This window comes from Lepidochelys kempii, chromosome 13 (genome assembly GCF_965140265.1).
Source record: "Lepidochelys kempii isolate rLepKem1 chromosome 13, rLepKem1.hap2, whole genome shotgun sequence".
Taxonomy (NCBI): Eukaryota; Metazoa; Chordata; order Testudines; family Cheloniidae; genus Lepidochelys; species Lepidochelys kempii.
In genome coordinates this window covers 27,776,664-27,918,871 of record NC_133268.1, presented here as the reverse complement: position 1 = coordinate 27,918,871, position 142,208 = coordinate 27,776,664, and the positions used below count along the sequence as shown (strand labels likewise).

Below are 142,208 nucleotides of genomic sequence, written 5' to 3'. Positions count from 1 at the left end.
GAAACTCCTTTCCCAAGGATTAAGTGGTAAGAAAATCAGAGATATGTTTACTATTCTGTGCTTGTGCCTCTATGAAATATGTATTATACAGCAGGTGACGTGTGCCAGAGTTGAAAAGGCAGAGTAGGAGAAAGATAACAGCAGACTCCTTTAATATCTGTAAATATGCACTGGGCTCTGGTAATACACCCACAAAACATGGCATAGATAGTAACTTTCCCTCCATGTGCATCCCAATGTGTAGGAAGCTGATAAGCTGTTTAGCGAGAAGGCTAAATTAGAAAAGAAATTAACTGGAAAGCATATTTATGAATTGTGGCTTCCCTGGAATTGTAATAACTTACAGAGATGTAAAGGCTTATACATGAAAGAATCCCAAAGTGTTTTATAAAATCCAGGCCAGACTCACTTTAACCACTACTGGAACACAGTTGCCTCTGGTATGGAACGTGGCAGCTGTTTGATAGTGCACTACATGAGAATTTAGGAGGAAAAGTGAAAAAATATTGTCTCTAACAGACTGCAAATGTGATTTTTAAGGAGACAAAACGTAATAATCAGGATTGGAGTATGACTAAGATAGGAGGGTTCACCCCCACGCCTGAAAAAAGTGCCATGGGATCTTTACTAACCATCAGTGGTCAAAATCCCCATCTTCTCTCTCATCTGAAAGAGGGACCCACCCACCACCAGCGTAATGAGCCTCTATCATCAGCTATCACTGGTTCAGGAGGAGGAGGACAAAGGAAGCCATAAAACTAGCTTGCCTAGTAGACAGGGATCTTAACTACAGGCTGAGCAAGATTGTACTGGAAACCTTAGGAGTGCACTGAAGTGGGCTCTTGGCAGAGAGGCCTGTCCATTGCTGGAGGTCCGAGTGCATTACAGAGCCCTGACAGCACTTTGGGAGGGCAGTGCCCTAGTTAATACAGGTTTCAGAGTAGCAGCCGTGTTAGTCTGTATTCACAAAAAGAAAAGGAGGACTTGTGGCACCTTAGAGACTAAGTGACACCTGCACTAAAGACCACTCAGGACCAAGAACATGGGGTTGAAAAATGCAGAGGTAAGCAGGTTTCTAAACTGCAGAACTCACAGGCTTGTAAGGGCTGTGCTGTCACACACAGCAAACAGTCAAGAGCACCTGCTGCCTGATTGCAAACAAGGAAGGGTTTTGATGCAAACACAGGAAAAGCCAGTTGGGTTAAAACAAAACCAGCCTTACTGCTGTGTGCTGGAACCGTGCCCCATCTGCACAGAGAAGGGAGCTGTGTTTGAAATCTGACTCCTAACAAATCAGCTGGCCAGGGTGGAGTCCAATCTAGGCTCAGACAGGCATGACAGCACATAAGCCATGTCACAATGTGCTTCAGGACTAGGAGCTGTATTTTAACGCTGCAGGCAGAGCGGCTTGCCACTTGCCCACTCACTGACTACCAAGAAGGGCTTTGGTCTTGGCCCTTCGCTCCTGCCTGAGCTCTTAGGCTGGAGCCCTGCCTCTTTAACTCCAACCTTTTCCATGGCTGGGATGTGGGAGGCAGGAGACTTCACCGGGAGATGAGTTAATTCCTGGACTGCTGGGTCTAGAATAGAGTCTGGTATGCAGTTTCACTGTACTTGCGTAACAGGCTTCATGCTTTAGGACTCTGTGTTCAGCACTTCTGTGGTGGGAATAATGCAACAGAAGGAGAGCTGGTGTGGTCTAGTGGACTGAGCACAGAGCTGGGTACTAGAGGGATTCTTAACTTCTTAATCCAAGCCATATCAGTGACTTACTCTGTGGCCTTTGACAAGTCGCTTAACCTCCCTTTGTCTCAATTTCCTCAGCAATAAAGGGGGCATAGCAACCCTTCCCTACCTCAAGGGGTGTGAGGGTTGAATTACAGTTTGCAATGAGCTATGTAAATGCTACAGGACAAATTCTCTGCAGATCTCAGCACAGGATTTGGCTACGGCAAAGAACAAGCAACGGTTAGACCAGATGTATGCACGTTAATTAATGTTTTTTTTCATATGGGAAAAACTAGGGCAAAGTGGAATGGCAAGAGTGCATCTCTTTTCCTGCAGGAGGCTCTGTAACTTTCTTACAGTGATCTGAACATGCAGTTTTGGGGAACAGCTGGTGCACCAGCTGTTCCTGCTAGTGCCCCAAAAGATGTCATTTTCCCAGCCAGGCAGATCCAGCAGCAGGAAGCTCAGAAACGCCAAGTGGAATTAAAAAGTTTATTTTCAAATCCATGTGGCAGTTTATTCAGGGTGAGCAGAGCCTCTTAACCTCTGAGACAGACAGAATGGCAGACCCAGGAAAATGGGGGCAGTGTCTTTTTAACTACGCACTGCCTTGTCGTTTCACAAGGAGACTATAATTGTACATGAGAGGCGGCTGGGCAAGTTATCTGGGATTTTTATGAATTATAACATTGCAAAGAAAATCCACACTAACGAGTGAATAGAAAAGGAGTATTGGTTAGTCTCTAAGGTGCCACAAGTATTCCTTTTCTTTTTGCGAATACAGACTAACCCAGCTGTTACTCTGTAACAAGTGAATGAATCCCAAACTGCAACTGCAGAAAACTCAGGCATGAAAACAGGGAGGGAGGAAGGAATAATTGTATATTCCTGTCCTCAGTCTTTAAGATCACAGAGGGAAGATGAACCTGCCCCTTTCCTGTCTTCCTTGCACCATTTTGATGGATGGAAATTAATCCCATCTCTGCACCTCCTTTGTGTCTGTATCAAGGCAAAATGAACCTCCCTTTCCACACCATGGGGAGAAGATGAACTTGCCCCTTGATTCTGCAACATTCATAACATTTGTTGCTTTGCAGTGTAAAATAAAATGATTAAATCTCAGCAGATCAGGGCCAGGGCCAAGAAGGAATGTTCCCACCCCCTTTTGCACCACAATTAGCTTTATGCACTATCAGTTGTTGAGCTTTGTTTTGTTTGTCTGTGGGTTTTTTGTTTGCCTTTCCTTTGACGCATCTGGCATTGGCCACTACTGGAAGCAGACACTGGGCTAGATGCATGATCTGAAATGATACAGCTACTCTTGTGTTCCTAGATACTTAGCTGGAGGGATGCAAACCTACACACTCCAAATAGCTCTGCTCACCGAAGCAATCCATGGTACTAACCTGGCCCCGTTACCCAGTACTGGAGCGTCTCTCAATCTTTAATGCATTCATTTCCCCAGCACCCCTGCAAGATAGGGCGCAGCTATTATGCCCATTTTATACGTGTGCAATTTGAGGCCCAGATCCACAAAGGGACTTCGGTGTCATTGGGGCAGAGAGGGAGAATGACTCTGTAGCCTGGGGATTAGGGTGCCCCCAGGAGGAAGGTGGGAGACCCAGGGCCCAGTCACTCTGCTCCTACCATTAGTTAATTCTTTTTTCGAAGTGGGATAGCTTCAACAGGAGAGACTGAGGAAGCCCGAGCCCAGAGTCTCCCACAGCCCACTTGTCCAAGCACTCTCCTGAGAGGTGGGAAACCCCTGTTCAAATCCTTTCTCCCCATCAGACAGAGGGGGGATCGGACCAGCCTCCCCGTCCCAGCTCAGCACTCTAACCACTAGACTGAAAGCTATAAGGGAAACCCCATGACCACCTCCTCCTCTATCCACATTTTGAGCTGGGCTTGATTCAGTTGGTGGGTATGGATCAGGCCCTGCAGACAAGATAGGCAGGGGAATGCCTGTCTTCCTCTGGCTTGTGGATCACACTGGGGCTTAGATGGGAGATGGACCTCTGGTTTCCTACAGTAAGGCAATGCGCATGCTCAGAGGCCAGAACATAAGCGCCAAGGGCTCTTATAGACCACAAATGTAGGCACCGGGTGAGTTTAGCTGCCTGCAGGGTTAGACGGCAGCCGAGTGGGGATTTTGTGGATTGTTGTGGCACATCAATCTGGGGTTTAGGTGCCTCAGGACCTTTGCTGATATTGACCAGAGACACTAAGTGACTTGATTTGCCAAAGGTCCTAGAGTCTAAGTGGGATGGGAAAATGCCCAGTACTGTTACCAACATTTCAGACATCTCCAATAAGAGCAGATTTCTAAACTACGCTGCCCTGGCTACCTGCCAGGAAATGCATCATCTTACAGGACCTCCCGTTAACACTCAAAACTCCTAATGGGCTGGGTCCCACAGCTGTTTCCAGGAGCTTTGAACCTTGCATATCATCAGCCAGCCCAGGGCTGTTAGGTTTGTAGATTTTAAGGCCAGAAGGGACCATTATGATCATCTCTGTGACTTCCTGGATAACACAGGCCAGAGGAGTTCACCCAGTTATGCCTGCATCAAGTTCAGTTACTAGGCATCAAAATGGAGCATAACTATTTTTTTAAGACATTCAAACTTGAATTAACTATTTCAAGAACTGGAGAATCCATCATATTCCTAGGTAAGTTGTTCCAATGGTTAATTATCCTCATTGTTCAAATGTGCACTTTGAAGAAAGACAGAATCCTGGTTTAGCAGGCTATTCTCAATGCTCCCAGCTGAGCCCCCTTTAAACTGGGCTTTATAATGCTATTTACCAAAGCTCTTGCCACAACATCACTAATACAGGAAAAAAAAACAAACAAAAAAACCCAAGCAGGTTCACTTATGTTCCAGGCTGGGGTTTCTTTGTGCGGAGTGTCTTAAAGGCATTGGAGTACAAAAGTCCTACAAACACAATTATTATTTAGGTTGCTGCTCTGCGTTCTGGTTTCAGTGGCTTGTTAACATGATCTCTGGCTAACTGGATTATCATATGGATTGTGCGGAGCTGTCACAGTCCTAGTTTGCTGGAACTACTACATCAGTTTGGGAGGTTGCTTTCCCAGCTGCTTCCCCTGGCAGAACTTGTATTTACCACCTTTTATAGGAGATTGTCAGAGGCTGACCAATATTACACTCTGGGTCATTTAGGGCACATCTACACTGCAAAGACCCCAGTGAGTCTCAGTGCCTAGGTCAACTGACTCGGGCATGTGCTACAGGGTTAAAAATAGCAGTGGAGATGTTCCAGCTCAGGCTGGAGCCCCGTCTCTGAGAGCCACCCCATCACCAGTTTTCAGAGCTCAGGCTCCAGCCCGCTATGTGGCTAGTTTTAGCCTTGTGAGCCAGAATCAGTTGACCCAGGCTCTGAGACTCACGGCCACAGGGTTTTTTGTAGTGTACATGTATTCTTGGACAACTTGCTGAGCTCTAAGAGAATGAGCCCGGAGCTATGAGGCAGGCAGGCCCCTGCTCTAACCATACAACTGCCACCAACTCCCTGATTATGTTGGATCATATTAAAGAAGTTCTGTATTAAAATCACAAATGAGTTTGATTCCCCATAGTTTAAATTCCAGGGTATTACTAATTAAGAGGTCTCTTGGTTTTTGGTACTGTTTCTCTCCCTCTCTGTGTGAAACTTGCAAGCTGCTAATTGGGTTAGTACATTCTAAGACAGAGTCTGTTCTCAAAACAATTCTTTGTAACAACAACTACTCACACAGAGAGAGACTCAAAGCAATACTCTGTAACAAGAGAAACAGCACCCAGAGACTCCCCGCCCTTTTGTTGTATTCATCTCGCTTTGTTAACAATTGTGATTAAAATAGAGATAGAAGATGTATGTGGATGGACGCTTGGTGTGGATAATAACTGAATGATCAGGGAGGTGCCAGCCTAAGAATCCACTGTCCATCAGCTGAAGAAGGCGTCAAGTGGAAATAACCAGAGGACCCCCGGAGGGCAGACTGGAATCCACCCAACAGCCTCAAGGATGGGAGAACCAAAGAACAAGATAACATCTGGCAGCACAGAGCCGTCAGGACTGTGCCATCTGCTGATTGATTCAGCAACAGCATGATGAAGCAATTCTCATAGACTGGCATAGGAAAAAAATCCTATACAAATGGACTCTAGAAAGTGAGAACTTTGGGGTCTGATTCTGCAAACCAACTTCCAGGAGCATCAGATGAGCATCTGACAAGGCCCCGCTCCCTCCTCATGTCCAGGCCACCTGGCCAGTGGCTTGGCATGAGCAACTCTAAGGCTGGTAACTATGATAACAACCTTGCAGAACCTCTGTGTGTGTGTATGAATGAATGTGTGAATAAATATGAAATTGAATGGAATGTTATAGCTATAACTAACTGCTTACTAGGATTCTTTCTGTATTCACAATAAATGTGGCATTTTGCCTTTTCCCCTTTAATAAGATCCTGCTGGTTTTTATTTTATTGGTATAACAGGTAGTCTTTGACTAGCTGTGTCTCTTCTTTGCCCCAACTGCAGCCCTTGTTTTAGGGAAGCAGATGAGATTTTTCTGGAGGCTAGAGTGGTTATGAGGATCAATTCAGGTTTGTATGGTACTTTGTCCAAAGAAAGCACTAGGCCAGGGGGTGGGCAAATTCCAGCCTGTCTAACATTTCTGTCTGGCCTCCTCTGCCCCCTTGCGATCTCCGAGTCCAGGCTGCTAAAAGTCCCATGGTGCAGTGGGTCGCTCAGGCAGGCTGCCTGCCTGCCATGGCCTCATGCTGCTCCCAGAAGTGGCCAGCTACTGCTGGCACCTCTCTGCGTGCCCCTGGCATGGGGGGGGGAAGCGGCTCCACGTGCTGCCCCCACCCCCAGGACCATCCTCACAGAAACCTGCCAATGGGTGCTGCGGGGAGAGTGCATGCGTGCATGCATGGGCAGCGCACGGAGACCCGCTGCCCCCTTTTCCCCAAGGGGCGCACAGAGATGTGCCAGCAGCAGCTGTCCGCAGGCGTTTCTGGGGGCAGCGTGGGGCCACAGCATGCAGGCAGCCTGCCTGAGCCCTGCTGCGCCGCCGTCTGGGAGCTGCCTGTGGTAAGTGCCTTCTGGTCAGAACCTGCACCTCGCATCCCCTCCCACACCCCAACCCCCTGCCCCAGGTCAGGACCACCTCCCGGACCCTCACCCCCATCCCCTGCCCCAGCCCGGAGCCACCTCCTACACCAAACTCCCTTCCAGACCCCACACCCCTTCCATTAATGTAGTAGAAATGTGCAGCCCATGACAATTTACCAAAATTCGTGGAGTGGCCCCCCTGCAAAAATTATTGCCGAACCTCGCACTAGCCCCATGCTAGCTCTCATCACTTCTAGATCCTGTTTTCCAGTGGGACTTTTACAGAGTCCCACTCCCTGCACTTCTTTGTGGATCAGCATAGAAAGGCCTATTTTTCTACAGACAAATGAGGGCCAGACCCTCACTCAAGTTCTCTAGGTGGTAAAACTGATGGCTGTACTGTGCCCTGTCCCACTGTATATTGCAGCATCTTTCATCTCTAGTGCTGGTGGATTCTGCCCAGCCCAGCCTCACTTTCAGAATATGGTCTTCCCTACATTTCTATTCATTACGGGCTCATCTACACAAACCCCTCCAGAGGCCCAGGAGGGGGGGGTCTCCTGTTGGCACAGGTAATCCACCTCCCCAAGAGGCCGTAGCTAGAAATCTCCTGGCGACTGAGTGCTGTCTACATCGGGGATTAGGGCGGTTTAACTGTGTTGCTCAGGGGGGTGTATTTTTCACCCCCCCCGGGCAACGTAGTTATACTGACCTAATTTCCTAGTATAGACCAGGCCTAAGGGCTGGCCTACATTGGGAACTTACATCAGCATAGCTCAAGGATGGATGAAAAATCCATAGCCGAGAGATGTAGCTATGCCATCCTAACTCTCCCTACAGACAGTGCTAGGCTGATGAAAGAATTCTTCTGTCAATCTAGCTACTGCCTCTTGGGGAGGTGGATTACCTGTGCGAAAGGGAGAACCCCTCCCATTGGCGTGGGTTGTGTCTACACTGAAGTGCAGCAGCTGTGCCACTGTAGCGTTTCAAATGTAGACAAGCCCTAAAACAATATCCACTATCTCTATCCTATCAGCTGGACAGCCTGCCATAGCAAAACAGAATATCACCTAATCAAAGCTTCAGGATCAGGTTGGTAACAGCCTTTGGTGTTTTAACCTGAGAAGGGAAAGAAGGCCCCGGAATGCTATGTGCAATTTCACAGGGAGATCACATTGAAATAGGACTGGAAACAACCCAAAATGTAAAAATCCTTTATCTTGAACCCACTTTATGAAGTGGCACTGTTACAGTAGCAAACAAGTCTGGGTCTTATCCTTAGAGGTGCTATGCACCCACACCTCTTTGCCTTCCTTCCTTCTGAGATCAGGGCTTTAGTTTACTAGTAAGCATCACTTTTTTAAGTCAATTAGCGTCCTGCTAACAGCTGCAGTTGCTGAGATAGTTGGCATCTAAACAGCACTTCTCCACTGTAGATCTCAAGTTGAAATAGACACCAAGATCGCTCTCTTACTTCTGGAGAAAATGAGTCACATGCTCAAGATCACACCGCAGGTCAGTGGCAGGAACAGAATCCAAGTCTCCTGTCTGGTGCCTTACCTACTGGACCATGCTACCTCCATACGTCTGCCGTTGCCAAGGGGAAATATTTGTGCGGGGACCGGGTTTTGCACTCCAGGAAGGGACCAAGACTGAGAGACCCACTCCTCCCTCTATGTGCTTCTGTGGCAATTTTAGGTGAATGGATCACTCCACGGGCAGGGCTGACTTAGGCCACAGCTGATCTCTGGCAATTGCTCCTGGCTGCAGCCTACTGAAGACCAGGCCTGGCCATCTTCAAGATGCAGTACAAGACTGATTGAAAGCAGGTCTTTCAGAGCTCCTCTTTGTTACTATTTCCAAAGCTAAGATCTACTGGACAGTTACACTTCCAAGTCTGTACTGATCATATGTAGCCCAGGAGAGCTCACCTCCTTCCCTAATATTAGGCAGAGATGAATCACAGCAGCAGTTGGGCATGTTGCTGCCAGCATTCACAGCTGCTAAAACGTGAGAAGGTTCATGCTACCAAAGATACAGGTAAATTTTAACCCCAGCTCATCTCTGCAGCCAATGTCCTCCCCCACCCAGCCAACAATACCATTGTTATGAGTCAGGGAGGCTAACCTCTCTGACCATGTTGTCTAACTGGCACTGACTACAGGACTGGGTAATGTGCAACACAAATGGCTCCAGGATTACACTTTTTTCGCACAGTATCTCTTTACATGGCATTAAGGATACTCAGTAATTAAACTTCAATCACTGAACACAAGAATTTAAAACAGATGGACAATCATTTATTTATTAAAGAGTGCAAAACATTATACTATCCAAAGATGCATTATACAGAAACCATGCTCAAAAGAGGCAAACGGGATATCTGCATAGGACTGACACATTGTCCATAGGATGGAAAAGATGTTTTATGGCTGTTGAGGCAGATACGTCCACTAGCTGCCATCTCTTTCTTTACCGCAATGTTGTTGTTTTACAAGCAAGCAAGACTTCCCCCTTACCACTCTAACCAGTATAATTACAATAAATCGCCTGAGATGATGTGTTTAATGCATTCTATATTACCAAAAAATTAGCTAGGGTTTCAATATGAGACAGTTTCCCATGCAGTAATTGTAAATAAAAATACACACAGCTAGACTGAAAAGCATAGAAACAATTCTCTAGTTATAGCATCTGTTGCACTTAGAGACCCCCCTTTGCCCATGTTACAAGTCAGCCATACAAATGTAGAAAATTGACAGCAAAAGGCCCTCAAGCTACAGAACACTCATTTTAATTATAAAACCCACATAACTATGCGTACTGAAAATTCACAGCAAGTTCTGCTTTCTCCTGCTGGCTGTATTTCAAAGTCAATATTAGAAATAGCACAGACTCCACTGACATCAAGGTCAGCTTGACCCCGGAAAAGAGTTTTTCAGATGGCAAATAATATCAATCAGTAAACTGTTTCCTAAGAGACCACATTTGTATTGAGTCAGTACAAATGGGTTTGAAGAACAGACATTTCTTCTAATAGGCGGGAATTTCCACTAAGGGAGCTGACAGTATGTGGGCTTAAGTTCACAAACAATGGGCCAAATCCTCAGGACTGAGGGGGCTTCTTTGCCTGCACTGCCAGCATAAGCCTCCCATGAGGGTGGCTTACTTGGCCCAGAAGGATCACTTGAGCGTAGGGATGATTCTGAGGTAGTGTAGTGTTGATGGAGGGCTGTGGCTGGAGAAAAGGGAATATGGCTGATGATTCTGGGCTTGGTTTTTGGTCTCTTGTGGACACTGCAACAAGGCTCAAGTTTGTTAGAGCAGTTTGAGGTCTGCTCTAACACAGAGGGCTAGGGGATAGAAAGTCATACAGTACTACGATCAGGCCTCCTTTCCACACCAACCTCTGACCTGTGCGCTTTGGCCATTTCAGTAGATCCGGCCCCCATGTATATATTTAGTATTTGGATAGATATGCTGGTTAGTAGATCAACATGCTATGCACAGAGCATGTTATAACAATTGCAATGTTTGTAAGCACTTCTCAGAATTCTCTCCTGCCTCTAAAGTGGCAAGCTCTAAAGTGACAACTGACAAGCATAGATCTTCCCCTTCAGAAAGGCCCTTCTGCCCTAGGCACTGTACTATCCAAGGACCAGATAAGTTGTCAGGGTATCAATATATCCTGAATCCATTTAGATTGCTCCCCTACTTGCATATACAACCCCTGAAGACATTCCTCTGCAATATTAAGGCCATGCCTACACTATGGGGCTATATTGGTACAACCCCAGGACTGTAATTATTCCGGTATAACCTCGTAGTGTAGACACAGCCTAAACTAATGTGGAAGGGTTTTTTCCCCCATCGGTGTAGGAACACTACCTCCCTCCGCAACAGTAACTAGGTCGATGGAAGCATTCTTCACAGAAAGCTTGGTCTGTGAAAACATTGTTAAATCATGTAATGTTAGGATATTTGGCTTTCCTGAGCATTTAAATGGTTCAGATGTTTAGTTTCCTTCACGGTTTGAATCAAGTTGGGGAAGAAGATTTGAGCCAACTTTGAAAAGTGGGCAAGTATCATATTTAAAGTGTTCTCTAGCTTCTGTCTCTTTGTTCTGCCCACTGATATCCCAGAGGTACACCGACCTGCTACTGCACAGCTTTGTTTACAAGGGAGTCCTGGCAAGCCAAGGTCTCATCCCACACAGTGCTGAACCTTCCCTGACATCGGGGCGAGTGAAGCGGTGTTAAGTTCCTCTCAGAATTTTTCCCCCTGGTTAGAAGCAACAATCCAACTTTGGGTTGTGATAAACGTGAATTGTGTTCATGTCTGTTTTGATTTACAGAGATCAGGACTGGAAAAACAGTGTCTCCCTTTCTCATTCTTGGGGGCTGGCTGTTTTGCAGATGGTTTCACAACTATCTCCTTATTTCTGTTTGGTTTTAACGCTAATAAAAGAAACAGAAGACTGAATTCCCCAGACAATACAGTGGGGGGTGGGGAGAGATGAATGTAACGTATGTATTCAGAAGTCTGCAACAGACAGAAATTACTTCTAGTTCACTTCCCTATTACACACTGGTATTGTTCTGTCACTTCAGGGGCATAAGGGCTTCATCGCCATCTATCTGGCTTTAGTAAGAGTGATGTGTGCTGGTACCAATGAAGAATTGTTCCATTTACTTCCCTGGAAAAGGGAGTAACTTGCAGCCTAACGTCCTACCCACACAGAGCAGGAAAACAACCATCTTTAAAAAGCACAGCTAATGGCCCCTGATATGTAGAACTTGCTACTGTGGTGAAATTCCAGTTTGGCTTCTGATGGCAGCAGCTGGCTCTGTGAATCAGAGCTGCAGATGGTTTGAGACTCATATTGATTTACCATGAAAGTGAAGGTAGCAATTGATTCCTAGAGAGAAGGGATTTTTGCAGGTACTGCTGAGATGTTGCTAGAACTCTAGCTGACAGAAGTTTGGTTATACAGTCATGAAAGAGATGGAGATGATAATGCCAGAGCATAAAAATCACCAGGTGAACAGCAATAAGCAGTTCTCTGAACAGCCGAACACGCAATTACAAGTGTTTGGCAGGTAACTATAGAGCTTCAGATCTGATATAATTATCACCAACAGAAATTTTAGTTCACATTTTTTAGGGGAAATAAGCATGGCTTTTACACTGAGAAGTTAGTGTCTTACACAATCAAGAAGTTATCGACTTCTAATGACACAGCTCACAGAGGTGGCGGTCTTTGTGTCTTGTTCTACAAGTGTATGTAATTAATGAGGCAACCCAATGGTAATTTATAAACCTGAGAATTTTTTTCTGAAGATTTTGGTCAATTATACCATAGCTGTCAGGTCATAGATTTGGAAGAGATTTTCTGAAATCTTGTCAAAAATATCATCACACAATGAGTCAGCAAAAGATGCAATCTTTTTTTCTACACTGAGAACTTTGAACATTATCAAAGACACTTTAATTCCAATTAAAGTGCAGCATTCAAAACATAAGCAATGCAAAGATATCAGCCAACTATGTAGATGAAGACAGTGATTTTAAAGAAGCAAGAATTTGCCTGTAATTTGAGAAATTAAAAAAAAAAAAACATGAAACTTTGTGATTTTTAATTGAGTGATAGATTTTATATAGAAAAATAACAGAACTAGTTACTAATTCTTGCAAACCAAGAATCATATGAAATACTGATCACTGGTCCAACTCAAGTATTCAGTATATGATCTAGTAGTTTGAACAATTAAAGGAGTGGTCTTAATTAGGTCCAGTGTAAAATATTAACCTTTTGGCTAAGATCCAAAGATAGCTTCAATTTACACAGATATATCCTCCTTCCAGGGGACAGAAGGGAAAAGTAACACCAGGGGCTCAACCTCTTTTTAATCCCTCGCTTGTAAAATCTTACAATGGATTTGGTTAGTTCTCTCTACTGTATGGAATTCATAGTCCAGGCACAGAAATAAAAAGGGGCTGTAATTAAATAGGGGGAATAATTAGTGAAACATCCTGCACTAGATAATCCAAAGGAATGACAAAGACTGAGCATAAATGGTGATTCAAAGCACGAGGTACCATGTCTGTCCCAAAGAAGCCAAATGCTTTTAAATGCAAATATCCTATGATCTACATGGGGGCAAAATGCACAGAAAACTCACTGAAGAAACACAGCTTGTTTAGTCTGGATTTCCAATGCTTCACAGAAATCAGGACCTTCTGACATGACACAGCAAATGACAGATAAATATATCAGCTCAGAAAAGACCCAGCATATACAGAGGTATGGCTGGAAATCACTGCATTCCTTCCACTGCTAACACAGTGGTTGTGAGAGGCATTTCTAGCACATGAGCATTCCATTAGTCCCCTACTGCATATTTTGTTTCAGTATCATATAAACTATAGTCACAGTTTACTTTCGAGCCGTCAAGGTTTAAAATCAGTGCATTCTTTAAAAGAATTAACTATTACAATGTGGGGAACATAATGTCTCTTGTAGAAAAGAATTTTTGAAATCAAATTAATCCAGGAACATTTTGCTCTTGTTGTGGCACTGGGACAGGTTTCTGTGGAGTCCCGGTGTGGCCAATAGAGAGCCAAGAAAAGATCATTAGGTTATTCACAACATTTTGGCCAAGACACAAGAGGGAAATTTGTTGGACAGATCCTAATAATAAAAAGTGCGTTAATCAAGGGCAGCAGAAAATCCTTTCCCCATTGTTGCTGGAATGTGCCATTATTCAAAGATCGCTGGGGATTAGCAAATTACTTTTGAGCGTTGCTTTTGTTATAAATAAGGAAGTCAGAAATGTCGTGCCATACGTTACTGTCGTCATACAGGTAAGTCATGGAAGATTGCAGGGAGGGTTGGAGAGTGTGCCGATGATATTCAAAGAGCCACAGAACAATCCCCCAAGTCACAGCAGCAAAGATCGGGAAAGGGTCTTGCTTGGGTTCTGGGATATAACCCTTCTCCACTGCCAGTCGGGACAAGCCAAACAGAATACGAGACAGCAGGTACATGTTTATCTACATAAAGAGAAAACCCAAGGAATATTAGCCTTGTAACATGGCTAGCAAATCCGACCAAATCAAGCAACTTGGAAATTAAAGACATAGAAAAAGTTAATATCTGACCATAGTTTACTATATAATTGCCTTCAACATTGCAGTGTGTGTTTGTATCCTCCTAACATGATTACTGTCCTGCTTTGTTCATTGGCACTCTAGTTCTGCTGAGCAATAGGTTTCATCTGGTACCACATGCTATCACTTGGAAGATCAGTTGTATTAGCAGTAGATGCTGCGTTGCCAATACACTTCACAAGGTGGAGTGAAATCAACTTTCCAAGAGCTCAGTCAATTGGCTCTGCATCTTCATTTTAAAATCCAATTTAGATAAACTGCATGGGCACACTTATATCAGTTTCATATCATTTATATTGGTATAACCTGAAACTGTACATTTTACTACGTCAGTTAAACAAATATAAGCCAGGTTTAAATCAAATTAAGTGTGTCCAAAGAGAGTTCTGTGGCAGTTCAACTATATCAGTTTCAAATCACAACTTCAGTTAAACCAGTGCAAGTCTATGCGTGGAACAGGCCGGCGTGGCTTTCCCAAGGCTATCCCGCGAGTCAGTGGCAGAACTAGAAATACAAGGCAGGTCACAAGGCTCCCAATGCTGTGTGCACTACCCACTGATGCAAACTATTTTCCTCTAGGCTTTGACAGTAAACAAGCTAAATATGAAAGGTGGCCATATCACATTAGAGCATCACTTACAGCATCAGTCCTTTTTTGTTTTTTAAATCCTAGTCAAACCAGCTGGTACACAACATGTTTTTTGGGCAAGGTCAGAAAGATAAAACTCCACAAATACATTTGTTTACCTGGCTGTTGATATGATTGTTTTCACCAAACACTAACCAGCCTCCAACACAGGCTGCTACGAAGGAGTGCAACTGAAAGTTCTTTCCCTGTAGTCGGGATTGCAGCGCAATCAGCCCCTTGTAAGTGAACACAAAATACGCCAGGTTTCGGGAATGAGTATAAGTGGCCTGAGCAATCGCTTTCAGTTTCTCTCTTAAACTGAGCAAAGGAACAAACAAACGTTAGTAAAGCAATAACGTGGCCATCACACTGTTCACTCTGCTGGTACCTTGTCTACTTAGACTAAGGTTTTTGGGTCAAGAACATTCTACCTCTGTGCGTACAGCACCTGGCACAATGGGGCCTATTCTTGGTTAGGCCATAGACACTATTGCAATACTTTTCTTTTCTGAATAGGCTCAACAAAAACAAAGCTGTGAGGATGGCTCATTTCACTGCTAGGTCACTGATCAGAATCCAGTCGAGGTCTGTGTGTACACTGATGATTTATCATCGTTCCAGAAATTGACAGCCAGCCACTGGAGCAGCTGCATCAGCAAAAGCATCATTTGCGGATGATACTAAACTGGGAGGAGTGGTAGATACGCTGGAGGGGAGGGATAGGATACAGAAGGACCTAGACAAATTGGAGGATTGGGCCAAAAGGAATCTGATGAGGTTCAATAAGGATAAGTGCAGGGTCCTGCACTTAGGACGGAAGAACCCAATGCACAGCTACAGACTAGGGACTGAATGGCTAGGCAGCAGTTCTGCGGAAAAGGACCTAGGGGTGACAGTGGATGAGAAGCTGGATATGAGTAAGCAGTGTGCCCTTGTTGCCAAGAAGGCCAATGGCATTTTGGGATGTATAAGTAGGGGCATAGCCAGCAGATCGAGGGACGTGATCGTTCCCCTCTATTCGACATTGGTGAGGCCTCATCTGGAGTACTGTGTCCAGTTTTGGGCCCCGCACTTCAAGAAGGATGTGGATAAATTGGAGAGAGTCCAGCGAAGGGCAACAAAAATGATTAGGGGACTGGAACACATGAGTTATGAGGAGAGGCTGAGGGAGCTGGGATTGTTTAGCCTGCAGAAGAGAAGAATGAGGGGGGATTTGATAGCTGCTTTCAACTACCTGAAAGGGGGTTCCAAAGAGGATGGCTCTAGACTGTTCTCAATGGTAGCAGATGACAGAACGAGGAGTAATGGTCTCAAGTTGCAGTGGGGGAGGTTTAGATTGGATATTAGGAAAAACTTTTTCACTAAGAGGGTGGTGAAACACTGGAATGCGTTACCTAGGGAGGTGGTAGAATCTCCTTCCTTAGAGGTTTTTAAGGTCAGGCTTGACAAAGCCCTGGCTGGGATGATTTAACTGGGAATTGGTCCTGCTTTGAGCAGGGGGTTGGACTAGATGACCTTCTGGGGTCCCTTCCAACCTTGATATTCTATGATTCTAAAACCACCCGGGGGCTTTCCTTGTCTACACAATTTGCACTGGTGCAGTTTAACCCTGCTTGAAACAAGGTAAGTCCCACTGGGACTAACGGCAGTTCTCCTTGTCTGCCCTAGTTGTACTGGTGGCTGGCCCTCTGGGAAAAATCCCCAATACTGTATAACCAAGGCCTAGCTCAGAGGTGAGATATCAGCTTCCTGAATCTCTGAAACAACAGGCTGCATTCTGCTTGTCATCTGCATTTTTAAAAAGTCACATTGTGAGATTTTCCCATTTAGTTAGGAAAACAAGCATTTGATCTGAACAGGTCTGGTGTTTTCAAAGAGTTCACTTTTAAAAAATGGATGACTGTAGCATGGTCTCATCCTTACAGAGAATGCCAGAAAGGAAGAGCTAATGTCTGTACCTTCCACTCTTGAAGAGAAAGGTCATCACCAGAGCATGGGGGGCACGGATCTTTGCTCCATAGCTGCAAGAGAAAAATTATTATATGCATACACACAATGTTTTCAGAGGGCTTTTTATTACTGTAAGCCAACTATTGATCTTTTAATCCTTATATTATAGTGGAAATAAACCACAAGTTATTGGTTGATCAGCTTAAGTCAATTTCAATACATGGCCTGATAATTCAATCAATGGGTTGGTAGCTTTATTTTTTATTTATATGGTATTTACAGCCAAATAGCCACAGACTAATAGACTGTAACTTAAAAATAATGAAGGCAATTAAACCTAACACATTCCAAATGAGAATAAAACCAAACAACCTCAGCTGAAGTAAATAAAGAAATGCTAGCTCTGAGCACTTGAAAGGGCATTAGCACCTTTACAAAAAAAATAGGCCATGAATGCATCAATAGAGCCCTGCACAGATACAAAATTTGTATCTGATCTGCAAAAATGATCCACGGATATCTGCAGGGCTTGAGATGTAAACTCTGGATCCAAATCCATCAGCGATCCGCAAAAATGGTCCACGAATATCTGCAGATATAAAGCGGATATCCGTGGATTTTCAGGGCTCTGTTCATCATTCATAGTGCTAGTTATCTTTATTAAGTGCTCAGAGCTATACAGCTAAGTATTCAGTTTATCCTATTCCAAATGATGCAATTCAAAAGTGGATCAATGGGCCTTCTACACATCCATGTTTTAACCAAAATGTAACTTCATTTCACAATCCTACACAGCTCTCTGCTTGTTGATTTTGGAATACTAAACCTCAAACCTGCAGAGAGAAAACATTCATCAGGCCACAGAATTCATCTCATATTTTTCTTCTCCTCCTATTATTCTCGAGCTCCAAGTTTAAATCTTGGCAGATGATGGAGTTGGGCTTCATGGTCTAAGATTTGAACAATTTTAAATTATTGCAGCAAAAACATGAGTCACGAAATAAACTTCTTTCAGTCCTCTCTGCAGTTTCTTACAGCTTCTAGGATTGCACTATTTTCCCCCTTAATTTGAATTTATTTCCCCCAGATTAAAAAAATCCTCCAAAGTGTCTGCGTATGGGGTGTGGACAAAGATTTTAAACTCTGCAGCCTAAAATTAACTACCTGAACATGTAGCCTGATTTTCAGAAACGATGATCACCCAGAGCGCCTTCTGAAACCAATGGGAGCTATGAGTGCTCAACACCTCAGAAACTCAGGTGCTTTAATATGGTTTTAATTGCCTAACTTTAGGCATTCATATTTGAAAACATTGTTTTTTATTTAGATAGACTTAAAACAGGGAAAGTATCAGTAACTTAAAGGGAGAAAATTAAAAACAGTATGTTAGTATACGTTTAAATCTCCCCCACACCCACCTCCTCTTCACTGCTTTAATAACTAGCTTGCCATACTCTGACAAGTTTGGATTGAATCTCTGGCTACCTGACCATGACTCCCCCACCCACTCAGTTACTACAGACAAGTGGGAGCTGGCAACTAGGGCTTGCCTACATGGCCCGGCAAAACACACCAGGGTGGTGTGATTTGTAAAGTGCACCAACAGGTCATTAAAGCAACCAAAGTACTTTTTAGAGTGCACCGGCAGGTTCACACAGGGCCCTTAGAGCACAACACATTAGTGCACTTCACAAATCACAGCCTTTGGGTGCATTTTGCCAGCACCATGCCAACAAGACCAAAGTATATGTTTTCTTCCCTAAATATAGATAAAAGGCCTAATTCTGCTTCCACTGAAGTCAACAGAAGCAGGTACGACCCTGCTTTTAGAAATTAAGCCCTTCTTTGGAGTATTTTTTAAACATCTGTACAATGTATGGTCTTTATTCACAGCTCAAGTGAATGCAACTAGAACGCCTCTGAAAGGTATCAGCTAAGAAACAAACAGATTATAAATGCTTTTCCAAGGGGCAAAAAGAATTGCCCTACTGTTAGTCTGTATTCGCAAAAAGAAAAAGGAGTACTTGTGGCACCTTAGAGAGCTTATGCTCAAATAAATGTGTTGTGGCACCTTAGAGACTAACACATTTATTTAAGCATAAGCTCTTTAAGGTGCCACAAGTACTCCTTTTCTTTTAACATATCAGAATACAGTTCTTAAAATTATCCAAAAACTGTGTGAGTGGGTCTGTCATAACCTGGGAGCAGCAATTTTGATAGGACTGTGCTTAAAGTGCACCCCACAAGGACAGCTTGACTTTATTTTATTTTTGCTAGGTCTGTGACCCTTTGTAATCCACCTTTCTTGAAGCACTGCTGGAATAAGCTGTAAAGAGCTCCTCAAATTAAGTTACAGAAGCTGCTCCCTGAAATGCATGCTTCCTCCGAGGGAGGTCGCCTGTACCGCAGCAGACTCTGGTGGGGCAAGGGACAATCCTAGGGAACCCTGGGTATGGGCCTGGGGAGAAAACCCCCTCCCACCTCACAAGTACAGCGTGTGTGTGTGTGCGCGGCCTGAGAAGACAGTCGAGGAGAGCCTGGAGGAGAGCCTCCTCCCCACCAGGCACAGCTGGGCAGGGGTTAGCAAAGCCTGGAGAGGAGAGCCCCCCACAGGCACAGCCCAGGGGGGAGAGCCTGGAGAAAAGAAGGACCCCCCACAGCACGGGGGGGATGGGAAGAGACTGGAGGAGAGAGCCCCCCCACCCCACAGGCACAGCCCAGGGGAGGGGAGCAGGGCCTGGAGGGGAGAGTCCCCCCCACACACAGGCACAGCCCGGGGGAGGGGAGCAGGGCCTGGAGGGGAGAGTCTCCCCCCCCCACACACACACAGGCACAGCCCGGGGGAGGGGTGCAGGGCCTGGAGGGGAGAGTCTCCCCCCCGCCACACACACACACAGGCACAGCCCGGGGGAGGGGAGCAGGGCCTGGAGGGGAGAGTCTCCCCCCCCCACACACACACAGGCACAGCCCGGGGGAGGGGTGCAGGGCCTGGAGGGGAGAGTCTCCCCCCCCCACACACACACACAGGCACAGCCCGGGGGAGGGGTGCAGGGCCTGGAGGGGAGAGTCTCCCCCCCACACACACACACACAGGCACAGCCCGGGGGAGGGGAGCAGGGCCTGGAGGGGAGAGTCTCCCCCCCACACACACAGGCACAGCCCGGGGGAGGGGAGCAGGGCCTGGAGGGGAGAGTCTCCCCCCACACACACACAGGCACAGCCCGGGGGAGGGGTGCAGGGCCTGGAGGGGAGAGTCTCCCCCCCCCACACACACACAGGCGCAGCCGGGGGAGGGGAGCTGGGCCTGGAGGGGAGAGTCTCCCCCCCCACACACACACACAGGCACAGCCCGGGGGAGGGGAGCAGGGCCTGGAGGGGAGAGTCCCCCCCACACACACAGGCACAGCCCGGGGGAGGGGAGCAGGGCCTGGAGGGGAGAGTCTCCCCCCCCACACACACACACAGGCACAGCCCGGGGGAGGGGAGCTGGGCCTGGAGGGGAGAGTCTCCCCCCCCACACACACACACAGGCACAGCCCGGGGGAGGGGAGCTGGGCCTGGAGGGGAGAGTCTCCCCCCCCCCACACACACACAGGCACAGCCCGGGGGAGGGGTGCAGGGCCTGGAGGGGAGAGTCTCCCCCCCCCCACACACACACAGGCACAGCCCGGGGGAGGGGAGCAGGGCCTGGAGGGGAGAGTCTCCCCCCCCACACACACACACAGGCACAGCCCGGGGGAGGGGAGCTGGGCCTGGAGGGGAGAGTCTCCCCCCCACACACACACACACAGGCACAGCCCGGGGGAGGGGAGCTGGGCCTGGAGGGGAGAGTCTCCCCCCCCACACACACACACAGGCACAGCCCGGGGGAGGGGAGCAGGGCCTGGAGGGGAGAGTCTCCCCCCCCCACACACACACACAGGCACAGCCCGGGGGAGGGGAGCTGGGCCTGGAGGGGAGAGTCTCCCCCCCCACACACACACACAGGCACAGCCCGGGGGAGGGGTGCAGGGCCTGGAGGGGAGAGTCCCCCCCCCACACACACAGGCACAGCCCGGGGGAGGGGTGCAGGGCCTGGAGGGGAGAGTCCCCCCCCCCCACACACACACACAGCCCGGGGGAGGGGAGCAGGTCCTGGAGGGGAGAGTCTCCCCCCCCCACACACACACACAGGCACAGCCCGGGGGAGGGGTGCAGGGCCTGGAGGGGAGAGTCTCCCCCCCACACACACACACACAGGCACAGCCCGGGGGAGGGGAGCAGGGCCTGGAGGGGAGAGTCCCCCCCACACACAGGCACAGCCCGGGGGAGGGGAGCAGGGCCTGGAGGGGAGAGTCTCCCCCACACACACAGGCGCAGCCGGGGGAGGGGAGCAGGGCCTGGAGGGGAGAGTCTCCCCCCACACACACACAGGCACAGCCCGGGGGAGGGGTGCAGGGCCTGGAGGGGAGAGTCTCCCCCCCCCCCACACACACACAGGCACAGCCCGGGGGAGGGGTGCAGGGCCTGGAGGGGAGAGTCTCCCCCCCACACACACACACAGGCGCAGCCGGGGGAGGGGAGCAGGGCCTGGAGGGGAGAGTCCCCCCCACACACACAGGCACAGCCCGGGGGAGGGGAGCAGGGCCTGGAGGGGAGAGTCTCCCCCACACACACAGGCGCAGCCCGGGGGAGGGGAGCAGGGCCTGGAGGGGAGAGTCTCCCCCCCCACACACAGGCACAGCCCGGGGGAGGGGAGCAGGGCCTGGAGGGGAGAGTCTCCCCCACACACACAGGCGCAGCCCGGGGGAGGGGAGCAGGGCCTGGAGGGGAGAGTCTCCCCCCCCACACACAGGCACAGCCCGGGGGAGGGGAGCAGGGCCTGGAGGGGAGAGTCCCCCCCCCACACACACACACACAGCCCGGGGGAGGGGAGCAGGGCCTGGAGGGGAGAGTCCCCCCCCCACACACACAGGCGCAGCCGGGGGAGGGGAGCTGGGCCCCGCACCATGGGACGGCACTAGGTACAAGGGTGACCCCGCTTACACCGCTCCGTTCCGGAAGCCCTTGAGCACGGCCAGCGCCGCGCGGTATCTGCGCCGCTGCAGCAGGGAGTTGACGGTGTAAAGCAGGGTCTTGAGCATCGCCTGGGCCCCCATGGCCGCGACGCTCCGACCGGGGGAGGGGAGGGGGCCCGCTTCGGCAGCGCACAGAGCCAATGGGAACGCTGCTAAACAGGTCCGGGCGGGCAGCGGGCACCACGAAGATGAGGTTCCGCATCTGCGCGGAGCGAGCTCAGCCCATCACGCTCCGATGAGCTCCCTCAACCACCCATCAAACCTCCGACAAAGGGAAGACGCTGCCCTGCCCCTTTAAGGAGGGGATATCGAAAGTGATCTTGCTATTGGGGAAAGGGCCCAATACTGCAGCCAATCACAAACTTTCCCCTCCTCCAGGTCTGTTGCAATTGGCCAGAACAGAAGCGACTCTCTTCCAATGAGGGTTGGCCCTCTGGCGGGCCGGTTGTGGGGTGGCTCTTTCGCTGCCTTGTGGGGCTGGAGGTGGGGGCTGGGAGCGCCATGCCTGGCCCCTGAGGCGTGTTACAGCCACTGCGGGTCCCCGGGCGGGGCCACAGGCATGGCTGGGGAGGTTCGGGCTGCGGCGCCCGGGCTCGTGCCCTGCGTCTGACGGGCCACGTACCGGTCGCCCAGGGGAGGGCACAGAAACCCTGTGCTGGGCACGAGGGGAAGTCTCTTCCTAACCTCTGCCACTTAGTGATGGGTTTAGTTTAGCAGCCTTCTAAAAGAAAAGTATTCTCTCCGCTATCACCACTGAGGGTCTCATTACCTCTGGTCTTTTTTTGAATTCTGTGAAACACGTTAGCTCAGTGTTGCCCAGTGGCAGTGAGTTCCACAGGTTAATTGTGCATTGTGTGACACTCCCCTGGCCGACACCCTGAGAGCGAAGGGCTAGGAGGTGCAGATGGATGCCCTGATTGTCAGAGCCCTTGGCGCCTGGGACCCCTGCAACGAGCATGTGCTGCAGACCTGCAGGATTGGTCGCCGCTATGCCCTGCTCATGTGGCGCCTCATGGTCTCTGACACCATATGATGGCCCAGGGACATCTACACCGCACACATCACCAGCCACCGACAGTACCAGGAGATGTGAGCCAGAGCGACGTCATGCATCGACTATGAGAAAGGGACTGAGAGACTTTGTTGGACCATATGAACTAGAACCGTAAACTCACTAAACATTAAATCTCACCAAATGAGGGTCAATCCAGTCTCATCATCGTATCCCCTTATTATACTCCACACCTGAACATAGCCATTATATGAACAACATACCCTCATATCTCAATGTCTGTACTTTGACCCTTTAAGCTTTTACCCCCAATCAGGGATATTGCAGATTATGTATTCCTTATGCCATCCAATCTTAAACTGAATTTCGCACCCCTTCATAATCTGTACTTTATTCCCTGATAACCAGACACTCCTACACTTAAACTCTGCACTGTTTACTTTTTTTTTTAAAACATCATCTTAATACAAATTTTTAAACCTGAAAAGGTCATCTTTTTGCCAGGTTTAAATGTATTCTTTCTCTCTAGGCTTGGCAGAATCTGATTTTTATTTTAATTTTGACAGATAATATCAATGTTTATTTTTAAGCATATTTAAAGCATATTTTTAGATTAATTTTTTGTGTTGTGTAGAATTATTGGTTTTAAGCTTTTTTATTTTTATCTATTTACATTTTCACAGTTGTAGGAAATCATGGAAGGGGCAGACAATAATTAATGACGGTAAATGCTGAGATTCAAAAAGTTAAAAGTTTTATAAACTCTTAAAACAAATTGTCAATATCATATGGCAAAATGTAGAAAGTAAATATCTTTAAATGAGCTCTGATAACGTTGACATTAAAACATGTTTTATACACATGAAGGTCTGACTCTACTAAATTCTCAAGCAGGATTTTTCTTATTTTGCCTAACTGTAAATTTCTATCATCGATAAGAATATTTTTTCATAAATTTATGTGTGTACAGTGAAATCAGTGTTTACCAACATTTACCAATAAAACTCTAATCCTAAAAGCGTAGTTTTATTGAATAACCCCTTATTCTTGTTTAGAGAAAAGTTTAATAGAAGCACTTCATTTACCTTCTTTATGCCCTTCGTTAGTGTGTATACTTTTTGTCATATTCCCTCTTATTCATCTCTTCTCTAAACAGTTCAGTCTTTTCAGTCTCTCTTCATATGGAAGTCTTTCCGTACATCTAACAATTTTTGTTGCTCATCTCTTTACCCCTTCAGGTAAATCTACTGACAAAGCCCTGTTTAGAATTAGCCAATTTCCTCATTACGACCCTTACCAGCTCTACCAATTTTAATGGCATAAGTCTGGGATCCGTCTATTCTACCAAGAAGCCCCTACGATTGATCAGTTACTATGTTGTTGTTATGTGTATTACCATAGCACACACTCATGGATCAGGACCATATTGTGCCAGGTGCTGTACAAACACAGAAGAAGAATAAAACAATAATACCTAACTAAGTATATGGTGATAGTCAATTTCATCACTCTGGCTGTCTAGGTTTGGCTCGATTCTACCTCTAGCCAATTTCATGGTGGGATCAACTAATTTCATTATCATCCTGAACTGTGGAATCAGCCAGTTTCACTGTTGCAGCACTCAACAGGCTTAGTGGATTTCACCAGTGTGTTCCCTCTATTGTATGAGAAATTTTACATCATCATCTCATTGATTTATGTTGTGCTGTTACAACGTAATCAGTGGTGAGCTGGAGCCGGTTCGCACCGGTTCACTAGAACCGGTTGTTAAATTTAGAAGCCCTTTTAGAACCAGTTGTTCTGCAAGGGAGAACCAAATCTTAAAGGGCTTCTAAATTTAACCAGCCAAAAATGGTGCCTTAGGCGCCAACTCCATGGGTGCTCTATGGTGTGGCAGCTCCCCGCCCCATCCCCATCCCCAGCTCACCTCCGCTCCGCCTCCTCCCCTTCTCTGCTTCTCTGCCCCACCCCCGGCATCCTGCAAATCAGCTGTTTGCGCGGGAAGATGGGGCAGACTGAGAACCAGGCTGCAGCTTCGCACTCAGGCCCAGGGAGGTGGAGGTGAACTGGGACACGGAGGGTGGCGCGAGGAGGGCCACCCGTGCCGCAGCCGGTAACCCAGGGGGCGCAAAGGGGAACCGCTCCCTGCCCCAGCTCACCTCCGCCACCCTCAGCCTGAGCGGGAAACCGCCACCTGCTTCTCAGCCCTCCCAGGCTTCCCACTGAACAGCTGATTCGTGGGAAGCCGGGTGGGGGGGAGGACGTGGAGAAGCAGAGCGGGGCAGTGCATTCAGGGGCAGAGGCGGAGTGGAGGTGAGGTGAGCTGGGGCCAGGCGCAGGGCAGGGAGCTGGCGGTGGGTGCTCTGCACCCACCAAATTTTCCCCATGGGTGCTCCAGCCCCAGAGCACCCATGGAATCGGCGCCTAAGGCGCCACTTTTGATGTGATCAGTGGGGGGAGCAGCTGATCCCCCTGCTCCCCCCCAGTTATGCTCCCCTACCCCATGAGCCAGATGGACCTGCCGGATGCTTCCTGGGAGCTGCCGCAGGTGAGCACCACCAGGACTCCCCACCTTGTCCCCCGGCAGGTGCCTCTGGCTCTTAGGGGTAGGTCGGGCACCCATTACGATGGCCCACGAGACCCTCCTGCCCGGTTCTGGGGGCAGTCAGGGGACAGGGGAGAGGGGTGGATGGGGCAGGGGTCCTGGGGGGGGCATCAAGAAATGTGTGGGGGGGGATTGGATGGGGCAGGAGTCCTGGGGTGTCGGGGTGGGCAACGACCCCCTCATGGGGTGAGGAGGGAACCCGTTGTTAAGATTTTGGCAGCTCATCACTGGACATAATGATCCCAGAACAACTATGTTTGGGAATGCAAACCCCCAAAAGGTGGCAAACCCAACCGCACAGGTCATGACAGCACAAGCTTCCCTTCTCATTACAATGTGTCTCCCCTGGGTTAAGGAAAATAATCCAGCATCTCTCCCCGCATCAGGTACAGTAATGCTGCCAGCATTCCCCCACTGGTTTCAAGTTCCTTTTTTCTGAGAGAACTCAAAAGGTGATACTGGCCAACTGCTGTTCTGCCCTGAGGGCTCTCTCATGCAAGGCTCTGAAGCTTTCTGTCCTCTTATTACATGTGTGTATGAGGCAGTTAGGAGGGTTGGGAAAGAGTTATGGCCTGCAGTGTCTTTAGAAGGACTTTTCTGATGCTGCTGAGGGATGGAGATAAAGTTGATTGCAGCAGTTCACAGAGGAATACCAGCACCTGTCACAATGGGAGATCAGACAAAGGGCAGGGTTATAACTAATTATAACTTGTTTTGGTCTTATCAACACAGGCAAGATCAAAATGTGTTATAACATGGTCAGGGCAATACCACGTGTTTAGCAGTGATTAAAAGTGGTAATATCTACCATGTAAATGGGCCCTAAACCAGGAACACCCAAAGTGCAGCCAGAGGGCCAAATATAATCATTTCAAGATTCTTAAAGGGATCATATTTAGCTCTCAGTTTGAACATTTGTCATCCTCTCTCTGTAACTGCCGGTTTTTACTGCTTGAATTGAACCAACAAGAAATTTCTGTTCAACATGGAAAATGCATGCATCAGCAAGTATTCTAGTCCTGGGTATCTATTTTTACTAACAGTAAATGTAGCTGATACTGTTCTTGAGTTCCTTAGAAGCCGTCACTACATCACTTTTTGGTGCTTTGTTGGACATCCCTCCACTAAGGGCCAAATGCTGGTCCTATTGAGGCTGCTGGGACTTTTACCAGTGACTTCAACAGGACCAGCACTTGACTCTAAATGGTCAAGCTGTAGCCTGAAGGGTCCTTCCTGGTGGCCAGCACACTGAAATATTTTGAGAAAGAAACAGTGGGGGACAGGTGGTGGGAGGGAAGCTGGGTTTTTCACAAAGTGGTCTGCAAAATGAAGCAGTTTGAGATCTCCTATATCATTCACAGACAAAAAACTATGTTAAAATAGAATCAAGGTTGAGAATGTATCTATTAGGGTATGTCTACACTACGAAATTAGGTCGAATTTATAGAAGTCGGTTTTTTTGAAATTGGTTTTATATATTCGAGTGTGTGTGTCCCCACAGAAAATGCTCTAAGTGCATTAAGTGCATTAACTCGGCGGAGCGCTTCCACAGTACCGAGGCAAGCGTCGACTTCCGGAGCGTTGCACTGTGGGTAGCTATCCCACAGTTCCCGCAGTCTCCGCTGCCCATTGGAATTCTGGGTTGATATCCCAATGCCTGATGGGGCTAAAACATTGTCGCGGGTGGTTCTGGGTACATATCGTCAGGACCCCGTTCCCACCCTCCCTCCCCCCGTGAAAGCAAGGGCAGACAATCATTTCGCGCCTTTTTTCCTGAGTTACCTGTGCAGACGCCATACCACGGCAAGCATGGAGCCCGCTCAGGTAACCGTCACCCTATGTCTCCTGGGTGCTGGCAGACGCGGTACGGCTTTGCTGCACAGTAGCAGCAACCCATTGCCTTCTGGCAGCAGACGGTGCAATACGACTGGTAGTCGTCCTCGTCGTGTCCGAGGTGCTCCTGGCCACGTCGGCTGGGAGCGCCTGGGCAGACATGGGCGCAGGGACTAAATTTGGAGTGACTTGACCAGGTCATTCTCTTTAGTCCTGCAGTCCTATTGAACCGTCTTATGGTGAGCGGGCAGGCGATATGGACTGCTAGCAGTCGTACTGTACCATCTTCTGCCAGGCAGGCAAGAGATGAGGATTGCTAGCAGTCGTATTGTACCATCTTATGCCAGGCAGGCAAGAGATGAAGATGGCTAGCAGTCGTACTGTACCATCTTCTGCCAAGCAGCCATGAGATGTGGATGGCATGCAGTCCTTCTGCACCGTCTGCTGCCAGCCAAAGATGTAAAGGATAGATGGAGTGGGTCAGAACAAGAAATAGACCAGATTTGTTTTGGACTCATTTTCCTCCTCCCCTGTCTAGATCACACTGCAGTCAGTCACAGAGAAGGCGCAGCGAGGTTAATCTAGCCATGTATCAATCAGAGGCCAGGCTAACCTCCTTGTTCCAATAACAACGATAACTTTGGTGCACCATTTCTTATTGGAACCCTCCGTGCAGTCCTGCCTGAAATACTCCTTGATGTACAGGCACACCCTTTGTTGATTTTAGCTCCCTGAAGCCAACCCTGTAAGCCGTGTCGTCAGTCGCCCCTCCCTCCGTCAGAGCAACGGCAGACAATCGTTCCGCGCCTTCTTTCTGTGCGGACGCCATACCAAGGCAAGCATGGAGGCCGCTGAGCTCATTTTGGCAATTAGGAGCACATCAACCACCACACGCATTATCCAGCAGTATATGCAGCACCAGAACATGGCAACGCGATACCGGGCGAGGAGGCGACGTCAGCGCGGTCCCGTGAGTGATCAGGACATGGACACAGATTTCTCTGAAAGCATGGGCCCTGCCAATGCATGCATCATGGTGCTAATGGGGCAGGTTCATGCTGTGGAACGCCGATTCTGGGCTCGGGAAACAAGCACAGACTGGTGGGACCGCATAGTGTTACAGGTCTGGGACGATTCCCAGTGGCTGCGAAACTTTCGCATGCGTAAGGGCACTTTCATGGAACTTTGTGACTTGCTTTCCCCTGCCCTGAAGCGCATGAATACCAGGATGAGAGCAGCCCTCACAGTTGAGAAGCGAGTGGCAATAGCCCTGTGGAAGCTTGCAACGCCAGACAGCTACCGGTCAGTTGGGAATCAATTTGGAGTGGGCAAATCTACTGTGGGGGCTGCTGTGATGCAAGTAGCTCACGCAATCAAAGATCTGCTGATATCAAGGGTAGTGACCCTGGGAAATGTGCAGGTCATAGTGGATGGCTTTGCTGCAATGGGATTCCCTAACTGTGGTGGGGCTATAGACGGAACCCATATCCCTATCTTGGCACCAGAGCACCAAGCCGGCGAGTACATAAACCGCAAGGGGTACTTTTCGATAGTGCTGCAAGCTCTGGTGGATCACAAGGGACGTTTCACCAACATCAACGTGGGATGGCCGGGAAAGGTGCATGATGCTCGCATCTTCAGGAACTCTGGTCTGTTTCAAAAGCTGCAGGAAGGGACTTTCTTCCCAGACCAGAAAATAACTGTTGGGGATGTTGAAATGCCTATATGTATCCTTGGGGACCCAGCCTACCCCTTAATGCCATGGCTCATGAAGCCGTACACAGGCAGCCTGGACAGTGGTCAGGAGCTGTTCAACTACAGGCTGAGCAAGTGCAGAATGGTGGTAGAATGTGCATTTGGACGTTTAAAGGCGCGCTGGCGCAGTTTACTGACTCGCTTAGACCTCAGCGAAACCAATATTCCCACTGTTATTACTGCTTGCTGTGTGCTCCACAATATCTGTGAGAGTAAGGGGGAGACGTTTATGGCGGGGTGGGAGGCTGAGGCAAATCGCCTAGCTGCTGGTTACGCGCAGCCAGACACCAGGGCGGTTAGAAGAGCATAGGAGGGCGCGGTACGCATCAGAGAAGCTTTGAAAAGCAGTTTCATGACTGGCCAGGCTACAGTGTGAAAGTTCTGTTTGTTTCTCCTTGATGAAACCCCCTGCCCCTTGGTTCACTCTACTTCCCTGTAAGCTAACCACCCTCCCCTCCTCCCTTTAATCACCGCTTGCAGAGGCAATAAAGTCATTGCTGCTTCACAGTCATGCATTCGTTATTCATTCATCACACAAATAGGGAGATGACTACCAAGGTATCCCAGGAGGGGTGGTGGAGGAGGGAAGGAAAATGCCACACAGCACTTTAAGCACAGCACTTTAAAAGTTTACAACTTTAAAATTTATTGAATGACAGCCTTCTTTTTTTTGGGCAATCCTCTGTGGTGGAGTGGCTGGTTGGCCGGAGGCCCCCCCACCGCGTTCTTGGGCGTCTGGGTGTGGAGGCTATGGAACTTGGGGAGGAGGGCGGTTGGTTACAGAGGGGCAGCAGTGGCAGTCTGTGCTCCAGCTGCCTTTGCTGCAGCTCAACCATACACTGGAGCATTCTGGTTTGGTCCTGCAGCAGCCTCAGCATTGAATCCTGCCTCCTCTCATCACGCTGCCGCCACATTTGAGCTTCAGCCCTGTCTTCAGCCCGCCACTTACTCTCTTCAGCCCGCCACTTACTCTCTTCAGCCCGCCACCTCTCCTCCCGGTCATTTTGTGCTTTCATGCACTCTGACATTATTTGCCTCCACGCATTCGTCTGTGCTCTGTCAGTGTGGGAGGACAGCATGAGCTCGGAGAACATTTCATCGCGAGTGCGTTTTTTTTTCTTTCTAAGCTTCACTAGCCTCTGGGAAGGAGAAGATCCTGTGATCATTGAAACACATGCAGCTGGTGGAGAAAAAAAAAGGGACAGCGGTATTTAAAAAGACACATTTTATAAAACAGTCGCTACACTCTTTCAGGGTAAACCTTGCTGTTAACATTACATACATAGCACATGTGCTTTCGTTACAAGGTCGCATTTTGCCTCCTCCCACCGCGTGACTACCCCCTCAACCTTCCCCCCTCCCTGTGGCTAACAGCGGCGAACATTTCTGTTCAGCCACAGGCAAACAGCCCAGCAGGAATGGGCTATACTGAGTGTCCCTGAAGAAAAGCACTCTATTTCAACCAGGTGACCATGAATTATATCTCACTCTCCTGAGGATAACACAGAGAGATAAAGAACGGATTTTGGTTGAATGCCAGCAAACATACACTGCAATGCTTTGTTCTACAGTGATTCCTGAGTATGTGTTACTGGCCTGGAGTGATAAAGTGTCCTACCATGAAGGACGAAATAAGGCTGCCCTCCCCAGAAACCTTTTGCAAAGGCTTTAGGACTACATCTAGGAGAACCGCAAATGCCAGGGCAAAGTAATCCTTTCACATGCTTGCTTTTAAACCATGTATAGCATCTTAAAAGGTACACTCACCAGAGGTCCCTTCTCCGCCTGCTGGGTCCAGGAGGCAGCCTTGGGTGGGTTCGGGGGGTACTGGCTCCAGGTCTAGGGTGAGAAACAGTTCCTGGCTGTCGGGAAAACCGGTTTCTCCGCTTGCTTGCTGTGAGCTATCTACAACCTCCTCCTCATCATCATCTTCTTCGTCCCCAAAACCTGCTTCCGTATTGCCTCCATCTCCATTGAAGGAGTCAAACAACACGGCTGGGGTAGTGGTGGCTGAACCCTCTAAAATGGCATGCAGCTCATCATAGAAGCGGCATGTTTGGGGCTCTGACCCAGAGCGGCTGTTCGCCTCTCTGGTTTTCTGGTAGGCTTGCCTCAGCTCCTTCAGTTTCACGCGGCACTGCTTCGGGTCCCTGTTATGGCCTCTGTCCTTCATGCCCTGGGAGATTTTCACAAAGGTTTTGGCATTTCGAAAACTGGAACGGAGTTCTGATAGCACGGATTCCTCTCCCCAAACAGCGATCAGATCCCGTACCTCCTGTTCGGTCCATGCTGGAGCTCTTTTGCGATTCTGGGACTCCATCATGGTCACCTGTGCTGATGAGCTCTGCATGGTCACCTGCAGCTTGCCACGCTGGCCAAACAGGAAATGAGATTCAAAAGTTTGCGGTTCTTTTCCTGTCTACCTGGCCAGTGCATCTGAGTTGAGAGTGCCGTCCAGAGCGGTCAGAATGGAGCACTCTGGGATAGCTCCCGGAGGCCAATACCATCGAATTGTGTCCACAGTACCCCAAATTCGAGCTGGGAACGTCGATTTAAGTGCTAATCCACTTGTCAGGGGTGGAGTAAGGAAATCAATTTTAAGAGCCCTTTAAGTCGAAATAAAGGGCTTCACTGTGTGGACGGGTGCAGGTTTAAATCGATTTAACGTTGCTAAATTCGACCTAAAGTCCTAGTGTAGACCAGGGCTTAGTTAAGGGTAAATAACATTGCAGAGATGCGGTAATTATCCCAAAACCAAGCATTATAAATCTTAGCATTATTCACAATTAAGGTTAGACTTAAAAGAAACCCAAACGTACTAAGATAAGAAATGCACAGTTAAGACACCCAAACAACCTTAGCTCTGCCCTGTAGTGATATGACGCAGTAACCACAATTATGATTAATGCTCTTTGGTGGTTGTAGTTCCCTTTGCGCTATCACTAGAGGGCACAGTAGTTATTATTTCAAGCACTGACACCCAAGCTAGTTTGCAGCCATAGAAACTGAGCCTTAATCTACCAATGAGAACTTTTGATAGACATGTCCAGTCTAACTCGACTGAGTCATTACAACCAATAGACTTGTTGAATGTCAACTGCCTGTAGAGGAGGGGAGGTTGAACTATATAGGCTATCACAGTGACTTCAATTAAAAATTACCCGAGTTATTGTCTCCAGCTTGTCTGTAGCCAATACAATTATAGTAATTAGATACAATTGCTAATCCCTTAGGATGGGATCTCTAGAATGGGGCTGCAGTGGGCAGGCTCAGAGGCTGAAACATCTGTATCTAGGGATTTTTACTGCAAAAACAGAGGCGCTGAGCAAATTTAAGTACCTACAGGGTTAGAGAGTAATGAATGGGAGTTCTGTGGATTGTAGTGGTGCCTAAAAGCAGGACTTGGGCATTTAAATACATTTGTGGATCCCACCCTTAGCCTATTTATATCCTAATTTCCTCAAATATAGCCCATGCACAAGATCTGTTACGTTTAACCATATGCAACCTTTGAAGTCTGTTATTCCATTTTTAAGATCGTTCAAGACAAAGGGCCTTTTTTAAAAGGTATTTAGGTGCCTAAAGATGCAGATAGGCACCTAGTGGGATTTTCAAAGGTACCTAGGTGTCTAACACCCATTGATTTTTGGGAGTTCGATCTCTGGGTGCTTTTGAAAAAATCCCACTAAATGCCTATCTGCATTTTTAGGCACCTAAATACCTTTAAAATTCTGACCCAAAGAAAATACTGATGAGATGTTAGATTTCTTAAAGGACCAAGTTTCTAATGAATTATAACTCAAACGAGTTCACAGACTCATATGTACATTCTCAGCAAATTCATTCTTAAAGAGTGCCGTGAGCCTGGGGAGGAGAGGCTCTTTGTTTTTACACACACAACAAAGAATGTGAATCCCTTACTTTACTCAGCTTTAACTATGGAGTTGTAACCCGGGCCTCCTTAGTTAGAACGGGACACCAGCTATTGGCAAGATGAATAAACCAATTTCGACGCGTCAGGTTAGGATTCAGGCCTGCGTTGCTGGCATCGTATACTTTGTCAAGAAATCTTAAACCAACTTTGGGGGATGAGGAAATGGCCACGAGGTTATTTGCACCCCCGCGGGTGTATCTGGCTCCAATTCCTACCAAGGTACCATTCTCAGCATGAACCACTGGGTTTTCATTCTGCCAAGCAACTGTCTTTTACAGGGCTACGATTCTGGAGCCTTTCAGCGCTCTGCTGGGGATGTTCCCTCTTGGAACCACCCGCTGCCAAGCGGCCCCCGCTGCGTGCTCGGCGCTCTGACTCAATGGTGCTGCAGGGTCCAGGCCGGTCACGCCTCGGGCAGTTCGGTGGCCGTCCTCAGGTGAAATGCCAACGCCTCGCCCTGGCACCTGGCCGGCTCAGCGGCCCTGGCGGCAGTGACTTCCCTCCACGGGGTGTTTACTCGCATACGGATACTCTAGGACCCCCACAAGGGCTTTATTCCCGACAGGCACCCCCCTCCCCGTAAGGCCTTTGCTCCACATCTAGGCACCCCCATTCCCATAGGCGCTTCACCCCCCGCCCCCCCACAGGGGCACCCCTGTTCCCCCGCAGGGGTTTTACCCCCCATTTCATGCTCCACCGCCCACCCCCAGCAGACCCCGGCGCGAGGCTCCCCCTGGCGGCCGGCCCGGCGCCTCCAATCCCTTCCCACAATGCCCGTTCAGGCGGCTCGGGCCCGGCCGCCGCGGCTCCAAGATGGCGCAGGCGATATTCGAGGCGCTGGAAGGTAGCGGGCTGCAAGGCCGGGTCGGGCGGGGCGCGGGGCCCATACGGCACCTCCCGGGGGCGCCGCAGCGTCAGGCAGGGCCGCGGCTCTTCCGCGCCGGGCGCCTCCCCTCCCTCCGCTGCACAGGGGCTCGGCGGCCGCGGGGCCGCCCCAGGCAGCCCGGCCGCCCGGGGGAGGGTTCCTGGAACAGCCGCGCACAGAGGCAGGAGGCTGCGCCACCCCCCCGCTGCAGCCGCCCGGAGCAGTGTCACCCTCATCCCCGGGGGAGCCGCCCGGAGCAGTGCCCCCCCCCCCGTGGGGACCCCCTCGCCATAGACCCGGCCAGCCGGGAGCAGTGCCCCCCCATCTCCCCCGGGGGAGCCTCCCGGAGCAGTGCCCCCCCACCTCTGTGGGGACCCCCTTGCCATAGATCCGGCCAGCCGGGAGCAGTGCCCCCACCCATCTCCCCCGGGGGAGCCTCCCGGAGCAGTGCTCCCCCCACCTCTGTGGGGACCCCCTTGCCATAGATCCGGCCAGCCGGGAGCAGTGCCCCCCCCCATCTCCCCCGGGGGAGCCTCCCGGAGCAGTGCCCCCCCCCATCTCCCCCGGGGGAGCCTCCCGGAGCAGTGCCCCTCCCCATCTCCCCCGGGGGAGCCTCCCGGAGCAGTGCCCCTCCCCATCTCCCCCGGGGGAGCCTCCCGGAGCAGTGCCCCTCCCCATCTCCCCCGGGGGAGCCTCCCGGAGCAGTGCCCCTCCCCATCTCCCCCGGGGGAGCCTCCCGGAGCAGTGCCCCTCCCCATCTCCCCCGGGGGAGCCTCCCGGAGCAGTGCCCCTCCCCATCTCCCCCGGGGGAGCCTCCCGGAGCAGTGCCCCTCCCCATCTCCCCCGGGGGAGCCTCCCGGAGCAGTGCCCCTCCCCATCTCCCCCGGGGGAGCCTCCCGGAGCAGTGCCCCTCCCCATCTCCCCCGGGGGAGCCTCCCGGAGCAGTGCCCCCCCCCATCTCCCCCGGGGGAGCCTCCCGGAGCAGTGCCCCCCCCCATCTCCCCCGGGGGAGCCTCCCGGAGCAGTGCCCCCCCCCCATCTCCCCCGGGGGAGCCTCCCGGAGCAGTGCCCCCCCCCATCTCCCCCGGGGGAGCCTCCCGGAGCAGTGCCCCCCCCCATCTCCCTGGGGGAGCCGTCCAGAGCAGTGTCCCTGCCTCACTCCTGTGGAACTCCTCCATAGATCTGGCCTGCCTGGAGCAGTGCCCCCACATCCTAGGGGAACCCCCCCAAGACCTGGGCCACCTGGGAGAACACCCCCCATCTCCTGCAAACCCCCCTAGAGATCTGGCTTTGTACAGTGCCCACACTCTGTGGAACCCCCTCCAGAGACCCAGACTGTGTGGTGCAATGCCCCCAGACCCTCTCAGGAGACCCAGCCTGCCTGGAGCAGTGCTCCCCAGGGAGCCCCCCACCCTGGGAAACCCCCCAAAGAGACCTGGCCCACCTGGGGCAATGCCCCTCTGGGTACCCGCACAGAGACCCGGCCCACCAAGAGCAGTGCCTCCCTGGGAACTCCCGCCCCCCATGTCCCTTCCTGGGAGACTCCAGGGCTAGGAATACCCTTTCCTCTCCTGGGATAGCCCAGCCCCAAGGGCCAGGGAGACCCTTTTCCCTTCTGGGAGACCCAGCCCCCAGGGAGATCCTGCTCCTGTATGTCCTAAGGAGATCCCCCCCCACACCCTGAAGTCCCCCTTCCTGAGCCTGCAGGACCCAGGAGACTCCTCCTGCCCCTCTTACTGATTGACCCAGCCCCTTCCTCTGGGGAGTTGCTGTCTCCAATGAGACCTCACCCCACCCTCTCTTCCTAAGAGAACCCCCAGGGCTCAGAGAGCAGGCCTTACCCCCTGGAGATGCACTTCCCCTTTCCCTGTAGGGCTGGTAGCCAATTCCTTTTCAGCGCCTCAGTAATAAATGTGGATCTTTCAATAAGCACTCTGTGACATTGGTTCATTATGTGCTGTAAGTGGCAGTGTGGATCAGGTTGGTAACGGATGGATGCGGTAGTTAATAGATTCAAGGCCAGAAGGACCATTCTGATAATCTAGTCCAGTAGTTCTCAGCCAAGGGTACACGTAGCCCTGGGGGTACACAGCGGTCTTCCGGGGGTACATCAGCTTGTTTAGATATTTGCCTAGTTTTACAACAGGCTACATAAAAAGCACAAGAGCAGTGAGTACAAACTAAAATTTCATACGACTTGTTTTTACTGTTCCATGACCTATACACTGAAATGTAAGTACAGCCCAATATTTGTATTCCAATTGATTTATTTTTTAATTATCTGGTAAACATGAGAAAGTAAGCATTTTTTCTGTAATAGCGTGCTGTGACACTTCTGCATGATGTCTGATTTTGTAAGCAAGTAGTTTTTAAAGTGAGGTAAAACTTGGGGTATGCAAGACAAATCAGACTCCTAAAAGGGGTACAGTAGTCTAGAACAGTGGCTTTCAACCTTGGGGCAAAGATGTACCTTCACAGCTGTTAGGAAAGCACTTAGCTCAGTGCTGGCATTACACACAAAATGAATAGTCCATGAGACTCAGAACGTGAAACTGGCAAGTCAAAAGAGAAATAGACCAGTCCTGTTTCAATGTCCAAGCCAAGAGAAATCCAAGAGGTAAACAAAAATCATAAATCAGTGGTCTCCCACTGGGCTCAGGATCCAATTCAGTTACTGCATTTATCTGGCCCTAATGACAGATTCAGATTCTGCAGAAAGCAAATTTTCATTAAAGAAAAAATGGGGCTTTTAGTGCTTATGATTGTGAAGAAAATCTTCCATATCTGACTATCATTTATGCAAAATGGATGCAATGTTGTCTTCCTCAGTCAGCAGATAGCCTGAAACAACTCTGATATGTGAACTGCCCCAACCATCTCAAATGGGTATTAATTCTTAAGATTATTGATTAAATTTTCAGATAATTTAGGCAATTGTGTACCTAATTTGTGAAATTACAGCAATTATATTTGCGTAACTAGTAACTCCATGGGCAAAATATCAGATTAATGAGGAGCAAAATGGTAGGGGTCCTAAAATTGTCTTGCATCACTTTTCCCACTGAATGATGCTAATTGCAACTTTAACATTATTGTAGTCAATATTCTACTCTTGATCTCTGCTCAAGCCTCCTTCTGTTTTCTCTGGGATCAAGGGTACTATGTGGCTGTAACCCAGAAGATCCGGCCACAGACTATCATTAAAAATTAGGTCTGTCAAGCAATTAAAAAAATTAATCACGCACACTGTTAAACAATAATAGAATACCATTTATTTAAATATATTTAAATATATTTTCAAATACGTTAATTTCAATTACAACACAATACAAAGTGATCAGTTTATATTTTTGTTACAAATATTTGCACTGTAAAAAACAAAAGAAATAATATTTTTCAATTCGCCTAGTACAAGTACGGTAGTGCAATCTCTTGATCATGAAAGTTGAACTTACAAATGTAGAATTATGTACAAAAAAACCTGCACTCAAAAATAAAACAGTGTAAAACTTTAGAATCTACAGGTCCACTCAGTCCTACTTCTTGTTCAGCCAATCGCTCAGACAAACAAATTTGTTCACATTTGCAGGAGAATAATGTTGCTCTCTTCTGATTGACGTCACCTGAAAGTGAGAACAGGTATTCGCATGGCACTGTTTTAGCCAGTGTTGCAAGATATTTACGTGCCAGATGCGCTAAAGATTCATCTGTCCCTTCATGCTTCAATGCGTCCGTGCTGATGACAGGTTCTGGTTGATAACGATCCAAAGCAGTGCAGACTGATGCATGTTCATTTTCATCATCTGAGTCAGACACCACCAGCAGAAGGTTGATTCTCTTTTTGGTGGTTCGGGTTCTATAGTTTCCACATCAGAGTGTTGCTCTTTTAAGCTTTCTGAAAGCACGCTCCACACCTCATCCCTCTCAGATTTTGGAAGGCACTTCATATTCTTAAACCTTGGGTCGAGTGCTGTAGCTATCTTCAGAAATCTCACATTGGTACCTTTTTTGCATTTTGTCAAATCTGCAATGAAAATGTTCTTAAAATGAACAACATGTGCTGGGTCATCTCCGAGACTGCTATAACATGAAATATATCGCAGAATGCCAGTAAAACACAGAGCAGGAGACATACAATTCTCCCCCAAAGAATTGTCACACATTTAATTAAAGCATTATTTATTTAATAAGCGTCATCAGCATGGAAGCATGTCCTCTGGAACGGTGGCTGGAGCATGAAGGGGCATACAAATGTTTAGTATATCTGGCATGTGAATAACTAGCAATGCTGGCTACAGAACTGCCATGCGAACACCTGTTCTTGCTTTCAGGTGACGTAAATCAGGAGCGGGCAGCATTATCTCCCGTAAATGTAAACAAACTTGTTTGTCTTAGCGATTGGCTGAACAAGAAGTAGGACTGAGTGGACTTGTAGGCTCTAAAGTTTTACACTGTTTTGTTTTTGAGTGCAGTTATGTAACAAAAAAAATCTACATTTGTAAGTTGCACTTTCACAATAAAGAGATCGCACTACTGTACTTGCATGAGGTGAATTGAAAAATATTTTTATAATTTTTACAGTGCAAATAGTTGTAATAAAATAATATAAAGTGTGCAGTGTACACTTTTATTCTGCCTTGTAATTGAAATTAATATAATTGAAAATGTAGAAAAATATCCACAAATATTTAATAAATGTCAATTGGTATTCTATTGTTTGACAGTGCGATTAAAACTGTGATTTATTTTTTAAATCACTATTAATTTTTTTGAGTTAATCGTGTGAGTTAACTGCGATTAATCGACAACCCTATTAAAAATGTAATCTGGCCCCCCTCACAGCCTGATCTTGGCATTTCTGGCATGAATATTAAGACAGGAATTAGGTTTTTAAAATTTTTGAGCTTCAGTAATTTAAGGTGTTTTAATTATCAACATAAACTATTAAAATAGAATTCTAGGTGTCCAATTCTCTTCTCACTATTCCTGCTGCTTGCTTATTTCCACTTGGACATTGCAATAGACTTGTAAGTTTCACACTCTGGTTCTGATGCACTAGCAGGAGTTTGCAGTGTTGCCCTTGCAAATGCTGCAGGGGAATAATTGTAAATGTATGCGTGTATTTTAAAATATTGGTTTCTCGTGAAATAAAACAAAACAAAACTTGCATTCTCCTGCAATATTCAGTTCCCTACAGTATGGAAAAGAACGCATGGTGGGTTTGTAAAGGAGCATGAATTGCATAACAGCTGCTCTCCCCTCCCTTCCCTGGAGTTGCAGAGCCATGCTGTTCTCATAGTCTTCTCTCCTATGTGAATCTGATAAGAGGAGGAGAGTATGCAGCATCTGCCACTGATGAGAAGAGGTGCAGCTGACAGATGACTTATAGATAAGGCTAAAATTTTGTCACAGATATTTTTAGTAAAAGTCACGGCCAGGTCACGGGCAAAAAAAGTCTGTGACTTTTACTAAAAATGTCTGGGACAATATTGGGATCTGCGGAGTTCCACGCTGCCTGAAGCAGGGCAGCTGCAGGGAGGCTAGGAGCCGCCTGCAGCAGCTGCGGGCTGCGGGGTACCCCCACCACCTGCAGCTTGCAGCTCCAAGGGCCCATGGCGCCCATGCACCTCTTGGCCCCCTGGGTGGCGGGGAACCCTGCAGCTTCCCACTGCTGATGTCATGGATTCCGTGACTTCCGCTACCTCTGTGACTAAATCATAGGCTTACTTACAGATATGCTCCTCAATTGAGGAGTGAGGGAGGGGAAGGCGCTGCACCCACCCTTCTCACCTTTATTCATAGGGGTACTTCTGAAGCAAATTGCCCGGCCTCCAGCTGTGCTGTCTGCCCAGCGGGTGTAGGAGATTCTTCACCCTACATTCTGCCTACCCACATACAGCAACAGTACTGGGATTCTGGGGTTGCCATGCTGCTCCCTACAAGCTGGCTTTTTAGAAGGGGAAATGAGGAAGAGAGACCGTATCTCATTACACATACAGAATGGTGGCAGAACTTCTGGGACTCCTATCTGCTTCCTGATGGGAATGTGATGAATAAAACAGACCATGCCTCAAAATCAGTTTCTGGGACAAGGGCTACAAAATGGATGATCTCATCTCCTATTTAACAGTTAAAATAATTGTTTAGAAAAAACACCCCCAAGCTTCCATTAGGGGTTGTTATTAGATATATTGTTATTTGTTGCAGAGCTATGAAGTGTGATGGGTACTTTACAGACACAAGTAAAGAAACAGCCCCTCCTCTGCAGAGCTTATGATATAAGGTCCCAGTCCTGCACGTGTCACTGAATTTAGTGCTTGGGACTGTGAGTGATCCCATTGATGTCAATGGAGCTACACCCAAGAGTGAGTCCTATGCTTGGCAGTAAATGTGTGTAAGATGGAGCCATAGGTTCAAATGAGACACAACAAGGAAGGTTAATAAAAGGAAAGGAAGGGGAGAAATCTAATGGGTCACAGGCAGACTGATCAGGTTACTCAGTTAAGGCATCTTGAGGGTTCTGTTACTTGAGTATATTAACTAGCTCCAATGGGTGCTACAGGAGTAGTGAGTTCTTAGCTAATCTTTAAAGTGCTGTGTATGTGTGCAGTTGGTGAGAGTCCCTCTCTCTCCCTTGTGGAGGCCCCTGGGCACCTGGGATGTCACCGCGGCAGTCCTGGAGAAGTTATATCGTGCAGATCTAAATACTCCCCTTGCAGCTTCTGTTGCACATGATATTCTTCGCTTCCTGCCCTAAACCCTGGCGTGGAGAAGATCTGTAGGAGGAAAGCAGCGCAGCTTCTCTGTGATGATTCCTTATGTCTTTGCAATCAGTTGCAGGATTTTCAAGCCTCTCCTCATTCTATTTACTAATTGGCTTCTCATCAGGATCTGCCCGTTAGCTGTACTGCTTGAAAATGATTTTACCTTGTAAGATTATTTGCTCTTTTTTATTGTGGTGCAGCAGTAGCATCACCGTGGTTAAGACTGCATTAGGGTTCAGTATTAACAGGAGCTTTAAACCTTTAGTTTGTAAAAATCTCATGGAAATGGCAAAAAGCCAAAACACAGAATATAAACTGAGTACTGTCTGAATTTTTCATGGTTTGATGAAAAATGAATTGAATCACACCCTTTTGGGCAGTGACTTCACCCCTTTTACAAGAAATCTAAACTGCTCTGGGAGCTGTCCTTTGGCTGCTTTTTGTTCCTAGAGTATCAGTTATACATCATTAGTGGTTGTCTACAGAGTTTTTAGATAACATTGTAGCTGCAATGAAAAAAAATATTTGTGCTAAGGTGAACCTGCCAATTTTTAATTGAATGGCAAATCTGCCTCAGTGTGAATGCCGTCACTGGCTTGTGGGGAATGCTAAAATGAGAAAGACCCTAACTGAGGGAATCTTTATAAATGTTGCTGTAGCTTAAGGGAAAGTTCCTTGAGCTGGCAAAGCAGAGACCACAAGTTCAAATCTTACCTCTTCTAAGTGCTGTTTCAATTCCCTACCCTTATTATTGACTCGAGCCATGAACCTTGACCCAGAAGACAGGGAAGAACTGCTGCACATTCCTTCCCTTTTTAAAAATTTGTTAGCAGAGAGTTTATTCAAGCTCACTGCAGGGCCAGAGCTCAGGTCTCTTAACAAAACAAACCCCAAGTCGCAGCCACTGCACCACATGGCTTGTGAGTAACTGTACCAGCCTGAGTTACCCTCTGTGTGACATAGTGACCTTAAACTAGTCTGAGCTTAAAATCTATGAAATTCCAAATGTTCCTGCACCTCCAAGTGGCACGTGCCACTGATCAGACCCCCTTCTGCAGCTAAAACTCTTTGCCCTCCCTGGGCATAGCTTCCCCAAAAACCAGCTCTCTCCTTCAGCTGTCAGATCTTCTTTTGCCTCTTCTTACCCACTCCTCCCATGACCATATAAAGAAAGATGAACTGGCTTTCTGCTCTTAGGATCTGGTTTCTCTCTTAGGATAACTAGCACATAGAATAGGTGGCGGGGTAGGGGGGAGCGGGAGCTCACTGAAGGAAGAAGAGCTAAGCGGGAGACATGGGGCCCCTGGGAGGGAGCCACTTTTCAGTGTTACTCGTTTAAGTTGTGTTTACAGTAGGATATGTTCAGATGGTGCAGAGTGAGATTTCAGACTCAGTGAACCAGTTCTTGTCCCAGAGGGCCTGCTTGGATGTCCCAAGGTAGGGCTGTGCTTTCCTTCTAACGCTTGCTTCTGTTTCTCTTTTAGGAATGGATAATCAGACAGTGCTGGCTGTTCAGTCCCTGCTAGATGGTCAAGGAGCAGTGACAGATCCATCTGGTCAAAATGTCAACACCTCCACCACCATCCAGTCCATGGGTGAGCCCCTCTCTTCCTTGCATGTGCAAGCAGAAAGAGACTCTTGTGGGCTGCCTTTCCTGCTGTGCCCTCTCTCCCAGTGGCCATTTGATCTCAGCAGCACGTCCAGGCCATGCACCTCAGTAAAGGCATGAAGGGAGGGGCACTTTCTGTATGTCACAAACCCCTTGCTGCAATGAACACTCAGGTTGCTCAATTATTTGGGGACAAATCATTGTGTAGCTAATTTAGGTGAGCAAGCAGGGTAGTTGCTGGCTTAAATGCCTATGAAAGTCTGGCTTTTCACTTCAGCCCTTTATCAGCAACACCGGGATCCAGAGCTGCTTTCCCCAAAACCGGAAGGCGTAGGCCAGACAGCATTTTATCAGGGCTCACTTGGAAGATGCAGAATTATTCTGTGACCTTTCCCCAAACACACACAAGTGAACGCTGTGTAATCAGTCTCTCCCGCCTCCATGCACTGCGGCTGATTGTTCTGTCTAAAGACAGCCCAGGCTGATCCATGTGAGCCTTTTTGACGTACTTGGAAGGAGCTAGAGGAATGCAAAGTTCAGTTACTTGTTTCTCATCCTCAGTAGGACATTCTGCAGCAAGAGCTCAGCTGACAAAATAGCTGAAGCTGCATAAGGCAAAACAGAATTCAGCTCACCCCTCCCCTAGCTGTGACAGCAGGAAGGCACCAAATTGTATCATCCCATTTCCGACCCTAACCGTAGTTGAAGGTAGCTCCATAGTCTGAGGAGGAGAAGGATCCTGAAGCCAGATCAATGATCCGTTCCCTTCTGATTGCAGATGACGAGGACGTGTTCCTGTGTGGGAAGTGTAAGAAGCAATTCAACTCACTGCCAGCGTTCATGACCCACAAGAGGGAGCAATGCCAAGGAAACACCCCTTCACTGGCCACTGTCTCGTTGGCTACCAACAGCGTGTACACTCCGTCCGTCACATCCGTGCAGCAGGCTCAGAGTGCCAATCGGCAGGTAGCTACACGGCATGCTGGGGGGTCTCTGCGCCACTGACTTTGGAGGGCAAGAGAACCCAGGGGTGAACGTTTACTGAATCCAGTTACACCTGGCTAGTGATCTCACCCTAGGGAGGCCGGGTTCGACCCACCTTGTTCTTATCTCTTGGAATCTATTCGAAAAGTCCATATAATCCCTTTACTATGGGCTTTCCTTCAGAACAGATGTGTCACTGCTCTTGAACAGCGGGTCAATAAAGAGTTTAATCTTTTATTATAGAATCACAGAAAGGTACGGCTGGAAGGGTCCTTGAGAGGTCACCAAGTGCAGCCCGCTGCACTAAGGCTGGACCAAGGAAACCTAGAACATCCCTGACAGGTGTTTGTCCCACCTGTTCTTAAAAACCTCCAACAATGGGGATTTCACAACCTCCCTCAGAAGCCTATTCCAGAGCTTAACTGCCCTTCTAGTTAGACCGTTGTTTCTATTATCTAGCTTAAAGCTCCCTTGCTGCAGATTAAGCCTATTACTTCTTGTCCTACCTTCAGTGCACATGGAGAACAATTGAGCACAGTCCTATTTATATCTTCCCTTAACATATTTGAGGACTGTTATCAAGTCATAGAATATCAGGGTTGGAAGGGACCTCAGGAGGTCATCTAGTCCAACCCCTCCAAGTCCCCCCCCCCCCCCCCCCGGTCTTCTTTTCTCAAGACTAAAAATGCCCAATTTTTTTAACCTTTCCTCATAGGTCAGGTTTTCTAAACCTTTTATGGGTCTCGTTGCTCTCCTCTGGACTCTCTCCAATTTGTCCACATCTTCCTAAAGTGTGGCACCCAGAATTTGACACAGTACTCCAGATGAGGTCTCACCAGAGCCAAATAGAGCCAGACAGTTACCTCCCGAGCCTTACATACCCCAGAATATTAGCCTTTTTAGCAACTTTATCACATTGTTGACTCATATTGAATGTGTGATCCACCATAACCTCCAGACCCTTTTCAGCATTATGACCACCAAGTCAGTTACTCCCCATTTTGTAACTGTGTATTTGATTTTTCCTTCCTAAGTATAGTACTTTGCATGTGTCTTTATTTAATTTCATCTTTCTGATTTTCAGACCAATTCTCTGATTTATCCAACTCCTTTTGAATTCTCATCCTGTTCTCCAAAGTACTTGCAGCCCCTCCCAGCTGGGTGTCATCCACAAATTTTATAAGCAGACTCTCCACTCCAATGTCCAAGTCATTAATGAAAATATTGAATAGTACTGGACCTAAGACTGATCCCAGTGGGGACCCCACCAGATATGCCCTCCCAGTTTGACAGCAAACCATTGATAACTGCTCTTTCAGCCAGTTTTGCACCTACCTTATAGTAAATTCATCTAGATCACATTTCCCTAGTTTGCTTATGCGAATGTCACATGGAGCTTGTCAAAAGCCTTACTAAAATTAAGATATATCACGTCTACTGCTTCCCTCCTATCCACTAGGCCAGTAACCCTGTCAAAGAAGGGAATTACATTGGTTGGTATGATTTGTTCTTGATGACTCCATGCTGGCTATTTCTTATAACGCTGTTATCCTCTAGGTGCCTACAAACTGATTGTTTAATCATTTGTTCCAGTATCTTTCCTGGTATTGAAGTTAGGTTGACTGGTCTATAACTTCCAGGGTCCTCTTTGTTCCCCTTTTTAAAGATAGCTACTATGCTTGTCCTTTTCCAGACCTTTGAGACCTCACCCATCCTCCCAGAGTTCTCAAAGAATATTGTTAATGGTTCTGAGATTGCTTCAGCGAGTTTCTTAAGTACCCTATAATGAATTTAATCAGGCCTTGCTGACTTGAATAAATCTAACTTATCTAAATATTCTTTAAACTGTTCTTTCCCTATTTTGGCTTGTATTCCTTCTCCCTTGTTTTTATTATTAATTGTGTATCTGGTCACCATTAACCTTTTTAATGAAGACTGAAGCAAAATGACATTAAAAACCTCAGCCTTCTTGACCTCATTAGTTTTAGCTCTCCTTCCTCATAAGTAAAGGACTTACACTTTCCTTCATCTTTCTCTTGCTCCTAATATATTTAAAGAACCTCTTTTTATTCCTTTCATGTCCCTTGTGCCTTAGTCTTTCTGATTTTTTCCCCTGCCATTCCTTTGTTCTCCTCATTAGCCATTCATCCATGTTTCCACTTTTTCTAGGATTCCTTTTTCTAGAATTCCTTTTGCTGTAGGACTGTAGTTCTAACTCGGGGTCCTAGTATTGTGGGTCTGTCTGGCCTGCTGCTTCCTACATGACTGGCTGCCGCTTTCCATATCTGGGGGTGGGCCTCACTCCCACCCTTTAGCTGCATCTAGCTCCCATACATAGAGAGAGGGTGCTGGATGTGGCATCCTCATCCCTGGATCTGCCTCCTAGTTCCTTCAGCGCCCAGTCTCCACGCACGACTCCGTATATCCCAGTGTGCCATGTGTGGGGAGAATTAAAAAAAAAAAAATTGCTGGAATTAAAAAAACCAAACATCTTCCCCCTACCCCAAACCTACCTTTCGCCGGAATTGAATCCATGCAGCTCTTCTTCTGCCACAGTGCTCCTGTATCCCCTCATACACACGGCATACTTTCTGCTCCTCAAATCAACCAAAAAGATGGAATTCTCCAGTAGTAAAAAAAAATGTGTTTTTTCCACCCTTAAAGTGAATCTAGCCCTGGGGAAAGGTGCTGTCGACTCTGGAGGCATCAGTTCTCACCGTAACCACAGAACAGGGACAGTGTGAGCAAAATCTTCCCCCATGCTGTCGCCCACAATGTACCTCAATTGTGACCTGGTGGGACCACCTCTAGGGGTGAGAAGGAAGTACAGTCTTCCTGGCCATCTAGTCCCTGGCCTTTCTGATTTCACCACGTCACCTGGTTAGTCAGAGCATTCCACTGAAGGTCTTAATGCAATTTGTTCTTCAGGTCACCTTTAATAACCATCATGGTTTGAACTGTAAACCCATAGCCAGCTCCCTATCCCATCTCCAATCCCCTGAGCCATTAGGTCTCCCAGGATTGATTCGTTCGTAGATTCTGAGGCCTGAAGGTACCACTGTGATCATCTAGTCTGATCTCCTGTATAGCACAGGCCAGAGAACTGCCCCAAAATAGTTCCTTTTGAACTAGAGTATTGGAAGGTCTAGCTCTCGTTTTTCTGAACAGTGCCAGTGTGGTTCCCGATGGCAGGATAGACCCATAGGTGAAGAGACAAACAGTAGCAACCAGTAGATCTCTAGTGTGGCCAGTCGACTGAGGAGAGCTGGAGGTAGCAGAGACTCATCGGTTTAGTAAAGAGCACATCCTCGTTCCTTTCCTGGGCATTTCAGAGATTATTTCTCTTGTTCTAATGTTGAGCCCCACCACTTTTTTTTCCCCATTCTTTCAGCAAATTTCCACATACATCACGGTTCCTCCATCTCCGCTGATCCAGACACTCGTGCAGGGGAATATCTTAGTCAGTGACGAGGTACTGATGTCAGCCATGTCCGCTTTTACATCCCTGGACCAACCAATGCCCACGGTGCAGCCCTCCGTGCAGGTAAGGGGAGTGCGTTTTCCAAACAGACTGAGTCCCTGGCTGAATAGCAGATGGAGTTCTGGCTAGCAGCGTCACTTGCACGGTTCAAAGAGCTGCTTTGATGTTGGTGCCTGGGCACCTTCTCAAAAACAACAGCAGAGGTCAGGTTGGAAAGCAACAAGTGATGGGCCTATTTCAAGATCTGCTCACTCACACTGCCTCTCGCAGCAGATTGTGCTGCTCTTCATAATACAGTCATCCCTGCTTCTTTCTTGTGTGCTATGATCCCCCATGAAATAATGTGCATGTTACCGTGTAATCATCAGGGACCATCCTGACCAACGACCAGGGAGATCAATGGGACGCCTCCCTCGGAGCTGTTGTTTAATGCTGTCTGCCGACTTGGGCAGGTGTCCCTGCACTGGTTACCCTCTTCGCATTCTGAGGGGTTTCCTTGTACCCAGAAGGACTACAAAGAAAATGAAGCCAATGCTTGGATTCTAGAGCACAAGATGACCATCAACAGGGAAAAGTGGCAGAACACTGAGCTGCTGCATACCCTCTCAGTCTGACCCCTGCACGGTATATAGGTGGTTGTTGGATTGCTCATTCCTTCCTTAGAAACTAGATACTGTATTCAGTAAGGTGCCCACATCTGTGTCAAAAAGGGCATTTTGCCCAGAGTTCGCTTTGTCTGCTGATCTGACAGTGAATTATGAATGATGTCATGAGTGAGGCTTCTGCAACTCCGGACCTGTGCTGCATTTTCAGTGTCTTCTCTGTCTGTCTCTTGTTCCGGTTTTCAGAGCAGCTTGAGTATGCACACTGGAGCTGGGTACCTTTCCCAGCCCCCTCCTCCACCGCCACCCCCACCTCCTCCTCCACCTCAGCCCCCACCTCCTCCCGCTCAGACCCTGGGAGCACCGGGACAGCCCAGCACTGGCGGCAGCCGGGTGGTGGAAGTGTACAGCGCACCTGCTCCTCTGGCAGGAAACAGCACAGTGGAGATACAGACGCTGGGGATGCAGCCCTATCCGCCCATAGAGGTAAAGCCATGTCCCTGGCCTCATATTGAGAGCATAGCCATGGGTCATCCCTCAGATGCCGCTCTACCTTCTGACCAATACACGACACTTAAGGCTCCTGCAAGCTCATTTCACAAGCTGGGGAGAAGATGCTGCTCATGAGTCAGCTGGATTAGAAAGGCAATTTGTCATAAAATTAGTCAGGGAAAGATGTGTTAGGTTGTCTGGTAATCAATGAGTATTTCCTCTGCGGGAAAGTCATGATCAGAAAGATGTCAACAAGCTGAAGGGAATGGGGAGAACACGAGAATGATTAAGGGACCGGAGGGATTGACTTATGAGGAGAGATTAAAAGAGCTGAACACATGTAGACGTGTTTAAGGGGAGGATTTCCTGTAACTGCCTGTGAGTATTGGAAAGGGTATCTGCTGGGAAGACAGAGACTTTGCAAAGGGATTGAACTAGGAGTAGTGGGCCGAAACTCAGCACAGGAAAGATTAGTCTGAATATCAGAAAAAATACCCTGATAGTGAGATTCCTCAGGCAGTTAAATAGTCTCCCAGGGGAAGTGGTGGCAGCCATGTTACTTGAGACCTTGAAACGGGACTGGGGAGTATGCGGTAGGAGACGACATGCCAAACTTCTCCAGATGCCTTTTCAGAAAGGCCCTCAAACTGTGTTACTCCAGATTGATGACTCGGTCTGCTTTGCTAACTAAACCCTTCGCCTTCCCAATAATATTGTCAGTTTGTTTAACTGGAATCTGCACAGCAGAACTTCCTTCAGCAATCTTCATGGGGTTGATAACAGGAGCTTGAGCTTTCCACCTTCAGGGTCACAGGTTTGAGTCCAGATCCAGGTGATCAGCTCTGGAGAGCAGAGAGACAGTTCCAAGGGCTAATCAGGAATAGCTAGCTCTTTGTTTTGAGAGATTATACTTTGGTGTCCAAGTCTTGCTAATAACTCCTGAATACTTGGCAAGGTTCAGTCTGAGAGCTGCCCTTTGTGCATTGGTTTAGCCTCCCTTTGGTTAGAGAAACAGATTACCGGTTTGATCCAGTTAGGCAGGACCCTGGACTAGACAGACTAATGATCTAGTATGGCAACTTCTCCACAGATTTAGCAAATGTATTTTCACTCGTGATTGCATTATTCCAGGTGCCAAGCCAGTGTGTGGAAAGTCCTGTGTATCCCTCCCCTCCTGTGTACAGCCCAGGGAAGCAGGGCTTCAAATCCAAAAGCACTAATATTCCTGCTCCTTTGACCAATGCATCCGGAGGAAACGTGGCCGGTTTTGATTCCACCTCAACCGCCAAAAATAGGCGTTCCAAAAATGACAGTGGGCTGCAAGAAGGTATGTCTCCTTATGGCCAGCTCCTGCTATAACCCGTAGACCATCATGTCTCCATTGCATTTCGCTTTTAGACTGGAAGCTCTTGAGACTCTGTTAGCAAATGTACAACACAGTGTACTCTTGCTATGCTATACAAAAAATCCTATACAAAAAGTAGAATTGGCACCTATTATTGCCCCATGGGACGAACTCTTGTGTTGTGGCCAGTCATATCCAATCAAATGTTCTTTGGTCCTGAATGCAATTGAATTGGGGTAGCGAATTCCCATTATGCACTCTTTCTGTTTCAGGGAAACCTAAGTCCCCCAAACTGAAGTGCACTTATTGTGACAAGGCCTTCACCAAGAACTTTGACTTGCAGCAGCACATCAGAAGGTAACAGTGAGATGCTAACCCAGATGCGGCAGGGATGGCCGAGTGGGGCGGGCTGTTGATTGCACAGGAGGCGTGAGCTGTAATTGCATCTTTTACTTTTTGAGTATGAGCTGGTTTTGGAGTCCTCTTTGCTCACTAGCTGATGAGAACGTCCACGGTTCCTGTTCCCTGGATATCCAACCACCTTCACCTCCAGAGCTGCCCCTTGGGAGTGAAAATTCAGAGTGATGCCTGAAGAGGAAGGATAAAAGCTCTAGTCTCAGCCCCGAGCAAAGATTTAAAAGCTTGATGGGCAGCTAGCAAGAGTCATTTAAACTCCAAGCCCATCCTGGGGCCCCTCACATGTTGAACACCAAGCATCAGAAGTGGCTTCTGGGCTGGAACAGGAAGAGAGAGCAGAAAGATCTCCCTCCCTGTAATTTGGGGTGGGGGGAAGAGAGAGAGAAGAGGACAGGGTTCCCCTCTTCCTAGTCTGGAAGCAGAGTGGGAGGAAAAGAAGGGATCCCCTGATGCTGGAGCAGAAGAAAGGGGTTTTATTCTAAGCCAAGCAATGATGGTCAAGTGCCTTATTGGGGCAGTGCAGAAAAACGTGATGATAAGTGTTCCGACTTCATTGCAGAGGTCCTCCCCACCCCCAAACTACTCCTGGGCTGTAACTCTGTGTTCTGTATATAAGGCCTGTTTTTCCCACTCCACCCACAAAATCCATTGATGCCAGTTGATCAGGTTCCCAGCCCTTTGCTGGGGATGCCCAGGGGCTAATCTGCCAAGCAGCGAGGTTCTCAGTTCACTCCTGGGACAGCTGCTCCCTGTGATCCATGCTTACAGGCCACCACCTCCTGTCATGCATCTTCACTGATGTGCTGCGGTCTGCCCTGCAGCCACACAGGTGAGAAGCCGTTCCAGTGCATCGTGTGCGGCCGAGCCTTTGCGCAGAAGTCCAACGTGAAGAAGCACATGCAGACCCATAAGGTGTGGCCGCCGGGGCTCGGGTGCACCATCTCCCGCAACTCCATCACGGTGCAGGTCATGGCACTGAACCCCAACCAGCAGGAGGACGAGGAGAACCCAGGTGTGCTACTCTTGGAAATTGCCTACTAGGAAGCAGAGCGACACTCCCAGGATCTCTGAACACTCCTCATTCCCAAAGCTCCTCCAACCCGTGTATCCCTCATGTTAGCTTCCTCTGGAGTTAATGCCAGTGCTGCCGCTATCTGGAGACCGAGCATTTAGCAGCATCTATTAGACTATTGCACAGATCAGACATGTGGGCTAATGCAACCCTGTGTGCTCTGGCTTGCCGTTCTGCACTGCTCAGGGTGGTGAAGTCTCGTCTAACTGGCCAGTCCAGAATTCTCTTGGTGTGGAGGAGTTCCCAGCTGGCATCCAGTGGTGTAACCAATGTTTACACCAACCTCCCCCGAACACTGGCATGGAGGGTGGGGCAGAGCATGACTCAGCTCTGCTAGTTCTCAACGGGTATGTGGTCCTATAGGGCCATAACCAGCTGGCATAAGTTACAGAAGTGTAGGGGCTGCTCTAATGTACACTGAAGCTAGGCAGCTAGTGAATCAGGGATGCGTAACTGGCTAGCTGATGCCTCTCGTCTCCTGCACTGAGCAAATCTTGATGGAGGAATGAATATGGCCTTAGATCGTCAGGGACCCGTTGAGTTCTCTTTTCAATGAGACAGCTGGAACACAGCTGGGAGCATGACAGGTAAGAATAGTGAGTCACAGAAGGGTAGCCAGAATAATCAGGGCCCTTGATAATCTGTTGTAAAGGGAAGGCTAGGGGAATTGAATTGTCTAGCTAGAAGAATTGGCACTTAAGAAGGGAGCTGGAGGCTGGCCCAGAGACCAAAAGTAAGTGTCACATGGCAATGGAGGGCTGGGGCCTTAGTCAGTTTTCAAAGCTGTTCAAAAACTGACCTCAGGAATGCTTCAATTTGTCTTTCTCTCTGTGCCTCTGCCCGTTTCTCCAGGCTTAAGCCAGGCCTCCAGGAACTCTCCCCAGCAGCCTCAGGCCATGGCCCCCGCAGAAGAGAGTGAGGTTGGCAAACTGGAAGCCAAGCAGGTTGTCCTGATTGATAGCTCTTACCAGTGCCAGTTCTGCCCCAGCAAGTTTAACACCTATTTCCAGCTCAAATCGCACATGACGCAGCACAAGAACGAGCAGGTGGGTGACACAGTGTGGACACTCGTGTTTGTGGGGCCCGCATCGGTAATCAGACTGAGACGTTAGTTTGGCTCCAAGTGGCCTTGGTCTAATTATCGGTGAGGATCAGGTAGAAGTGGAATGAACATGGCAGGTTCTCCCCAGCACAAGGAGAGGCTTGTCTTTGTAGAGTGCTTGTGGCTCTGTTATAATCAAGTGCATTCACATCATAAAACCGGCTGCTGCAGTGCTGCATTGTGCTTCTTGGCTCTTCTTGTGTGGGTCTGGATTGGAAAAGAGCAGCTTCAAGCAGAGCCCCAGCCCTGCTGTGTTGCTTGGAAGAAATCAGCCAAGGAGTGGGCTAGTTGGCAGCTGTGGAGAGCTGGAAAAACCAAATCCAGAACGCTTTAAAATGGTCAGCAACCATCGAGTTGTGGAGTAGTTGCCTATGGAATCATGTGATCTCATTTCTGTTACTCTTATCCTCCATCTTCTGGCCTGTTCCACTCATTTGCTGTGTGTCTTTGGCAAAGACTGCAGCTTTTGGTGTTTACAATGCCCAGCATGCAGGGTCCCCGATCCTGACGGGGGCCTCTGAATGCCACAACAATAGAACTGATCATAAAAAGAGGTGGACTTAGCCCAGCTCAATGGGAGGGAGGGCATTTGGATTTACCTGCTGGGGCTGCTGCCTTGCTCGTGGGTCCCCGTTAGCCTCAGCGGTTGTAATGTTGAGGCTGCATGTTCCCAGAGTCTTGGCTGCCCGTTGGGAGAAGATGCTATCAGGGAAGAGCTCCCCAGCATTTGGCTACCAGCTGGCTTTCAGTGTTACTGAGCAGCTCTAGTGTGTTTGGGCTAACTGGCCTTGGAGATGGCTGAGTTTCCTGCTGCGTGGGCACAGTGAGGCTGGAGCACCAACACCATGAGTTACCTCTGGGGAAGAGTGAAATTAACTTTCACTCTTGTACTCCTTGCTGGTAGGTGCTGTCCATTTCTTTAAATCTCAGATTTGACCCATAGTAACACTGGTACAGTGTGACTGTGACCGTTGTGTTGCAGAGCTGTTTTATTTAAAATCTTCCGCCACCATCTCCAAGAACTTCTGACCAGAAGGCAGTTAACACATTTAACAATGGCGTGTGCTCCTGCTGCTGGCACCGGGTGGGGGTTAGTGAATGGGTGCTGCTTTTGGAGTGCTGCTCCCATAACTGATAGTGCATAAATGGCAGCTGTGGCACGATGAGACACTCTGGGGACTGAAATTGCTGCTTTTGTTCATAAACACAGCCAGGCTAATTTAGCGCTATCCAAACTAGGGGAAAGTCCATGGGTCCAGCAAGAGAGGAGAAAATTAGTAGCAATAATAATTTGACAGTGTATAGTGTGGAGCAGATTTTCAAGGGCACAGAGGGAGGTAGGGCACCTAACGGCCAATGAAAGTCAGTGAGAATTAGGCACCTGACTGCTGTTTGAGGCTTTGGAATCTCCCCCTGTATCTTTAATTCATGGATCTCACAGTGATTTAATTAAACTCCCAATGAGTAGCTAAATATCACCATCCCCCTGTTACACATGGAGAAAGTTAAGGTTAAAGCTGGGATTTTCAAAAGAACCTTGGTGGTTTAGGAGCATGGTTCCTAGTGGCTTTCAGTGAAACTCGGGCTCCTAAATCACTTAGATGCTTTGGAAAATTGCCCACTCAATGACTTGCTGAAGGAGGCAGTATCAGAGCCTGCAAGAGCATACAGGAGTCTTGAGTCCGAGTCTTACGCCCTCACGCTTGAGTACACCACATCTGTTGGCAGGGGAATCGCACTGTTTTTATCGCCAATGTGCGCCACTCTCGTAGCTCTCCCTTCCTCCCATAAACTCCTGCCTCTTCCTCCAGGTGTACAAGTGCGTGGTGAAGAGCTGCGCTCAGACGTTCCAGAAGCTGGAGTCCTTTCTGGAGCACATCAAGAACCACCAGGAGGAGCTGAGCTATCGCTGCCATCTGTGCAGCAAGGACTTCCCCTCCCTGTATGAACTGAGCGTCCACCAATACTCCCACAGCCTGCTGCCCCAGCACAGCCCCAAGAAGGACGTGGCCGTGTACAAGTACGGTAGCAATCCGAACGGTGGTTACCAGGCGCAGCAGGAGAGAGTGACAGCCTCGCGCTTCAGGCGGAGTGCATGTGCTCTCAGACCCAAGCGCTGAAGGGACACGAGGGGAAGCATGTGGGATCTTGTTTTCAGCTGCTGGGATTATATTGGGTTCACGTGGTGCATAGCTGAGTGCCCTGCTGCCTGGCGACTGTGGCCAAACGCTTTGTGCACAGAATGCGAGTCTGAGGGCTTAGGTGCCACGGGTGCTGTTGGCGTTCACTGCATTTACATATGGAGAGTGAGCGGGCTACCCGGGTGAATTAATCACAACCAATATCTACAGTAAAAGGTGTCACTTATGTACCAGTGCGGTGGGCGTGGGAGCTGTGTCCAGGCAAACGTAGCCGTTCCACAACAGTCTCATTCTCTTTTTAAAGCATAGCGAGCTTTGTTGACCTGGAAAGCTGATAGATGGTTGATGGAGGGAGCAAGTGAGACTCTGGTGCCTTGCTCTGTGTTCTGTGGACAGCACTTACAGTGCTATGGAAACGCTGAGGGGAAGATTGCAAGTAGATCGAGGAGCACAGTGACTTCTTGGAATGCATCTGGGAGCCTTGTCTGGATTATATACCATTATATTATGTGACTGCTGCTCCTTAGAAAGGCTTGTAATTTCTAGTTGTCCTTGCACCTGTAGAGAGGCCGGGGTTCATCTTGCAATGAGTTAAGAGATGAGTGATTTTCTCTGAGGGCTTGGCTCTGTTTAGGTTTGATATTTCCCCTTGCCCCTCCATTCTGTATTTCTTGTAATGGGGTAGAGGAAGGATTCTTAAATTAGCAGAAGCCTTGAAGTGGAAATCTGGGTTTGCAAACTCATGGGGTTAGGATGGGGGAGGGGGTTATTGCTGCTCTCCAAACACTTTGTGTTCTGTTACTGTTTTTAACCAAACATTGGGAAAACTGAATAGAGAATGTACAGGGTGGATAACTGTCTGCAGAGATAGCGTATGGTATGGCTGCTGTGGCTGGTCCTTGCTCACATGCTCTCTTCTGTCTCTCCTCATTCAGGTGTGTCAAGTGTGTCAATAAATACTCCACCCCAGAAGCGCTGGAGCACCATCTGCAGACGGCAACGCACAACTTCCCCTGCCCTCATTGCCAGAAGGTAGGTGGGGCTTTTTGCACGAGATGACCCTGGAGAGATGTTTGGGTTTCTGAGGGGGATGGGGAATTCGTCTCCCTTTCCTCTCCCTTTCTACCTCAGTACAGACTGGCAGGTCCTCTAGGACTTCTCAAGAGAGGGAGGAGTGTTCTGGCCCCCTTGTCTCTCTAGAGCAGAGTCCATTCCTCCCCACAGTGCCAGCTCTTCTGCTGCACCCCATTCACTGATCAATACACTTTTCTCCAATTTCCTGCCATCCCTCAACCCTGCATCATATTGAGCCCCAATCCTGCAAAGGGTTGAGTGCCCTGAGCCCCAAATACTCTATTGACAGCGAAGGACACTCAGCACCTGACAGGATCTGTCCCTTTTACAGTACAGGAATGCTGGATGTTATGCTGGCCTGCCTCACCTCCCAGAGTCAGGGATGGCTACAGGAGCGAGGCTGGCTTTAGTGTGGTTTCTGTGGTTTCTTGGCTTCTCCTTCAGCCCCCACTGTGACCATTAGCCTGTTCCCTCCTTGAACCACTAGGCACATCCTGCCTACAGGAAGAAGAATGTAGAGCCCCAGCCTTGCTAACCCATCGCTTGTCTCCCATCCAAATAAACCTCTATGTGCCCCTCCCACTGTTGTCCTCTCCTCTTTTGGATGAATGCTGTGTGTACTTGGAAAGGACAAGCTTGTCCTGATAGCGTGTCTAGAGCTGGACGCCCAGGCAGCCTTTGGCTGTGGACGTTCTGATCACGTCACCCCCGGGGGTTGAGGGGCAGAATTGCGGGCGCTGAATTCTAATACACTTTGTTTGAAAATCTAGACTAAAATGTGGACCCTTGCTCCTCTGTTTATAGCTAAGGAGGTGAAAATCCTGCAGTGGGGGCAGGAACAATCTCAGAGGAAAGACCACTTTGTACTGAGGTAGCTCGGGAAGGGGAAACGCACACCCGCCATGGTTAGTAACCCATCTTTTTTTATGTGTCGTCCTTTGTCCCCGAAAGAGACAGGTGCTCTCTGTGCAAGGCTGTGGCCATGTTAGGGTTAGCTTGCTGCTTTTCACATCTGCATGTAGGGCAGTCCATTCCCCCTCTCCCATTGATCCTTGGGGGACTTCCCAACACACAGGGGCAGCAGCCTGTGACTCCTGCTGTTGGAAAGCCCTTTCGGTAGGCAGCTTTTTTTTGCTTCTGAGTTTGTGAGTTACTAAGATTGCTTCTGTGCGGAGGGAGTGTAGCGTAGTGGTGAGCATGCAGCACTGGGAGCTAGGTTCTCTGCCTAGCCCTCGTGCGGACTGGTGGCATTATCGTCAGCAAATCATTGGACTGGTGTGTTTAGTTTTCCCGTGTGTGAAATGAACTGTTAATAATGTCGGCATGGCAAATGTCACCCATTAATGGATAAACGCTTTGGAACCCTGTGATGGAAGATGATTGGGGGATGCACAATACTGTTAGTACGAAGTGCAACGGGTCCCTGCCACAGTTGATCTCAGTACTACCCGCAGGAAGTGGGCAGAGTGGGTGCTTCTCAAATATTCCCTTCTTGTTATAAAAGCTATTTCCAGGGGTTGCAGCCTGCACAGCTTTAGCATCTGACGCTGTTTTAAAGCTGTATTTGTGTTTTCCTCATGGGGTTCTGCAGGCCTCCCCTTGGGTTTTGTTTAGGTAAAAATCCCTCACCCCTTGCACGTACTCCCTCAGAGAGTGCTCCAGCCCCGTATGGGGAGCAGGCTTTGAGTCTGTGGGAGCTGCTGGGCCGGCCCCGCAGCCCAGGAGGGATTAATGCTATGCCCAGTCTGGTCAGGCCTTTTCTTCAGGGCACCACTGATTGGTTGCACTGACAATCTTCAGCAAACCCCAATATCTGACCCCTGACAAACTACCAGCCCCAACGCATTCTTAATGGGGCTCTGCTGAAGAACAGGGCTGTCTGGGTCCCTGGGTCTGACAGGGGCAGACCATCCTGTTACAGTCCCCTCCTTTTCTGTGCTCACAGGTGTTCCCCTGTGAGAGGTACCTGCGACGGCACCTCCCCACGCATGGAGGAGGGGGCAAATTCAAGTGCCAGATCTGTAAGAAGTTCTTCCGCCGGGAGCACTACCTCAAGCTGCACGCCCACATCCATTCAGGTAGGTGCTTCCTCGTGTATCCTTTCCGCTGCGTCGGGCTTCCTTTCTCTGGGGAACCCCCAAGGGGCAGAGCTGTCTGGATGGTATTTAGTGAGGATCAGTATTCAGTGCTCTTTTGATTCTGTTCCAGGCTAGCCAGAGTAAGTAGTGTATTACACAACCTTTGGTGCCGACTGCTTTTCAGAGTAATACCGTGCTGCTGAGACAGGGTTAGCTGTTGAACCAGCTTGGCGATCTCACATCAGCACCAGCTGGGTGATGGGAGTGCAGCACACAGCCAGCCTCCTCCCTTCTCAGGCTTGGTGGGGCTAGCAGCGCTGTCCTGGAGGAGGAGCACTCAATGGGAGGTGTAGCCATCCACCCATTGGCCAGAGGGAGCATTGCTGACAGGGCCCTTTCAGGGAGGAACTACAGCAGGGGTTCTCAAACTGGGGGTTGTGACCCCTCAGAGGTTATTACGTGGGGGGTCGTGAGCTGTCAGCCTCCACCCCAAACTCCACTTCACTGCCATCATTTATAATAATGTTAAATATAAAAAAGTGTTTTTAATTTACAAGGGGTGGGGGTGGAGGGGTCACAATCAGAGGCTTGCTGTGTGATGGGGTCCCGAGTACAAAAGTTTGAGAACCACTGAACTACAGAGATAGGTGTTGGAGTGGGAAGGAGTCACTTCTTTCTGTACTCATGATTCGGGCCTTCCTGTCCTGCTTTGGAATCCGAGCACACCCAAAGGCGCTCGGGCCTGATGGCGTGTGGGGGGTTCTCTCTCTGAGGCACAGTGCTTCACGAGGGCGGGCTGGAGGTGATTCGCCTCTGGAGTCTTATCTCTGTTTTTATTGGGCTGGAAGATGATGCTTTCCTGTGACTCTTCTGCCTGCCCTGTCACAGCATGGGGAGCAAGTGACGCTGGCAGTTTGGAGAAGCTATGTGGTCTTCAGAAAGTGGCAAAGGGACCTGCCGTTTGGGGAGGGAAGTGGAGATTTGTCATAGTGTCCTGTGCCCCCTACCATGAGTGTTGTCGCTTCATCACCTTTGGGCTTTCCACACAGCTATCTCCCTGGAACCTGCTGTTAACACGCTAGGGACTGGCCATTCCCCTCGTCTGGGGCTGAGCACACTTGTCAGCCCAAGGGGTGAGGAAATACACTTGACTCCATAACCAGCAGGGAATCCTTCTGCTCCTTCAGCTCTGGGCCAGATGTAACTAGAGGAGAGGCCTTCGCACAGCGTAGCTATCAAGTCTCCATGCTGAAGTGGGTGACCCAGCTTGCAGGGAATATCACAGAGCAGGAAAGCGGAGACTGACGCTGCTGCCCAAGTGGAGGGACTAAAGGGTTATTAGAACAATGATAAGCCCTGAGGCCCAGTGCAGCCTGTATGTCCCTGACAGTGTGTCTCTGTCCTGCGCAGGTGAAAAGCCCTTTAAGTGCTCTGTGTGCGACGCAGCCTTCAACCGGAAAGATAAACTGAAGCGACACATGCTGATCCATGAGCCTTTCAAGAAGTACAAATGTCCCTTCTCGTATGTACCAAGTGACCCCTGGCAGCCAGGAGCAGAGCTGGCTTTGTTGTTCCTGAGATCCCACTGGTCTTTGGGAAGGAAGGTCTCCCTCAGTCTGCACAATGAAAGGGCTTCAGAGTAACAGCCGTGTTAGTCTGTATTCGCAAAAAGAAAAGGAGTACTTGTGGCAACTTAGAGACTAACCAATTTATTTGAGCATGAGCTTTTGTGAGCTACAGCTCACTTCATTGGATGCAGTGAGCTGTAGCTCACGAAAGCTTATGCTCAAATAAATTGGTTAGTCTCTAAGGTGCCACAAGTACTCCTTTTTTTAATGAAAGGGCTGTTATAGGCTCTCAGAGTGTGTGGATAGCCCATATTGAGTGGCACCAAACAACCCACTCTTCTTGGGGAGGCTCCATGCTCTAGCGATTTTGAGCAGGGAGCTGGGAACCAGCAAGTTCTAACCCCAGCTCCTACCACTTGCTTGTCGCAATCCCTTCATCTCTGCCTCATTTTCTCCCTGTGTAAGATGGGGCTGATCCTACTGCCTCCTGGCGAGGTTGTGAGGTTTATCACATTGCACTGGTAGAGCACTTAAAAGTGCTATATATTAGCGAGGGGTTGCCTGAATGTGTATAAATACCATGTGCTCTGCCCTCAAAGGCAGTGTCGCCTAATGCATGAGGCACATGGGAAGGTTTCTTAGTTCCACTTCAAAATGTCTTTAAAGCTTTGACTGAGATATGCCCGTCCCTCTCAGGGTTACATTGTGTTGGCAGGACAGGGTGGGGAAGATGCCCCTTGCTCTCTGCATGGATAGAGATCTTGGGGCACAGTCTGGTGCCTTTCACTGGCACTGTGTCCACTGAATGCATCTTCTGTTTAAAAAATGTGGAGCCTTTCAATAACTGTCCGTGGTCCCCAGGGGTGGGGGGGCGTCTGGCTTGGAACGTGGGAAATGGTTGCCCTCATTGCTTGGGCTGGAGGAGTCCCCTACCCTGAAGGGTAATTGAGAAGACATCAGTTACTATGACAAGAGGCTGTACACAGAGATACAACCTATCTTCCAGTTAATGTGGAGTGAGATGGCTTCAGAGCCTTGGTAATGCTGGGGCCAGAACTCTAGCCATAGGCCCTTGCACATCCCAGCACCAATGGGTACGTTTCAGATACAAGAGAGAGACCCCTGGCATAACATTGTCTTTCTTCAGTGGCCTCAATTCACTTGGCTTCTCCCAACTCCTCTCCCATCCCAGTCAGTTTGCAACACCTTTGCCCCTGCTTCTGCCTGCAGCTGCTTTGAAGCACTGTTAATACCGCTCTGTGAGGGGACCCGTGACAGGCACCGCATGACTTTCCAGTGGAAGCCATGTGCATCCACATCGCAGCACTCATCTTGAAATTGTGGGGCCCCTGTCGTAACACCCGGTGGATACACCCTGAGCTCTCCGCGGCACATGGGTGGTGAGCGATGATGTCTGAGAGCTAATGTATGTACCTCTTTCTGTCCTCACCACCCCCAACCCGATTCAAGCTGGTTACTGGGATTTTTATTCTTACAGAAGCCACACGGGCTGTAATAAAGAGTTCAACAGGCCAGACAAGCTGAAAGCTCATATACTCTCCCATTCCGGTAAGTGGGACTGCAGCTCTCCCCTTGCTGCCCATAGCTGTGAATGAAAATGCTGCTTGAATTCAACCTAAGTGCTTAGAGAGCCTCTTAGGCAGGAGGCCAGTGTGCATATCTCCTGGCTTTATTTTTCAACCAGAGCAGTAGTAGGGGTAAGATGCCTACGAACTGTCAAGCGAGTGGATTACTAGTACCCTTTATAGCAGTGAATAGTAGGACTCTTACCCTTCTCAGCACCATTGCTGGATAACACTAGTCTACATTGATTCCACCCACTAAATACATTGTCCTAGAATCCACAGAAGCAAGAGATGCCAAATCCCTTATGAAATCAGTCCGCTCCATTCCCTGACAATGCAGGATTCTTCCCTGAAGGATACTCTCCTGCTTTGTCCAGCTATGACTTGGGTGATGAGACATCCACCACCACTTCCCGCGGGAGATTTTCCACAGTCCAATATAAGGAGTTTCCCATGCAGTAAAACTAATAGTGTCACTCACTGGTTCTGCAAGCAGCCCCTGGCTTTGGGATTTCTACCTCTGCTCCTGCAGGCCTACTGGAAGAGCCCACGTTCCATTTGCAGCTGTGTCTAAGATCCATGCACATTTGAGGCTATACAAATAATAAACCATGTGGCCAGCTTGGGATATAGGAATTCTGAAGCAGAGTAGGATATTAGGTGTGCTTATTTGCATATTAATACCAAGAATGCTCTTTCTGCCCCATACCCAATAATGTCCCCATGTCAAAAGTAATCTCTTGGGATTCAGATGAGCGTTTGTCTGAGTTCCACATCCACAGCCACACCCCTAGAAACAAGCTCCCAGGGAGCCCCGCAATTCTTGCCTGACAAGTAGTACAACTGTAGATCTCTCCCTCTCCTGTCTCTGTCACGTCCAGAGCCCTGGACAGAGCAGCTGGATGGAGTATGCACTGAAGATGCAACTGATGGGGGGCATCAGTTTGTTCCTCCAGTGAAATTAAGGAGTTTCAAAAAATCAGTTCATTTTCTTTACGGTTCCTAAACCAAGCAAATCTTAAGTTTAAGAGCATGTGTTTCACTTTTGACTGTGCTCTTGTGAAATTGCTTTCATGGTATATTGCTCAACTCCCTTTAGGGACAGGAGCAATGCTGTCCTTATGATAAACCCTGAAATTAGGGTTCCAGATCACTTCAGGCTCCAACCTGCCATACACATTCTCTGCTTATGTGCATTTTTTTAAAAATAGAAAACGAAAAAATCTGATCTCTTTGCGGGAGGGGGTGATTGTTTTAAGCAGTAAAAGCACCAAATAAAAGTATTTTGGGGAGCTTTGGGTGGGGATTTTTGTCTTGTTTTTGCCAAGCAATAGTTAAAAAATTACTCGGCTTTGAAGAGCAGACACAACTATTGAGCCCCGTTGCAGTGCGATTAATGGGTCCATCCACCCTGTAAGGAGGGTTCTGTAACTAAGCTCTTTCTCGTATTGTGCTTGGCTTAGGAATGAAGATCCACAAGTGCCAGTACTGTAACAAGTCCTTCAGTCGACGGGCCCACATGGTGGAACATCAGCGCTCACACACTGGAAACTACAAGTACCGCTGCCCCACTTGCAGCAAGGGCTTCACGCGCCAGAAGTACATGAAGGACCACAAGTGCCGGCTGAACTCACCCAAGGACAAAGAGCTTCAGATCAGGAAGGCCCAGAAGAAGCGGGGAGCTCGGCGGAAGGTGGGCCTTCCTCTTCCCGGCCAGCTGGCCCTGGCAGAGCTGAAGGACAGTGCAGAGGGGGAGAACCCCCGGGAGAGTAGCCCCAACAAAGAACAATTTCGGGAATCAGACGCAGTCCTGTCCATTGTGGTTGGTGGGTCAGCAGCTGCAGATTCGGACCTTGTAGTCCCCGGCCAGCCCAGCAGCATTGCTTCCAGTCTTGCCCTGGCAGAGTTGCAGACTGGCACAGATGTGCCGTGCGCCATGCTGGCTGTCCCCGTTTACATTCAGACTACGGACTGATAAAACTGTGACCTGTGTGTGCTTGGTGAGCGGTAGGGGATCCGCATTTTCTTCACCCACTGGTGGGGTGGCCAGACTCATGGTGAGATGGGCTGAAGTGTCTGGATCACAGTGATACAGAGACCAAAACTCTTAGGGATGGAGATGGGTAGGGGAGATAATGACTTTCATCTCCACCTACCAAGGTACATGACTCCATAGAAGCCAGTGATGGCCAGCAGGTCTGGAGGGGAATGTTACATTTTCTTGTCCCCGTTCAGCACTTGTCAATGCGGGGTGGGGTGACGAGGAGCCCTGAATCAGGATGGGAAGAATGGTAGAGACCATGAGCAGAAAGCTTTGCAAATCACCATCTGCCCCATTTATGTTTTCATTGTAAAATCCATATATATGGGGATATATATCCATATATATATGCCTATATATGGGGAGGGGCATGTCCAAGTGCAAATACATGATCCTTCCTCTGGAAGCAAGTGCATCCTCATATCCTTTGGGAACACTGTTCATAAATACCCTAATAGACACTGCCAGTGTCTCTCTCATCTGTGTGTGTTAGCAGAAAGGCTGTATTATCTGTACTGGGTGTGTATAAACACGATGGCCCTGATGCTGCAGCTGCTCTGCATGAAGTCAGGGGATGGCCAGCAGCTGCGGCATTGTGCCCACAGTTGTGTGCCTGAGTGCATGTACGTGTGTGTTCTTTTCTTCTGTTTGAAGTTCTCGCCACAATGGTCACTGTATTTTAGCTCTTCTATGTCACTCTTTAGCCAAGGATCTCAAAATGCCTTAGACACAAATGAGTTAATCTTCACAACAGCTAAATATTCCTCTCATTGTCCAGCAGGGAACCACAGCACGGCAGGTAAGTGAACTATCCCAGCTGACACAGGAAGTGCAGAGCTAGGGCTTGAAGCCAGATTGCCTGACTCCAAGTCTGCTGGTCTACATGCTACCCAGTGCTTCTCCACGCTTTCCCTCAGAGGTGCTGGAACTAGGGATGCTGGGGGTGCTGCTGCAGCCCGTGACTTGAAGTGGTTTCCATCGTATACAGAGTTTACAGTTTGGTTCAATGGTTCTCAGCACCTCCACTGTACAAATTGTTCCAGCATCGCTGCTAGCTGTTAGAATTGCAAGATTTGCTGCTGTTATCAGACTGGCCACCTCCACAATCAGCTCCAAGTCATGGGCAGCTTGTTGGAAGCTCAGTGTGGCAGCCAGCGAAACCCTGGAGCAGGTGTGTTGTCTCAGTGCCCTCTGTTACTGTGATTCAGCCTTCAGTCCAGCACTTGGTCATTGACTGCATGAACAGTGGTTCCTTCCCCACTCCCCTTCTTCCTCACCCCCCTGCATGTGACTGGAATAATCCTGACTTGGCAAATATCTTTCTCCCCCAAACCCCTACCCTCTGCAAAAAGTCAAGTGGTTGTTGGAGGAAAACATCTATCCAAAATGAGAGGAAAGTAGGAGCCATGGAACACGTGGTGAATGAATGAGCCCAGAAATCTTCCTCTTCCTGCTAGGACCTTGTAAGGGAAGGGGAGATGTGGTTGTGCGCTGCTGTGTTTTGCAGTAGTTTCACTGCTTTGAGCAGATGTGACAATGTGTTGATGGGGATAGCACGGCTATGGCAGAACGTGTAAACTTCTGAGTAACGTGAGGCCAGCCCTGTAGTTAGTGCTCTGTATAGCTATGGGAGAGACCACGTTCAGTTGCCCGCGCTGACTCCTGCTCCTGGCACCAGTGGAGCCCTTCACTCCATGGGGCAAGAGAGCTTCTCCCAACCCTCTGTCAGCTGCTCTGATTATGGATTTGGATTGATGAGCACCAGAGGGACTCCCCTGTCGATCCTTCTCTGACCCAGAGAAGCTCAATGCAGGCAGGTGGAAAATTAATTTAAAATGAACTTAATTTAGTGCTGGTGAAGGGCCACATGGAGAGCACAGGAGACCAAAGTTCTGCCTCCACAGAGCAGGTAGGACATGGGCAGCAAGAGCTGCAACTCCTTCCCTCCCCGACCTGCTGGGATCCCCTCTGCAGATGAGTTTCCATTGCCCAGCCAGTCTTCAGCCTCCTTGTTGTTCTGACAACAGCAGAGCATGCCTGAAAGAGATACTTCACTTGCCACAGACAAGGCCCTGATCATTAGGAAGGGGAGCTTGAACGAGAGCTCCCTCTCACCTCTTACCCCGTCCTCTTTGGGATTAGCTCGTACACTAGATTCTCCATTGCTTTGTCTAATGCCATTTTAGATTACTCCGGTGCTGGCACTTCCTTCTTGGATATCTTTCTGTGCTGGGCCCTGGATTCAGAGTAAAAGTCAATTGGACAACAATCAGCATTTCCAGCAGTAAGGCTTGGCCTTGTTAGCATGCAGAATGGCCAAGAGCCTGTAGGAAGGCTGTGGTGTTGCAGGCTCTCATTTTGGAGATGTCCAGTGTTCAGAAAAGCTCCTGGCAATGACGTTTCCTTCCCGAGCCTCCTTCTTGTCTTATACATGAGAAGAGCTTGTAGAAAATCTGCTGAAATGGTGCATAAGTTTCTGACAACCAGAGCAGTAATAATAATGTTACTGTGCAATGGTCTTCTGGACCTCACTGACCACAAGCATCCTGTCCTGTGTGCAGCAGCTCGCTCACAGCGAGTTGTTCAGGGATGTCCTTCCTGTCTCCTTGTGATGTATTATGCTAAACTAGAGGCAGTAATGCACAGACATTATAGATAGAACATAGCTGTCTTCTGCATCCCAGGGCAGCCTGTGTAAGATTGTTCTCTCACAGCACATGCTCCAGGGCTGAGTAACGGGATGATGCAGCCTCTACCCCTTCCCTTGGGAGACTATTGCACAGTCTAATGCATCTCCTGTTAGGTTGTTTCCTGCTTCCCATCCTACAGGTTCCCTTTGCCCAGTTTCATCCTCCTGAAGTAGTCCCAGTGCCCACACCACCTTTTCAGTATTTCCTGCTGCTTTTGTCCCGCTGCCTTCAAGCATTTTGTATGAAAACTTTTCATCTGTTTCAGAGGCAAGATTTTATTTGCCTAAAAGTTTGTTTGAAATACCCAGCTTTCCAGACAGAAGAACCACCACCAGGAAATGGTTTGCTAAATATACCTCTCCTGCTTTCCCTCTCTATCTGGCCACATTGTAAGGCGTAATTATGTGGCCGCTAGCACCTATTGCAGCATTACAATCATCCCTGGTTTGAGACTGGTATGTGGGTGTCTCATTCTTCCTGTGTGTATTATGGCAGCCCAGGGATGGCCTTCCATTCTATCCTCTGTTTTCAATCAGTTGTGATCGTAGGGTAGCCAGTCAAATGTTCAGCAAGATGCTAAAAGCAATTTTGCCCAATCTGCCTGTATTGAAAGTAATCCAGGTCTTAGAGAGACAATACAAATAGAACTTCAAGTAACATAATTTTGAAAAGTCAGAGGCTGAGGGATTCTTCATTGTTTTTCACTCGTCTGTGTCTTGGAAAGCTGCCTTATTTTATTACCCTTACATCCAAAAACTAGCACTGACTTCCAAGTACCAGCTCTCCACCCAGCTTGGCTGGCATGCTTGCTCTTCAAGAAGGAAAATCTAAATGCTGAAATAGAGAACGGGGTTTATAGAGGTCTTGGAACAAGAGAGAAAATGATCTGTATTTATAGTGGAGCTTCTGTCTTGGAAGCTCTGAGCATGTGAGTATCTTGCATGGCTGGTGGAGGCTGCGAAATCCAATTACATCTGAGGAGAGACAATGTGTGACTGTGTGTCAGAGCAGCAGGCTGTGCCATCTCTCAGGCTGCACAGTAGCAATCTGGAGCTGTGACAGCTGGTTCCACAAGCTGCTGTAATGTCCTGTTGAGAATCCCTCAAGAAATAGGTAGATATAGGTGAATCCTATTTTCTTCTGCTGGACAGAGATAGAAAGATGATTGATTTGTAATTTTTTTTAAAGACATTCTCATGTGCCTGCAGCTCTGCTGCCTGAAATTTAAACTCAGATGTTGAAAGAGATCTGCCAGGAAGAGACCAGGGTTTACTTTAGAAAAAAGTCCTCTAAAACACGTGATCTTTAATTGTCTTTATTTTTAAGAATATTCTGCATATATACAGAGGAGCAGTGAAGAGGGCACAGTGTAGTGTATTATTATAGGATTTTAAAGCCCTAGTCATGGCCAGGAACCCATTGTGCTAGGTGCTGTACAAACAGAACAAAAAGCTGGTCCATGTTATACCAATAAAATAAAAACCAGTAGGATCTTATTAAAGGGGAAAAGGCAAATTGTCACATTTATTGTGAATACAGAAGGAATCCTAGTAAGCAGTTAGTTATAGCTATAACATTCCATTCAATTTCATATTTATTCATACATTCATTCATACACACACACACAAGTTCTGCAAGGTTGTTATCATAGTTACCAGCCTTAGAGTTGCTCATGCCAAGCCACTGGCCAGGTGGCCTGGACATGAGGAGGGAGCGGGGCCTTGTCAGATGCTCATCTGATGCTCCTGGAAGTTGGTTTGCAGAATCAGACCCCAAAGTTCTCACTTTCTAGAGTCCATTTTTATAGGAATTTCTTCCTATGCCAATCTATGGGAATTGCTTCATCATGCTGTTGCTGAATCAATCAGCAGATGGCACATTCCTGATGGCTTCGTGCTGCCAGATGTTATCTTGTTTTTTGGTTCTCCCATCCTTGAGGCTGTTGGGTGGATTCCAGCCTGCCCTCCGGGGGTCCTCTGGTTATTTCCACTTGACGCCTTCTTCAGCCGATGGACACTGGATTCTTAGGCTGGCACCTCCCTGATCATTCAGTTATTATCCACACCAAGCATCCATCCACATACATCCTCTATCTCTATTTTAATCACAATTGTTAACAAAGCGAGATGAATACAACAAAAGGATGGGGAGTCTCTGGGTGCTGTTTCTGTTGTTACAGAGTATTGCTTTGAGTCTCTCTCTGTGAGTAGTTGTTGTTACAAAGATTTGCTTTGAGAACAGACTCTGTCTTAGACTGTACTAACACAATTAGCAGCTTGCAAGTTTCACACAGAGAGGGAGAGAAACAGTACCAAAAACCAAGAGACCTCTTAATTAGTAATACCCTGGAATTTAAACTATGGGGAATCAAATTCATTTGTGATTTTAATACAGAACTTCTTTAATATGATCCAACATCCCTGTCTCCAGGAGCTTACAATCTAAGTATAAGATGAGATAACAGATGGCTACACACGGAATGAGGGGGGAATACAAGAAAACAAAGAGACAGTATTGGTCAACATGCTACGCAGGGGTCTCCGTTCCTGTTCCCTCTTATTTGGTGTGACCTTGCTCAAGTTAATTACTTAAACTGAGCTTTCACACTTCACTGGAGTTAGCAGGGATGAATATGAACCATTCTGTTAACTTCCCATCTGCAAAATGGGTCTAATACTTACCTCACAGGCATAACATGAGGATCTGATTAATGTCTTTATTGTGTGTAAGAACCAGGCAATTGTTAGTATTATTATTATTTACATTGTGCCTTTTGTCCCACACTAAACAAAGTGCAATGTTAATTCTACACAAGAATTGTGTCCTCTGTCACTGAAATGCAGCTGCCTCTAGTGTGGAACATGACCACTTTTTGGCATTATAGTATCATTTAGGTAAGGCACTAAAAAGTATATACAATGAATGTGTCAGGGGAGTTGAAGGACCCAGCAAAATTGAAATTAGATCACAAAACCGGTGCTAGTGCCCCTCCAAGAAACAGGCACTGTAATGATTATACATCCTCAGGGCATCAGTGTTATGTCACACCTGAAGGATGGTCCCCTCCTATACCACCAACACTTCCTAGCACCATCCTTGGACATTAATTCAACAGGGACTCACAAAGAAGATCTTCCAGGACCACTGTCTGTAGCACCTGCATTTTTCTGTGAAGTTTCTCATAGTATTATTGACTTGGCCCCAATCCGTGGGGACAGACAACCTGACAGTTGTAGGTGGTCTAACTCTTGTATGTTTCCTATTACTATGGCAATATTAGAATAAAAGCGGGGATCTTTTATATCCTGCTTCCTTCCCATCTGAAAGATGAATTAATAACTAGGGGGTGAACTCCCAGAGGTGGTGTGGTTTACCCCTCTCTCTCCTACCATTCAGTCTTTTCTGTTCTGCAGGGATAGGCTCCAAGCCTCTTTAGAGATAACTCTGTGCCATAATGATGTTGCAAGATCAAGTCTATCCTTTCCTAATTCTCCTAGATTGGCTACTATGAAACAGTCCAGCATGGGTTGTCTAAGCATAATGCTCTGCTTGTTTTTCTCCAGCCACCAGTTATGAGGTCCTAGGCAAAGTGTGGTGATGAGTGAAGAGATGCTATGACAACTGGAGCTCTAGGAATCTTTGTCATAGATGAGATCAGAGGGGAGAAGAGAAACAGAAGTAGGAGGGAGTGAATTAAACCACCAAGAAGTGGCTCTTATTCAAAGTGTTACTAAACCCACAAAGTTTAGTGCTATTCTGATTTAGGGTTTGTCTAACCATAGCTGCCAGGAGTCTGCGGCGCGCCCCAGGCAAAGAAGGGGAGTGACAGGATGAGGGCAGAAGAAATTTTAGAGATGTCCAGTTAGTGGTTTGGAGAGGAGACCCCTGGAGTTACAGCATAGCCAGGGCCTGGTGGTCTGGGAGCCCCCTGGGCCCGAGCAGCTCTGCCAGGGAGCTTCTCCGCGCTGTAACACGTGTTAACCAGCCGCAGCCCGTGTAGACAGGTGAACAGGCTGCAGCCCAAGCCGGCGGTGTCCGAGCGGGCTCCGGTTGTTATGGATTCAGCGCCCCGACCCGCCGCAAGGGACCCAGGCTGGAGGTACCCGGCCCCTCCGTTCCCTGCCCTGGGCCGCTCCCTCCTGCCGCCCGACAAGCTGCGGAAGGGCCGGAAGTCTCAGTGCGGTCGCTATGGCTCTACCTCTTACGTCACGAAGTTTACTACGATATGTTCATCACATGATGATGATGTAATGGTGGGTGACGGGGCGGGGGGGGTCAATGTGAAATTCAGCTCCCTCAGGGTAACGTGAGCATTTGAGACTACAGCTCCCAGCATGCACTGCTGCCCCAGGGCCAGAGCCGAGGTGGGGATTACCGCTCCCACCATGCATTGCTGCCCTGAAACGAGAGCAAAAGTGGGGACTACAGCTCCCAGCATGCAACGCTCTCCTCAAGGCGAGAGCGGAGCTGCGGACTACAGCTCCCAGCATCCCCTGCTCGGTTCGGGCCCCGGGCCCGGGGGCGGGGTGCCGCGGTGGGGGCTGGGAGACGTGGCGTGGGCGGGGAGCCGCCGTTGCCGTGGTGCGGAGTGACGGCTGCGGGCGAGGCGGCGGTGAGTCAGGAGGGCGCAGCCGAGGCGGAGGCGCGGGGGCCAGTGTCTTCCGCGCGGCGCCGGGCGGGGAGCGGCTGTTGCGAGGTCTCGGCCCAGGGCCTCTCCGCCGTCCGTCTCCTTGCCCCCGCCGGGCCTGCCCCGCTCTCGCCTCCTGCTCGCTGCCCGCCGCGGCCCGGCCATGTCGGGGATGCTGGGGAAGCTGTTCGGGACGGGCGGCAAGGGCGCCGGGAAGGGCCCGACGCCGCAGGAGGCCATCCAGCGGCTCCGCGACACCGAGGAGATGCTCAGCAAGAAGCAGGAGTTCCTGGAGAAGAAGATCGAGCAGGAGCTGGTGGCGGCCCGCAAGCACGGCACCAAGAACAAGCGGGGTGAGGGGCCGGGCCGGGGAGGGGAAACCCGCAGGGGCGGATGGCGGCCCGCCGCCCAGCGGGGTGGAGCCACCGGTCCGTGCTGGCGGGGCGCTGGGCTCTCCGGCGGTCCCTGCTCTGGGCCTTCAGCCCCGAGCCCTGGCTGTGCCCTCCTTCAGCACCCAGGCTGGAGTGCCCGTAGGGACGGGCCTTGGAGCAGGCTGGGCAGACCTGGGGGTCCCAAGGCCCTGGGCACGGCGTGAGAACCTGCCCAGAATATCACTTCCTTCTGGCCGAGGCTCAGCCCTCTGCTCTCTCAGCCCTGGGCACGGGTGGGACTGTTCTCTGATCTGCGGTGGGGAGGGGCGGTGGCCACCAAAGTAGCTTTGTGTCTGTTCTACTGATCCCTAGTCCTAATATGAATCTTGATTCCTTGAACAGTCCATCTTGTTGCTGGGTTATAGGATTAAGTTCCACACGCTATTGGCATTGGCTGCCCTGTCAGGTGAACTCTAGGATCATTTCTTTTTAGATACACTGGAAAGCGATCCTATCAAATGGTGACTTGTAGGGGCTACTTTCCCAGGCCTTTGTTTTATAAAGTTTCAATTTAAGTTCCATTTATATTGGTTGACTTACCTGCTACCAATGCCTGGAGACAGAACAAAACATACCACGGTCTACCCTCAGTTCATTGGACCTGTTCTCTATACACTGTATGATGGAGTATGTTACTTATACGTTCTTTACAGCAGAAACTCTATAAAAGTCTTTCTGTACAACACCAAACACTGTGTGCATTTAGTAAATTTTAACCAACATTCTGTATGTGCATGAACATTAGGGAACTATTTAGACTTATACTCTGACAGTGGACCTATTGCTGACAGTGGGTCTCCCTGCACTTGATTGTGCAAATGTTCCACTAGTGTGGATGAGACAAAATTGTCTTCAGCTTCAGTGCAGTGGGACTTAACTGCTGATCTTCTAAAACTGGTCCATTTGAAAATGTAAGCATTCCTTTTTGATATGGTAGGTGTAAAACCCATTGGCGGTAGCCTGATCTAGTGGTTCCACTGTGGGATTGGTTGTCAGGTCTAGATTCTAGTCCTGATTCTGATTGTATCTTGCTGTGTGATCCTGGGCAAGTAACTTCTCCTCTTTTTGCTTTGGTTTCCTGCCTGGAAAATCGGGATAAAACCTAATAGCATTGTGAAACTTAATTAACACTTGTGATTTGAGATCCTGTGATAGAAGGCACTGTGTTTGTCCTTGAGTATTTATTGATCGCTTTGTTTTAATAACTGGGTAACTAGGAGCTTATAAAGCTGTAGTAGACAAATAAAGCTGTAGAAGATCCCCAAAATGATTTTATGGGAGGGGGAGGTAAGTGGGGCTGCCATGGTTGTGTCTGAGGGGGCGGGAATGTGAAAGTGTAAAACTTACGCTATATTAACAAATTTTCATCTATAATGGCAATTAGGGAAGGGCAGGTTTTTAGCTTAGGAAGTTGTTCTAAAGTATACACTTTATCACATGATTATGTCATGATGGGTGAGTGTGTCTGGTATAATGCTGACTTCTATTTCCGTGTAGAAGATAGCCTATTGGAATGTCAGAAAGATAATAAAGAGTTTGAGCTTGGGTGCATTACTGGCAGTGTCTTACAGCTGGGAAACTTAACTTCAAGTAACCAGAAAAGTACAAAAGCTACCTAGTATGCAGGTCCCTGCTGGTTTAGAGCAGACTTAAAAAAAATAACAGGTTAAATCAAAGAATTTGAAGATATCTGTTCCAGGGTGGATTTGATTTAAATCAAATTGATATAAATCATGATTTAAATCACTAGTCAGAAAGACGCGATTTAATAATGGATTTCTACATAAAAGTGCATTCTTGTCGGTTGTTATAACCTTAATACATATTCTTCACAATTCAGAGATAGATGCAGGTTTCATTTTTAGAAGGTACACACTATACATTTTTAAAGTGATTTATTTTGAAAACTTTTCAGATTAGTTTTACAGCTATATCAGAAAATGAATGATTGTTTGGTTATTTCATTTACCAAAGGTAATTGCAGCAGATACTTATGAAGTCATTGGGAGGTGAACTATCTCCAATTCAACAGGTTAATCATTTAATATTTGGAGAATTTTCTTGCCATGCTGTATTAGGAGGAGAACATTACCAGACAGACATTTAAATTGTTTTAGTTAACTAAATCAATAACTGTTATGTATTCTGGATTTTTTTCTTCAACAGCAAACATATAATATTTTAACAAAAGCATATGCATTTTTTGAATCTAGTTAAACATTCAAGTTTTTTCAAATCAGGTTTGGTTTTGTTAAAATTGTTTTTAACTAAAATAGTTAAATGAAATATATTTAAAAAAAAACAAATTAAATCTACTGTCAGCCAAGTCAACATGAGAAACTTAAAATATTAGCTTCTGCAGATAACTCAGTCATTTTCACCTTCATTTTCCTGTTTGCTCATAAACTGAAAAAGAAAAACAAGCTTTCCTGCTTTTTCAGGTCCCAAACGATTTCTCAGTTTGGAATGAATTAGTCCGAAGTGAGAAAATATTCTTTCTATACCAGCAGAAGCTACAGCTGTTAAAAGTGAGATTATCACTTCAACAGTCTCTGAATCCAAGTGCTTAAGTGACTTCCACCAGTTCACTGGTGTGACTTCCTTTAAAACATCATCAGCAAACATATATTTCTTGAATGGTTCGTATTCCCAAACTGGGTCTCTCTTGTGTCCTGCTGCCATTATAGGTATTCCCTTCTAGTGAAAGAATGGTATCTCAAATCAACGAAGGGTACACTCAGAAAGACCTCAAGACTTCTGGAATATACTGCTCAAACAGTTTCACTTCTGCCTGTCCCTCCCGTCTCACATTTATCTCCAGACTTCTTCTCCTTGTCCAGATCTATTCTGCTCCCAACAATCTTCTATTTATTGAACTTTTTGAAACTTTGCACTTTTAGAGAGAGGTAAGGGATTGACTCTCTCTACGCACATTTGCAGAGGGACAATAGGGTTGATGTCTGTTATTTCTCATGTCTTTATTTTATTTATTTATTTTAAAAATATTTTTGCTGTTAACAAGCATGATCTCTGGAGATACAAACCCACAGTCTGAGAACTGCAGAACTAAGCATCTCTGATGGTATCTTCTAGACTGAGCACTGAGTCCCATTGGGTAGATAGAAAGATTAGCCCCTGGAACCCCTTAAAAACCCCATAAGATTGAGTCCCTAATCCATGAACTATTGGAACTCATTTACAAAACCTTTCTTAAAAATTACATGAATATATTCTATATTGAATATACAAGCTTCTGAGCTACACAGAGCTGCTCTTCAAGTTTGGGAAAGGTACTCGGAATCACAGCTAAATACAAGGGGGACATTGTTGAGCATAAGTAAACACATATTTTAAGGGACCCTTCAAGATGAAGAGGCCCGTTAGTCCTGTTGCAGTCATAGGACAAAAAGGGGGGGGGTTAGTGGATTCCAGAGTGTTATAAGAAGTCATAAATCCAGTATTTTTATTAAAACCATGATTTTTGGTGTCTAGCAAAGTTATGAATTTAAGCTCCCAGGCTCATCTTTTGAAGATGGTGTTCAGATTTCCTTTGAGGATGAGGACTGAGAGTCAGATATGGAGTGGTCATTTTGTGAAGTTTTCCCCTATGGGTGGTAGGGTGTTTTTGTTTTGTCATTTTTCTGTGTGAATTCCTTCGAAAATATGGTGGTAGTCTGGTTTCACACACACCCCCGCCCCCACTCCTGGATTGCCTGCCAGCTCCTTGCCCGCACTGCCCAGGGTTGCTAGGTGTCCTTATTTCCCTAAACTGAAAACAGGATACATAGGGCTGGCCTGAGCCGCCTGGCGTTGCTGCTCACCTCTTCCAAATGTTCCTCCATGCCCCATATTGAGCCAAGTAGCAGAGATGGGGCGGGGGGAAGAGGAATGAGTATGGGCTGGGATCTGGGTAGCAAAATGGTGTGAATGTGAGTACTTTTGAGCTTGGAGTCAGGCAGTGAAACTATTGGACTATGATCCAGCTAGCAGTGAGATGCCCCTTTCAGGGCTGGTATAGCAGAGGGGCAGGAAGGAGGCGCCAGGTAGTCGGAGGGCCCAGGGAGACTCCAGATGGTGGGAGGCTGGGATGTAGCAGAAGCAGGTGCCTGGAGATGGACAGGGAAGGAAAAGAGGCTGGTTGGGGTGGGGACTGGAGAGGGCTCTGGGAACTGGCCCCAAAGGACGGGGGATAGGGAGGACATGAGGCCAGGGTCGGGGGCTCTGGGGTCTGCTCGGGGGCAGGGGACATGAGACTGGGTTGGGTGGGCTCTGGGGACCGCTTAGGAGTGGGGGGTATGAGGCCAGGGTGGGGAGCACGGGATGGGGACTGCTCGGACCAGAAACATGGCTCTGCATGGCTCCAGCTCAGCTTCAGCCCACACGCAGAGGCGACACGTAGCTGTGGCTAGTAGGGGGGCACGTGTCCCCCCGTTTCTTGGGACATCCGGAAGCCAGCGGCCCTGCTCCCTCCTTGGGACAGGGAGAGCACTGCTGCCAGGTGGAGTGCCCCTCCTCGCTTCCCCTTCAGAGGTAACTGGAGAAGTGGTGGGGGGAGCATGTGACCTATGGATGTCCCGCCCACGCATCCCCTCTGCCCCATTGGTCCACTGAAAAGTGTCTGGCAGTCTGGATTCAGACCGGAGTCTGCCTATTGACTACACTGGTATAGACATTGGGTTGCTTGCATTGGCTGTCAGCCTGGTGCTGGGCTTACGGCTGGGGCATCCCCTTACCCCGGCGCTGACAGCCTGAGCTTTCAGCTGGTTAGTGGGTGAAAATCCACAGAAAACCAGTTTTTCATGGTGCAAACTGAGGACTTGATCTTATGAGGTGCTGAACACCTCCGTCTCTGGTTGAAGTCAGAAGCTGAGGGTGTTCAGTACCTTGACAGGCTTAAGCAGTGTGTGAACTTCACTCTTGAACATGTGCATGGTTTTTGTTGTTTAAGTGGATTTGTAGATCTGTATAGAATTCTGTTTTGTACACATGTAAAAGCAATATGTTAGCCAAGCCATGTGGGTGGTTTTAGTTCAGTTATTTGACATCATTCATCAAAAGTAAAGCAGCTTAAATGTATGTATAGGAATTGAACCAGCCATTTGAGAGAGGACGTGATTCTATGGATAATTAGTGCTGTGACTGGTTTAGAGAGTGCCAAAATGTCAACATTTTGCTAGAATTATATTCCAACCATATCTGATGCATTAACAAGAATTACTGATTTTTATTTTTTTGTATTGCTAAATATGCTTCTAATACTGATATTTACTAGATTTTTCCATCCTCGCCCCGAATCCTCTTTTAGGCATGTACACCAGAAGTCTGTTATGTAAAGGGCAAAACTGTTCTGTGGCTTAAATTTTTGTTATAGCAGGCAATCCGTTTTAGGATGTGTTATGTTTTAATGCAAGACTTAAAATATCAATACATACAACTTAGAGTGTTTCATGGGGCCAGCATTTTCAGAGCATGGAACTGGAACCTAGGAAGTCCTGACTTCTGAACCCAGCGGTAACTGACATACTCGATGACCTGGTCAAGACACTTAACATCTGCCTCTGTCTCCATTTTCCTTATCTGTATAATGGGGATAATGCTCACTTTACTTCATAAGGATGTGAGGAGATTTAGTAAATTAATATTGGTATAGCACAGACTCAGTGCTACACTTAGATTATTTTTGTCACAGATCCAATATGAATACTTTTGTTATCATTTTTTTCCAATGTGGGAAAATAATTAAAATTTCTATTGGCCCACTCACCAAACGTAAGTACAAATTCTCCAGGCTGGAGGTGAGTATGAGACATAGGTTAGCTTTAACTCTTGTGTACAGACTTCCTCAAAACACAGTAATCAAATGTTTGTGTAATTACGTTCTCTTCTTGTCTGTTTTTTTTTCTTTGTGCATAAGAACTTTCACTATATTCCACTTTCGTCTGTTCATTTCTCAAACAAAACTTTCACGGGTTTGATCTGGAGATGTTCCAATGGCAGACTGGATGAGAGGACTGACTTTGTTTTAGAGCGAACAAGAGCTGAATTTTGATGCTGAAAGCTTTCCTCTGTGGTGAAAACTTCACATCTAGTGCCCTGTAGGCAGCTAGCCATAGTGGAAAAGGTGATTCAATTTACTAATTTTAGGTTTTTGATTATATTACACTTCAGGCTGCAAAATGGCCTGGGTGGGCTAGTCACCAAATGTGTCAGGAATGAATAATAGCTGAATAATCATAATTTGTAGCCTTCAGGAATAACCTTACTGTGCTTGCTATGGAAATTGGTGGTTCAGTGCTTAACGGGGTGTGATAAGGAGATACAGTGTGATTGTGTTTACAGCTGCCTTGAAGCTAAGCTGGGAGCTATAAGCACCTGTTGAGCTGATGTCAGACAGCTGAGGATTTAACACTTCTTCATACAGGAAGTCCAGGGAATATTTATTGATTGTCTGAAATGATGTCTGCTTAGCTTAGAGCAGAGGTGGGCAAACTTTTTGGCGGGAGGGCCACACTGGGGTGCAAAACTGTATGGAGGGCCAGGTAGGGAAGGCTGTGCCTCCCAAAACAGCCTGGCCCCTGCCCCCTATCTGTCCCCTCCCACTTTCCATCCCCCTCAGAACCTGTCACCTATTTTCCCCCCCCACCCACCCCCAGCTCCTTGTCCCCTGACTGCCCCCTCCCAGGACCCATGGGACTCCACCTCCTATCTAACCCCCCTCCCCGTCCAGACTCCCCCCATCCCCCGAACCTCTGCCCTATCCAACCGCCCCCTGTTCCCTGTCCCCTGACCACCCCACCCGGGATCCCACCCCCTATCCAACCGCCCCCTGGTCCCTGACTGCCCCCAGGACCCCCTGCCCCTTATCCAACCCCCCGTCCTCTTACCATGCTGCTCAGAGCAGCATATCTGGGAGCCACGCCAGAGCCAGACACGCTGCTGCGCTGCCCTGCATGAGCGCACGGCCAGGTTGCCCAGAGCACTGCCCATGCGGTGGCATGGCTGCGGGGGAGGGGGGACAGCAGGGGAGGGGCCAGGGGCTAACCTCCTGGGCCAGGAGCTAGTTTGCCCACCTTTGCCTGTAGTTTGCCCACTTCTGGCTTTGAGGCAATTCTTGTTTTAGTCCTAACTGGAGCACAGGATCTGGTCCTAGAGGTGAATATAGCTGCATCACTTGGTAATAGTGACCATAACCTAATAAAATGGAACATCCCTGGGGAAGCGGGGGATGAGACACCACAGCAGCACCCCATGGTAGCATTTAATTTCAGAAAGGGGAACTACACAAAAATGAGGAAGTTTTTTGTTTGACAGCATTTCTGCCCACCCATGTATCCAAGCTTTGATTCCTGTCACGGTACTTCATACATATATTTTTATACTGCTTTGCAGTTTTTCCATAGATTCATAGACATTAAGGCCAAAAGGGACCTCCTGCATAATGCAGACCAAAGAATCTCACCCAGTAATTTCTGCATTAAGCCCATAACTTCTGTTTGGGCTATAGCATATTTAATTTGCCTAAGGCAGTAGTATCTAGTAGTCATAATCAGGATTAGAACCCAGCTCTCCATTTCCCCATATCTGTTCTAATAGCCTCACTGTTTAGTTATGGGCAAGTTACTTAACTTTGAAATGAGGACATTGCCTACCTTACAAGGAAAGGTCTGTGGAAAATCTTACTAGGTTCTTATTAGATGGAGGCAGAAGTGAAAGATAAGTTGGAGCCCCATCACTGAATGCCATTAGCAGTTCCCTGGTGAAAGCTTTGAACCTACCCACGGCTGCAAGGCAGAGAAGGATTGGTGCTTGGATTCTTACCAAAATGCTTTCCCAGGGCCCTGCGGGGTGGAGGGGGGAGACTTTATCTCATGTATTAGCCTCTGCCTAGGGGTGATAGATAAATAGAAGCCCCTGCTGTTGGGAGAGAGGAGCTTTTCTCTCCCAGCCCTGATCCACTTGGCTGCTGTAAGGGAGTCTGGGCATCTACTGTTCTACTCCCACCCAGCCTCTTAGGTGGTGGTCCCCTCTGAATAGCCTCAATGACAACCTCTGCTGTTTTCCTCTGGCAGGCTGCAAAATTGACATGATTCTAGTCAGTAGCACTGTTACCCATGGGAATCTCAAATGCAGTAGGGAACTGACCAGACCTCTGTTAATTTCACACTCCAGCTGTATCCCAAGACTGGGAGCAACAGATGATGCTGGCTTGTCTTCTGCATACTTAGGAAAACACCACTTTATCAGGTCACTTTTGGAATGATTTCACACCTCTTTGAGCAATTGTTGATGTCACCCCCTCAAAATTGCCAGGGACAACTAGTAGATGAGTTTTTCAAGCCTTACACAAGAGCAGTGTTAGGTTTAATTAAATCAGTGGTTTGAAATGCTTTGCAGACCTCAGATGGAAGGTATACAAATGTGAAGTATTAAAATTGTTGGTTTCAGTTTATGTTGCCGTTCTGATAAGTTTTTATAGGACTCATTTCAAAAAATTCTTTAACCATATACAAGGACTTCTCTTTAATTTGTACAGTAATTAACAGTCCACTTTGAGTTGGCAGTGAGGAAAGGAATATTTGTGTCTTGTATCATAGTTGAACAACCTGTTAATGTGGCTTTTTGGTGCTAGAGTTGTCTTCTATATTGTTAGGATTCATAGCTTTTTTTCTAATTGGAAACTGAAAGTTGATCAGTCTGTATACTGTTTAATTCAAATATCTGTATAGTAGTGTTAAACATGTTTGGTAGTTTTTAAAATGGAAACAGTCCTACCTGTGTACTAGTTACAGTATGAAGCTTTTTGAGCTAGGAAAATCACTTACTATACATAGTTTAGCTTGGTGAATGATGCTTCAGAACTTCATCTGTTTGTCATTCTGAAACATTGGGGCTTGTATGTACGTATCCGGAGCTCTGCACCTTGGTAAAGTTTTCATTTTTAAAGGAAAATTTTAGAGATTCTGTGTGTCTAGTATAAAGCTTTTAGGCATTCAGCTTTATTTCTAAACCAGACTCTGCAACTTCAGATGCTTAAAGCTGACTGTTGTTCCTCCTCACGCTGGAATTTAAGTTCCAGTCAGTGACCAATGAGGAATCATATTGTTATTGTCTTCTCTGACTCCTTCCTGGATTGTGTGCCGTCCCTTTCCTTCTCCTCCTCCTGCCAGCGTGCAAATGGTCGTGTGCTCTTTCTCTTCTGTGCAGGAAGCGATCGCAACAGCATTTCCTGAAAGCTTGGTTTTTATTCTTTACAATGTGGAAAACCACACAGTTAAAATGGAAGGTAAGTACTCTGTCTGCAGAAATGTCCTGCAGCCTACTGTGCTAGGCTCCAGGTGTTCAAGGATAACGTTTCAGTTACAAGTGCCCAAAAAGGAAAGTCTGCCTCCGTTATAACTATAATATAGCTGCTATTGTGCCATAATCCACGGAAGAGATATGGCACTGATGTTGCAAGGTTCCTCCTACGTCCCAGAGGGACCACCTCACCTCTGGCACTGAGTGGGGAGTTGAGGTGCTGGCTCTTGTATCATGTAAGCAGACACTTGTCTAATAGAAACTGGACTTGGACTGAGATAAGCACTGTTTGGTACATGCCACAGAATGACCAGTTATGCAGAGGTGAATGTTCTGTATCTCTGTTACTAATCCCCTGAGCCATCTGGTGCCCTATAAAATCATATTTAAACAAGGATTGTGCTCAGTGGGTGAGATTAAAATCAACCATCTTATCCGATTACTTTGCATATAACTTGTTGCTGTTGGGCTCTTATACTATTTTAGGGAAGTTCTATGGCCTGTGTTGAACAGGAGGTCAGGCTACATGATTACAGTGGTCCCCTCTGGCCTTGAAATCTATGCTTTGTTTTTAATGTATACATGTAGTGTTGGAGAGCATGTCAAGATTTGTTTTAATTAGAATCTCGTCTCAGGAGTTTCTTGACATGTTGTAGATAAATTGCTGCGTCTTGCTAGACTGAGAGAGCCAGAATAGTTATCTGAGATTTTAAAATATGCTCTAACGCTGCCAAACCGCGAGTCTGAGACACCCGCTGTTTGTCCTTGCTGCCTTTGAAATGGGATTATGTTGATGATTCAGACTCTTGTCTGTGTTGTGGGCACCAGGAGTATGGACTCATATGTGTACAGAACAGCTAAATTAATGCATGCTTTTGTTTCAGTTGCCTAAGTTTTTATGTTAAGTATCTGTGTAGAAGACAGTTATATGGTAGTAATCTACATCTTTTAGATATTTTTCAAGTATTCATTACTCTGGTGTTTAGGGTTATTATGTGGATGATAGAAAACAGTGGGATCTGTCCAGAAGAGAGAGGCAAATGGGATAGATGGGTTTAATAAATTAGTCCATTTTATATTCTTTCTGTATGGTTGACAGTTGGTATACCATTATTTTGAGGTTGCTTTTAGAGGTTTTTTTCCTTCCAAATATATACATTTGCCTCCTTTGTTTGTTTTAGTGAGATGTGTGCTTCTGATAAGATACTGCCTCAAGTTGTCATACTTTCTAGAGTGAAGCAATGAGTAGGCTTAAGTCTAAATTTCTCCTCAGTCTTACTGACCAGAGATGTTGTTATACCTTGAGTTTCCGCTGGGCCAGGTGTCTTTCAGTATTTTTGTATCAAATATGTGATCCTGTTTTCTGTGGTAAAGAATGGTAGCTGCAGGACAACAGAGATAGATTAAAATCATGAAGGTCAGGCTCGGGACGGGGGGGAATCCGGTAAGTTCACTTACCTGCAGATCTTTACAGCGTGTCTGTTTCTGTATTAAGTAAAATAACAGAACTTCAGATTCTTCACAGTACTTTTTAATGCAGACAGTTCTTCTGTTTTCCCCAAACGCAACACATTTTTCGCTTCAGATATCAAAATTGGATTTGTGGGTATATGAAACCCTATATATTCTTAGGTTCTTCAGGTGGTTTTTTTTGTAAATTCTAGTATACTGCCAATAGCGGCGTTTCATAAAATTCAAATAAGGTACTTTAAAACTGCTATAAACGAAAAATAAAATGTAAAATGCTAAGGCCCTGAGTCAACAAGCACTAAAGCAGGTCCCTAACTTCACGCACAATGAGACTATTCAATCATGTAAAGGTAAGCTTTGTGGATAAGTGTTTGCAGCATCTGGGGCTAAAATAGTATTTTTATTAAAATCTTTTCTTTTTCACTTTAAAAATTGTGGAGGTGTTACATTAATAAAAAGCTATTGTGAACTTTTTTTATATACAGGCCAAAATTTTCAAACATGAATCTAAAATTCTATTCTTAAAGTGGGATTTTCAAAAATACCTACATGACTTGTTGCGTTGACTTCAGATTGCAAACCATGGTAGAGGAGGATAGCCTGATTGAAGCATTTCCCGTTTTCTTCCCTTGTGGAAGTTCCTGAATTGAAAGGTGGTGGTGGCTGCAGAGATAGAACGACTATTTGGTTATCAACCTTGTCTTTTGAATCTGTGGTGTTATCACTGTAAGGTTGTTAATGAGGCTCTGGATTCATCTTTTTCATCATAGTGGAGAATTTAAGTGTGAAATTTTAGTAGAAAAAATTTCTCTGTAAAAACTGAAATTCTGCTAAAAAGTGGGAAAATAAAGAAACAAGAATGTACTATCCACTTTGCAACTGAAGACCTGAAAAAGGAAACAACTAGCAACATGTTAATAAGTCTGACTTTAAATTTAAAAATCTCCCTCTTTTAAAATGACTTTTCTTTCAAGCAATTGAAGCTGACATTCCAAATCTAGCTGCCTCTAATCCAGCTGCTTTTTATTTGTCTTGCCTTCCCTCTGGGAGAGCAGTAAAGAGGCCCTTGGGAATGAAAATCAGGCCCTAGGTCTACTTAGTTTGGAATGGTAACAGGATGACAGATGTATTAGAATAATGATACCGAGAAGTTGTGCTCCTGTTTAGTGTCACATAATGATAGGGTGACCAGATGTCCCAATTTTATAGGGTCAGTGCCGATTTTTGGGTCTTATTCTTATATAGGCTCCCCCACCCTTGTCCCGATTTTTCACACTTGCTGTCTGGTCACCATACATAATAAGAGCCCGGGATCAGCCAATTAAATTAAAGGCAATACATTTAAAACTAATACAAGGAAATGCTTTCTTTTAGTGCATATTAACTGATGGCATTTGCTGCGATAAAGTTTTACTGAACCAAAGAACATAGTAAAATTCAAAATAATTAGATATGAATGACAAGAAGATTTAGTTGAATTCTGTCCACCATTACATTATATAGGATAACTTTATAATGGACAGAAATCCTCCTGCTTCAGGTCTAAAGCCAAACCACAAACTGCCAAAGGTTAGGAAGAAATATATCCTGTAAGCTTGTTGGTGCATAATTAATTGTGGAGGCTGTAAAACTTTTCTCTAGTATCTGCCGCTATCTGAAATAAGATATTGATCTATGTATTGTTGGTATGGTCCTGTATGATCGTTCTTGTGTGATGGTGCATTAGAATATTTTTGCTGTTCTTTGGTTTAATTCTCTCAGTGGAGAGAGACCATCATGGTCTTGTGAATGCTCTAGTGATGAATCTTTGACTTCAGTTGATTTTTGTTGTTTTCTGTAAATGGCAAAATTCTAAATCCATTGGTAACTATCTCTTCTTGTATCAGCCCAGACCTTTTTTTAGGAGGTGGATATGGAAATCTGTCAGAGCTTTCTACATGATCCTGCTACAGTAAGCTAACAATCCTTTAAAATGACCACTGAACAAACTCGTGGTTTAGCATCTTTCTAAGCCTGTTCCCAGAGTCCTTCCATGCACAGAGCTTCTGTTGAAGTCAAGGGGAGCTCTGTATGCAGAGGGACTGAAGGATTGGGCTATTAGTAAATGCAAATATCTATTTTCTTCAGAATTTTTATTGCACAGAAGCAAAACCACTTTGGGTAATCCTGTAATAGACACACCCTCTGCCCCAATATCTGCTTCCCAAAACCAGCTGGATTTATAACCCTATTAAATATTGCAGTAATGTCTGCAGGCCCAGGTGCTGTACTAACAGTTACACGCTCACAAGTATATACTGTGCATAACAATGTCTTTATTCCACATGCTCTAATCTCCAAAGGAAATGTTAGGTTCTGTAAAAATAGGTAATACTAGGTGTACTAAGCATTTCCCAGAAAACCCATCAGGTCCCTGTCCCAAAGACCTTATCAAATACAGCCTCTTAATCTAAAAGAGTGAGAATATTTGAAGAAATTGGTGCATTGACAAGTAAACTTAAATCTGTGTTCCCTTCAGGTAGCTGTACTGATGGTTACTTTAGCATCAAACAATTTTTTGTCTTGTGTGGAAATTTGTCTGGTTAGTCTAGAGAATAAACGTTTAAACATAATGTGTGGTTACAGTTGTTTCTGCTTGAGCAATTCCACAGTAAATTAAATTGGGTATTAGGTTATGTTGTCTGCTACTGTAATTACTATCCTGGAAATAGCAACGGCTTAATTAAATATGCAGATCCCAAGGGTGGTCTGCCTCTTTCATAGCTGCCTAATGTAATAGCAATCTTCATAAAGAATAAAGATAGCTGTTATATTTTGACTTCAAACATGCTTCTTTATTTTGTGTGTGTAAAATAATGAGATGCTAGAGGGAAAAATTCAGAGGTGTCAGTTTTTTATGCACTTGTATGAAGTGATTATAGTGGATTTGGGGGGAAGAGGAGCTACTGTCATTACTTTCTGATAAAATATTTATAGTTTTGGCTTCACTGTGAATTTTTTAATACAATTATATTATCTACCATGACAACACATCACAACTTAAAATGTATATATGCAGATAGCAAGGACTGTTCCACAGGCTTTAGAAAAAGATGGCAGAACTGTTCATCAGTTTTCAGAATTAAACACAGTAGTTAAGTTCATATATAGAATAGCTGTAGATCAGAACAAAAACATCTTGAATACACACCTCAGCATAAATCCTGTGGTGATCCTAAAGCATTGATTGCAATATATAAAAAGCCTGCTACCACAACAATAGTTGTAGTAAAGACTATAATTAGTTTCCTATATTAAGTTGAATTTTCCCCCCATGTTAAACAGTATTTCCATTCCCTTCAGGTTTCTTGGGTGTGGTGTTTGCCGGATAGGGTGACCAGATGTCCCGATTTTATAGGAACAGCCCCAAATATTGGGGCTTTCTCTTATATAGGCACTTATTACCCCCCACCCCGTCCCTATTTTTCACACTTGCTATCTGGTCACCCTGTTGCTAGAGGATATTTTTTTCACAATTTCTGGTTAGCCACCCAAGACGCTGGTAGATATGAGAAATTAGGTTTTTCACTGTTGGACGTTTCATAAATTAAAATACTCCATTCTAAGACAGCTTATTCTTTTGATTTGAAGTATTGTTTTGTTCTGTGCTCAAGTGAAATAGTGCATTAAAATATGAGAAAGTTGCTTTCCTAATTTGGTGTTTTTAACTGAAGTGGCAGCTCTCTGCAGAGTTCATGAATTAGGCCAAGCAGAATGCCTGGAGGACTTTTGGAAGTGTGTGAGAACAGCTTAGAATCAATTCTGCACACATCAAGTTAAATGTGGCCTGTAAAGAGGAAACACTTTCTGACTTTGTACCGTTTTGTTTTGGATCATGTGTAAAGGAGGTCTGAAACATGGGCGCCAATTCCGTGCGTGCTCTGGGGCTGAAGCACCCACAGAAAGAAAGAAGTGAGTGCTTAGCACCCACTGGCAGCCCTGCCAATCAGCTCCTCCCCTCTCTCCCTCCCAGTGCCTTCTGCTGTGGATCAGCTGTTCAGTGGCATGCAGGAGGTGCTGGGGAAGGAGGAGGTGGAGTGGGGGCAGGAAGAGGTGGGGCAAGGGTGGGGGCTTGGTGTGGAGTGGGGGAGGGGCCTTGGGCAGAGGAGAGCAGGAAGGGGTGGAGTGGGGGCAGGGCCTGGGGCGGAGTGGGGGTTGAACATCCCCCGTGATCTGAGTAAGACGGCACCTATGGTCTGAAAGGCTCCACCCCTCCTCTCTCCCCTTCCTTCTCCATCCCAAACACAGAGAAATACACACACTTATTTTTACAGTAGAAAGTCACTGCCCAAAATTTTGTTAACTCAGTTAAGGCTGCATGGCGGTGCCTCATACCCTTCCAAAACATTGAGTGCATCTACAGTAAAAGCCTCTAAGAACCTGTCCTTAATTGAATGGGTGGAGTGTGGCCTCATATAACTTTGTGTGGCATTTAGTGGTGGTTAAAAAAATAAGCTTTTAATCATCTGAATAAAAATCACTTACTCTCCCAATCAGGTTTCACTTCTTTCTATCTGATGTCATAAACCTTAAACAAGACTTGGATTTTTTGATATAAAGAGAAAGTGGGGGAATTAAAAACAAAACAACCTCCTCCCACTTTTCAGGCCTCCTTTGTATATCACAGAAATCTTTTCAATTTTCATCTTTCGATGGTCACCTTTAGCACAGCTGTCACCTCAGAGCTAGTTTAGTCTACATATTTGGGTTCCAGTCCTGCAGTTGAATCGTTATGGTGGACCTTTGCTTAATCCGTTATGCATCTGTTTGATAGCCTTGAAGAAATACTGACCGTGTCATCATTATACACCAATTTACTTGTGGTTACAAGTGTATAAACTCATGGTGTGGTTTCTCCATTCTTTCAGAGAGTTACAAGTATGAAAATTGCCAATGGTGCAGTTTCTGAACCACGTAAAAAGTGAAAAAGAGGAGGAATTGTGGGGTATCAGGGCTAGATCCACAATGGGATTTAGGTGCCAAGTCTAAAACTTAGATCCTCAAAACCCCTGCTCAGCTCCTGCTTAATCCTGTAGGCAGCTAAATTCCCTAGGCACCTAAGTTTCCAGTGGTAAAGTCTCCTAGTCACCAAAAAATCTGCCACTGGACATGCATGTAGCTGCTTCAGTCTGGTTACCTAGCTCATGCCTGAGCTCCAGTGGGATCCTCAAACTAGGCATTGCCCCATCTGTCTCACCAGCAGAGCCCATGTATGCTCAGAGGCTGCCTAACAGATCAGGCCCCATACAAAGCAGTGCTGTCAGAAGAAGAGGTGGTGGTGCCCCCTTACAGCTTTTAGCCAGTGGTTAGAGAACTTGCCTGGGATGTGGGAGACCTGGGTTCAGTTCCTCCATCTGCCTGATGTGGAGCAGGGATTTGAACCCACATCTCCTGAGAGCGCCCTGAACACTGGGTTCTGGGATATTCTGCAGTAGGGCGCTCAGTCCTTCCTTTGTAATCGTTCCACTTAGTATAATAGTCACTGGAATGGGCCTCCCACTTCCCAGGCGGGTGCCATAATCACTGAGCTAGAGAGTCATGGTCACTCTTTCTCTGGCCCCACAAACTATTTATTCAGACAAAGTGGAGCAATTTCAACAGGAGGGACCGAGTCCTGCCCCAGAATACCCCATAGCTCAGCAGTTTGGGCTCTTTATCCCAACGTGCTCTCAGAGTTAATAGCATTAACACGACTAACTGTCCAACATGAAACACACAACATGAAACACAAAGTTTGATATATGGAGACCTCAGACAGTTTAATACCATGACAATGCATCAGGAAATTTATGCCAAAAATGAGAAATTTATTGATTGAAATACACAAAAGGAAAAGAATACAAACAAGGCAAAAATACTGAAACAAACTGAGTGATTATGCAAAATAAACATAATCAAAACCTGTGAAACCAGAATCATTTTTGGAGAGGGTGAATGTTGGTCTTTTATTCTGTCAAACAGCCTTCGTTGGTGGGGAAGAAAGGGTTAGTTCTGTTCAGTTTTTGAGTTGGGAACGCTATGTCTTTCTTCCTTTAGACAAGACAGACACAGAAGGGAGAGAAGAGGTAGAATAGTAAATGTGGGGGAAATGCAGCATTTGTTGATCTTCTCAGGATATAGGGCCGTTGGTCAGTCACAGACAGATAGTTTGGGCTGGGCAGGTCAGCTATGACCAGTGGTGAGCTGGAGCCGGTTCGCACTGGTTCGCAAGAACCAGTAGTTAAATTTAGAAGCCCTTTTAGAACCGGTTGTTCAGCGAGGGACAACTGGTTCTAAAAGGGCTTCTAAATTTAACCAGCCAAAAGTGGCGCCTAAGGCGCCGACTCCACGGGTACTCCAGCCCTGGAGCACCCAAGGGGAAAATTTGGTGGGTGCAGAGCACCCACTGGCAGCTCCCGCCCCGCCCCAGCTCGCCTCCGCCTCCTCCCATGAACACGCTGCCCCGCTCGCCTCCGCCTCCTCCCATGAATGCGCTGCCCTGCTCTGCTTCTCCAGCCCCCCCCTCCGGCTTCCTGCGAATCAGCTGTTCGCGTGGAAAGCTGGGGCAGGCTGAGAGGCAAGTGGCAGCTTCCCGCTCAGGCCCAGGGGGGTGGAGGTGAGTGGGGGTGGGGGGAACGCGCGAGGAGGGCTGCCCCGCGCTGCAACAGGTAACCGGGGGGGGTGGTGCACATAGGGGAACCGCTCCCCACCCCAGGTCACCTCCGCCACCCTCGGCCTGAGTGGGAAGCCACGGCCTGCTTCTCAGTCCTCCCCGGCTTCCTGCCGAACAGCTGATTCGTGGGAAGCCGGGAGCGGGGGCGGAGCGGGGCAGTGCGTTCAGGAGCGGAGGTGAGGTGAGCTGGGGGTGGGGAGCTGCCGGTGGGTGCTCTGCACCCGCCAAATTTTCCCCGTGGGTGCTCCAGCCCCGGAGCACCCAGGGAGTCAGCACCTAAGGCGCCACTTTTGATGTGATCAGTGGGAAGAGCGGCTGCTCCCCTGCCCCTAGGAGCCAGAGGGACCTGCTGGATGCTTCCTGGGAGCTGCCCCAGGTAAGAACCGCCAGGACTCCCCACGTCGCCCCCCGGCAGGTGCCTCTGGCTCTTAGGGGTGGGGTGGGCACCCACTACGGTGGTCCACGAGACCCTCCTACCTGGTTCTGGGGGCAGTCGGGACAGGGGAAGGGGGTGGATGCGGCAGCGGTCCTGGGGTGTGTGTGTGTCAAGGAACGTGGGGGGGGGTTGGATGGGGCAGGAGTCCCGGGGGGCGGGGGTGGGCAACGACCCCCTCATGGGGTGAGGACGGAACCCGTTGTTAAGATTTTGGCAGCTCATCACTGGCTATGACAGCTGTTTCTCTGGACCCTATTTTGCCTTTCTAATTAGGGACATTATCTGTTTGGTTTGGCTATGTCCCCCTCCATCATTGGTAGTACTTAGGCCTATCAGAGCTGGATGGGCCATTTCATCTTGTGCAGTTGATTTCAGGATCAGGTGAAAAGCCAACAGAGGGAGATAGGAGAGGAGGAAGACAGTGGGGGACAGAAAGGGACACAAGAGACAGGAAGACTCAACAGGAGCTCATATGTACCTCCTTGGTTGTCTTAAGCAGCTCCCTGTTCAGCATGCTGGCTTTTGTGGATCCCTTTATTAGGTGCCTATCTCTTCCATGCGTTGTATGGGGAGCCTGGGCTGAGTATTCCACTAGGCAGCAGGATGTGTAAAGTTAAGTGTTGCAACACTGAGTCTGAGTCTCCTTTGTGGGGGTCTAGCCTCTAAAGCCACAATATGCTGTAAAGATTGAATGAAGTAATTTTGGCTCTCTTACATTCCCAAGCCACTACTCCACTCTATGCATCTGACAGATCAGATTTGAAATGTTATGGAGTCTCACTCTGTGGTATGACAAGTGGAGGATAGCTTGAGTTGTTTATGGTCAGTGGTAGTTCATAGACCCGTAGCTGCAGAAAGGGGGCTGCGGATTAGTAGTCCCTATTAGAAATGGAGAAGAGGAACTGATACATCAGTGGATAGGTAGTGGACAGTCACTGATGAAGCAGAAAAGACCAGTTAAAACTGTTTAGTCCATTCCCTTACTGATGTAGGATTGTCCCTTACTGCACACTTTTCTGTATTTTATCTAATCTAGTTTTACGTCTCCCAAATGAAAGGACTTCTATTACTTCCCTTGGGAAGCTCCACCACAGGTCTGTAGACCTTAAGGTCAGGAAACTTTTCTGATATTCAGTCTGCTTTCTTATTACTCATGGTTATACCCTAATTTTACTAGTCTTAACAAGTCGTCTCCTTTCTTGGTGTTTCTATCCTTTAAATATATGTACGACGTTACAGTGACATGACTTAGAGGCCACAATTGCTTGGCTTTGTTGCCATAATCATTTGCTGTCTATCACTTCTAAGTCAGGAAGTCCTGTTTACAATACACAGGCTTCCGAGTGGATTCAGGACACAGGCTAGTGGATTTGATTGCAGGGTAGAACTCTAGTGTGTCTGGGAATTAGACTTGAGTTTTGTCTGCCGCTGAGTCTGGCCTATTAAAGCAGCCTGCAAACATCCTGGGAATGTACATTGTTCAAGGGCAAACAATCTCACTTGTATCTTGATGGTTATTTTATATGCTGTAGATCAAAAGTAAAAAGATCTAGATATAGATTAGAGTTAATAAGGATATTTTAATTCCATCTGAGTTTTGGTTCAGTACCTAACATAAATACTGGTTGGGCATGTCTGTTTGGAAGACGTAATGTTCTCATGTGAAAGATCTGGTGGGGATATTCTTGTGTAGCACAGAATGTTCTCTTCACTTGTATTCACAGTCTGACTTCTGTGCCTTAGTTTATCTGTGAAAGCAAAGCCATGAAAAAGCAGAGCTGATTAGTGCAAAAAAAGAAAAATCCTGAATGCGAAATGCATCGTATTGTAGGGGGATAAATGAATTAATAGAGCTCACAGGAGAAAATGAATGTGAAATGACCCAAATTAGCCTTTCAGAGTCTCATAATCTCTCCAATTTAATAAAAGATTCCAGTTGTAAATGGTATGAATTCTAAATTGGATTAAAGCATAGTTGTGGAAATGTAGCTGCTATTAAATGACCTCTAAATAAACTACAGTAAGGTGCATTCCTCTGTATTAGAGACATTTCAGTGTCTTGTTTGACCTTTTTAGTACACTTTTTTTAATGCCAGGTGCAGTGATATTTAATCAGTTGTATGTCTCTTTTCACTTCAAAAAAGTGCTTTGCATCTAGATGTTAATTGACTGGGTAAATATTACCCTAAATTGTCCAAGTGTTGAAAAGTGTGGTACATGTGTATATGAGTAAGACAGCACATATTTGCTCTTACATTCCTATTTGTGTTCCTTCCCCCCTCAACATCATTGAAACATAGAAGTCTTTTCTACCATTTTCTCATAGCGTAATCCTGCAGCAGGCAAAATGGAAGGGACTATGGAAAACTTGAGTAGTGAGATTTTTAAATCAAGGTCATGACCACTACTGGGTATAAGGACATTCTTGTTGTTAGAAAAAATGTCAGGGGATAACATGGGAAAGTAGGGCTAATGCTGGGGCATGGACTGGCCCGGATCAGGACACTACAGATTGACCGGAGAACCAGGGTTGGAGAGAACTTAAGAGTCAACTAAAGCTTACCTGAGACATAGCACAGAGCTTTTCATATGCAGGAGCAGGAGCCTGACTTATTAAACCAGAGATTTACCACCAAACAACAAAAAGCCGAGGGAAATTACAAAACAAAAAAATCTCTAATGGTTTAAGATTAGTAAGTGCAATTAGAGTGAAATACGTTGAACAGACACTCCTGTGGTGGGAAGGGTGGGCAAGAGAAGAAAATAGAAATAAATGGAATGGAAATAGAAAGATATGGTTACAAAATTCTGGTTAGTACCCTGACATCTAGTTCATCCACACACACAATGAAAAACACATTCTCAGTGTTTAGTGCCCACATAGCCTGAGTTCTGCCCTTGTAACAAAATACTCCCAGTAAGTACAAAGTCTAAACGAAGCTTATGTATTTATCCCATAGCTTTCATTAAGAACTGTACATAAACTATAATACCGTACTTCTGTTTATACAACAGCTGTAAGAAGTCTGGCCTTGCAGTCTACATATTCCACAAAATCAACAGTTCTGAACTTCCCACCTTTGTTTCTCGGATTTCTTTCTAGTGCTATCACTACTGAATACAAGCACATCCAAATAGCAGGCTTTTCCTTCTGAGCAAGATAATATCAGTCCCAAATTAAATTGTATTTAGTTTGTTTATTATAATCTCTAATATTTGTTTAATGTATTGCACATAATTTTATGATATGGCATAAAGCAGTCACCAATAGCATCCAGCATGATACTGCAGAACAAATACTTTTATTACTTGAAAGCCCAGTCAAACTCCCATTCATATCAAAGGAAAGACTACTGCTATTGTCAATGGAATTTGGATTGGTCCTAAAATAGGGACACCTGTCAAGTGGGGGAGCAGGTCACAGAAATATTTGTTTAGCAGTGTGTGCATGAATTGTGCAAAGCTGGACTCAAAATGGGCAATGTGACCTCTGTTTGATTTTCATACTGGCTGTTTAGATTGTTTCAATGGATGTGATCAATGGTACTTTTGATTTGTGCTTGGCAGCTTTAATTGTAACTGTACCTAGTTTTCTGTTTTGTAATGTGTTGCAGAGTAATGATAATATAACCCGAGGGTTACAAGACTAAAGGATTGTGTAGTGTGCAACCACCCAGAAGCCTTGTCTTGATGGGCTAAAAAGGTGTGTGTTTTCAACTGAACACAATTGGATAACTCTCCCTTTACCCATCAAGACAGGACCCAACAGTACATATGAGGCCCCTGTAAATTTACAGTCAGCTTCTAGGAGATCAGCCCTGTCACCTGTGTTGCAGCCACTCCTTCATCATGTTGCTTGAAATTGTCAGTATTCTAGAAAAGGTGACAAGGGAGTGTAGTCTCTCTCTCTTCAGGAAAGCTATAACTTTGGGGTAGGGGAGGGGGAATCTCCCCCACAATTCAGTTCCAGCACTACAGTGAGGAAAGGCAAATTCTGAAATAGCATTTTTAGGGGATGGGTTTTAGAACTGGATTTTGGAAATTCTCTCTGTTTTTTCTTCACTTCTAGTGAACATGTGTAACTGACAAGTTCGCTGTTACAAACTGGCCCTCGACCGGATATTGTGTGTGTGTGTATATGTCTGAGACTTCTCAATTATTCATTTCCTACACCTTTCCCCAGTAAACTTCTTTTGATCCGACTTTCACAGAGGCTAGAGACTTGAACGAAAAGGACATGCATGGAGTGAAATGCAACACAGGTCTGAATTCAAATGTTAAGCTGTATCTTGGAGCAAAGAACTGCAGTCATCGGGTTAGAGTCTGAGTAGATATCCAAGTTGATTCTATGTCTTAAGCAGATAAATGTTCTTATTAAGTTACCAAGTCTATTGTATATTGAAGAACTGGATTATTGATCTCTTTGGCAGAGGTAGCTGGAAATAACATTTAGGGTAATTAATTGTTTCATCCAAACAATGACTCTTTCAGAGAGGTTGTGTTGTATCTGTCAGCCGAAGCACAGGTTGGTTGGTTGGAAATAGCTAGAAAAGGACCTGGATGGAGGGAGATGTAATGCTTGGTCATGGAGGGGCAAAGGCATTTGTTTCTAATGTAGATTTTTTTTGTAATGTATATTTAAGGGGATAGGTATAGTAGGAATATGCCTATGCCTATGTGGTTGTGCCCAATATTTTACTGTGTGTGTTCCTTTTTTCTTCGTATGATGATACCCAACCGATCTGTCCTTTGGTAGGCCCTTTTCACACTACAGCCTGTAATCAAATTTGTAACTACTTACAGGCACTTTATATCCACACTACAGTTGGTCATAAGTTTTTTTTATTGTAATGATTTTCAACAAAAAAAGTCCTTTGCAAAACCAGAATTTTCTATGGGAAAAACTTTAGTTTTGCGTGCACACATAATTAGTTTTGAGCAGGGAATCAAAATGATGGTTTCCCAGTTGCCTGCTTGGAAGGTCTCTCATGACAAAAGCTTTACAGGTGGCTGCCATCACTGAATGCCTGATTCTCTGCCTCCCTGATGCTCAGCTTAGCTCCCCGGGTGCATGGGCACTCTGCCTGTCCTGCCGTTGGGCTGCAAGGCTCTTGTCAATGTCTCTTTCTCAGAAAAATTAAAAATTCCATGTTGGTTCACCTGAAACAGAGCTTTCCTAAAATCCCTTTCTGGGAAAATGTCGCGCTTTTTGCCATTTTGTCTCAGTTTGGGATTACATTTTTTTTTTTAAAGAACACGTAATTTTTAACAGGGATTTTCCAGCCAGCTCTAATCCACGTACATCATGAATGATTGATCCAGAGCAGCTAGCTGAGTTTCACTTTTGCCAGTGATCTAATCGGGTGGTGGTATCTTCCTGTAACTGGTTGTGCGCACATGTGCACAAGCACTGGGAGTGAGGAGTTGAGTGCTTAGTGTTAACTGAAAACGCTGATCTGGTTTGTGTATCCATTTTGACTGGTTCTCCTTCCTCCCAGCTCTCTGTACAACAGTACATTCCAGACTCCTCAGACCCATGTGTTGGTGTCACTCTGTGGATTTCGTGCAAAGGCATTGTGGGATAGCTCATCTGCCCTTACTTTCATTGACAGCACTTTGTGATCTAGAAACAAACACTTACAGCAGGAAAGCTGCTGTGCAGGCTCAAACTGGACAGGGTTACAGATAAGGAGACAGCACCTCTATTGGTTACAAAAATCATGTTTAGAAGGTTCTGTGCGGGTGGGTCCTTACACCAGGGGAGATGTCAAGAGTGTTTATACAAGATGAGCTTTCCTTGACCGCTGCTCTTATTCAAACAGGAGCGGGACCAGGACGTGACGTACAGTGGAACCTCAGTTACGAACACCTCGGGAATGGAGGTTGTTCGTAACTCTGAAATGTTTGTAACTTTGAACAAAATGTTATGGTTGTTCTTTCAAAAGTTTACAACTGAACATGGACTTAATACAACTTTGAAACTTTACTATGCAGAGAAAAATGCTGCCTTCCCTTTATTTTTTTTAGTAGTTTACATTTAACACAGTACTCTACTGTATTTGCCCTTTTTTGTGTCTGCTACTACCTGATCGCATGCTTCCCGTTTCAAATGAGAGGTGTAGTTGACTGGTCAATTTGTAACCTTGGTGTTTGTAACTCTGTACAGAATACTTTCTCCCAGTCACTCCTGCTTATCTGCAGCTGCTGCCTGAGCCTGCGGCATAGTTAAAACCATGTTTGGCAGTTACTGTACCATGGACTGCTGTGTGTTCCATGGGAAAAGATGGAGGAAGATGTTACTTTTAAAGCTTATGTTTTGAGACATGGTATTTGCTATAAAACACAGTACTCTGTAGCACAGAGGTGCGCAAACTATGGCCCACGGGCCACATCCAGCCTGTGGGACCGTCCTGCCCAGCCCCTGAGCTCCCAGTCGGGGAGGCTAGCCCCTGGCCCCTCCCCTGCTATCTCCCTCCCCCACAGCCTGAGCACACCGCGCTGCCAGGGGGCATGGCTGGTTCTGGCATGGTAAGGGGGTGGGGAGTGGGGGGTCCCAGGGTGGCAGTCAGGGAACAGGGAGCAGGGGGTGGTTGGATGGGTCAGGGGTTCTGCGGGGGGACAGTCAGGGAGCAGGGGGGGTTGGATGGGTCGGGGGTTCTGTGGGGGGCAGTCGGGGGACAGGAATGGGGGGGTTGGATAGGCGTGGGAGTCCCAGGAGGCCTGTCGGGGGTGTGGATAGGGGTTGGGGCAGTCAGGGGACAGGGAGAAGGGGGGGTTGGATAGGGCGTGGGGTCCCGGGGGACAGTTAGGGGTGGGAGTCCCAGGAGGGGGCGGTCAGGGACAAGGAGCGGGGTGGGGGTTGGATGAGTCAGGGACTCTGAGGGGGGCAGTCGAGGGGTGGGAAGTGGGAGGGGGTAGATGGGGGCAGGGGCCAGGCTGTTTGGGGAGGCACATTCTTCCCTACCCGGACCTCCGTATAGTTTTGCAACCCCGATGTGGCCCTCGGGCCAAAAAGTTTGCCTACCCCTGCTGTAGCATCATCCATGCTGAGCATCTAGACTACCAATGTTGTAATTGCTGGTTTATAGTCTGTATTTGACATGAAGTGGACATCAGAGGCTTGGCTACCATGACATTTGTTTAGGCAGGAACAACAACAGTAACAAATTTCAATTAAACTAGAAAGACGAGCAGATGAGCAATAGAATGAATTAAACATTGTTCTGTTTTGTGAATGGAATTTTGTACACATTTGAATGGCTATTTTGGACACAAATAACATACATCCTATTTTGGTTTTGTTTCGTCTAGCTGCTCTTCAAGCCCTAAAACGCAAGAAGAGGTACGAGAAGCAGCTTTCACAGATAGATGGCACGTTATCAACAATTGAATTCCAGAGGGAAGCCCTTGAAAATGCCAACACCAATACTGAAGTGCTCAAGAATATGGGCTTGGCTGCTAAAGCTATGAAAGCTGCTCATGACAACATGTAAGAAATTTCATATTGTATCCTTGAATGAATGTCCACTCTATCAAAATCAAACGAAAAATGATAGAAAGAGAATAATGAACCGGGTCCCACGCAATCTGCTAAAATGCTCTGCGTCATCTTGGCATGAAATAACTGATTTTTGCAGAGGTTACAGACAAAGTAGTAAATTATTTTTAAAAAGTTAAAAATATAATACTGGATGCATTCGCTTATTGATGGAGCTACAAAAGACTGGGATTTTTCAACCCAGAAACATTTTGTGTGGTATGAGGCCATTAATAGCGCGCACACAATTTTTGTCTAGCTAAAGGATAGTGTCAATAATAGTCTGAAGTGGTTTCAGTGATGTACCGGTCACAGATCCATCTAATGCCTGAACACTTCTTAAAAGGGGTGTGTAGTCTGTTCCTTTTTTCCTCTACTCAGTATAATTTGCAGACAAAAATGACTTTGAGATGGAGTTATGGTTGAGAGTACATATTAGTAACTAAGGGTAAATTACATTACAGAGATGTTGTAATTAACACAAAGCCAATATTAGCAAACCCAGGAAACTCTCAACTAAGGTTAAATTTAAAAGAAATCCAAACCTGTTCAGATATAGGAATGTAAATAGTCTTTACTCAGCCATATAGTGACCTCATGTGATTAGGGCATTTTATTGTTTGTGGTCCTAGATTAAATTAAACTGATTTTTAAAGACATGAAATTGTTGAAGAGTGCCTCAGATTTCTCTTCTCTCCTTTACCCCCTACAATCTCCTGCATGCATACCCTCCATTTCCCCCCTCTCTTGAGTAACTCTGGTGCAACAGGGTAACTTTGTAAAATTTTTCGCTGTTTTTCACAACAGAAAAGCTTTCAGTTAGAAAAGGCTGGTGCGTAAAATATTCTCCAGAGAAACGTATGAAGAATTGTACTCTTTCAAAATGACCTGCATCCCCCATTTTTTGCAATGACAATGAGGCCAGGTGCTGAGCTCAGTTAATATGCCCTCTTTCCAAATGCCACCACATTCCATTGCTCTCAATGGGAGTGAAGGTAAACTGACCTCAGGAAAGATGATAGCCCTCTATGCTGTCAGGAGGCGGAGAAGAACACCGAGGAGTAGGTGAATAGATGCAATGGCTATTTTTGCTAAGAGCCATCTGTTGCTTCAGTTCCATTGAGAACAATGAGGAAAAGTGGCTATTTTGGAAGAGGGCAGTTCTTTGTGGAATTCTCTGAAGTGTATTGAGTTCCTGCCCCTGAATAAACTTGAATATGGAGAATGGGGGTGTGTGTGGAGAATGACAATTCTAAAAAACGAGAAAACCCTTTAAATGTAATCCATGCACAAGATTTCAGTGAGTTAAGTATATAGAAAGTTGTAAAAGTCTGCATTATTTCATTATGGTCGTTGGGGACATAAGTATGACAAAACAGGTGCCAGGTTTCTTAAAGGACCCATTTTTAATTTAATTAAAACTAATTAATGAATTTGTTTCTAAATTTTTAGAAGTCATTCTATGCTCGGAGACTAAGGAGTAGAATTTTGGGGAGGACATCTTATATTTTTCATACATAAGAGGTTGAATCCCAGTTTCAAGTGCAAAACTCAGCTCGCCCTTAACTGTGGACTTGACGCTGCTGCTGCTGATAATTTTTTGTCCTGTGAAGGCACTTTTTTCTTCCAGCCTTGACTAAAGCAATTAGATCTGAGTTACACTAAGAATTAGAGTTCAAAACAAACTGATAACTGGCTCTTGATGGCTTAAAGGATTGATAATAGGGTAACGGAGCCTTTCACCCTGACAAGTTAAAGCTGACCTAGATCTGTAGTAGTAACCAAAAGTAGTTGCCAGCCAATGGGCTGCTTGGCTACCTATGTGAAAGGATTTTGTGGGATCAGTCCATCTTGCCATGTGTTTATATCTTTTCTGAGGGCAAATGGAAGCTTTTGTCCTCCAGGGCTCTGTCCATCTTTCAGCACTAAATTTCTGCCAAAGAGAAAAATTGAAGAACAGCAAACCGGTGATTTCTAGAATCATTAGGGAGGTAATCTGCTGGGAATGAGCACCTCCTCCTGCCCAATCCACACAGTAGAAATGACGTGTGCTTTAGAGGAAGCTTCATACCTTTCTGCAATGGGTAAAAATGCCAAGATGTTGGCAGGGAGTAGGGACTGGAGATTGCTCAGGGTGGAGCAGTTGAGGGAGGAAGAGCTGCAGTGGCTGGAGATGTGAGGTCATGCACAGCTGAAAGCCATCACAGTGTGGAATTAGCATTGCCACAGAATTAGCAAATGTAGTCAGTGGGCAGTGCAAACCAGGCTAATGACCTAACATCATGTACTCTTCTCTTTACAGGGATATCGATAAAGTAGACGAATTGATGCAGGACATTGCAGAACAGCAGGAGCTGGCAGATGAAATTTCAACAGCTATTTCAAAGCCTGTAGGATTTGGGGAAGACTTTGATGAGGTAAAACAGCTCAAGAGTTGCACTGTTTTAAATTAAAACCCATCTCTTAGTGATCTGAGTTCTGCATGCATTCAGACAAGAATGTAAGTTCTAGAATGTAAAATTTCTCCTAGCAAGTGGTCTCTTCCACCTCTGGAAAATTGGGCGCATGGCAGCTACAAAACTTGGATGGGACTTCAACCCCCAACGTTTTGGAGGCTTTTGGATCAGATAATTCTGTGCCCAACAGAAAGTGAAGCCATAAATTCAGATCGGGGTTGAGACTCAGACCTGCCCTCACAGTTGGAGGATCATGTGCTGGAGGGTCATTTAGGCCATCCCCTGTAATAATATACCTAGCTGAGTCTGTCTGTGTTTGTGTTACTTAGTGGCAAGTGTGATCTGAATCCTTCTTTTTCCCTTTACAATACTAGGATGAACTGATGGCAGAATTGGAGGAACTAGAACAGGAAGAATTAGACAAAAACCTGCTGGAGATCAGTGGTCCCGAGACAGTACCACTGCCAAACGTGCCCTCAATAGCAATACCATCAAAGCCAGGTAATTGTCTGCCTTTGCCAAAGTCAGCTTGGTTCATTAACATGTGCATTCATCAAATCAGCAGCTCTTAATAAGGATTTGAATTTTGAATTTTCTGGCTACAAGCAGCTTGTAGAGTTAATATGGGATTCATGAATTACATGATGTGTTATTCTCAAGGAATCCATCTCCTTTCATTAGAGCTATGAAAATTAATAGCTGTAACAGGAGCAGTTAGCATGTATTCCTGCACTTCCAGTTTATCCTATAATATGTTAAACAAGGTTCAAGGCAGAATGGAGATGTAGGAGGAGGAAATGGAAGCTGGGAGTCTTGTACTAATGGCAGCTAATTTAATGGGAAGCAATCCTGACAAGACCAAACACAGAGGTAAAATCAAGGGAGACTTGAGTGAGAAATAGTTCTTGGAATTTAGTCTTCCAAGTTGGTCTCAGGGCTCTGATTGAACCATGTTTGCAGGTCCTTGAGTCTGCCTCTCATCCCTGTACTGGGATGCTGTGGTTTTACATAGCTGGCCCTCTGTTTTCATAGCACCTGGTCTTGGGGGAATACTGCTGACTCCTGATTACCCAAGGTGCATGGGGTCCCTACCTTAGGGGTGGCACTCAAATCAGATGACACCAAACTGAGTCTTGTGCAAAACCTTGGAGCAAAAGCCTCTGGGGAGGCAAATTACAAGGACAAATCCTGGTTGGTGCAGGTGTATTACTAGTACATAGAGAAGCTCCACACTAACCTGATTCTGCTGTGGTGAGGTTCTTTGTTGGTTCTGCCATTGGGTCCAGCCCTCCATGGTTCTTGTCTATGAAGCGACCACTGTTGAATGGTGATGTGATGCATTTCTTGTTTATCAGGTGATTTTTTTTTTTTTTTAAACCTGGGATTTGTGGCAAGCTGCATTTGGATGGCAATTAGGAGTCCATTAGAAGTACCAAAATAGCATTTTAAAATTTGTTTTATTTAACTAATAAAAACATCTTAATTATGCTGTATACATAAAAAAAAAAAGTTAATACTTTTTTTGCATTTAAAACTGACCTATTAAACAAAGGAAGTATTTACTGTAGTTAGTGAATTGATGGATTGTTTCTGGTCACCATGCGCCAGATTTTTCAAAGATATTTAAGTGCCTAGCAGTATTTCTGAAATTATCTAAGCAGGCTAAGTGGCTAACTCCCATTGAAATCAAGTCCCTTTGAAAATCTGGCCCTGTGTCCTTCTGATTTAGATCTTTTAATTCTAAAAATTTGAAGTTAGGAATTGTAGGAAATGGATAACAGAAGCAAAGTGACACAAGGAGAAATCTATGGCCAGCATTGTTAAGGACAATAAGGAGTTTTAACAATATGTTATAACAGGAAGAATCTTGACAATGGCATTGGTTTATTAGTAGATTGAAATAGTAGAATTAGCAATAATAATGCAGAAAAGGCAGAAGTGTTCAATAAATATTTCTGTTCTGTGTTTGGGTGAAAAAACATGTAGTCCCATCATATAGTGATAACGCTCTTTCCATTCCACTAATATCTCTGGAGAATGTTAAACAGAAGCTATTAAAGTTAATACTTTTAAATCAACAGGTCCAGTCAACGTGCATCAAGGTGTTTTAAAAGAGTTGGCTGAGGAGCTTGCTGGAGAGTTAATGTTGATTTTCAGTTAGTCTCAGGGTACTGGAGAAGTTTCAGAAGACTAGAAGAAAATTAATGTGCTAATTTTAAAAAAGAGTAAACAGGATGACCCGGGTAATTCTAGGTCTGATATAGGTCCCAGGCAAGATAATGGAGTGGCTGATATGGGAATCAGTTAATAAAGAATTAAAGGAGGGTAATGTAATTAATGCCAATCAACATGGGTATATGGAAAATAGATCCTGTCAAATTAACTTGACAGCTTTTTAAATGAGATTATAAATTTAGTTGATAAAGTTGATTTCTGAAAGGCATTTGGCTTGGTGCCACACAACATTTTGATTAAAAAAAACTAGAATGATATAAAATGAACATGTCGCATGTTAAATGGATTAAAAACTGGCTAACTGATAAGTCTCAACATGTAGTTGTAAACGGGGAATGTTCATCAAGTGGGTGTGTTTCTAGTGGAGTCCTGCAGGGATCAGTCCTTGGCCCTATACTATTTAACATTTTTTTTATCAGTTACCTGGGAAAAAACATAAAATCATCACTGATAAAGTTTGCAGATGATACTAAAATTGGGAGAGTGGTAAAAATTGAGGCAGACAGGTCACTAATACAGAGTGATCTGGATCACTTGGCTAACTGGGCGCAATCAAACAATATGTGTTTTAATACAGTTAAATATAAATGTATACATCCCAAAACAAAGAGTGTAGGCCATACTTACAGAATGGGGAACTCTATCCTGGGAAGCAGTGACTCTGAAAAAGACTGGAGGGGATCATGGTGGATTATCAGCTGAACATGAGCTTCCAATGGGACACTGTGGCCAAAAGAGGTAATGTGATCTAGGGATGCATAAAGACTGGAATCTCAAATAGAAGTAGAGAGGTTATTTGACCTGTATATTTGGCACTGGTGCGACTGCTGCTTGAATATTGTGTCTAGTTCTGCTTCCCGCAATTCAGGAAAGATGTTGTTGTCTCAGAGAAGAGCCACAAGAATGATTAAAGGATTAGAAAACATTCCATATGGTGATAGACTCAAAGAACTCAACCTATTTAGTTTAACAGAGAGAAGGTTAAGGGTAACTTGATTACTGTCTACAAGTACCTATATATAGAGAACAAATATTTAATAATGGGATCTTCAGTCTAGGAGAGAAAGTTATGATACGATCCAGTGACTGGAAGTTGAAGGTAGGACAAATTCAGGCTGGAAATAAGGCATAAATTTTTGACTGCGAGGATAATTAACCATTGGAACAATTTACCAAGGGTCGTGGTGGATTTTCCATCACTGATAATTTTTAAATCAAAAAAATTTTTTTTATAAAAGATCTGCTCTAGGAATTATTTTAGGGAAGCTCTCTGGCCTGTGTTATTCTGGAGGTCAGACTAGGTGATCACAATGGTCCCTTCTGGCTTTAGAATCTATAAATCCTCTTCCCACCTGGTGGTGGTTCATAGATTGAAAGAGGAAAATAAGCTTTTCTTCTTTTTCAGCTCAGTTAGCTTCTCCACTTTGAATGAACTAGCCCAAATGAAAAAAATATTTTCTCTGCACCTTCTTGCTAACCTGAAACCAAAAGTAATTAAGGCAAAAGCTTTTCTGCACAACAGAAACTAAAAGTACTGACATCTGATAAATTTAAATACCAGCATTTGCTCCATTATCAAAACTGAAAATACAGATAGTTAATGCAATGTAAGACATTGTGCCATATTTATAAAGCTTCAGTTGATCTTAAAAGTTAGTTTCCCCCAGTTCTGTATATAATAAAAAAAGCATCCGTAATTCATTAAAATTTGAGTGCTGACTGATGTAGCATTTTTCATTTAAATTATTTTAATAGATTATAATAAATGTAAGGCTCAGCATATTTTGTCATAATTTCACATTTAATGTTTACAGGCTTATTTTAAAAAGAAAATATTTAAATACAAAAATTCAATTTGATATTTTTAAAAATCAGTTTTTATTTATCCTGATTTCTACTCTTCCATGCCTGTTGAATTTGGGGGGCCCTGACAAAGAAGAGAAACCTTCAAACAGACTCCTCCCCTTTCAAGGGTTGTACTTCAGGAATTTCCCATTTGTGCCAGCTTTGTATTACAAATTGTGCGTGGGCGCGCACACACACACACCCCCTCCCACCCCCCCATACTGTAAGCTACTGTCTGGATTCATTACAGGGAGAGAATGGATATCTTTAAAATTAAAAATAATTCTCTATCTTGCTGCATTAGGAATTTCTTTGGGGAAAGTGTAGTATTTGGAAATTTTTAAGGTGAGACTTAGTGTTCTACATCTTCAAAGCACTGTACAGTTTTAACTAACCTTCCCAATATTTCTGTAAGGTAACTATTGCCTTCATTTTCAGAGAGGGAAACTGAGAGACAGAGGTGAAAACAGCACAGGAAATCTGAGAGATCCTAGGCCAGGACTTGGTATTTCCTGGCTCCCAACTCATCTGTTCTTCCAGCTAGTGCTGCGCTCAAATCAGTCTAAGACCAATAGCCCCAAATCCATAGTGGTTGGTTTAAGCATGCTGAGCAACAAGAAAGCAAAAGGTATTGGCATCCATTGCCAAATGGCTACTGCTTAGCTAAATAAACTCTACATGGCTCCAAAGGAGTTCCTAAAATAAACAGGTCTACACCTTCCCATGCTTTGAGATTTGGTGACTGTGACAAATATGGGCAATGCTTGTGTATCACTCTGATTAAAATGCACATTTTCATTCTTCTCACAAACCATTTTCTTTTCTCTTTTTGAAATACGGCCTCAGGAAGTTTAACCCTGGCTGGCTTTTAAAATGGCACATAAGTCTTGTAACTGAAAACCTCATGTGGCATATTTGCTCTTCTATGGGACCTAGTGCCTTGTGCAGTCCAGAGTCGCATGTCCAGGTGAAGCAGGACATTATGGGGTTACATCAAGGTATCTGCTCCTCACTCTTCACACTCTCTTTATGCTACAGCCAAGAAGAAAGAAGAGGAGGATGATGATGACATGAAAGAGTTGGAAGCTTGGGCTGGAAACATGTAACTACAGCAGCAACGGCTTGGAAAAACAAAACAGACTTTGGCCACCTGTTCTAGGTGCACGTGAAGTGTGATGGGGACAAAACATTCAGCAAAATGTCTTTTATCTCTTTAATCTTAACCCAAAGCAGTGGGCACTGCATCGCTGTACTCTGCATAGCATGGTCTGCGCAAAGAAAACAAAGGGGGTCGGGGAAATTTGCCTGCAGTTGATGTTGAATTTCTGTAAAATAAAATGTATTTGCAAAATCCAACGTTCAGCTTCTGGACTATGCTAATGCCACTGCTGGATCTTCATCTTCTAGAGTTTTGGGGTGTATTGAATCTAAATGACCTGAAATGCAGCCTGTAATTTTAAGTCAGTTGAAAGTGTGTCTGGAAGTCTTGTAAGGCATTTAAAAAGGAAAAGTCATAAGCCACCATCGGCTTCTCATGTTTAGGTATAAGAATGCGTTAGGTTTTTAGTTCTTTGCACTCTGTATTTATTTCCTTTGACTGTGTGATCACCTTCTATCACTGCACTGACCTAGTCACTGTTCCCATTTTTAATTAGTGAAACTGATTTGAAATTGATAAACACTACCTTGGAAGTAAGGGAGATTTTACACTTAAAATCCAGCTGTACATTTTTTCTATGTAGCAGTGCAGTGTTCATTGCTATTTGTGGTAACTGATAACCCATTCAGATACATGCATACATCTATTTTAATTAAGAAACTATGGTTTGCACTGTATTAAATATCTTGATTAATTTTCATTCTCGGCTAGTGTCGTCAATTATCTAATTTTATTAGATTTAAAGACATTTAATTTACATTAAATTTGGTTTCTGCTCTTGCCTGATAGAGGAATAAACAGACTCTTTGGCATCAGTTTATCTTTGAGTCCATAATTGTAGCTATGGCAGAATTGTGACAGATACAGAGTCAGGTCATTTATCATACAAACTCCAATCTTAGCTGAGCAAAATGGTTGGGCGTGTTTCTGTAACTCAGTTACTCTTGACTGTTTTAGTGTAATGATATGCTGGAACAACAGATTGAGACCCCAGTCAGAGGGCCCTAGGAGCTGCTGTATTCTAGGTAGAATCAACTGATTTAAAGGCTGAACACACAGTTTTGGCTTTGTTTCTCTGCCTACCATGCTGTAAATTATCATAAGAATTTGACATTCATGATTTGTTGCATATTCTGTGCTCGTAAGAAGATCTTGTATTTTACAGCACTAATATTTCTATTAGGATTTATGCTTTGACCACTAAATGCAGTGAGACTTCTTGCTGGAAATTTGCACGCCTACCTGAAGGTAAGTAGTTACCTTAACATCAGTATTGTTACCTCCGTTTCTGACAACCACGTCCAGAAACGCTGAATGGAAAGAAGGCAAAGAGGCACAGGTGGCAGAACCGCTAACTGCTCCCAAGGTTGTGGAGGGTGGAGCTGAGTCACTAATATGTGCCTATCTGTACCGTCACCCTGTTTCTTCAGACAAGAAGAGAATGAAACTCCTGCAATAAAAAATGACTGCCAGAATTGGAACTGAACACCATAACTCCTGTGTGGTGATGGTTTTTCTGTTGGTCAGGCAGCTGGAACAATTCAGTGTTCTCTCTTGCAGCTCTGCACTTTTACCTTCACCTTAAGAAGTCTCCTCTGAAGACTTATTTTGGTCAATACTATGTCTGTCTAGCACATGTGAGGTTTTTTTAATTACTTGTCAGGAGCCTTACTTCTGCTTTGTATTCCTGACTCTTCGTCTCCCCTTCTCCTGCCTACATCAGCGAACAGCCAGAAATTATAAACAAGGCTCTTAAACCTGGTGCTGTGGGTGGCGTGGGTGTACCTGGTGCTGTGGGTGGCGTGGGTGTAGCGGGGGGGGGGGGTTGGATAGAGGGCAGGGGAGTTGGGGGTGGTGGTCGGGGGCAGGGGTGTGGATTGGGGTCGGGGTGGTCAGAGGGCGGGGAACAGGGGGGTTGGATGGGGCAGAGGTCCCGGGGGGACAGTCAGGAAGGAGAGAGTAGTTGGATGGGGTGGCGGGGGCAGTCAGGGGACAGGGAGAAGGGGTGGTTGAATGGGGCAGGTGTCCTGGGGAGGGGGGCGGCAGTCGGGGTGGGGGGTGGTCGGGGACAGGGAGCAGGGGGTGGTGAATGGGGAAGGAGTCCTGGGAGGGCCATCAGGGGATGGGGGGGTTGGATGGGGCAGGAGTCCTGGGGGAGCCGTCAAGGGGCGAGAAGTGGCAGTGGGGGGGTGGTCAGATAGGAGGCGGGGACTGAGCCACGACTGGCTGTTTCAGGGGAGACAGCCTCCCCTAACTAGCCCTCCATACAATTTTGGAAACTCGATGTGGCCCTCAGGCCAAAAAGTTTGCCTGCACCTGCCTTAAAAGAATTAACAGTTTTAGCAAGGTTGTGCCAGCTTTGTCTTGCGTATCCACTACTATATATTACAGTAGCCAAACAGGAGAATGCTAAATCCCTCAATTCACCTCTTAAAGATGCAATTAAGCCTTTATTTTTCCAGCATAAACAGTTGAACTAGTGAAAGCTTAGTTGCTTTATTGTATGTACCTGCAATACCAGCAAAGAACCTCCCAGCATTCACAGTAGGGGAAAAATGTGATCCAGCCTTGTGGATGTCTTTAATGCTTTCCTTCCCAGCGCTTTGAAAAACCTGAAGATGTTACTTACCACATTTTGAAAAGGGCTGAATTATCCCCACTGTACAGATGGGGAAACTGGGACACAGAAGTTGTGGCTTGACCTTAAGGTCATTTAGCAAATTAATCAGGGAAAACTAGAATGACAGAGCGCGATAGGTCTCTGAAGCCCTTTTGTAGCTAAGTGCTGTCTAGTGTTCAGGAGAGCCTGTCATCCTATGATGAGTTCCCTAGACAGTTCTGTTCTTCAGTCACATGAAGTGCCTATTGTTTGGCTTCGGAGCACGAGAATAATGCAGAGTAGTACAGAAGGCTGGCCTAATCCACTGGAAGCTCCCTGGTTGAAATGGCTTCACATGCACGGCTGCCGCCTTCCCTGAATTGGCCTGTGTAGAGACTTCCTGCTTGGGTTTTGTCTGCAGAGAGCACCACCCCCTGCACGTGCCAGTTGCAGAAGAGGAGTGGTCAAACCTCAGCAATAACACATTCCCCGACTCTTGTAGTTGGACTTAGAGGCGGTCACTCTTCCGAGCCCCATTGCACTTCCTGCGGGTGAAATCCCATGAGCCGTCCTTCCATTTTAAGGAAGGACAATACGAGGGTATAAATGCTATCTCTTTAAACTGCCACAAAAGGGCTGCCGTAGGTATGTGCTTCTCCCTTTACCAAAATAGCTTCTTCGTCCATGGCTAAAGGCTGTGTGAGTAGGTAGCTGGTACCTGGTTTTGAGTAATGACCTTTGGCACAGCAGAGATTTGCTGGTTCCAGCCTGTAGTGTATCCTTGGATCTCTCTGCCTCTCCAACTTCCAAAGCACAGGCTGTAACAATTTCTCCTCCGAGTTCTTTACGCAGAGTGGTATTTGCCCATCCAGGTTTGGGTGGTTCAGTTAATACCTTCGCACCCAAAATGAACCCACGGCAAAGGGATGATGTAGGGTAAAGCCATGTGGAGAATTGAAAAGGCAACTCCTGCTCCCCGCAGACGTGCCAGGGTACTGCTCTGGTCTGCAGCTTTTGTAACACAGAGCAAGGAGCACATTTGGATTTTTCTCAATCTGCTTAGTAAAGGAAATTCTTACGTCTGTTGGAGTGACCATCCACATTCATATCCCTTGAGTATTTGTGGTAATAGTGAGTCCTCTCCAAAAGTACCAGCGAGGGTAGCTACTCCTAGAAAATGGCAGACTAATTATTTCATGTGAATTTAAATAAACTAATTCTAAGAGGATTTGCATCTGAGAGTTTTCCTATCTCAGAGCATGAACAGCGAGAGTGTTGGGCTGCCAAAAAGCCTTGCTTCTTCTGAAAGCCCTTGAGGGGGACCAGTAAGAGTGGAGGCTGACAAATAAGGCTTACGTGGTTGGAGGAGTGGTGTAGGAAAAGTGTGCTGATGGAGATTACTTGATCAATCTTTGATTTTAGGCTGTGAGGACGGTTTAATCCCAGCTCTAGGCAATAGAAGCTAGCATGAAACTGGAGAGAGAGGAAGCAGTAGCTGGTTTCATCTAACACCTTGGCACTGATTCTGATAACGAACATGTATTCTCATTTGGAGTATCTCTATTCTTGGTGCTGGGGCTGCCTGGACAAGGGAGCTGGCTGCAGGAAAACGTCCCCCTCGGGTTCAAGGAGAGCAGTTTATTTCCTCCTGCAAGCAGCACAAAAGGAACTGGGGAGATAAAGGCCCACCTTGGCAAGCTGACACCTGAGGGATTGTGGGTCTGAATGCAGGCCTTGAATCAAAGGATGCAGACTAATAGACCATGTAGGAGGCCTGGGTTAGGAAAACATGTAATGCTAACCTGGTAAGGACTGAACTCATGGTAGCACCACTGAAATCAAAAGTGACTTAAGGGGGAGCTCCCGCAGGTGATAACGAAGAGTTAACGATAGACTTTGTCCAGGACCACTTTAGGAACATTTAAAATCCATGGTTCACCTAGCTGGTGGCTAAAATTACTTTATATGGGTAGAGTTGTTTGATCTTGAACTTTTTCATCCTCTTTCCCCTCTGGGAGCTGAAGTAGTAAGCTCTGCAAACTGCTTTCACAGGTTTCTTACCTATATACCCCACTCCTGGAGCTGAATTTAGGATGCAACCGCACACCTCTGCATGGGCATAAGGCTATAACCACTACAAACTCCCTGCCTAGTGGAAATGTTAAGTGGGTTGTGGGGGGCTCTCACTAGGCACCACAACTACAAATCACCCTCCTGTTTGTCTTGACTAAGCGTCATTTACCCTTCCCTGATTAGTTTAATTTACAATGACCTCACTTGGGTCAAAGCCCTTGATGCTGAGTACAGTGTGAACATTACTGGATGAATTAATGGCATTTCTGTACATTAGCTGGCAGTTAAATGGTCTACTTGGGCCTGGGCTACACTTAAAATTTAGGTGATCATAGCTACAGTGACCAGGGGTGTGAAAAATCTGCAGTCCTGAGTGCCGGAGCTATGCTGACCGAACTCCAAGTGTAAACGCAGCTAGCCCAATAGAAGAATGCTTCCACCAACCTAGCTAACGTTGCTCAGGGAGATGGTGTTCCTACAGCAACAGAAAAACCACCTCCTATGGGCGTACCCTACAGGGTTATGCCAGCATTGCTCTGGACCTATAGCTATGCCTGTATAGTCCCCATAGTGTATACATGGCCTTTGTTTGTGGACTGCAAGGATCATAGCTCCAGTACTGAGAGAATTAACGGCTGTCTCCTTTCTCTCCATGTAAATGGAAGTGGTTCACATTCAATATACTGAGGTGCGGTATCTGGGTCAGTTAAGCTTTGTCTAGGACAGGAAAGCGACAGCCAGTGTCAGTTCCATGTGTGACTGGACTGAACTGCTACCGAGCATGTTTTTAACGACAAGCCTAGCGAGGGACAGTGCTGGTCTCCTCTCCAGAAAGCTTGGGTAAGAGCTGGGTCCTGAAATGGGGTTGAAACTTGTTTATTTGTTTTTTTTTTTGTCAGCACTTGTAGCTAAATTAGGTTCAGCACCCAATGGGCCGCACCTGTTGTCAGTAACAGGTAACTTTCAGAGTGTAGGCAACGCTTCAGAGTTTAACCTGTTCCTTGGTCTCAAATGCTGCTTTGGTGTCTCTCAGGGATTAGTGGTATATGGTAGTAAAACATTTTTAAAAAAGAAAAGGTACGCAATCATATACCCAGTAGAGAAGGATGTCCGTGATCAACAGTGCCCAGCAATCACTATCCTGCTGAACTAGCCCCCAGGGCAGTACAGCCGGGCCAATGAAAACATGAACTCAGAATTGCAAAAAAGCACAATTGGTACTGGACCTTGGTCTTCTGCAGCAGAGGGCAGCTCCACTCAATGCACAGTCAACCTGTGGAACTCATTGTCGTGGGGTGTTGTGATGGCCAAAAGTATAACTCAGTTCAAAATAGAACTAGATAAATTCATGGCGAATAAGGCCATCGGTGACTATTAGCTAAGATGGTGAGGGTTGTAACCTCATACTTAAGGGCTACCCTAAACTTCTGACTGCCAGAAGCCAGGAGGAGAAGACAGGGGTGCATGTCTCCAAAATTGCCCTGTTCCGTAGTGTACGCTCCACGAGAAGCTCTGGTACTGGCCACTGTCAGAAGACAGGATACTGGGCTAGATGGACCAGTAGTCTGAGCCAGTATGGCCATTCTTATGTTCCAGTAGCAGAGAACCCTCTGTCCCTATGCAGGGTAAGACTGATTTGGTACCGAATCAAGGCAGAATGAATGGCTGCCATTTTTAGACTCATCAGCAATCTGGGGTTTCCTTGGCTTTTCATCCAAGTGTTGATCTGCTCTGGTTAGCTGAGGAGACCAGAGCCTGAACTGAGGTCTAGCTGCAGTAGACTAGGGGAAGGAAAGGAGCCAAAGCGAGAATCCATTAAAGTAGTGAAGGGTGAGAAATCAAAATAGAAGACTGACTAAGCCAGGTATCTATCTGGACAACCCCTCTCCTCTCAAGTCCCCATCTGACACGCTACATAATACTGACTTGCCCTGCACGCTATCTCTATCCTTGTAGCACCTTGGTACTCCATTCAGAAACCAGAGCCGTACTCAACCTATTTAAATTGTAAGCTCTTTGGGGCGGCTCTCTCGCTCACCATATCTATGCACAATGGGCCCTGATCTTGGCAAGAGCTCTAAGTGCTACTGTAATACAAATCACATTGTGCTAGGCACTGTACACATGTTTCTTAAAAAGAGCTTATATCGGTTCCATCAGAATCTGACCAATGGCCAGAAACAGCTGTTTTACTTCTCTGGGTTAAGTGTCAGCCGGAGCTGTGACACTTAATGCCGAGTCTGGTCACCCAAGGGGCAGACTCCTACCGTTGAGCCCAGGAATTGGCTGTGTTCTGTCGGAGCTAACCCCGCTTTGTTCTGCTCTCCTGGATGTAAGTGAGGAACAGGAATCCTTTTGTGCTTGAAGCCAAATGTAATTTTTCTGTGTTTACCAATGAGATGAACAAAGGAATTTTAATTCCAGCCTTCCATGTCTTTAATTGCAAAGGCCTCGGAGGGAGAGGGAACATTTCCTTCATTCGCTTCGTTAATTGCTGCAGTCTGAGCAAGTGCAGAGCCTGACATTTCAACGTTTCAATTAAGAATTAAAGCCGATGTCTCTCTTCAGTGTTTGGGTGGCACAAGTCTCTGCAAAATCTCCCCTTGAACCTTCACACGTCTCCATTTAAAATGCTAATCTGAACGCCATTTTTCTGTCACTCCTGACCGATGTCCTCCCACCTTCAATCCCTTCCTACCGTCAAGCTGCAGCTCTCCTCCCCTTTCAGGAGCTCCCTGTGCTTCGGGAGAGGAGAGGATTGGGAATTGTATTTCTAGTTCTGTCACTGGCCCACCTGTCTGCTTGTAAGTCACAAATGGCTTCTCCATTTGCTCGCCTCAGGTTTTGGGCTCCTAATTTCATAGAATCATAGAATATCAGGGTTGGAAGGGACCTCAGGAGGTCATCTAGTCCAACCCCCTGCTCAAAGCAGGACCAATCCCCAATTAAATCATCCCAGCCAGGGCTTTGTCAAGACTAACCTTAAAAACTTCTAAGGAAGGAGATTCTACCACCTCCCTAGGTAACGCATTCTAGTGTTTCACCACGCTCCCAGTGAAAAAGTTTTTCCTAATATCCAACCTAAACCTCCCCCACTGCAACTTGAGACCATTACTCCTTGTCCTGTCATCTTCTACCACTGAGAAGAGTCTAGAACCATCTTCTTTGGAACCACCTCTCAGGTAGTTGAAAGCAGCTATCAAATCCCCCCTCATTCTTCTCTTCTGCAGACTAAACAATCCCAGTTCCCTCAGCCTCTCCTCATAAGTCATGTGTTCCAGACCCCTAATCATTTTTGTTGACCTTCGCTGGACTGTCTCCAATTTATCCACATCTTTCTTGTAGTGTGGGGCCCAGAACTGGACACAGTACTCCAGATGAGGCCTCACCAATGTTGAATAGAGGGGAACGATCACGTCCCTTGATCTGCTGGCTATGCCCCTACTTATACATCCCAAAATGCCATTGGCCTTCTTGACAACAAGGGCACACTGTTGACTCATATCCAGCTTCTTGTCCACTGTCACCCCTAGGTCCTTTTCCGCAGAACTGCTGCCTAGCCATTCAGTCCCTAGTCTGTAGCGGTGCATTGGATTCTCCCGTCCTAAGTGCAGGACCCTGCACTTATCCTTGTTGAACCTCATCAGATTTCTTTTGGCCCAATCCTCCAATTTGTCTAGGTCCCTCTGTATCCTATCCCTACCTGCCACTGTATCTACCACTCCTCCTAGTTTAGTATCATCCGCAAATTTGCTGAGAGTGCAATCCACACCATCCTCCAGATCATTTATGAAGATATTGAACAAAACCGGCTCCAGGACCGACCCTTGGGGCACTCCACTTGATACCGGCTGCCAACTAGACATGGAGCCATTGATCACTACCCGTTGAGCCCGACAATCTAGCCAACTTTCTACCCACCTTATAGTGCATTCATCCAGCCCATACTTTAACTTGCTGACAAGAATACTGTGGGAGACCATGTCAAAAGCTTTGCTAAAGTCAAGAAACAATACATCCACTGCTTTCCCTTCATCCACAGAACCAGTAATCTCATCATAGAAGGTGATTAGATTAGTCAGGCATGATCTTCCCTTGGTGAATCCATGCTGACTGTTCCTGATCACTTTCCTCTCGTGTAAGTGCTTCAGGATAAATTCCTTGAGAACCTGCTCCATGATTTTTCCAGGGACTGAGGTGAGGCTGACTGGCCTGTAGTTCCCAGGATCATCCTCCTTCCCTTTTTTAAAGATTGGCACTACATTAGCCTTTTTCCAGTCATCCGGGACTTCCCCCGTTCGCCACGAGTTTTCAAAGATAATGGCCAATGGCTCTGCAATCACAGCCGCCAATTCCTTTAGCACTCTCAGATGCAATGCATCCGGCCCCATGGACTTGTGCACGTCCAGCTTTTCTAAATAGTCCCTAACCACCTCTTTCTCCACAAAGGGCTGGCCACCTACTCCCCATGCTGTGTTGCCCGGCGCAGCAGTCTGGGAGCTGACCTTGTTCATGAAGACAGAGGCAAAGAAAGCATTGAGTACATTTAGCTTTTTCCACATCCTCTGTCACTAGGTTGCCTCCCTCATTCAATAAGGGGCCCACACTTTCCTTGGCTTTCTTCTTGTTGCCAACATACCTGAAGAAACCCTTTTGTTACTCTTAACATCTCTTGCTAGCTGCAGCTCCAGGTGTGATTTGGCCCTCCTGATTTCATTCCTACATGCCCGGGCAATATTTTTATACTCTTCCCTGGTCATTTGTCATAGAATCATAGAATATCGGGGTTGGAAGGGACCCCAGAAGGTCATCTAGTCCAACCCCCTGCTCAAAGCAGGACCAATTTCCAGTTAAATCATCCCAGCCAGGGCTTTGTCAAGCCTGACCTTAAAAACCTCTAAGGAAGGAGATTCTACCACCTCCCTAGGTAACGCATTCCAGTGTTTCACCACCCTCTTAGTGAAAAAGTTTTTTCTAATATCCAATCTAAACCTCCCCCACTGCAACTTGAGACCATTACTCCTCGTTCTGTCATCTGCTACCATTGAGAACAGTCTAGAGCCATCCTCTTTGGAACCCCCTTTCAGGTAGTTGAAAGCAGCTATCAAATCCCCCCTCATTCTTCTCTTCTGCAGGCTAAACAATCCCAGCTCCCTCAGCCTCTCCTCATAACTCATGTGTTCCAGTCCCCTAATCATTTTTGTTGCCCTTCGCTGGACTCTCTCCAATTTATCCACATCCTTCTTGAAGTGTGGGGCCCAAAACTGGACACAGTACTCCAGATGAGGCCTCACCAATGTCGAATAGAGGGGAACGATCACGTCCCTCGATCTGCTCGCTACGCTATGTCCTATCTTCCACTTCTTGTAAGCTTCTTTTTTATGTTTAAGATCCGCAAGGTTAAGCCAAGCTGGTCGCCTGCCATATTTACTATTCTTTCGACACATCGGGATGGCTTGTCCCTGTAACCTCAATAGGGATTCCTTGAAGTACAGCCAGCTCTCCTGGACTCCTTTCCCCCTCATGTTATTCCCCCAAGGGATCCTACCCATCAGTTCCCTGAGGGAGTTGAAGTCTGCTTTCCTGAAGTCCAGGGTCCGTATTCTGCTGCTTACCTTTCTTCCCTGTGTCAGGATTCTGAACTCGATCAACTCATGGTCACTGCCTCCCAGATTCCCATCCACTTTTGCTTCCCCTACTAATTCTTCCCGGTTTGTGAGCAGCAGGTCAAGAAAAGCTCCCCCCCCACACAGTTAGCTCCTCCAGCACTTGCACCAGGAAATTGTCCCCTACATTTTCCAAAAACTTCCTGGATTGTCTACGCACCACTGTAGTGCTCTCCCAGCAGATACCAGGATGATTAAAGTCGCCCATGAGAACCAGGGTGTGCGATCTAGTAGCTTCTGCGAGTTGCCGGAAGAAAGCCTCATCCCCCTGGTCCGGTGGTCTATAGCAGACTCCCACCACTACATCACTCTCGTTGCTCACACTTCTAAACTTAATCCAGAGACACTCAGGTTTTTCTGCAGTTTCGTACCGGAGCTCTGAGCAGTCATACTGCTCCCTTACATACAGTGCTACTCCCCCACCTTTTCTGCCCTGCCTGTCCTTCCGGAACAGTTTATAACCATCCATGACAGTACTCCAGTCATGTGAGTTATCCCACCAAGTCTCTGTTATTCCAAACACGTCATAATTCCTTGACATCACCAGGACCTCCAGTTCTCCCTGCTTGTTTCCAAGGCTTTGTGTATTTGTATATAGGCACCTGAGATAACCTGCTGATTGCCCCTCATTCTCAGTATGAGGTAGGAGCCCTCCCCTCACAGATGTTCCTGCCTGTGCTTCCTCCCGGTATCCCGCTTGCCCACTTACCTCAGGGCTTTGGTCTCCTTCCCCCGGTGAACCTAGTTTAAAGTCCTCCTCACTAGGTTAGCGAGCCTGCTCGCAAAGATGCTCTTCCCTCTCTTAGTTAGGTGGAGCCCGTCTCTGCCCAGCACTCCTCCTTCATGGAACACCATCCCATGGTCAAAGAATCCAAAGCCTTCTCTCCGACACCACCTGCGTAGCCATTCGTTGACTTCCACGATTTGACGGTCCCTACCCCGGCTTTTTCCTTCCACGGGGAGGATGGACGAGAACACCACTTGCGCCTCCAACTCCTTTATCCTTCTTCCCAGAGCCACATAGTCCGCAGTGATCCCCTCAAGGTCATCCTTGGCAGTATCATTGGTGCCCACGTGGAGAAGCAGGAAGGGGTAGCGATCCGAGGGCTTGATGAGTCTCGGCAGTCTCTCCATCACATCGCCAATCTTAGCCCCTGGCAGCAGACTTCTCTGTTTTCCCGGTCAGGGCGGCAGATAGATGACTCAGTCCCCCTGAGGAGAGAGTCCCCGACCACCACCACCCGCCTCCTTCTCTTGGGAGTGGTTGACACTTGAGGCTTGATTTTTTTTTTCCCCAGAGGTGCCAAGCATCTGTGGCACCCAGGGAAGCTGAGTAGAGCTGTAATAGGCCCTGGGGACAGAGCTATCTTTGCCTGTGACCACTGAGTGCAGCCCCCTCGGGTGTTCATTTATGGTCCTGAGTAACTGGTGTGGGGCTTGACTGGACTGGCACCAAGGAGCCTAGGACCCCAGGGGCAGATTGTTGTGGGAAAACCTACACAAAGTGAAAGAGCCTGCTGGGAAGTGCGAGGTTCTCTGCCCAGCGGGTCTGCTGCGGCATCCACCTTCCTGCCCCAGGCCAGCCCTCGGAGAAATGTTTTGGGGTGTGAAAGGAGCGCTCAGCATTGCAGAGGGGGAACCACTGTCCCCAAGGCTGTAACAAAATCACTCGGCTTCTGCTGCCACTGAGCCCCAAACAAAGTGATGGCCCCGTGCAGTCTGCTCTGCACCATGTGGCCCTGGCTACTGGGGGCTCCTTAAAGCCTGGCTAGTAAGGCCCCTAAATCCGAGCTTTACTGATCTTGCCTGCACTCCCCCCATGAAGCTCCCAGTGTCCTGACCCAGCTTCCACGTGGGTTCAGTGCAAACCCTGGGCTGGGTTTTAGGCTGCTCTCTCCTCTAGTTGTTCCAAAGTTGTGGCCAAGAGCCTAGAGACCGCTACAGCATCCCCCCTCTCTGGCTTGAGCTCTGCGGTTGCCCGGAAATGATGCAGAGCTGCCTTCCCCCCCTTGTGTTTTTAATGTCATTTCCCCTTTCCTGTTTGGGTGTGTTCCTGGATCCGCAGAGCTTCCAGTCGCCGGTGGCAGCGCTCGCTAATCCCCTTGCAGCTGCATGTTCAAACCCCAGCCCTGTCATTACACCTGATCAGCCTTTTGTAACCCCCGGCTGCCGAGTATTTATGAAATTAGCCTGCCTTTAGGGATGAGTTTCTTTTCAATCAGAGAGAGCTGTAAGCCCACTAATCAACGTAGTAGGCTAAGCCCCTTTGTTACCACTCCTGCGGAGAGCATTGGAAGCGGCAGCTCTCTGCTGCTTTCGTGGCTTTTTGTTTGTTAAAGAAACTTGGGTTCCTTTTCTCCATGATTCAATTGCATTCCGTTCAGCTGGCCGGCGGCTCCCCTGCGAAAGCCGGCTCACATTCAGATTACACGCAACCTCATTGTCAATAAACTGTTTCCCTGATTTAATTTTCCCATAGAAATGTGCATCAGAGCCCGGGGCTGGCTTGCTGCCTAGAAATGTTGCTTTCCAGATCCAGCGCTGGTCGGCACCGCCTCCCAACCCTTTCTCTTGTTCTCCACCTTTCAGCTCCAGCTTATCGTGTCAGCCCAGAGCTTGTCAAGCGCTAATACTCTTTGGTGTGTTTATCTGGCATTTCATCACCGAAGGGGGAAACTACTTCCAAATGTCAGCCTGAAGTGCTCCTGTCGGCTGCTCGATTGGACTCTATGAGGTCCTTTCACGTGGCCGCTCGTTTTCTGGCTCCCTGGGGACTCCCCCTGGGGTCTCTTCCTCTACTTATGCTGGCAGGTTAACCTGTTGATCCCGGCACCAGTTTGAGGCTCCGAGTTTTATATGGACAGAAATCACAGTCGTATTTGGGGGATTAAAGTGTTTCCCTTCCTCCCCCGCGTGGGAAGGATGGGTGTGTTTCAGACCTGTTAGTTTTCAGAGTAACAGCCCTGTTAGTCTGTATTCCTAAAAAGAAAAGGAGGACTTGTGGCACCTTAGAGACTAACCGATTTATTTGAGCATAAGCTTTCGTGGGCTACAGCTCACTTCATCGGATGCATAAAGTGGAAAATACAGTGAGGAGATTTATATACACTGTTAGTGTGACAGAGTTTATGTGTCTGGGGAGGAAGGATGGTTTTGTGGTTTAAGGAAGTGGCTCTCAACTTTTCCAGACTACTGGACCCCTTTCAGGAGGCTGATTTGTCTTGCCTACCCCCATGTTTCACCTCACTTAAAAATGACTTGCTTACAAAATCAGACAAAAATACAAGTGTCACAGCACACTATTACTAAAAAATTGCTTACTTTCTCATTTTTACCCTATAATCAATCAATTGGAATATAAATATTATATTTACATTTCAGTGTATAGTATACAGAGCAGTATAAACAAGTCAGTCTGTATGGTGTCCCGAGCCTCTGTTGGCCAGAAGCTGGGAGTGGGTGACCGGATGGATCACTTGATGATTACCTGTTCTGTTCATTCCCTCTGGGGCACCTGGCATTGGCCACTGTCGGAAGACAGGATACTGGGCTAGATGGACCTTTGGTCTGACCCAGTATGGCCGTTCTTATGAAATCTTAGTTTGTACTGACGTGGCTATTGCTTTTTATGTAGCCTGTTAACGCAAATACCTAGATGAGTTGATGTACCCCGGAAGACCTCTGTGTACCCCCAGGGGTACAGGTATCCCTGGTTGAGAACCACTAGTTTAAGGCACTCAGCAGCTTGGAATTCCTGATTGCCTGTGTGACCATAGGCAAGTCATTTAATCTCTCCAATAGCACAAAACCAGACAATTAGGATCTCCTACCTTTTGGGTGTGTCTACACTAGGGTTCGTCTTCACTAGAAATACTATAGCAGCACAGATGCACCGATGTACCATAGATGCTTACAGCGACAGAAGGGGTAAATCCCCTCTGAGAGCTGGTAGGAAGGATCCTTCCATTGACCTAGCGCTGTATACACTAGGGCTTAGGTTGGCTTCTGTATGTCGGTGGGGGTGTGAACTTTTTACCTCCCGGAGTGACATAGCTAAGTCAACCTAGCTTTCTAGTGTAGACCAGCCCTTTGTCCATCTGGATTGTAAACACTTCAAGGCAAGAACTCCCTCTTACTACATGTAAGTACAGCAGCTAGCACAACAGAGCCTTGGTCTGAACAGGGGCCTGCACGCACCATCCTAATTATGAAGGTTTTCTGTCTCGCCTGTTAAGATTTAGTTGAATTTTGCCCTGCTGTCTTTTTGCTAGGTAGGTAGAACGCAGTGTATCTCTCCTCCCCACCCACCGCTGACAGCATTTCCTCCTGGAGTCCAGAGTGGATGTGCAGGGAGTTCACAAGTGAATCCGTTGAGTCTGAGAACGGGAGCTTTCCAAAATGCTTTGACCTTGGAGCACAAGTCCCATCGAAACTCAGTCCCACCCGGACTTAAACGTTTTAAAATGGTTCCTTTAAGAAATTCAGCCCCCGTGTCAGACATGGTTTTGTCCAAAATGGTCTTGAAAAGAGAGAAGCTGATTCTTCCACTGTTCATCCCAATTTAAACTCACTGAAATCTCATTTCTAGGCTACCTTTGAAGATAATGGGACCTTTAGCATGTTCTGTCTTGAATGAATGAATATATAGATATTTTTGAAGAAGGTACTTGAAATTCTAAAGATCAGTGTCTTTGAATTTTCTGACAATGTTGTTAAATTACAATGCTTTAAAATGTCACTTTTGGAAATCTCTGTATTGATTTAACTATGGAGTTGCTACCAAGTCCTGTGTAATATTCCATCTGCATTTCCCCCGTGGTCACAATCAAACAATTATTTTTGAAAAGAAAAGTCAAGTACCTCCATTAGCTGTGAGTAGAACTGGCTGGAATTTTTCAAATGAAAAGTCTTAGGGTTTTTGGGTTTTTTTTTTTTTTCATTGAAAATTTGACCTTTTACAAAGAAGAAAAAGAAAGGTTCACTTGTTTAACATTATCAAAGAATTTTGTTTTATGCCAAAAATGTAGCACTTTTAATCAAATTTTAGTAATAACTGATTGATGGTTTTTATGATTACACAAAAGGGGGTAGATGTGGGGGGTGGAGGAATAGAGATGTAGAGGGTATACAGCTCTGGATGCGGGGTGGGAATCAAACTCATTTTAATGCCATTTCTTAACTTGAAAAATGACATTTTTCATACAATTTTTTTAAAACCTCTTCCTGCTCCCTTTGCCTCCCCTCTCCTCCCTTTTCTCTGGTAAAATATAAAAAGGAAACAATGTTCAGGGGGGACAAACCCACCACAGAAAAGCTCTTGAAATTGTCCTTTTTCAAAACCTGCACAACACTTCTCCTTTTTCCACAAAAATTCTTTACTGTTTTTGACCAGTTCTGCCAGGAAATGACAACACAAAGCCCTGTATTTTACAAAGGTTAGGGTTGCTGCCCATGCACAACTTACCTGACACAAACCCAGAAAAGCAACTAATTGAAATGCAAAGCCATCAGCCATGCCCCATACCCCTCCATTCACTGTACCACCCCTTAGTCCCACCACAACTACTGTACACCACAGACCATGCCCCCCTGCCTTACCTCCCAAGCCTAGGGCTGGCAGCCTTCCAGCACCACCTTGCCGGACTTGGGGACCTGCTGCAACACTCACTGAGGTCACTGGGAGACATTAATGGATGTTGGTTGGACTGGACCGGAGGTGAACATGCCTTCAATTAGCTCCTGCTTGTGAGAGTCCTGAAATTTGCTTCCCACAGACTTTTGTGTCAGCAAATTGGATCACTGAACCTCATTTAAAAACAAAAAGGAAGTTTCTATTCTCATGGTTGGGAAGAAAAGTTTGGAAACTTGACCTGAGTGTAACTGATGCGATAACGAGTGCCAGAGTGTTCAGTGAGCCTGAAACAATAGCTGTGAGAAGTGTGTAATAAGTCCCAATGGCATGGTATCTGTAAGTGATGTGGGTGCCCTGCCCATGCCTCCCCACCAGAGGAGGGAAGAATGCCATGGGCATTGCTCTCCCAGAGACACTCTGGCTGCTAAGTCCTGGGTGGCCCCGCCACTGCCATTACTCCTAGAGAGAAGGAGAAACCCCCTGGCACAGACTCCTGCCGTTGGGAGCAGGAAGATTGCCCTAGCCCACCCAAAGAAGATGGGCCCCACAGCAGCTGGTTCATGTGTGGGTGATCCAGGTCAAGGCCAGTCCAAGTTGGGGTGGGTCCAAGGAGGGCCCTGTATTCTGGTGTGTCGCAAGGCATTGTTGATTGCCCAGTGCAGGGAGGCAGTGCGGATGTGTAGGACTCACTACACCAGCTCGGTGGCACTGGGGGATCTGACTGTCAGATGATCCTCCTAGGGCCAGTTATACTGCCCTTAGTGTCCCAGTGTCGCCATGTGGCTGTTGCTATAGAATCAAAAAGGGTTTTCCACATCTCCTGTTCCCTCCTCCCGGCTTTGGCCATTTCAAGGTAGGCCCTTAACTTCGAGGTGAGAGACTGGGGCTAGAACTTCAGAAAAGCTCCGAAGGTGGGAAGCATGTTGACCAGATTTTCAGAAGAGCTCCTTCCCAGCGTAAGCTGAGCACCTACAAAAATCTGTCCCCAATTTTGCCCACTGAGCACTTGAAGATCTGGTCCATAATTTCAGCCAGGGGCCTTTTTGTTTGCCATACAGGCTGCGGGTCCAATTTTCAAAAGCGCTTAAGTGAGTTAAGAGCCTGTGTTCCATTTGCAAAAGTGCTTTAGGCACTAGGGAGCACCCATCATTGAAAGCCAATGGGAGTTAGGCTCCGAAGGAACATATCGAAGGGACTCATGCTTTTCTCCACACAGCATTGTACCATCTAGGTGCCCTGCCACCTGGCATCCCCAGCCCTAAACCAGGTGCCCAACCTCCCCATACAATGCCTGGGGAGAGTTAGGCATCTGAGAAAGGGATGCTCAGAAGCTGGCATGCTGAGCTAGGAGCTACCTAAGACGGCCAGGAGTAAAATGCCAAGGAGAGGGGCTTATGTACCTGGGATGGAATTCTAAAACTGTATTATAATGTTCAGCCAGTAGGTGGCACCATGTGTAACATCCCTTACCTGGGCCCACCTTGATTATCATACACATTGTAAGGAGAGTGATCACTTTAGATAAGCTATTACCAACAGGAGAGTGGGGGGTGGAAGAAAACCTGGATTTGTGCTGGAAATGGCCCACCTTGATTATCATACACATTGTAAGGAGAGTGATCACTTTAGATAAGCTATTACCAGCAGGAGAGTGGGGTGGGGGGAGAGAAAACCTTTTGTAGTGATAAACATCCATTTTTTCATGGTCTGTGTGTATAAAAACATGTGCTGTATTTTCCACAGTATGCATCTGATGAAGTGAGCTGTAGCTCATGAAAGCTTATGCTCAAATAAATTGGTTAATCTCTAAGGTGCCACAAGTACTCCTTTTCTTTTTGTGAATACAGACTAACATGGCTGTTACTCTATTACCTGGGCTGGTGACAGCCATACCTGGCTGTGCATTAAAGCGTCTGAGAGAACGTGTCTCTTGTCTTTATCTCTGTGATGAGAGCTCAATAGCCAGTCCACATCTGGTCCAGAGGCCTGACCTGCCAGCAGCAGCCTACCATGTACGAAGGGTACATGACAGTCCCCACGGGTACATCTATGCTGCAGTAAAAAACCTGCAGCACTGAGTCACGGAGCCTGGGTCAGCTGGCTGGGGCTTGCGGAGCTATAAAACTACAGTGGAGACATTTGCGCTCGGACTGGAGATAAGGAACTTGGACCCTCCCGCCTCATGGGATCTCAGAGCCTGGACTCCAGTGCAAATCTGAACATAAACTCTGCAGTTTTATAGCTCTGCAGCCCAGGCTGATCTGGGCCAGCTGGGGCCGTGCATGGGTCTTTCATTGCAGTCTGGACACTACCTTAAGCGGCTGACTTGGTGCCCCGACAGATGGGCCAGAGAGGGGTGCCCCCATCCGTTCAGATTCCTCAGCTGTGAACCCTCTCCTACAGTTAAGTGGCTGACTTGGCTCAAGTGCATTGGTAGCCTATGCCCTGCAGCCAGAACCTTCTCTCTGCTTGTCTCCTGCTCACTCTCAAGGCTGCTGTCCTGCGTGTCCCTGTGCCCCTGGTATCTTCAGTAGGTGCTGTGCTGCCCCCCACCTCTTGGTGGCCTGTATCCGCTGCTCCTGCTGTGTTGTCTGGCACGTATCAGCTCTGCGGTGTTCTCAGAGGGGAACTACGGGACCAGGCCCCAGAGGGGAGACAGACGTTCCCCCACCTAGTTTTGAGAATCCCCTGGCAGAGCCTCCAGGGCTTGGTTTGGACTGGGGCTCTGGGCTGCTTGTCTTGGGATAGCTCTGTGGTTTGAACATTGGCCTGCTATGTGAGTTGTGAGTTCAATCCTTGAGGTGACCATTTAGGGATCTGGGGCATAAATTGGGGATTGGTCCTGCTTTCAGCAGTGGGTTGGACTAGATGACCTCCTGGTCCCTTCCAGTTCTGATATTCTATGATTTTATGAATAGTGAGGCAGCATCAGGGCGTAGGCAGCTTTGTGGATGCCAAGCTGTGGAAAGTGCGGTGCCTAGTGTGTCGGGCAGCAGCAGGGTGGGATGTGAAATGTCAGTGGTGCCTACATGGTGGCCATAGGTGCCTGAGGAGGCAGATAGGCCCAGCTCCTCAGAGGTGTTTAGGCACCTAAATTATAAAAAATGGCACTTAGAGCTTTCAGAAAATGTTACCCTTCATCCTCTTCTTGCTGCCCGCAACCTCACTGTAGCGCTCGCTCTCCCACACCTGCTAACACACGGACCAGGGAAATGCAATTTATAAATGGTATTTCAGAGGGTTAGGCTAGCTAATGCCACAGAAGTGCTATATTGTATCTGAACACTGGGAGGCAAAGCTGCACCATTCCAGACAAAGCTTTGGACAGAGAAATAAAAAAGTCAGACGTACAGTCTCTTGATTTAATCTGCTGGCTTTTAAGGTTTATTATTCCTAAAGTGGCTAAGCAGAGGCAATTTAAGCAGCTGAATATGCATGCATAATAAGCATTTTTCTTTGATGTATATTAATCTTGTTTAAACAGACCTGTTTGTTTTGTTTTTTTTCTTGTTAGATGCACTAAAGCTGTAGCTGTTGGTGCATTTTTCATCTATTTTGCCGGAAGCAAGAGACATTGCTGCTGGCCATGTTTCCAATTGCTCAGGGGTTTCTAGCTGACTGAATAGAAACACAGCACAACTCACTAGCGACGGACAAGGTCTCAGGGACTAAAACCGGAAAAGACTCCGCACAATGCTGTTCTTTTAATAGCCCTAAACTTTGCTTTTAGTGGATACTTCCTGGGGCTGAGAAAAGGTGTGGGGAGTAGGAGAGATGAAGCGCGGGGGTGGAAGTGTTCCTGGATTTGCATTTACTGCAGACAGTTGCTCTACAAGCCTGGGAAACTTCCTCTAGTGCTACGTTTCCCACAATGCAGCTCGGGCCAACAGGAGACCTCAGCATCTTATGCTGCCCATCTCTGCCTTCTCTCTGCAGCTCAGCTCTTGATCCCGGTTGCTGGGATCCCTGTGAATCAAAACACAGATACAGGAGACTGAGAGAGAGAATTTACCAGCTGTATGGGGCATGGCGCTAAAAAGTCTTGACTAAGGGGCCAAACAAGAAAGGGGCCATAGCCACATGATTCCAGCCCCCACTTTCCATGCATGCTCTATTAGCATGCCTCAAGGCACCTTAACCCAACCTCTTGTCATTGATCCAAATCTGGGATCTTTCTACCAGCCTCTTGCACCTTGATGCCGCATTCCCTTTGGTGACAGTCATTCTGAAACCCGATGTCTTACCCTTCTATACAGCTATGTGTGCTACAAAACAAGCAGACTTTTTCATAGTAGTTGCCCATGACAAATTGGAGATCCATCCACGAGTTCACTTACACAGGGGTTTAATAAAATTCTACTACTGACGAGGCAGCAGAAACACCTCCCTTCACCTTATCTCATCTTTTATAGAAACCTCAGTTTTCTTATCAGATTGCCTAGAAATGGCCAAAGTGCTAGAATGCACTGGGATGTCCTTTGCCATTGTTTTCTGTCTCCTGTACAATGCTTTTATTACAGTGCAATGAATGTGCTGAGCAGCAATAGGCCAACAGCGGGCAGTGTGACAAGTCTCCTAAGGGTGGCTGCAGACTGGCGTGCCAGGGCAGGCAGGAGGGGAAGGTGCTGTGCCAGCTGGGAGAACGGTTGGAGAACTGAAAGGACAGCGATGAAGCTGGGGTCTGCAGCGTTGTCTGTGCGAGACTGGACCAGTCTGTCTTTGCATCAGAGTAACAAGGCCCATGTGCAGACTCTAAATGAGCAGATCACCCTGACCCACTGCCATGACATCAGGTTCTCTCTGACAAGGGAAGCCATCTGCTGCCAGGGTCGCCAGCACTCCAGGGTTGCAATGAAGTCTCCAGGAATTTAAAGATGAATCCTCAATTAAGGATTACGTCATGTGCTGAAACCACCAGGAGTATATCCAACCAAAGCCGGCAACCCAGTGCCATGAGGTCCTGGAATCCACCTGGCCAAAGAGTGCTGCTGTTGCAACTGGAGATCCCTGACGAAAGCGAAAGCAGCCCATTAGGGGAGACCAAGCTGTGCTCTGGGGAGGTGCCCACCCGGCAGTGACCTAGGAACAGCCAGAGCCAAAGCCTGCTCTCAGGCACTCCAATGTAAACCCCAAGTACTGCAGCTGCATTCACTTCAGCGAGTTTGCTCTGGATTTGCACAGTGTAAATGAGAGCAGAATTTAGTTCTCCTGCCTCAGACTCCCTCCCCTGTGCAGAGGCCCAGGATGAGACCTAAGTGCACTCATTCTTTCTGTTTTATCCCAACAGGACTTAAAGTGGGACTCACTGACCCTCAGATACCAGTGGGAGACCTGGTATAAATAGATTCCTTGTAAACCAGAGACATTATAGTCATTGGACCCAGAAAAGGGCATCTACTGATCAGAGGGAGTAAGTAGCGATGGGCCTGGACCCAATCCCAAGTGTGAACATCCTTGAATTATGGGCTTATTTGGATTTGGAGCCAAACTTTGCAGCGGGGGCCCAACTCTACCAAAAAAGTAAAAACTCCTTTTGGCTGGTAAGGCTCTGGAGCAGAGTCTGCCCTTTTGTTACGTGTTTGCACTGCACCCAGCACAACAGCACCCTGATCCTCAATCCAGGCTTCTAGGCAATGCCGTAGCACGGGTGCTAGTAATCCAGCGTTATCAGCCAGACAGCCCAGTGTCCCCTGCAGAACACAGCAGATGAGAATGGAGGCCAACCAAGCCTGTAGGCTGTGGCTGTGACCCATCCGCAGGTGTCACTCTCCTCCCAGACACGTGCTGTGTCTGCCTACATTCAAGCGCTGCAGACGTGTGTACCAAGCGACTGCTCCCAGCCGTGCAGTGTCGTGCTGCGGCTTGTGAGAGCGTCCGGCGTGCAGAGCTCCAGTCAGCAGACACCGCATCGCCAGTATGGGGCGCCTTTGGGTACATATCAACCAACGTCACCTAGATTCTGCTGATCTTAACAACGTCAAACTCCCATTGACAAGAGCAGAATTTGACTGAGGCATCAGCTGTGGGGGCAGCACTCACTAAACCTATCATGTGAGAAGTCGTGGGCTTTGGAGGAGGCCAGTCTGTGGCATTGCACCCACTCACAGCAGCAGAAAGGAAGTCTGGGCTAGAGGTTAGGGGACTGGCCTAGGAGGAAGGAGGTCTGATTTCAAGTCTCTGCTCTGCCACAGATTTCTGAGGGACATGGAGCTCCTGGCGCGGGGAGGATCTGAACTGCCTGTGCCAGCCTGCAGCAGCAAAGCACTTGGGCATGTATTTAACTTGAAGCACAGGAGACGTTCCATTGGCGTTAATGTGGCTATTCACAGGCTTGCTGCCCTGGATGCAAGCCTTAAAGGGGATGTTCTCTTTCCTGCTCGGTTCCTAGCTAGGCATGGGACAGACGGGCCCATTTATGGGCTTTCCAGACTTTGTCTTGTTCATACAAGGGCTCTTCTGTTTCCCAGGCCCAGCCTCTGCTTATCTGAAAGCATTTTTGTCTAAACATAGAGATTGCCCAGCCACTTGCTCCTGCCCCTCTGATCCCTGGGATTAATCATAGGCTAAGAAGGGAATGTTGTTGGCAGTCCCCTGAGAAGTGAGTCTGGGGGTTTTCACTCCAGTCCCGAGTGGATAAATTTGCACATAACACAAGCCATCACCACAAGTGGGCTCCTCATTGGGCATCTCAGCACCGAGACCAGGGATAGAAAAGGCAGTCTCTCACTCATAGGCTTGTAGGGGAGGTCTGAGCAAGCCAAAGGCATAGGGCAAGAGCCATGGGTGAGGGTCAGGCTGCAGCGGTCTCAGGCTGGTACATTTCACCAGCGCGACATTTGCTAACGTGCCGGGAGGGCCTGGCAGCATTTGCAGCGTGCGCTGCCGTGGCATTGTTGCGCCCTGCCTGGTAGCTGCCTCTCTGCCTGACAGGAGCCCATCCCCTGCTGAAAGCTCCTGGCCTCTCCAAGCAATATTTGCAATTGTAAAATATTTTCGACGTCTCCTCTAAACTGCATTACATTTTCATAAATTAGAGGCTAATGTTTTAAACATAGCTCATTACAGGAGAGACATTCGGCAGCCGACACTGTTAATTAAAACCATTTTTTCCCCTCCCTCCCTCTCTCTCTCTCTCTCTCTCTCTCTGAAAATCTGAAACCAGGAACTAAAAAGCAACAACAGGAGGGAGGAGAGCCGAGCCTCCCAGCTGAGAAACATTTATTACCCATGACCAATTAGTTCCACCACTTTTATTTGCGGCCCATGGATTCTACAGTCTGGTTTATTCCGGTGCATAGCAGCCTGCAGGAGAGAGATGGCCTGGGTGCATGGCTGGGTTCATGGGTAGCCTCAGACTTGCAGTGTGACCCTGATCCAGTGGGAGTCTTTCCAATGATGCTAGTGGGAACTGGATCCAGCCTTTTAGGTCTTCTCTGCATTAGTGAAACACACCAGTGTGACTGAGCCAATGCAAAGTCCAACAGCGCCCTGCATACACCCTCAGCGCTCCCTGCTTCCACTGCAGGGTCAGTGGATTGCTGCCCCCATGCCTGGCACAGCTCCCAGGAGCAGGTGCATAATGTCGACAGCATATAATGTCTACTGGTACCAGTTCACGGTATTGGGTTGTTCCACTGGATACCACATGCCACGTGTCCGGCATGAGGAGCTGCCCATCGTGAGGGCAGGGGCTATGCCCTCACACTCGCATTGCAGATGTCATGGGGAAGGTCAATAGCTGCCCAATCAGTTCCGGGGGTCTGTGGTCTACTGTGATGAGTGCTGTCACTCCTGGGTAGCGATGATGGAGGAGGAGCTTGTATTCTCCTCGCTGCTCTTATTCTGCTGAGCATCTCTGACTTGGCTGGCTAGCTAGTCACGTCTCCTTGGGCTGTCTCGGCTGTGCTAACAATTGCCCTCTCTTTTCTTGCCTCCCCCAAAGATGCTGAGATGGGAGCGTTCTGGGGCCTGGGTCCATGGCTGGACAACCTGAGGCCTCACCAGTTCCCTCAATGCCCTTCCCCCCCCCTACATGCTGTGGGAGCCCTGGGGCACATACAGCTTGTCAGCCGAGGCATGGGTGCCTGCTGGGTGGTGGAGAAGCAGGGGGAGAGAGGGGAGCGCTGGGTTGTACTATTGGAAAGGGGTATATCTACTGATAGCATTACAGGCTTGGGGGCCAGGAATACACGAAACCCGATGACTGGTTTGTGTCCGGTTGGAGGAGGCATAACCTTCTGGCCTGTCTCAGCAGAACGGGTGTTTCTGCCACCGTGGCTCCTTGGCCACCCAGGAGCACAGAGGGGAGTCCAAGCCCCCAGGCTGAGGACCTATTTACCCTGCTGCTCTTCATCCAGGTGCTCCTTTCAGGGAGGCCTTGGGAGAGCTGGGGGAAGGTACCGGCTACAGGTGTTGCCTCAGATGCAGCTGGTCCTGACCAATGGTCTGGGTCAGGACAAAGGTCTCCGCAGCAGAAGGGAGCTAAGAGCCAGTGGGGGCAGTGGATCACAAGCATGGCACAGAGGAGAGCACGGGCAGCGGCTGTAATGCTGCTAACACTGTACTCCTTGGGCCTCCAGAGCTTCATGTTGGGTTTGAACATCAACCTCCTGGTTCAGGGTTTAAGGCAACTGGATTTCAAAGGATGCCGAAGGAAGCATCAGGTGTGAAGGCCATGCTCAGAGACAGGCCACTGAACTAGGTGCATCATAGAGCTGACCCAGTCTGACGATTCCTATGTCCCTGTGACTTTCTGGCCTCTCCAGGACAAGCAGAAGAAAAGGAATGAAATTTTTGCTCCCCTAGTAAAACATCAATGTGCTTGAAGTAGTTATTAGAGAGCCAGTGTAATCTAGTGGTTGGACCAGGGACTGGGAATCACAGCTGCTGGGTTCTATCGTCATTATTTATTGTTTGTATTATGGTACTGCCGAGGAGCCTCAGGCATGGACAAGCACAGAACAAAAACACGAACCCTGGTTCTATTCCTGGCTCCGCTTCTGACTGGCTGTTGGATCCCACACTTAACCTCTTTGTGCCTCAGTTTCACCACCTATAGAAAGCTCATTGCCTCCATCAGCTACACAGTGAGGAGACAGAGAATGGGAGAGAGATGCCAGCTGGGAGGTTAGCTAGACCTAGTTCAGTAATGTTTGTAACACATTCTGAGCCCCTCAGAGGAAAAGAGTCGTATTATATTTTTACAAACCGAAAAAAGCAAATATAGAAGTGCCAAGAATGATAATCAAAGGGATATTTATTTGTAAGTGCATCCTCTACTTTGATATATCCTTGTCTTTTAGACCTTGCAAGCAAATACATTGATTAGGCAACACAAGATATTTGACTCACAATAGCCAAACATTCATTTAGGCTGGGATTCAGCACAACTTCAGCGAGGTCTTATTATAGGTAACTGATTTAGGACTATTACAAGTCAATGGCTCTGTTATTGTCTCAATGACTTGACAGCTCACATGGGTAATGACTTGATCTGTGCAGGTAATAAAATATCTGTTGCAGTGAATTCTCCAAGGAGGACAAAAATTACCCTCTTCTTACGGTCATTTGATTCACTGATTATCCACAGGAAAAGTTTGGATTGGGTGTCTCCTACCCAAATTCTTTTACTATCCGCCAAAGAATGTATATGACAGGAAGGGAGGAGGAGAACCGCTCCCTGGGAAAACAGGAGAAACAATCACACAAATAACCCAAGCAGAGAGAGTTTAATCCTGAGCTGAATAACAGACCACATCTGCTGCTGCGCTGCTCCACAGGGATCATTCCAGGCAGAGGGAGGTGAAGATGCATCAATGAGAGGAAGATACAGAACAGACAGGAACTACGGAGAGAAAGATAATAGCCTGCAGCCATACCATGTCAGCCTGTGATCTCCTCAGGGTTCACCAGGTAAGGAGGCTGCGGCCTGCTCACTACTTGGGTGGGTGACCTTCAAAGGAAACCCAGAGGGAGCAGCAGGTGGTGGTAGTAATTTAGAAGCTGGCACTCTTCCTTCCGTGGTAGCTCTGACTGAATGGCAATGAGCCCATGGCAATTTTCACAGCGAGAGCAGGGTGTTCGCTTTGGAGTGCTGGCCAAAGCCCAGCTGTTGTGCCACCTCCCTTTCCACCGGATCCAGCAGCACCAAACTTGGCAGGGTGGGGACTACGGCCGGACTCTGGGCCAACAAGAAGTTTTTGAAGATAATTTTTTAGACTTTTTACTATGAAACTTCATAAAATAAAGCGTCTCCTTCAGAAGAGACTGACGGATAACGTTTTCCTTCAGAGAAACTCACACGGAATTGTCTTTTCAAATAGCTGCCATCCCCTAATGTTTCCAATGAGAGTGAGGCCATAAGCTGCCCTCACTTAACGTGACCTTCTAAAAATGTTCGCTAGCTCCCATTGCTCTCAGTGAGATTGAGAGCCACAGACTGCCCCCAGCAAAGATGGCAACTACTTCTACTCACTGGCTCCTTTCGTGGTGGCCTTTTCCTGATCACCTACCCTCAGGGTTGCTTGGTGTCACTCCCCCTGGCCACAGACCTGAGGAGAACAGTGGGAGATGGCAGCCATTTTGAAGGAGGCCCATTTAATGGTGAGTGCCTCTGGAAGGAGGTTTTCATGCACCCGCCTCTGCTAAATAAAAACGTCCAGTGATGAAAAATCACAAAAAGTGACCATTAATCCTAGAAATTTCTGTTCCAGAACTACCCATTGCACCAGATCTACTCACTAGAGAGGGAACAAGGGTGGGGTGTGTGTGCATATGGAGGAGGAGTTCAGGAGGCAGCTGGGGTGCATACAGGTGGGGGAATGTGGAGAGCTGAAAGGAGGGGGGAAACTAAGTAATACACTCCAGCTGCATTGTGTTTCCTTGGCAATGTAAAGCAGCTGTAAATCCAGTTTAAATGACCAGGTTGCTCTGGCTGCTGTGTGCTGCTCCAATGCGGGGTGAAGCAGCCTGCGCATAAGGATGAATCTGGTCCTAAAATTTAAATAATTAAAAATATATATGGTTGTTGATATGACATATCTTAAATCCCTAGACATGCCACATGACAGCATTCTCTTTGCTCTTTCTCTTGTTTACTATTCGTGTATGAAAATTTCAGTACTTTATTTTAAAAAGCCAAGGAAATCCCCAGACAGATAGCTATATTAAGATGGAGTTAAGCTTTAGAGAACATATCAGTGAGTAATGGGGGGTAAAATACATTATAGGGTTGGTGAATTTATCCCCAAACAAGCATTATAAACCTAGGGACTTCTGAGCTAAGGTTAAACTTAAAAGAAATCCAAATACTTTTAAGTATGGAAATGCAAAATTAAGATACCTAAACATTCTGAATATCCCCAATTAATTTTCACTCCCCAGTTAATTTGCAGGCATAAAACCTGCAGTGTAGAAATCTAAGTACCTGGTCTATGGGTGTAGTCAGGAACTCAGGTACCTAAATAGGATATTTGTTCCAGAAATTTATTGCAGGTGCAGTTAAAAGCAGGTATAAAATTGCTCCCATCGACAAAGAGGTCAGGCTGATACCTCTTTGAATTTCAGGCTTTGATGCATGGCAGGACCTGAAGTGGGGGTGAGGTGGGGGGAGGAGGAGGACAGGGCAAGTGCGGCTAGATACCTTTTGTGTGTAGAAAGCAATAGAATGAAGAATGGTTGCTTCCACTCCTCCAGGATTTGCGTGTGCTCATGTTTTGGAACCTGTCCCTTAACATGCGAAAATTCTGTAAATAAAGTCATGTTACAATAGAGGACAATATTGTGAAAAGGGCCAGTTTCCCAAATAATCTGCTCGTGGGTGAGCTGCTGGTTTAAATTTCTCATTGTCAAAAGCCACATGAACCTGTCCTACTTGCAGCCCTGGAGTGAACTGAAGGGTTTCAATAGATGGACAGGGGATGCTGAACAATCTTCTTTGTCCATGAGTTATTCGGAGATGTTTGTAGTTGATCTTTCCTTCTTATACTTTTAACTGGTGAATCTCTGGTCCGTATTAAAAGTGCAGCTGTCACCGTTGAGTGATTCTGCAAGTCGTTTGGTCGCTTGAAGTTGTGGCAGTGGTGCTGATAGAAGGGCTTGGGCGGTAGAGATGCATTGTGTTTGGCGGCCCCATGGGGTGGCTTTTCCCTTTCTCCAGCCTATGGGCAGAACAGACTCTTGAGTTCAGCAGTCTGGGTGGAATTTGGTCCCTATGTTCTACTTGGAGCCTTTGTCATTGTGACTGCAAGCCTTGTGCCTTTTTACCTCCATTTCTGTTTCTCCTTCCAACACCAGTCTGCATGACAGCTAGTGGCTCTGGCTAAGAAACTGTTTTATGCAGGCTAAGTACTGGGGCTGGATAATCTAGCTCATTTAAAAAAGAACCTGTCTGAACTGACCCCCAGATTCAGCCACAGCCTGTGGTTAATGTGTAGGAGTGAGACTGTCCCGTCCTTGGCTTTGTTAACTGATATCCCAGCAGAGTCTCTGTCCAGTCTGATCTGATGTCCCCCTGTATCTGTGCTATCCAGGTATCCCTGTTCCTGGCACTTGCTGTGCTGAGCCATCCTGCCTAGCATCTTAGCAGGAGTCTGTCAGGGGCTCTATCAGGCAAGCAGCCCAACCAGGAATCTACTAATGTCCTGAGGCCTGAAGCTAGCAGCCCTGAACCATCAGAGGAACTTTAGTGAGCTTTGGAAAATTCAGTTAATTTAAAATATGTTTGTCTTTTTCCTTCTGAGTTCAGGCCGCAAGTGCCAAAACAGCAGCACTCACTGCAAGGAGGCAAGGTGGTTAGAGAAATTGAGAATGAGGCTGGGAATGTAGCACTCCCAAATCCTAATCTCTGCTCTGCCACTGTCGTCTACTTGGCCTTGGGCAAATTACTTAAAAATTTCTCTGTGCCTCAGTTTCCCCAGCTGTAAAACAGGGATAATAAAACCATCCCTACCTACCTCAAAGGGTACTGAGAGGCCTAATTAGTAAATGGGTGTAAAGTGCTTTGATGGTGTAAAGCATAAATATTATGAGAAAGCTGCTGTTCCCCTACTTCTGGCTTGTCTGAAATGAAGGGATCTCACACAGACAGACACTTGATCTTGTGAGATTTTTAGTTCAAAGAGGGACGGATGAACATCCAAACTCTTGTATGTTGCGCCAAAGTGAGGTTCTGAACTGCCCATTGCTATTGCATGCAAAGCCTGAGTCTCTTCTCACTTCCACCAGTAGAATGTGGAGTCACTCCAGATTTGTACCAATGCAAGTGAGAGATGAGTCCTCCATTACAGTAAGGGAAAGAGGCGTTCTTCTTCAACAGAGCAGTTGTTCTAAGGCTGTAAGTTTATTTTAGTGTTTTTGCCCAACTGAAACAATTTGGAAAAATCCACACAGATCTTCAAAATGTTTTGGAATTGCTGAATCTTCATTTTTTTAGAAAAAAAAAATGTTTTTTCCTGTCAGAAATTTTTGCCCCGCTCTATCATCAGACAGGAGCAGAGCTTGAACAATTTATTCCTCACAATCATCAGCAGGGGGCAGTGCAGTAACGGAAGTCAAGGGGTGTAGGAAGATGCAGCACCATACAACAAAGTATTAAAAGTAACTGCAGCCCCTCTGCACAAAAGCTTAGAGGAGAGGGAATAATGTAAATAAGCTGTTAGTGCAAAATGAGCTGCTACTGTACAACAGGTGCTGGTTTCATGCTAACCAGCAGCCACTGCAGTATGGCACTTCAGATGCCATAAACACTTCCCTGTGAAGGCTCGGGGAAGGGTTTGTGCTGTATGTAGCCTGCGTCTGAAAACAGTTTGCAAGCTGGTTCTGTCTTCTAACCTGCCCGTGCTGTGCTGGGCTGTATGACAGAAGAGCAGGGTGGGGCAGTCGTGCACAGCTGCAAGCAGCTTTCCAATCAGTGACCTTCTGTTTCAAAGGGCTACGAATGCACGCTGTCGAGCTGCGGCCTGGGAACGGCACAGAACCCAGTCATGGGGACCCAGAATTCAGACAGAGCAAAGACCTGTTAGATGACTCAGGACGTTGCTCCCTTCTGAGCATTCCCAGGGGCTCTGAATAATTCCCACAACTGACCTCAGCTAAGGGGATTCCATCATTTCCCCTGGGTGGCTGCTTTGTAGGCTATTTGAGCTCATTACTGCAGGGACAGGGTGTAGACCGCTGGGAATTGGAAAAGCTTGACCCCTGGCCCTGCAGGGAATGGATTAGGAACCAGAGAATGGGCAGCGCCTGTGAAGTGTCATTATTTTAATTGTTTCAGAGTAACAGCCGTGTTAGTCTGTATTCGCAAAAAGAAAAGGAGGACTTGTGGCACCTTAGAGACTAACCAATTTATTAGAGCATAAGCTTTCGTGAGCTACAGCTCACTTCTTCAGATGCATATCGTGGAAACTGCAGCAGGCTTTATATATACACAGAGAATATGAAACAATACCTATTCCCACCCCACTGTCCTGATACAGGACAGTGGGGTGGGAATAGGTATTGTTTCATATTCTCTGTGTATATATAAAGCCTGCTGCAGTTTCCACGATATGCATCTGAAGAAGTGAGCTGTAGCTCACGAAAGCTTATGCTCTAATAAATTGGTTAGTCTCTAAGGTGCCACAAGTCCTCCTTTTCTTTTATTTTAATTGTGTCATTTAACTGCCTTCCAGGTTGATAACAGATTTACCAGGAAAGAAAGTCAGCCAGTTTCTGTCAGATCTGAAGGGAGTGGGGGAGATCTGGGAGAAGAAAGAGGGGGAGAGAAAGGGAAAAGAGAGAGAGAGGACCAGATTCTCCTCTTTTTCCTGCCAGTTCAATATTAGTGTTGCTCCTGGCAGTGTCCAGTCAGAAACACTGACTGGACACCAAAAGTCCAGTTAGGTGACGTGCTGGGCGGGGGGCGGAGGAGGGGACATGCGGGGTCAAGTGACCCCCAGCAGCTGGCCTGGGCGAGGAATGGAAAGGGCAGGACCAGAGCCTTTTCCGGCCGTTAGGACGCTGCCTGCTGCAGTGCAGCAGCTGCCTGGGAATGGGGTGGCGGCAACAGGCTGCCCCTCACCCAGGCTTGGCTTCCAGGGACAGCGACTGAGCGAGCTGGAGTCTTCCCTCCCGCCCAGCATGCTCAGCCCTTGTCCCCAGAAGCTGAGCCCGGGCAGGGAGTGGGCTGCCGCTGCCCCTCCCCAGTCAGGCTCTCTCCCAGGCAGCTGGCTACGCTGCACAGAGCAGCGACTGGGAGCAACTTTGTCCCGCTGCCCGCCCAGGCCTGGCTGCCAGTGGGGTGGCCGAACGTGCTGGAGGGGAGCTGGTGCAGTGGGAGGACAGTGCCCCTCACCACAGGTATCGTGGGGTGGGGGTCCTGGGTTGGGTGGGGCAGGGAGAGTGCAGGGGCCCTGGACAGTTTGGTTGCCACCCTCCAGGATTGTCCTGGAGTCTCCAGGAATTAAAGATTAATTTTTAATTAAATATAATAGCATGTTATAAAACCTCCAGGAATTCGTCCAACCAAAGTTGGCAATCCTATGGGCCGTGGGGGTGGAGTGGGGCTGGGGCTGGGTAGGAGAGGTTCCAACACTCCTGTTGGCGTGTTCGGTTTTTCAGTATTTCAAACTTGGCAACCCTAATTACTCCTGAGCAGAATCGGGCCCATCACGTGAGCAAGAACTGTTGGGCAGCATACAGAGAGAGCCAAAGCCAAGCCAACTACTTCTGCCTACACTGCAGCAGTGACTCCCACGCACTTCCCTCGGGTCCCTCCTGTCCTGTGTGTGGAGAACAAGGCCCCACGGCCGTCCCAGAGAAGTCTGAGATATTCTTTTTCCCACACAACCCAGATCTCTGATGAGAGGCTTTACACACTTGTTGCATTTTTGATTGACAACAGAGGAGCGGCTGTGGGCATGAGCCGATGTAGAGCAGCACTTCGAAATGAAATTGATTTGCTGAAAAATGCCATTTCTCTTGCTGCTAAACAGAGGTTTAGATTTTTATTTTCTGCATTAAAATTCTGGGCAGCTGGGAAAAGTGGTGCAGCATCAAACTGTTAACATTGCGTGGCCCAACTCAACTGATGGGAATCTGGTGCTAATTACACAGTAGTAATCACCATAAATGACTTTCATGCCTGAAACTCATCCTTGTCCTTTCCTCTCTCTGGCATCCATATACACTCACACTCATGCACACACCCAGGGTTGGATTGGTAGCTTTTATACAAATTAAGCCCTTTTTTATTTACAGTATCTTGCCTGCATAAAGGCACCATCTTTCCAAGCCAGCTGCCCGTGCCCAGCTTTCCTGCGTGGGCATCGCTGGGAACTGCTTGGCTACAATGCCCAGACAGAACGTGAAACTGCAGGTGGCTTTAAGAGAGCCCTCGCCACTGGGCTTTTGTCTATAAGGGGTTGGGGTGTCTCTATCACTGGCTTCTGAGAATCCTATTTGTAGGCACCTCACTCTTCCCATGCGTTCGATGGGGAGCCTGGGCACCGAATTTGGTGCTGTGAATTCCAGTGGGGGGCAAGGCACCTAAGAGGTAGGCATTGCAATGCTGACAGTTACAGTGCATGAGTCCCTTTGGATTAGCCTTGTATCAGGCATGGGGCTTTTTTAGGCTAGATCCACTAAGAGACTTGGAGGATTGCTGATTTTATCCTGGGTTACTGCGGCACTGGTTGGGGGTACTGGATGAAGGAAAATGGAGGTGGATGACTTGGGGTTGAATTGGGATTAGCCAGTGACAGCCATGGCACTCGGAGTTGAATTTAAGCTGCATGGGGCTCCTGCCCACCAGGGTATAGTGAGTCCCCAGCAGAGAGCTAAAAGTGTCTGCCACGGTTGAGTGCAGTGGGGGACTGGAGAGGGGACTGCAGTGTCTGCCCAGGAGAGGGAGCTATGTAAGAACTACACTAATGCTAACTGGGTGCTTGTTTTCAAAAGGGCCAGACCCTGAATGGTGCTGAGCACCTGCAACTCCTGTTGGAATGGAGATCCCGGGTCTGGGATGCAGCCCCACTCAGGATCTGTCTCCAAATTTTCCCATTCCTCCCCACTATGCCAATGCTCTCTCCATACAAGGAAAGCAGGGCACATTAGTATTCTGAAGGCAGGGCGGAGAGAAGAGAAACATTAGCATTGCTCTTTAAAGCCCAGTGGACCAGCGAAGAACATTCTGTTTGGCTTTGTGAGACTGTGAGCATCCTAATTGGGTTTGTGCACCTGTATTGTCACCAGAGACAATAGCATCATCCTAGCAGGCAGTGATAAATGTGAGTTATTCGCTCTGCAAGCCAACGCTTTCCTTTGCCATAGCAGCTTCCAGGAAAGGAAGAAGGCAATCCCATTAATGCTAGCAAGACGTGGGATGCAGAAGCCAATAACCAGGCATACTGTTTGTGAGTGCAACAGGAGGCGATACGCTTTCCACCTTGATTGCTTGTATATTAAGTAAAAGCTTCACCTCAAATCTGAATTGCATTGAGTTCAGAGCTATTTAAAGGGACAGTCTGTATGCTTGGATCAGGGTTTCTCTGTCCGTGTCCTAATCAAACACATTTTTCTCTCTGTCATAAGCTCAGTAAGGGGAAAAATGGTTGTTTCAAGGAGCAAAGCTTGATCGAGTTACACCAAATAAACATATATGTAGAGGAGCAGCTAGAAAGCAAACCTAAGGCCCGTAAATTTTGATAGGGAACAGAGAAGTATTTATTTGAGCAAAACAAAAACCCAACAACCCCACTTTCTGGTTAAAACTCACTGGCCTGCACATAATTATAGAGTGAAAACAGGGAAAATTTGAGACTGGAAATAGTTTTAAAAAAATATTATGAGCCAAAAATCTGCTCTAATTCATATTGGTGCCATGTAATTGATTCTGGGAATGTTTCCTGGTGTAAATGAGAATCCTCTTTCTTCACTCCCATTGGGCCTGTCTTACGAGAGAGTAAACAGCGAATCACACAGCAGTTCAAGTCAAATCGCACTGTCACATGTTAGTGTCCAGACTGCTACAGAGCACTCCTGTTCCTGTTGTACCTTTCCCCCTGCTCACCTCTGATGTAACAGTAATGTGTAACAACATCTTCATTTTAGACAGTTTTCAGAGTAGCAGCCGTGTTAGTCTGTATCCGCAAAAAGAAAAGGAGGACTTGTGGCACCTTAGAGACTAACAAATTTATTTGAGCATAAGCTTTCGTGAGCTACAGCTCACTTCATCGAAAGCTTATGCTCAAATAAATTTGTTAGTCTCTAAGGTGCCACAAGTCCTCCTTTTATTTTAGACAGTGTGATCAATTTGCCCAACAGAGTCAAATTCAGAGGGGTGGTCCACAGGCTCGTCTGGCATTTGTCTTAGTTTTGGATTCAGTTGTGTTCAGTCAAGGTGGATAATGCAATGCTGACATGGGGTTTAGCACAGAAAAGGACAAGTTGTGTTCAGTATCATGCTTGCGAACCGTGATTGCAGTCGTGGTAGTGTAACACTGACAGACCCCGGTTGTCGGTGGGTGGGATCAAACTTGGGGCCTTGGGAGCTTAGTGCATAAGCCTCTACCACATGAGCTAAAAGCCAATTGGCTGTTAGCGAACACTGTAGAGCAGACTCATTTAACTCTCTCTAACTGGTCTCGGTGCCACTCGATGGGACAGAACACCACACCCAGAAGGTGTGTGGGTTACAGCAGCATCATACTACCTAACTCAATGGCTCAAAGGTATGGGCAAACGTAACACAAGTTTGTCATGTGGAACAGCCCATAGGTAGTAAGAGAGTGAGAGTCTAAGGATATGTCTATACTACCCCCCGGATCGGCGGGCAGCGATCAATCCAGTGGGGGTTGATTTATCGTGTCTAGTCTAGACGCGATAAATCAGCTCCCAAGGGCGCTCCCATCGACTCCTGTACTCCACCGCCACGAGAGGCGCAGGCGGAGTCGACGGGGGGCAGTAAAGACACTGCGGTGAGTAGGTCTAAGTATGTCAACTTCAGCTACGTTATTCACATAGCAGAATTTGCGTAATTTCGATCAGTCCCCCCCCCCCCCCCGCAGTGTAGACCAGGCCTAAGTTTGTGTAGCTTAGGGCTCAAGAAGAGGCGTAAGAATGTGTAACCTAAAATGTGTGCATGTTGCTATTTCAATTTACATGTACACCTTTTGGACCCATCTGCAAGTTGTCTTCCCTGCTACATCTCCCTCCTCTGACCCCTTAGCATGTAAGCTACATCACTCAGACTTCTAAGCCCCAATTCATCCCCAGAGCCTAGCTCAGGGAATGAGCGAAAGCAGTTTGTCTCTCCTCTATTCCTCGGACTGTGGTTTGGCCCCTGGTCCTGAGAATCTGGCACCTAATTTATAAACCACTGAATGTTAACGCCTCTGTTTAGAACGCCCATGGAGCACAATGGTCACAGGTTTTGCCTAATTGCTTCGAAGTTTCTTCTGATTTTTAGGAATGGCCACCATTTACGAGGGATGATAGTGGACAAGTTATGCACCTGTTTGATCATCTGTGCTTGTAGGTTGCGCTTTATCCCAAGCACATGTGGGACCTGCTGCTCTGGTATTTCAAACTCTTCTGAGTGGTATCTGTCCTTATACAAACATGCCAGCTTTAGCTTTATTATTTTATATAGGCCCAGACTGTGCTTGCTATAAGAAAAAAAAATAGTTTATTGGGTGGCCAGTAGCCACAGTACACTTTTGCTGTGAGTCCAGTGCATTCAGCTCCAGTGTCTATTTTGAAATTAACTTTTTGTTTATTTCAAATGTCACAAATAAATCTGTCAAACTTTGCTTTGCAAATGTATTCATTAAGAGAGCCATCGAAGGACTCTTTTTCAGAGCTTTGTCCTCCAACTGTATGTTCATGAACGTATGTTGCTTTTGCATTTTGTTCTCTTATGATACTTCATTCCTTGTGCAGGAGACCCTGGCACTGTGCTTTGATTACCTCCATATTTATTGCAACAGCAGTTTGTTTACCCTTCCATTCTGTCTTTGTGCATTTTCAGTTAGATGTGATTTGGTTCTTTTGGAAGCTCAGTTTTCATTAGCCTTGCAAATAGCCACACCACCTGTTTTTGAAAATCAGATCCATTTTGCACAGTAATATTTCTTCGCCCTGGTTATCAGCTAAACCACAGAATGTGGTCTGTAATTAATCCATCTGTTAATGCTTCAAATTCATATGATTTTACCTTATTAGATAGGTCTGTTAACACAATTATCAATAGTCTCATCTGACAGGTGGTTTCCTGCACAAAACCAAAAAAAAATCTCTCTCAAGAGATGTTCCTGCCTGGATCAGACAGTTCCAGAAATTTGTGAATGATTTTGCCTAGCTGTTAGCTGTTCCCTTCATGATCCCTCTGGAATGTGGTGTAGATAGCCAATGCCACATGTTGCACTGTGGAGGATTTCACTCTCTTAACATTTTTATCCAATACCATATGCTTTTGGGTCATTTTGGAAACACCGCCTCCTGTTCCCTCCAGTTCTCTGCCACGTTCTCTTCTAGCCAGAGATGCAGGTGGTTTCACTGGCTCCACTTTTGCCAAAAGTTAATGCACTCCTGTCATCAGGGTGATGCACAGGAGTGCATTAAGGGAGAGAATTAAGTTTATTTCCTGCTCTCAGTCAGCTGACTTGGATCGAGGTCACCAAAGTGACTGGTCAGTATCCAGTTATTCCATTGGCCATTGTTACACCCAGAAAAGCAGAGTGCAGGATCACCAGGGATCCTAGTTTTCCATGATAAAGAAAACAAAATTCTCCAATAAAAAAAACATAAAAATCCATGTTTTTCTGTGATTAAAATGAAATCTGACAGCAGGAACCCTGCCACCCAGAGCTGACAGCCAAGCCCCACCATCTGGGGCTGAGGTATCATTTCCCATATTCCTGTTTGTGCGCTGGTGGCACGGGGTTCTACTGTATATGTTTTAATTTTTTGTCAACCTGTAAAAACTAAAGATTCTCCGTAAAAATGCAAATTTGGTGTTTTTTCCGTGTTTTCCCATGACAAACAGATTTCTAGGATCCCTGATGATCACCCCAACAGTTATGTTTTCCTGGGGAGAAGCTGCAATGGGAGGCCATCACCTGGAGCTAGTTTTGAACTAATTTCATGAATAACAAACAGGAAACACAGTACAGAAGAAAATCCTGGGGGAGGAGCTCTGTAAATTACAGATATCGAGGGTAGAGACAGCAAGAGTTGTCATCTCACCATTCCAAAAACAAAGGGCTTGTGGTTCCTGGTCCTATGTACTTCTGTAACAGCTGTTTAGTTACAATTTCGGACAGGAGGCCAGGAATACAGCTGTATTCCACTGAACGGAAGGGTGTGTGTATGTGTGTGTGGTGAGAGATTTCACATCTGACATGCTGCTGTTTAAAGTAGGTTTATACAACCGAGGAGGCAACAGAAAGCTCCAATTCCCCCGGGCGAGGCTGTCAGGAATCAGCAAGGGGAGCCGGTGGGGGTTAAAATTCAACAGGGAGAAAATATTTTGCAGAGTAGATCCCTGCACCCCTTTTGATGCTAGGAAGCTATGTCTGTCTGTCTCTGTCTCTCCATCATCACACAGATGCACACAAGCAGACCTCCTCCTCCTCTTCTCTCTCCATATAATCTACTGTCTACTCTCCATATAATCAGTTAAAAAAGAAGGGCCTGCAGCTGTCTTTGTGTACAACAGACAAGGGTGTGCTGCCTTGGGGCTGGGCTGAGGTCATGGCATCCAGCCAGTCGAGCACTTTTCAAGGAGCTCTCTGAGGAAATGACTGCAGGGGTAACTTTGCTTTCCCTTCCTCTGTTGTTTCGGTAATGAGCAGCACAAGACACCTCTTTAGTCTTTATTAACAAAAGAAGAACACAGTGAAATTTGTAGCCTGCTGCAGTGCTAAGCTTGGGAGGAGGTGATAGACATTTGCAATTAGATACTGGCACTGGATTACTCCCTTGAAATAGAAGGTAAGGCACTGTTCTATCCCTTAGGATTTCTCTACGGAAAAAAAATTCAGATGAACTAATCCAGCCCCTCAGCATAGGGAAAAGGCATTTACTTTGCAACGAGAGGAAAAGCAAACAAAACTTTCTAAGATGCGGAGAGGGCTGGAGAATTTGGGGGCCACTCAGCACATTTCCGGAGCCTAGTAGGTGCTTCCATGTATGCCCTAAAAATAGTGTTGGGAGATTTTAAAATGGGCACTGATTTATTAGAACTAGGCAGATGGGTTATTAAAAAACAACTGATGTGCCTGTTGCAGCTGCTGCCCCCCACCCCCACCTTCTCTGTTACTCACAAGTCTTCGGGGCTGCTGCACGGACCGGACCACGAACGGCATCCTCTGATATCTGAAACTCCTGTGGCTGCTCCAGGCCTGGGATTGCCTGCTTTGTTGTGTGCAGAGACTTTAAAATAGACACCTAGGCCCTGCTTTGTTTGCACACTGCCTTCGCTCTGCTGCATTTCTTACCTTGGTTTTTTCCATTAGAATTCTTCTCTCTCACCCCCTCTTTGATCCTTTGATCAAGTTTCCTCTCAACCAGAATCCAGACCCAGTAAAGGCAGTGCTTAATTTGTGCCAAGGCTTGCCAGGGCCGAACCCTGGCACCTCTGGGCTTGGCAGTTCATAGCCCTGGCACCTCTGGGCTTGCTGCATCAGTTATTAAAGTAAAAAAATTGCTTGAGCCCTGGCACCTAATTGCTTGATTCCCCCTGGGACTTCTTTCATTACAAATTAAGACTGAGTAAAGCAGAGGTCTCAAAGTCCCGGCCCGCGGGCCATCTGCGGCCCAAGAACCTCCCCACTGTGGCCCGCAGAGGAGAGACGTATACAGACACGCTGCCCCCCCTCCCCCCCCCCCGAGCTCCCATTGGCTGGGGGAGAGGGACAGAGATACCGTCACTAGCCGCCGGGCAGAGTCAGCCATGGAGGCCGTGTCACTTTTTTCCACAATGAATATAAACAAGTCAAAATACTGAATACAACTATCTGATGCACACCTCCCTGCAATCCTGAAGATTTCAACCGCTCAGTCACTGAGGCCAAACATCAACAAACTGACAGAACTGAAGTGTTTCCAGATGTCTGGCAAACACTAAAAACTCTCTGGCAGGCGAAGAATTGTACAACGTTGTATGACAGTTTTATTATTTCTAAGAAATTTGAAATCAAAAATACAATATAATTGTTTTCTTTTCTGAACACCATCTTCAGTGACATTACTGGCCCGCTGGGAGGATTTGAGGACTGGCACTGGCCCTGAGGTAAATTGAGTTTGAGACCCCTGGAGTAAAGGGACATCTGTGTGGGTTTGACAGAGACCCTCCATTCCTGAGATTTCCAGGC

At 46.9% G+C, this 142,208-nt stretch overlaps 4 protein-coding genes across 8 annotated transcripts; 2 read left to right on the top strand and 2 right to left on the bottom strand.

The window, feature by feature from the left end:
- Window positions 1–9,126: 9,126 nt before the first annotated feature.
- Window positions 9,127–21,916, bottom strand: PXMP4 (peroxisomal membrane protein 4). Its single transcript, XM_073309900.1, has 4 exons — window positions 21,622–21,916; window positions 16,605–16,667; window positions 14,766–14,964; window positions 9,127–13,901 (listed from the first exon to the last, which is right to left on the bottom strand). Exons 1-4 carry the CDS (start codon window positions 21,732–21,734, stop codon window positions 13,638–13,640), a joined length of 639 nt encoding a protein of 212 aa, XP_073166001.1. The 5' UTR covers window positions 21,735–21,916; the 3' UTR covers window positions 9,127–13,637.
- Window positions 21,917–29,048: 7,132 nt separating this feature from the next.
- LOC140896964 (uncharacterized) lies at window positions 29,049–32,444 on the bottom strand. Its single transcript, XM_073309182.1, has 2 exons — window positions 30,626–32,444; window positions 29,049–30,038 (listed from the first exon to the last, which is right to left on the bottom strand). The coding sequence occupies exons 1-2, from the start codon at window positions 31,206–31,208 to the stop codon at window positions 29,497–29,499; spliced, it is 1,125 nt and encodes a 374-aa protein (XP_073165283.1). The 5' UTR covers window positions 31,209–32,444; the 3' UTR covers window positions 29,049–29,496.
- Window positions 32,445–33,564: 1,120 nt separating this feature from the next.
- ZNF341 (zinc finger protein 341) lies at window positions 33,565–62,849 on the top strand. 4 transcript variants are annotated; one of them, XM_073309899.1, is made up of 16 exons: window positions 33,565–33,636; window positions 39,865–40,022; window positions 41,906–42,016; window positions 42,809–42,996; window positions 46,406–46,558; window positions 47,344–47,583; window positions 48,721–48,916; window positions 49,207–49,291; window positions 50,173–50,363; window positions 51,276–51,469; window positions 53,337–53,545; window positions 54,602–54,698; window positions 56,686–56,818; window positions 58,229–58,340; window positions 59,885–59,955; window positions 61,436–62,849. In XM_073309899.1, the coding sequence occupies exons 3-16, from the start codon at window positions 41,908–41,910 to the stop codon at window positions 61,945–61,947; spliced, it is 2,490 nt and encodes an 829-aa protein (XP_073166000.1). In that variant the 5' UTR covers window positions 33,565–33,636; window positions 39,865–40,022; window positions 41,906–41,907; the 3' UTR covers window positions 61,948–62,849. The 4 variants fall into 4 exon arrangements, 2 of the variants coding, with proteins under 2 accessions (XP_073166000.1, XP_073165999.1); XR_012154711.1 differs by lacking the exon at window positions 39,865–40,022 and having other exon boundaries at window positions 33,571–33,636; window positions 59,617–59,955; window positions 61,436–61,460; XR_012154712.1 differs by lacking the exons at window positions 39,865–40,022; window positions 61,436–62,849 and adding an exon at window positions 59,617–59,786 and having other exon boundaries at window positions 33,571–33,636.
- A 6,407-nt stretch (window positions 62,850–69,256) lies between these two features.
- CHMP4B (charged multivesicular body protein 4B) lies at window positions 69,257–103,587 on the top strand. 2 transcript variants are annotated; one of them, XM_073309897.1, is made up of 5 exons: window positions 69,257–69,683; window positions 94,967–95,144; window positions 97,495–97,609; window positions 98,023–98,149; window positions 102,575–102,759. In XM_073309897.1, exons 1-5 carry the CDS (start codon window positions 69,494–69,496, stop codon window positions 102,598–102,600), a joined length of 636 nt encoding a protein of 211 aa, XP_073165998.1. In that variant the 5' UTR covers window positions 69,257–69,493; the 3' UTR covers window positions 102,601–102,759. The 2 variants fall into 2 exon arrangements, with proteins under 2 accessions (XP_073165998.1, XP_073165997.1); XM_073309896.1 differs by lacking the exon at window positions 102,575–102,759 and adding an exon at window positions 102,767–103,587 and having other exon boundaries at window positions 69,261–69,683.
- Window positions 103,588–142,208: the final 38,621 nt, after the last annotated feature.

What these genes read in the sequence shown, in the direction of transcription:
- ZNF341 (XM_073309898.1), top strand. Translation starts at nt 33,606, where the DNA reads ATGGCGCAGGCGATATTCGAGGCGCTGGAAG. An exon ending in AGCCCTATCCGCCCATAGAG is followed by an intron (nt 47,584 to 48,720) that starts GTAAAGCCATGT and finishes GCATTATTCCAG; the next exon opens with GTGCCAAGCCAGTGTGTGGA. An exon ending in GCACGCCCACATCCATTCAG is followed by an intron (nt 56,819 to 58,228) that starts GTAGGTGCTTCC and finishes TGTCCTGCGCAG; the next exon opens with GTGAAAAGCCCTTTAAGTGC.
- CHMP4B (XM_073309896.1), top strand. Translation starts at nt 69,494, where the DNA reads ATGTCGGGGATGCTGGGGAAGCTGTTCGGGACGGGCGGCAAGGGCGCC. An exon ending in CGGCACCAAGAACAAGCGGG is followed by an intron (nt 69,684 to 94,966) that starts GTGAGGGGCCGG and finishes TGTTTCGTCTAG; the next exon opens with CTGCTCTTCAAGCCCTAAAA. An exon ending in AGCAATACCATCAAAGCCAG is followed by an intron (nt 98,150 to 102,766) that starts GTAATTGTCTGC and finishes TTTATGCTACAG; the next exon opens with CCAAGAAGAAAGAAGAGGAG.
- LOC140896964 (XM_073309182.1), bottom strand. Translation starts at nt 31,208, where the DNA reads ATGCAGAGCTCATCAGCACAGGTGACCATGATGGAGTCCCAGAATCGC. An exon ending in AGGCGGAGAAGGGACCTCTG is followed by an intron (nt 30,039 to 30,625) that starts GTGAGTGTACCT and finishes TTTCTCCACCAG; the next exon opens with CTGCATGTGTTTCAATGATC.
- PXMP4 (XM_073309900.1), bottom strand. Translation starts at nt 21,734, where the DNA reads ATGGGGGCCCAGGCGATGCTCAAGACCCTGCTTTACACCGTCAACTCC. An exon ending in TTTCTCTTCAAGAGTGGAAG is followed by an intron (nt 14,965 to 16,604) that starts GTACAGACATTA and finishes TCCTTTGCTCAG; the next exon opens with TTTAAGAGAGAAACTGAAAG. An exon ending in ACAATCATATCAACAGCCAG is followed by an intron (nt 13,902 to 14,765) that starts GTAAACAAATGT and finishes CTCTTTATGTAG; the next exon opens with ATAAACATGTACCTGCTGTC.